At 37.9% G+C, this 144,179-nt stretch overlaps 1 long non-coding RNA gene across 1 annotated transcript; it reads left to right on the forward strand.

Annotated features, from left to right (window-relative positions):
• The first annotated feature begins 5,070 nt into the window (after window positions 1–5,070).
• Window positions 5,071–107,455, forward strand: LOC135971103 (uncharacterized). The gene is made up of 2 exons (XR_010587186.2): window positions 5,071–5,161; window positions 104,582–107,455. It is a non-coding gene; the product is annotated as an uncharacterized lncRNA (long non-coding RNA).
• The last annotated feature ends 36,724 nt before the right edge of the window (window positions 107,456–144,179 follow it).

Below are 144,179 nucleotides of genomic sequence, written 5' to 3' on the forward strand. Positions count from 1 at the left end.
AGATCACACCACTGCACTCCAGCTTGGGTGACAGAGCGAGACTCCATCTCAAACAAAGAAAAAAAAAGCTACTGATTTTTATACATTGATTTTGTACCCTGAAACTTACTAAAGTCATGTATCAACTCAAGGAGTCTTTTGGAGGAGTCTTTAGGGTTTTCCAGGTATAAGATCACATTGTCGGTGAACAGATAATTTGACTTATTTTCCAATTGTAATGCCTTTTATTAATATTTTTTTTCTCTTGTCTAATTGCTCTGGCTAAGACTTCCAGTACTATGTTGAATAGGAATGGTGAAAGAGGACATCCTTGTCTTGATCCAGTTCTCAGAAGAAATGCTTTCAAATTTTTTTTCTAAGCAGTACAATGTTGACTGTGGGTATGTTGTATATGGCTTTTATTATTTTGCAGTATGTTCCTTCTAGGCCTATTTTGTTGAGGGTTTTCATCATGAAGGAATGTTGAACTTTGTTACATACATTTTCTGCATTTATTGAAATGATTACTTGATTTTTACTTTTAATTCTGTTTATGAAGTGATTCACATTTATTTATTTGCATATGTTGAACAATTCTTGAATTTCTGAAATAAAACCCACTTGTTTGCAGTGTATTGTCTTTTAGATGTGCTGTTAGATTCAGTTTGCTAGTATTTTGTTGAGGATTTTTACATCTATGTTCCTCAGGGATATTGGCTTGTAGTTTTCTTCTTTTGCTACATCCTTACCTGCATTTGGTGTCAGGATGATACTAGCTTCATAGAATGAGTTAGGGAGGAGTTCTTCTGTCTCATTTTTTTTGGAACAGTTTCAGTAGAATTGACGTCAGCTCTTCTATGTACATCTGGTAGAATTTGGCTGTGAATCTGTCTATGCTTGGGCTTATTTTTGGGGGGAGAGAATTAAAATTACCAGTTCAATCTCACTACTGATTAATGATCTGTACAGGATTTCTATTTTTTTCTGGTTCAATTTTGGGAGATTGTAGATTTCCAGGAATTTGTCCATTTCCTCTAGATTTTCTAGTTTGCATGCATAGAGCTGTTCATAGTAGTCTATGATGATCTCTTGTATGTTTGTGATATCAACTGTAATGTCTCTTTTTTCATCTCTGATTGTGCTTATTTGAATCTTCTCTCATTTTCTCCTTGGTTAATCTACTTAGTAGTCTATCAATTTTATTTATCTTTTCAAAAAGCCAACTTTTGTTTTGTTGATTCATTGTATAGTTTTTTGGTCTAAATTTCATTTCTGTGTTGGTCTTTGTTATTTACTTTCTTCTGATAGCTTTGGGTTTGGTTTATTCTTGTTTTTGAGTTGCAATGTTAGGTTGTTAATTTGCAGTTTTTCTGTCTTTGTTTTTTTGATATAGGCATTTAGTGCTATAAACTTCCCTCTTAGTGCTGCTTTTGCTACATTCCAGAGAGTTTGGTATGTTATAGCTCTATTTTCATATGTTTCAAAATTTTTTTAAATGTTCATCTTAATTTTGTCATTGACCCAAAGATCATTCAGAAGCAGGTTGTTTAATTTCACTGTATTTGTATAGTTTTGAATGTTCCTCTTGGTATTGATTTCAAGTTTCATTCCACTGTGGCCCAAGAAGATAACTGATATATTTTTTTTGTTTAATTTATTGAGACTTGTTTTGCGACCTAACATATGGTCTATATGGTCCATTCTGGAAAATGTTCCATGTCCTGAAGAGAATATATGAATATATATCTCTCTATATATATTCTGTAGTTGTTGGGTAGAACGTTCTGTAAATGTCTGTTAGGTCCGTTTGGTCTAGAGTCTAATTTAAGTCCAGAGTTTCCTTGTTGATTTTCTGCCTCTATGATCTAGTGCTGTCAGTGAGGTGTTGGAGTCTTCCACTATTATTATATTACTGTGTATCTCTTTTCTTAGGTCTAATATAATTTGTTTTATGAATATGGGTGCTCTCGTATTGGGTGCATATGTATTTAGAACTGTTATATTTTCTCGTGGAATTGATCCCTGTATCTTAATATAATGGCCTTCTGTGTTACTCCATTTTCACACTGCTATAAAGAACTACCTGAGACTGGGTAATTTATGAAGAAAATGGGTTTAATTGACTCACAGTCCCACAGGCTGTACAGGAATCATGACTGGGAGGCCTCAGGAAACCTATCATCATGGTGGAAGGTGAATAGGAAGCAAGCACATCCTACCATGGTGGAGTGGAAGAGAGAGAAGAGGGAAGTGCTACAAACTTCCAAACAACCAGATATTGTGAGAACTCACTCACCATCATGAGGATAGCAGGGGAAACACTCATCTCCATGATCCTCACCTCCCATCAGGAACCTTTCCCAACATTGGGAATTATAACAGCATGAAATTTGGATGGGACACAGAGCAAGACTATATCACCTTCTTTGTCTTTTTTTTTTTTTCTTTCTCATAGCTATCATTAGTGTTAGTGTATTTTATGTGTGGCCCAAGACAATCATTCCTCTTTCAATGTTGCCCAGGGAAGCCAAAAGATTGGACCCTCCTGATTTTGTCCATTCACATTTAAGGTTAATGTTGATGTGTGAGGTTTTGTTTCTGTCATAATGTTAATTGTTACCAAGTGGTTTTGTAGTGTCAATTTTGTAACTATTTAATAAGACCTGTGAATTTTGTACATTCATGTGTTTTTACAATAGTGAGCACTGACCTTTTGTTTCCAAGTTTTGAACACCTTAAAACATTTCTTAGGATTGGTGATGAATTAGTTTAGCATTTGCTTATCTGGGAAAGATTTTATTTCTCTTTCTTTTATAAGGCTTAAATTTAGGAGGATACAAAATTTGTGGTTGACAGTTTTTGTCTTTAGGAAGTTTGAAAATAGGACCCCAATCTATTCTGGCTTGTAAAGGTTCTGCTGAGAAGTTTACTGTTAGTCTGAAGGGATTCCCTATATAGGTAATTAGATCCTTTTTTTCTTGATGATTAGAGGCCCTGATGACTATATGCCTTGGTGAAGTCCATCTTGCGATGCATTTTCCTAGAGCTCTCTGAACTTGTGCCTGGATATCTAAATCTGTCTCTCTCTCTTTTTTAGGTTTTGGGCTCTTTATCTTTTGTTCAAAATTGATGATGAGAAGTATCTATGAATGGCAGTAACCTGAAAAGGCATAAATGAGAAAGAGTGGATGAACTCTGAGTTTTCTGATTTCCATTATGTAAAGTTGCATAAAAAGTTTTGTTTTAATTTCTAATTTCAGAGGTACATGTGCAGACTTGTTACCTAGGAAAACTTGTGTCATGGGGCTTTATTGTGCAAATTATTTTATCTCCCAGGTATTAAGCCTAGTACCCATTAGTTACTTTTCCTGATTCTCTCCCTCCTCCCACCCTCTACCATCTAATAGGCCTTAGTGTGTTTTGTTCCCCTCTATTTGTCAATGTGTTCTCATCACTTAGCTCCCAATTATAAGCGAGAACATGCGGTATTTAGTTTTCTGTTCCTGTGTTAGTGTGTGAAGGATTATGGTCTCCAGCTCCATCCATGTCCCGCAAAGAACATGATCTGGTTTTTTTTGTGTGTGTGGTTGCATAGTATTCCATGGTGTATATGTACATCATGAAACTGAATTTAGCAGAATACAAAATTTGTGGCTGACAAGTTTTTTTTATACATTTTTAAAAATCTAGTGTATCATTGGTAGGCATTTAGGTTGATTTCATGTCTTTGCTATTGTGAATAGTACTTCAAAGAACTTTTGTGTGCATGTGTCTTTATAATAAAATGATTTATAGTCCTTTGGGTATATACCCAGTAATGGGATTGCTGGGTCAAGTGGTATTTCTGTCTTTAGGACTTTGAAAAATTACCATACTGTCTTCCACAATGGTTGAAATAATTTGCATTCCCACTGACAGTGTATAAGCGTTCCCTTTTCTCCTCTCCAGCATGGATGTCTAAATTTCTACCAAGCCTATGGAAATATTCCTTAATTATTTCCTCAAATAAGTTTTCCAAACTTTTAACTTTCTCTTCATCTCCCCCAGAAATAGCTATGAATTGTGCATTTGGTTGTTTTACATTATTCCATACTCCTCAAAGGCTTTGCTCATTTTTAAAATTCTATTTTCGTTATTATTGTCTGACTGGGCTAATTCAAAAGATCTGTCTTTGAAATTCTTTTTTCTGTTTGGTCGAGTCTATTATTAAAGCTTTCAACTGTATTTTGTAATTCCTTCAATGAATTTTTCATTTCTAGATGTTCTTTGTGTGTGTTTTTTGTTTTAATGTCTATCTCTTCAGTAATTTTTTCATTGATGTCTTGAATAGTTTTTCTAATTTCTTTGTGTTGGTTTTCAACTTTCTTTTGTATCTCACTGAGCATCTTTAAAATACATATTTTGAATTATTTATCTGGTATTTCAAAGATTTCCTTTGGACTAGAAACCATTGCTAGAGAGTTAGTGTGATTCACTGGGGTGTTTTAACACTCTGTTTTTTCATATTACCAGAATTTTTCCTTTGGTTCCTTCTCATCTAGATAAACTATCTCTTCTTCTCTCTTTCTTTATTTTAATTTACTTTCGTTTGGACAGGAGTTTTTTTTCTTCTTGAGGATGTGACTATTCTGTATGCTCTGTGTGGTTATTTTACTTTGGTTCTGGATGCTTTCAGTGGCAAGGATTCTACGTGTGTTCCATGGTTATAGATAGCTTTTGTGTGGTGGCTTTCTCAAATGCTGATTGTAGCTACATACTGGGTGGGTTTGTGAGCAGGCTCACTGCCTCCTTGGGTATCAGGATAGAGGAAGTCTCAGGAATCTTAACTCATTCCTCACTGTTGTGCACTTGTATCAGCAGGTTTTGTGTTACACTGTGCAGTTCAATCTCCAGGCCATTAGGTGGCATTTACAGGTAACAGCTGACTATCTGCAGAAGCAGATGGGCATATACTTGATCTTTGTTTATTGAGAGAAGCTCTCTTTTGCTTCAGCCAATGGGCTATTCTGTGGATCACCCACAAAGCTGGGTGGAGCTGGACTGTCAAGCTGGACTTTGACCTCATATATCCCAATGGTAAACACAAGCACCAGACCTGACTGGGTGCTTGAGGGAGATCCCGGTGAAATGTGCTGAGGTTTCTGCAGTGGGGAGCACTATCTCAGCTCCATGGCCTGGCGAGGTAGGAATGTAATTCACCTTCCTGTCATGTTTCTGTCCTGGCACTCCAGACACTCAGATAGACAGACCTCTCCGTCTCCAAGCTGCAGTGAATCTGAGAGCCATGAAAGGTACCTGCTCTGTGACTCTCCACAAAAGTGGTTATGGGGCGGAACTTCTTTTCTCAGCCCAAAACATAAAACTTTGAGGCTCTCCTCTTCTCTGCTGCAGGAATGCTGCTGCTCTATGTAGAGAGTGGGAAGGACCCTGCCTTTAGTGCAAGCCTGGGCCTGGTGAGCACACATCCAATGGGGTACATCCACCCCTAACAGTCCTGGAATGACCATCTACCAGCATGCCTATGCCAGTCTCCCATGCGTGCAGCCATGGCTATTTCTGCAGTAGTTGTGGGGAGGGTAGAGAAAAGAGGTCTTCCTCTCCACAGCCATGTTTAAGCACTGGGGCCATATGGCCACTGGGGTGGAACCACATTTCTCTCCCACAGAGCTGAGCATGGCATCTTTGCCTCTGTCGGAAGAGGCACCATCACCTTCACCCCACAAGTGGAAGCTCTCAAGCACAGGAAAGAACATGCTCTGGTTTCCTTTGTCCCAGGGAAGGGGTACTTTCTTGGTGGGTTGCACTCTCTCTTCCCATAGGAGCAGCACTCCCTGAGACCTGGGCCATGGGCATTCTACAGCTCCGCTAGGTCCAGTGAGGCCTGTGTGGCTGCCACAATCCCAGCTGTTGCTGCGGAATGTCTGCAGGAGATCTGGCAATGTGGAGACACAAGGACTGAGGTTGCCTGGGTAGAAAACAGTCTCACAATGGGTGTGCAGCAAATATGACACCTGCTACCACAACTTGGGTCCAGGAACAGGGTGAGTGACTGTGTGCAGGTTGGTAGTCTGGTGTAATGTCCTCAAGAAGTCCCCAAATCACCACTCATACTAGTGCTTTGGCTCATGAAATCAGAGGAGACCTCTGAAGTTTGGAAACCAGCAGTCTGCTCCAAGGGTGAAGGGAGCCAAGAACATACCCTTTTGATGAAATACCAAGTCCCTCGGGAGGGTCTGATCTCAGCCAGCCTTTTGCTTCCCTCTTTTTCTGTACCTTAGCTGCTTCTTGTGAATTCTCCACTAGTTCCAGCACTCTCTCCTTAATATTCTATATGAGTTATGATTACTCACCTGTACGTTCGATTCTTCTTTCTGAGGGGAACTGACATGTGACCTTTCTAGTAAGCCATCTTGAAATTTATAAAACCTGAATTTTAGTTTTTTATATTTATGGAAAGGCAATATGTGATTAATGATATGTTTATGGAAATGTTTTGATGTGTAGAATAATATTTATAGATGTAAGTAAAGGATATTTAAAAGGATTTTTTTTCTACGTGACAGTGTCCAATTTGTCTGAGAAGGTAGCAGAGGGCAAGTACTTTCCCATCCAGCACATGCTGTCAGATCACCTGTGCAGGATTTTCAAAGGCAGTAGAGAAGGGCTGATTTTATGACCTTTAGCTCAATATGTACTTTGAGTATAAGAAGGATTGATATTTAAAGAGAGTATTTTCTGTGTGCTGGGAGTCTGCCCTCACTCCCAACACCAGAAAAGTGCTGGGTGCTTCACTCTCACTTCAACCTAGTGTAAAGGGCTGCAAGGTGACCAATCAGGAATCTTGATGTGTTCCTGGATTTGAAGGGACACACTAGTTTACTGCCTGTGTACTATGGAAGGTAATCTTACAATGAAATATTGGCTGAAGCCATGTGTGAAGGTGGGGAAAGAGCTAAGGCTGCACTTTTACCATTTGGCAAGAAGTGGGTACTTTCCCATGGGCCTGATGTGAAAGCTGGAGCCTCTGGAATGAATTCTGCAAAGGCAAGGGGGTCCTGGAAGTGTGGAAATGTGGGATTTGTTGCAGAGGCAGGAGCTGATGAGGAGTAGCAGTTGGTCAGCTAAAGAAGATACATCAGGGACCTCTGAAGAATTCACAATCGTGTGCTCAAGAAAAAAGTCAGCTTTGGTCATTCATCACACCACCAAGAGCATCAACACTGAGCAAATCAAGCAGGTCTTTTCCTGCTTCCTTATCTTTTGTTTCTCTCCTCTTGCAACCCTGGGGATTTGGGTGTAAGGTAGAGAGAAGCTGACGGAGAAACAAGATGTCTGCTTTCTTTTTTTTCCACTGTAAGTTTCCAAAAGAGGCCCAATCTGGAGGAGGGAGAAAGAGTCAACTTAAAATGACTTGTGGAGTTTTAACTATTACAAGAATCTCTTTGAATTAGTGAAATGAGACAGTTCTTGCAAATAGAAATGACTATAGAATTTTTAATTGTTCAGCAACAAACAGAAAATCTTTTTCATCCAGGGACAGGGAAAAAAATAGTTACACCCCATAGAGCAGGTATTATGGGCTGGCATTGAGGTGGAAAGAATTATAATGGTCAATGACTTTATTTTTTAAAGACAGGTTTACCCATGATTGTTATGTAAATACATTCATAATCAAACGCTGTTTGCTGACATGTTCAAATGATTAAGTTTTCTGTGAATTATCAATATTAAATTTTTAAAAAGTTAGAAAGCATTTAGTAAAATCATTTCAAGGTTTATTTATACTTTTTTTTTTTTTAAATTCTGGCTGCAATTTGAAAAATTGGGGTCATTTCTTGAAGATGAGATTTTAATGAAGTTTTTAAAGAAAACGCGGGAATAAGTATAGAAACTTAAGGTGGGAGAAGGTAAATGCAATGCAAGTAGAGAAAATGAATAGGTGACTTTAAGAAAGAATTGGAAACTGAAGGGATACAGGGGGAATTCGAGAGAAACAAGTGCATGTGTGTATGTCTGTTGCTCATAGTGGTGAGGGTATAAGCATCCTTCTCCCTAAATCTAATCTTTCTCTTAAACTAACAGGTGCCTTGAACTTTAGGAAAAGTAAAATTTGAAAGTGTATCTTCACATTATTTAGTGATCTTTTCTTCCCTTAACATGTCTTTTTTTCAGAGCTCTTCTCCGTGGTTTGGCATGGCTACAGTTTACTGTCCTATTTTAAAAGACAATCCCAGGTTATTATGAGGAGGGTTAGCTGAGGAGACAGAGCAGGACCATCTCCCAAATCTTCTTCTGGAAGGCATGAACCAAGCATGTACAAGCAATAAACCTATTTCCACAAGCTTGTTAGTGTACTAAGCCACATACAACATTGATATATTAGTGCTAAATCTCAAATTAGCTACTGGATTTTTAGAACTAGGGGAGGAGAGCCAAACAAAGAAGTTTCTTCTGAATCTATAGCAGCTCCAGGCAGCTGATGAGCTACCAGCCGCTAGTCCTATGAACAGATATTCTGGGCTGTCTATTTATAGTGCCATCTTGTCACATGGGCTGGCATTGTTGTCTGGCGTTATGCTTTACAGTCAGGGAGCTTTACTTTTCGAATAGCCAACTCCTTTCAGTAGACTAAATGGGATTTTAAGCAGGCCGGAACTGAGTCCTGGACTGTACAGCCAAAAAGGTGTAGAAGCTCTAACTCCTTCATTTTTTTTACATAGGGAGAAATTGAGGTCCCTAAAGATTAGGACAGTGATTAGTTAGACTTAGAAATACACCCTACGCCTCTTGACTCCCAAGTCTAGTGCCTTTAGCAAAAACTTAAACTAAGAATTTTGTTTTGTTTTGTTTGGAGGGGGGTAAGTTTTAGATACGAGGAGGCCAAAGGTTTTTTTTTAATTCTTAAACCATATAATTAAACAAATTAACATTTTATAGTGTCTGAGGCTCCTCTATTATTTGCATAAGCAAAGGAAGAAAAAGAGATGTGTATTCTTTCAACACTTGCCACTGATAATGGTAAATATAAGTTAACAATGGCATGATCTGAATAACTTCAAGAGAGACTCAACCGTGCTTATTTAGGTGTAGGCTTAACACATGTAGGTGTACTCAACTGACCAGTGGTGTCTGTGACCCTGCGTAAGGCATTAAACAGTCCTGAAAATGTCTCCTCTGCTGTTAAAAAAACTGAGCCAGACTCATTTACATGTAAAATTTTAAAAATTGTAAAATATGAGGATAAAGTATTAACATTATTTTTTGTAATTGCTACATTGTAATTACAGAAGTGCATCCTCTTCTGTATACACTTGTTACCAGGGCGACTGCATGGATAGTCTATGGAGTTGTACTCCAGGGGTGCAGTTAACATAGACTGCGGGGCAAGTAGTGGCCTCACTGGCTTTGAGCTGTGCAAGGACCCTGTTACCATATGTGATTATACCTTTTTGTTAAAAATAATTTTTTATTTTTTATCTTTGTGTGTATATGGTAGGTGTATGCGTTTATGGGGTACATGAGATGTTATGATACAGGTATGCAATGCATAGTAATCACATTATGGAAATGGGGTGTCCATTCCCTCAAGCATTCATCGTTTGTGTTACAAACTATCCAATTATAGTCTTTTCATTATTTTTTTAAATGTACAGTTAAATTATTATTGACTATAGTTACCCTGTTGTGCTATCAAATACTAGGCCTTATTTATTCATTCTATTTTTGTGTACCCATTAACCGTCCCCTCCTCCCCGACACCTCCCACTATCCTTCCCAGCCTCTGGTAACCATTCTTCTACTTTCTGTCTTGCGGGCTGTCTGTATATACATTGTGCAGTGCAGGATTACTCTGCAGAACATGGCCCTGGGTAGCCTTTTCCTGGTAGAATGCCTCTTGGATTTTATAACTTCAAACATGCTTAGGTCTTAAATTAATATTTTTGACAATGTTTATAAGAAATTATAAGTGCACTTCATTTCATTGCATTCACTTTATTGCACTTTTCAGGTAGTCTATTTTGTACAAATTGAAGGTTTGTGGCAACCCTGCATCAAGCAAGTCTATTGGCGCCGTATTTCCAACAGCACGTGCTCACTTCATGTCTGTGTGTCACGTTTTGGTAATTCTCACAATATTTTATACTTTTTCATTATTATATATACTATGGTGATTGTGATCAGTGATCTTTTATGCTAATAACATAATTATTTTGGGACATCACAAACTGCACCCATGTAAGTTGGTGAACTTAATTGATAAATGTGCTTGTTGTGATTGGTCCACTGACCAGTCATTCCCATATTTCTCTTCTCCTTGGACATCCCTATTTCCCGAGTCACAACAATATTGAAATAGACCATTTAATGACCCTACAATGGCCGCTCAGTATCCAAGTGAAAAGAAGAGTGGCAGCTCTCTCATTTTAAATCAAAAGCTAGAAATGATTAAGTGTAGTAAGGAGGGCATTTTAAAAGCTGAAAAGGGCAGAAAGCTAGGCCTCTTGTACCAAACATCCAAGTTGTGAATGCAAAGAGAAATTTATTGAAGGAAATTAAAAGTGCTACTCCAGTGAACACAAAAAGGAAAGAAAGCAAAACAGCTTTATTGTTGTTATGGGGAAAATTTTAGTGGTCTGGATAGAAAATCAAGTCAGCCTCAACATTCCCTTAAGCCAAAGTCTAATTCAGAGCAAGGCCCTAATTCACTAATTCTCTAAAGGCTGAGAGAGGTGAGGAAGCTGAAGAAGAAAGGTTTGAAGCTAGCAGAAGTTGGTTCATGAGGTTCTAGGAAAGAAGCCATCTTTATAATCTAATTGCAAGGTGAAACAGCAAGCCCTGTTGGAGAAGCTGCAGCAAGTTATCCAGAAGATCTGGCTAAGTTAATTGATGAAGGTGTATACATTAAACAACAGATTTTCAATGTATATGAAACAGTCTCCTATTAGAAGAAGTTGCCCTCTAGGACTTTCCTAGAGAGAAGTCAGTACCTGGCCTCAAAGTTTCAAAAGACTGGCAGACATTCCTGGGGGCTAATGCAGCTAGTGACTTTAAGGTGGAGCCAATGCTCATTTACAACTCAGAAAAACCTAAGGTCCTTAAGAATTATGTGAAATATACTCGGTCTGTGCTCTAGAAATGGAACAACAAAGCTATTTACAGAGTGGTTTCCTGAATATTTTAAGACTATTGTTAAGGTCTATTGCTTAGAAAAAATGATTTCTTTCAAAATATTGCTGCTTATTGACCAGATATCTAGTCACCCAAGGACTCTGATGGAGATGTACAAAGAGATAATTTTTTTTTCATGCCTGCTAATACAAAGCCCACTCTGTAGCCCATGGATCAAGAAGTCATTTTGACTTTCAAGTCTTATTATTTAGGAAATACATTTCACAAGGCTATGCCTGCCATAGATGTGATTCCTCTGATCGATCTGGGCAGAGCACATTACAGACCTTCTGAATAGGGCTTACCAGTCTAAATGCCATTAATGGCATTCATGATTCATGTGATGAGGTCAAAATATCAACGATGCCAGGAGTTTGAAATAAACTGATTCCAACTCTCACAGATGGCTTTGAGAGGTTCAATACTTTAGTGGAGGGAGTAATGCATATGTGGTAGAAATAGCAAGAGACCAAGAATTAGAAGTGGAGTCTGAAGATGTGACTGAATTCCCATAATCTCATGATAAAACTTGAACCAGTGAGAAGTTACTTCTAATGGATGAAGCAAAGGAAGTGGTTTCTTGAGATGGAATTTATTTCTAATGAAGATGCTATGAACATTATTAAGATGACAACAAAGGATTTAGAATATTGCATAAATTTAGATGTAAAGCAGCAGCAGGATTTGAGAGGATTAACTCCAATTTTGAAAGAAGTTCTACTGTGAGTAAAATGCTGTCTGTTCTCACTCATAGGTGGGAATTGAACAACGAGATCACTTGGACAGAGGAAGGGGAACATCACACACCAGGGCCTATTGTGGGGTGGGGGGATGGGGGAGGGATAGCATTAGGAGGTATACCTAATGGAAATGACGAGTTAATGGGTGCAGCACACAAACATGGCACATGTATACGTATGTAACAAACCTGCACACTGTGCATGTGTACCCTAGAACATAAAGTATAATAAAAAAAATGCTGTCACACAGAATCACATGCTACAGAGACATCTTTCATGGACAAGTCAATCAATGTGGCAAACTTCGTTGTTGTCTGATTTTAAGAAATTGCCACATTCACCCTAGACTTCAGCAACCGGCATCTTGATCAGTCAGCAACCATCAAAATCGAAGCAAGACCGTCCACCAGCAAAAAGCTTATAACTTGTTGAAGGCTCTGATGATCTTTAGCATTTTTAGCAATAAAGTATTTTTAAATTAAGGTATGTACTTTTTAAAGGCACAATGCTATTGTACATTCAATAGACTACAGTATAGTGTAAAGATAACTTTTATATGCACAGGTAAACCAACAAATACCTGTGACCCACTTTACTGTGATATGCATTTTATTGTGGTGGTCTGGCACTGAACCCACAATATCGCCCAGGTATGCCTGTGCATTTGTATTCTTAAAATTCAAAAAAATCCTACCTTTTCCAAAATGGTAAAAATTATTGTGGAAACTTCTTGATTTATGTTTTAAATTCAACTGATCGGAAATCAAAATTACATAAAAACAAAGTTTGAAAATGCACCAAATGTCAGCAAGGGGAGCTTGAAAATTTTAAAAGATACATTTGTGTGTTCATGGTCCTAAAAGAGTTATCTCAGTGTCATATTTAGTGCCATGTGCTATTGTGTGCTTGGCTGGTCCTGAGCACATTTCCACACTGGTTGACCATTGCAAATGGAACAAATTCTGCTCTTAATTCCTCTGCATGCGGTTTTTCAAGAGCTCCATGACAACCTTTTAATTCATCTTTTGAAAACCAGCCTGCATTGCAAAAGCAACAACTTTCACTTTGGCTTGAACTCCCTCTTCAGTCTTTGACATAGGCCACAAATTACAGGGTTAGTTTCTTACATGTACCCTTCATTTTGGTGTGAAAACTTTTTCCTGTTATTTCTTGCTGAACTCTAGATTTATCCCTTAATGTATTTGATTCTATTGGCTGTAGCAACATGCCAAGCTAAATAGCTAAATTCTTAAGCCTCCCTTGCAGGTTTTGGGTAACCATGTGACAGAATTCCAGCCAATGATATATAAATGGAAGTTGTTGGGGAATCTCTTCAAAGGGGAAGTATGTGCCTATTTGCCCTACTGATTCTGTCTTCCTTTTGTTTGAAACATGTGTAGGATGGGTGGAGCTTCAGTAGCTATCCTGAGAACATGAGGGTCATGCCCAAAAGATGGTGAAATAGAAAACTAGAAAGAACCTGGATCTCTAATGACATCAAGGAGTACCACAACATACCTGGCTCAGCTCCCTTTGGACTTCTTTTATACTGGAGAAAAATTAACCCTGAATGTACTCAACATAGTATTTTGGGGGTTTTGGAACACAATTTCTCTTTTTTAAAAAATCTTTTATTTTAAGTTCAGGGGACATGTGCAGGATATGCTGGTTTGTTACATAGGTAGACTTGTGTCATGGGGGCTTTTTGGGCAGATTATTTCACCACCCAGGTATCAAGCCTAGTACCTATTAGTTATTTCTCCTGATCCTCTCCCTCCTCCCACCCTCCACTCTCTGCTTGGCCCCAGTGTGTGTTGTTCCCTTCTATGTGGCCATGTGTTCTCATCATTTAGCTCCCATTTACAAGTGACAGTGTGTGGTATTTGGTTTTCTGTTAGTTTCCTAAAGATATGGGCCTGCAGCTCCATCCATGTACCTGTGAAGGACATGATCTCATTCTTTTTTATGGCTGCATAATATTCCATGATGTACCATATATTCTTTATCCAGCCTATCATTGGTGGGCATTTAGGTTGATTCCATGTCTTTGCTATTGTAAATAGTGCTGCAATGATCTTTGTAATAGAACAATTATACGCATGTATCTTTATAATAGAACAATTTATATCCCTTTAGGTCTATACCCAGTAATGGGATTGCTGGGTCAAATGGTATTTCTGTCTTTAGGTCTTTTGGGAATCTCCACACTGTCTTCCACATTGGTTGAACTAATTTACACTCCCACTAACAGTGTGTAAGCATGTAACACAGTTTCTAAGTGATAAATGGATCTTGCCTATTTTTATCCAACATTCCCTGAGATCATTCCCCATCCCTAATTTGGAATGATCTTACCTACTCCAGCCAAGTCAGAATCTCCATTTCTTTCAGGGCAATTCTCAGACTCACATTCTGTAGGAAATCTTCTTTTATTCATCTCCTTCTTCTCTCATCAGTCTTTTAATTAAAACTGATTTAAAATTTTTGGTGTTTGAGTTAATCTCTCCTACATGTAATATATTTTTTTATATAGTCCCTTTTCTATGTTTTCTGTCCTTCAACATGGAAAGTCATTGGGACTAGATATCTATTGTAGTTCCTTCTGCAATTTCCCATTATGCTGCAGCAATTGGGCCTAGCAAAGTGGTGAGCTCCTCTAAAATGCCATGGTTATTAAGTGAATGAACTTTGTCAAATCTAGAGAAACATGGGATGTGAGGATCTATAATTGAGCAATTTTTCCTCTTCCTTATTCATATTAATCAGGCTTGGATTGTGGGGCCACCTCATCCTACAACTGATTTCAACGTCCACGTTTCTTACAGAAGGAAAAGGGAGGTCTCCTGACTTTTCTCGAGTATTCACTTCAGTCTGTCTCTGGGCTTCTCTCAGAGGTTTTAGGTTACTATTCTTCCTTTTCTCTTCCTTCCTCCCTCCTTCCTTTCTTCTTGTTCTTCTCCTCCCCTCCTCTTTTCTCTCTTTCTCCTTCTCATTTTATTTCTTCCTCTGAACTTTACAAACATTTTTTAAAAACAACATTTGAAAACAAGGGTTCCAAAATCTATGAGAAATTAGTTAAAAACCTGACCCTTTCCTAGCTTTTTTCTGCCTGGTAACAAATCCCTATACCTGAACTCAGTCACCATCTTGTTCTTGTCATTCAAGTGGTTCCTCAGATTCTCCTTTTTCCAGGAATTCTTCTTCAATGGACTGGCAGTGTGAGGCACAACCTATTCAACAATTGTCTATTCAGTGTATGTGTTGAAATCTAGTATGTGCTCATTGCTCTGAGATGATGTTAGTGAGTGGGAGCCAAATGTAAAATCAAGTATGATTTTTGACTTGAAAAAATGTATAATCTGGAGAATTTTGGAATTCACACTTATAAAATTCAGTGAGGGTATTCACCCTGTCATACAGAGGTTTAAGATTAAGTTCATCCTCTCTCTGGCTCCCCACATTATCTCTACCTCCTACCCCATGTCAAAGGGGCAGTCAGTGAACTCATGAAGTGCCTACTCAATTCCTTCCTTACTAGTCAGCTCACCTTCCACAGTTACTCTTCAATTGCTCATAATGTAACTTCTACAATACTCAATTCAGACATTTACAATTCGATTTTTTTTCAAATATTAATATATCAATCAAAGAGCAAGGAATTAGCACTTACTGTTACATAGCTAACATTGGTTTAGATATTTGGGGAGTGCAGTAAAGGCTGACTAGGATATTCTCCTGCTTCCTTTCTTCTTCACTTCTTCTAACCTTTGCTGATTCTGCCTATTCCTGGCAGAGTTATTCATTCTATGTTTCCATAGCAGTGATAATGATGATTAATATGGAGATTTAGTAAGTGCCAGACACTGTGATAAGTACTTTTCTTAAGTTTTTTTTTATTGAATCCTCCCAACAAACCTAAAAGTATTACTATTATTGTTCTGATTATTATAGGTAAGGAAACTGAGTTTCAGTTAACCAAACTAACCAAGGGTCTGCAACTACTAAATGTGGGAGGAGAATTCCAACACGGGTAGTCTGGTTTGATCATCTCTAATTTAAAGGGACAGAAACTGTCTCAGTCATCTCAGGCTGCCTTTCACAACAACAACAAAAAAACAGATTATGTGGTTTAAACCACAGAAATGTGTCTTCTCACAGTTCTGGAGGCTGGAAATTTCAAGGTCTGATAGAGGGTTGTTTCTGGTGAAGGCTCTTTTCCTGGCTTGCAGACAGCTACCTTCTCACTGTATCTTTATATGTAGGAGGGGGAGCAAGGTCTCTAGTTTCTCTTTTTATAAGGGCACTAATGACATAATGGGGCCCTACCATCATGATCTCATTAAATCCTAATTTCCTCCCAATGATCTCATCTCTAAATACCACCATGTTGGGGGTTAGAGCTTCAACATATGAATTTTTGGAGGATACAAACATTCAGTCTATAATAAAAATAAGCCTTAGGAAGATTAGATAAAATAGCCAAAGTCAGAGTTACTAGGTGGCAGAACAAGGACTGAATCTCAGATTTCTGGAGAGCAATGTTCCTCTGTGTTACTCTGAGTCAGGAAGGCAAAGGGGTCAGAAAGAGCAAGGAGGATCCTTGGTACTTCCAAATGTTCTTGACTCTTAAACAGCAATCCAGGTCAGGGCATCTTAACTTCAATACTTATCTAGGTACAGAGATCCCTTTCTGTTTTGCTGCATTATATTGGTAATATTTTTACTCACAGAGAGAGAAATAGATCTTTCTCCACCTGATTCAGAGACAGTGAGTAATTAACCCACCAGAAATGAAAACCAGGTCTTCAGAAAAGAGCTGTCTCTTGTACTTTTTGAGCTTGTATCTTCAGTAGGGGTTTTAATAGAGTAGTCATGTTTTGGTGAGGCTTGTAGGCTTTTGCCAACATTTTCAATATTGCATCAGTCAAGATTTCAATAGGAAACAAAAGGCACATTAAGATTGGGTAATTTGAACAGAGTTTGATAAACAGACTATTTACAGGGGTATGGACATGGCTTAAGAAAAGCAACAAGGGATGGCATGTAACCCTGTGTTGATATGGGCTCTTAACACTGGGAGGCCTGAAGGGACAAATAGAAGGAGGAAGGAGAGGTTAGAACCAGGAGGGGGAGCTGTATGAGAGGGCTGTATGACTGGTGCCAGGGCCCTCACGGGGGCCATGTGGCCACCCACGGCCCAGCATGGTGAGCCTGAGGAAGAATCAGCACCCTCACTCTCTTCCCACCTCTGATCACTTGACGCTGCTCCTCCAGAGCCAATGGCAAGAGTTATATTGATGTTCTCCAAATGTGACCATCTCCTGGGGCAGACACCAGGACTGAGAAGCGTGGAGAACAAACTAGAAGGATAAAGAAAAGATATCCAGAAAAAAATACCATTTTCAATGAAATGGAGGCTGGGGAAGTTCTCTTGACTGTCATTTAAGTTGTTTTGCCTCTTTCTGTTAAACCTTATAGGTGGTAGACAGTCTACCAATTGGCATGGTTTATTTTAGTATATATAATGAAGAGAAAAAGACAGCGTGAATTTAGATTCTTACTGAAAATGAATTGAGAAATATCTTATTTAATCATATTGTACTCAACAACTGGGTTCAGAGTTGTTATAAATCAACAGTGTAGTTTTTGAAAACCAATTTTTTGATTGATTGGACACAGTGGTACTTAATATCAAGTTATTGATAAGAAATTCAAACCAGTTTTTGAGAGAATACTTTGTAGAAATCATTCTGACAACTGATTGAGGAGACTTCGTCTGATAAACTGTAGCCTCTATTTCTGCACTCCCAGGAGGCAGTAGTCCCTACAGTCATGGAATAAAAGGTCAAGGTCCAGCTGTGCCACTCACTAGGGCACAGCCAGGGATCATCTCAGCTTCTTCATCTGAGACCCGAGGAAGAGAATCATATCTCCCTCCGTGGGTTGCCGAGAGACATTTTGCGTAGTGGCTGGCACAAAGGAATTCCGTAAATGTTAGATATTCTAGTTTGAGTGAGTTGGAGAATCTGGCCTGCAAAGAGCAGACAATATTTTTCTAAATAAGGAAGTGATACGTTCACTGGAATGTTGGCTTTTTAAAAATGAAAATGAGACTTCAAAGAGAATATGCGCCTTCTCCAGAAAATGATTAACTATGGCTGTTTTTCCAGTCTGTGATACAACACAATTAATTAAATCAAAGTTTGCCTGGAGTGTATGGAAACTGAGCCTCAAAAGTACATTGAGGTATTGAGGCAGGATAGATGTTAGGAACCAAGGAGCAGCAGGGGAGGAGAAGAAGCTGTTCTTTTCTGACCAAGGAAATTTGTTAGAGCTGTGGCAGCCAAGGGATGCCTTCAAAGTCAAATGCAAAGAGGGTATGCACGGCTATCACCTTCTCCCATGACCCAGGAGATAAATTTCCCTTTTTAGCAGCCAGCTTGTGATATGCTTTCAATAGACTCGTGAAGTAGCGTCATGTTCAAATGGCCCAAACCCTGTGACATAGTAAGGTGGTTGCTCAGCACGGAAAAGAGAATTCCTCCCTTTTTTTTTTTTTTCAGATAAATAAAGAGAGATCTTTATTAAAACAACTAATTTATTTCTTTCTTCTTTTTTTTTTTTTAGGTACCTTCCAATTTCTAAACATTATTTCCTAGTTCTTCACAAATCATTCTGCAGTGGGGTTCAGATCATAACTGTGCTTACATGCCTTGTATTTCTTTTTTTAAATTTTACTTTAAGTTCTGGGATACATGTGAAGAATGTGCAGGTTTGTTATGTGCAGGTATGCATGTGCCATGGTGGTTTGCTGCACCTAGCAACCTGTCATCTAGGTTTTAAGCCCCTCATGCGTTAGGTATTTGTCCTAATGCTCTCCCTCTCCTTGCCTCTCACCCTGTAATAGGCCCCGATGTGTGATGTTGCCTTCCCTGTGCCCATGTTAAAACAACTAATTTCAACAAGCCTCAAAACTTTAGCCAATAAAAAATAACAAAACAATGTAAAATATTTCATGTAGGTGGTATATCTGTTTAAGTAACTCTTAACTATCCTTAAGAGCTAGACCCAGAACTATTTGTTCTCAGACCCAGAGTGGACTTTTTCCACTCGAATTTCCTCTTTTTATTAGGTCTCAAAGACTCTGGCAACTTCCTTTTTCTTTGCCCTTTGACCTTCTTATCCCATGTTTGAAAGTAATTGCTTTCTGACTCCTAATAGAAGTCCTTTTCCTACTCTTTTTTTAGTACCCCTTCCAAAGCAATCCACCATCATGAAGACACAGGCAGATGTTCTTTCTTTCTGATTACTAAATTCAGATGTAATTCCCCTATAATAAAGTCTTCCCTTATCCTGCCTTTTCCCAAATTAAATTGGTCAATTTATTCTCTATAGAATGAGTTTCATTATTTTCTGTGTCTCATTTCTTTTGTAGATTGCTTTTCTGTAAAATGAGGATCTTAAAAAACTTTATGCATTTATAAAACAAAAGTAGGACAAGGTTTTCACTGGTTTCAACATCATATACCTTCGGAAGTTGTTCAAAATGAAGCCTGTACAATGGGCAAAGATGTTTTGAAAGGACTTTCCAAATGGAGTAGCACTGAGAAACTGAAGTCTCCACTCCTATACATGTCTGGTGCCAAGTAGGTCAAAGGGCAAATATCTCCCATGAATGGAACACTGGTTGAGAATATTATATCACCTGTGGTGCATCCTGGGAACTTGAGAAAAACATTTCCTCCTTCTCATGGAGGTAGTGAGATTCTGCTTCTTAAGAGAAGGTGCCTAAGAGACAGCAGCATTTATCTGCACTTCTTGCTGAGATGTAGAACTGCGGTCTGGGGACAGTTTGAAGACAGTCTTAGGGATGTCACGGGTAGCTTGGTAGTTGGGCTCTATGAAGTGAAATTTCAAGCCTACTTTAGCACATAAATGTATGGTTCATAGCTTTAAAATAATATTCTTGTTTTTTTCTTTCTTGGTTCAGTGCATTGAATAAAATGCTCACAGAAGGAAGTGAGATGATTAGTTGATTCAAAGGGCCTGTAGCAACTCTGTTTAACATGCTAGATGAGCCAGTCTTATTCAATGATGACTAAGGATCTAGAGAAAACTGGTGTCAGGATGGTCTTCTTCTTTTCACCTACTTTCAGTTGGCCTGCAGTGCCTAGGATGTGTATCCTGTATGCTGGTCACGGGAAGATAGGTAAATTTTTGCTTTGTTGCTGGTTCTGGGACAACAGCCATGGTAAGACCACCTGTATCAGTTACCTATTACTACATAATAAGATCCTCCACAACTTAGTGGCTTAAAACAATAACTATTCTTTCTTACAATTCTGTGAGTGGGCTGGGCTCTGCTGATTCATTTTTCTCTTCCGTATGGTATCAGCTGGAATCCTTACATGGCTGCACTCTTCTGAGGTTTGATAATGAGGCGAGAAGGCTTTACTCACGTATTTGGTGGTTGGTACTGGCTGTTGGGTGACATTTCTCCCCACACATCATGTGTCTGGTTGAGTAGCAGAACTTCTTTACATAGTGGCTCAGGACTTCAAACAATAATGAAAAGAGAAACTGCCTGGTCTCTTCAAGCCTGGGTCCTGAACCATAGTGGTGTGAATCACTTCCGTCATATTCTATTGGGCGAAACAAATCACACAGCCAGCCTGCGTGTCAGGGGACTGGAAGATAAATAGTCTTGAACTGTGATGGGCATGTGCCTATAAAAATGGAAATATCTCTTGTTGGCTGTCCTTGCAAATCACACACCGCACCACCTGTGGTAGGTAAGTGACACCAGAGCTAGTAAGCAATCACAGCACCTCAGATACCAAGGCACAGGGCCAGAGGCACGGGTATACTCAAATTCTTCTGAATTACATAAGCACAAATATTATCTTTTTGCCTCACAAAGATTGCCAGCTCAAGTTTGTAGGTGATTTGATAATCACATATGCAGAGATCTTTTTGACTCATTCTACAGAGTAAGATGTCATAGAGAAAAAAGATAGCAGAGGAAATGCACAAATAATAATTTAATGACTCCAGGACTTCTTCAGTTCAAAGTAGCAACCAAAACTTTGACCACTGGTTTCATGGTTAAAGAAATTTGGTCATAGTGGGAAATAGAGGGCTTTGGAAAGTCATACCTATGTTTAATCCTGACTCCATGACTGACAGCTTTGTGATCTTGGCAAATAACCTAATTCTCTCAGTCTAATTTTTCTCTTATATAATAGGGGAATGTCATGACTTCCCTCACAGAATTGCTAAGGATACAAAGTACCTTGCATACTGCTTCTCACATAGTAAATGTTTAGTAAATATGAACTGTTATTATCTTTGGATCATCTTACTAATTTGGTTATCAAAATATGGCCCTTTAGGGTTATCTAAAGAGCAGGCAGCCTCTCTGTACTTACCCACTTCCAGTTTATGAAAGAAACTTTGGAAGAGTACAAGTCTTTCCAACTCCATGGATACCCAAGTGAATCCTTGTGTTCCTGGCTTGTTAGCTAAGTGAAGAAAGTCTGAGTCATTTCCCTTCTTTTCATCACCAAGTTTACTATTTCCCAAGATGAAACTTTAAGAGTTTAGCAACTATACCCATGGAGGCATGGTTACACATTGAGTATATCCAGTGAAGCTTTACTTTGTCTCTGTTCTACTCTTTTTGGTGAGATAAGCGTTAACTATTAAGATATAAAAAGTAGAGCCATAAACTATTCTGTTAGAAAGGAAAACTATATAATTTTTAACACTAAACATAATGAATTTCCTGGAACATCACTCATTTGAATTGTTTTTCTCTATTAATAAGACCATTTTTGGGATCATGTATTAGTTTGTCCAAGTTTTGGGATATGGAAATACCATAGACATTAGGACACCATAGACATTGGGATTAGGAAGTGAATTTTCTCACCATGCATTTCTCGTTATGCCTAGGAAATATTTTTTCCTCCTCCCTCAAAGGCAGTTGAGAGCTCTACCTTCCCTTTGTCAATTTTTTTTTTTTTTTTTTTTTTTTTACTACTAACCACTACTTGGTTACCTTTACTTACTAAATCAGTCTCTTGTGTCCCTCAGCTCCTCCATCATAAACCATCATGTTATTTTGATATCGAATAGATCTTCCTTTTTAAAGTGGGGGAAGGGATTAAGATGTTAAGTGAAAAGGAGAACCAACCATACTCCCTTCTTAGGATTAGACCAAAATTCTTCTCGTGTCATGTTATCTAATTCCAATAGCCAGAAAGCAGCTGGGGAAAATAAATTTGCATACTGTGCATTTTTCCTTCTTTTGGAAGAATAGATTTTGCTCCTCTATTTAATAAAAGACAGAAAACTGCTTCTTGAAAATAAAGGCATTGGCGTTTTTAAGTGATCAGGAGTTCTTGCAGAATTGCAAACATGCATCTTCTAGAAGGAAGCCCTGTAAAGATAGAGATAAAACATAGGTTTTTCATTTGCCCTATACTGTATCCATATGAATGTTTTACTTTTCTGTTTGATCTTTAACTGGTTGGGGAGAGGACCTGTTGTTTTTCTTCCCTATTCCCCAAATCACTTCTCTGCTTTCTCAGTCTCTCAACAGTGTTCATGACACCTCAGACTTGGGCAATTGGATTCTTGCCCAGGGTCCTGCATTTCAGAAGGGTTCATTCTATTCTTCCTCCAGCTTTGCCATTTGTCAATCAGGGAGGAGTCTGAGTGGCAAAAGGGATGCCCCCATCCAGGGTTTGCATCTCTCCTAACTCCACTTTGAGCATGTGAGACCCCAGACAGCCCTGAGCTTTCAACCCTAGGCCACAGGGTTGGCTGAGGGCAGCTATTTGGGAGGATTGGTATAGTCATACCTGACTATACCCACAAGTATCCACATGAGGATCCTCATAGGTAGGACAGCGAGGGAGGGTAGGAAAAACAGAGCATCTGAAAGTGTCTATTTATATTTATACCCTAGGTCCCATAAATGTTAGGGGCCTGCCCCTGTTTGACAGCTAGTCCTAATCCTTTTTTTACAGCTGCAGAAATGGAGTAAACTGGGGGACTAGTCTCCAGTTATAGAGAGGCATGGGCCGGAGACACGACTAGAACTCTGGTTATTGCCTTGGCCAGCTGCTCCCCTCACTGGCAAATATTTACCAGCTGTAGAGGGCTAAGCTTTTCCTCAGAAGCTTTACTCTCTGGAAAAATAAAGAGAACAATTCTTGCCCCTTACTCTGGAAAAAGGTGCTGTAAAAACTAGAGATATTATAGTATAATCCTCAGAACGCTCTAATCCTAGAGGCCAGAGAGCAGAGATTTGAATCGCAGGTTCTGCTGGCTTGCTCAAATGCCATGTTTAGCATCCAAGTGCTCTATGATTGATAGGCCAGTAGTAGCTAAAAGATTATAAGCTTTTGTAAATGGGTGACTAGCTCCTGAAGAAAGCCACAAATTTCAGCTGATAATACCCAAGTAAAATAGTTATTATGACTTTTAGAAATGTTGCCAGAAATAAATTGAAGAGTTGTGTGTCTTGAAATTTGGTGCTGTAATTTCTTTTCAGCTGTCACTGCTAAATCCCCTATTAACTGAAACACCTTCCAAAGTTCTCTTGAGGTTAACTGAGTATTCCAGGCAATCTATAACTGGCATCTTCTTGCTCCTGAATCACATTTCAGAGCAGACTTCACACAAAACAGATGATAATGTTAGGTGATCTTCAATTAATAGTCCCTTTAAATTTACTATCTTCTTGGTGTCTCAGTTTGCTGGTGTCTTGAAGGTTTTCTATTTAAAGAATGAGCAAATAATCTAGAATAAGCGAAGACATATGCTCCGTGAAATATAGTCCTTGCTTCATCTAAATAGAAATAGCCATGCATTCTGTTCTATGTCTCACTCGCTTGACAAAGTTGGACTAATAAAAATTCAGAGTTCCAGAGACTGTGTATATATCCTGTGCATGTATAGGCATTTAAGCAAATATTTACCCCAGAAATTATTTATTATTGGTAATCTATATTTACTTAAATAAGCAGATTATAGATACTGGGTTCAATAATCTCAATTCCACTGGCTTTGTGATCTTAGATCACTCAACCTTAGCTGACTTCAGTTTCTTCATATATAAAATAGTGATTTATAGTCCCTGTCCTATAGTTTTTAAAATGAGATTCTGTATGTAAAATGCTTATTATAATACCAGGCACAAATTAAGCCCTCAATAATTCATAGTTATTAGCTTCAGTAAGCAAATCTTTGACACAGAATGCATTGCTGAAAAATAAGAAGGCTTCTTGGTGACCACAAGGTTGGGGACTACTGGAATCAATAACATCAAGTATGTCCTTGGATTCATATGTACATATTTAGGTACTCAAAGTGGAAAAATTAATAAATCATTATAATTATAGCTGATTCTTTCTGCCTATTTCCAGATGACTTCTTGGCAGTAATTTCCAGACTAAGGTAGCTTTGAAAGTGAAGATTCTTTGTATTAGTTCATTCTCATCCTGATATAAAAATACTACCTGAGATTGGGTAATTTATAAACAAAAGAGATTTAATTGACGCGCAGTTCCTCATGGCTGGGGAGGCCTCAGGAAACTTACAATCGTGGCAGAAGGCAAAGAAGAAGCAGGAACCTTCCTCACAAGGTGGCAGGAGAGACAGTGAGGAAGTGCCATACTTTAAAACCATCAGCTCTCATGAGACTTCACTCATGATCACGAGAACAGCATGCGGGAAACTTCCCCCATGATTCAGTCACCTCCTACCAGCTCCCTCCTTGACACGTGGGGATTACAATTTGAGATGAGATTTGGGTGGGTACACAGAGACAAACCATATATATCAATTCTAAATGTTTAATACCAGTACTATTAGAGGAGGGTCCAGTCCCCTTCAGGACATAAGGATCTATGATCCTCTGTCAGAACATATGAGACCCTTTCCTTTGGCTGTAACCAAAAGATTATAAATGTACATCCAGGAATAAAAATAATATATTATAATATATTAAAATTTTGTGTGTGCACGTGTGTGTGTATGAATGTAACTTTTTTTGTGCCAAATCTAAAGACTCTTTACCTAGTCCTAAGGCGTCATGAAGATCTTCTGCAGTTTTTTTTCTAGAATTTTTATAGTTTTATGTTTTACATTTAAGTCTGTGATTCATTTTGAGTTAATTTTTTTTTTTATAAGATGTGAAGCTTAGGTTAAGGTTCATGTTTTTGCCTATGGTTGTTCAATTGCTCTAACAGCATTTATTGAAAAGGTTAATTATTTATTTGTACTTTTGCCAAATTTAATTATTCATACTCATGTGGCCATGCTTCTGTTTTCTCTGTTTTATACCACTTAGTTGTGTCTATCCTACTATCAGTCCCACACTGTCTTGATTACTGTAGCTATATATTACTGTAGCTATATAGTAAACTTTAACAATAGGAAGATGAACTTTCTTCTTCTTTTTTCAAAATCGTTTTGGCTGTTTAAGGTCTTTTTTTGGTATACATTTTAGAATAAAAGTCATACTTATATGAAATACCTTACTAAAGTTTTAATAGGAATTACGATAACTCTACAGAACAGGTTAGGGAGGATTGGTATCTTTACTAAATCTTCTAACCCATAAACATGATATTTAGGTCTTCTTGTCTTTCACCAACATTTTGTAATTTTCAACATGCAGATTCTATACAATTTTGTTGAGATTATGTCATCTGTGAATAAAGACTGTTTTATTTCTTTTCCAATTTGTATGCCTTTTATTTTTTGTGTGCTTAATACAATGACTAGAACTTCCAGTAATATGTTGAATAATAGTGCTGAAAACAGATTTCCTTGCCTTGTTCCTGATCTTAGAGTGAAAGCATTTAGCCTTTCACCATTATGTATTACATAGATATTGTTTCTTTTTTTGTGTGTGTAATTTCTTGTTATGAGATTAAGGAAGTTCCCTTCTATTCCTAGTGTATTGAAAGTTTTTATAATGAATGGGTGTTGAATTTTATCAAATGCTTTTTCTGAGTCAATTGATATAATCATATGACTTTTTCTTTAGTTTGTTAATATTATGGATGATGATAGATTTTTGAATATTAAACTATCCTTATATACCTAGAATAGATTCCACTTGTTCATGGTGTATTAATATTTTTATACACTGATGGATTCAATTTGCTAACATTTTATTGAGGGTTTCTGCCCTGCTTTTAAGTCACTTTTGTTTACCTCTTTTTCTGTGTAGCTTAAAGTTTGGCAAGTGCCTGAAAGAGGAATTCTTCATGCAGAGCTCAGGTTAAATTAGTCATCTGCTTGTAACTATAATCACTTTATCTGAAGAATCTTACACAAGTAAGTAACTGTGACAGTTTCTTAAAGGCATGCAAAATGAAAACGATGTAATTGGAAAGATAAAGTGTTACTTACAGAAACGTCGACCTATAGATTTTCCTATTCATTTATAGGCAGGGTTTTAAGATTCAAATTTGAAGACATGTTAGATGTGAGACCATGACATGCCTATGAATGATAACCTATAAAGCTTATGTGTGCATGAATTTATTATAAGCACTGATTTGATGCGAAGAGCCATTCTAAGAGCACCAAGTGTGAAGCTTTTAAAATAATTTTTCTTTATTTGTGTAGCAGATGGAACTTTGCATAGCCATTGGAATAAGGATATGTCCCACATGTGTTTCTTTGCACAAATAAAGTCCTGTAAATACAAGGCCCAATTGCAACTTTAGAGACAGATTCATTTTTTCTTTGGGGTATCTTGAGAGGAGAGTGCCACAGGAGACTCTTGATCTGAGCCATCTCACAAAAGTAAGGAACTGATGGAGTCTTTGCAGGCACTTTAAAGTGAGGGAGACAAGGCCTAGGGAAAAAAGGCTACATTTTTATGATCTTCACTTTACTGGGCTGGCTTTGCCATCATTGCTTGCAGTTCTAGGTCACAGGATTTAATGAGCCTCTATATATGAATAGGAATCCATTTATGCAACCAAAACATCTCTTTGGGGGCTGGATGATTTACTAGGCAATTATCCTAATTAGCTCAAGAAAATATAGTTTTTTGGGTGAATTGCTGGTCATTAAAAGAATTCTATTACTGATTTCAAATTCATGGAACATTTTGTCTTTAGGAGAGCTGATAAAAAATAAACCATGTTTTTGCTTTTAATGCAGATGGACCTGTAACCACACAAAGATGTAGACTTTTCAGTGATAGATATTTCATTGATTTAAGTAATATTGTCCTCTTAAAAATACTGCATCATTCCTAAGTAGAACAGGAAAAAATAGGTTTGGCTATACCCCATTTTTTAGGATAATTTTCATCAAAGAAGATTGATTTCAGATGAATTTGAAAGCTCTTTTAAAAGTGCTCTCAGAATATTCTCTTTAATGTTCATGGAAACAATATTTGAACTATGTCTGACACTTTTGTACACTATTCGCAATGCCTCTACCATTAAAAAATGTGCTCCGGGCTTATGTTCTTGAGATTCAATATGTGTATTACATTTTTAGTAGCAAAAGCAGATTTTCTTTGGTATTTAATGAGTATCAAAAGAAGACAATCCAGAGACAAAACAGCAACAAAAAACAACAATCGTTTAACTTAGGTTTTCCCATGGTGAGTCAATACTTGAATTTCTATTTATTTTCCTCTACCTACCATCTTCTCTAGATTCCAAGTGATAAAGTAAAAGCTTTCGATTTACTGGTGATGAAAACTAAGATCACTCAGGAGGGCCTCATTTTCACAGGAGCACTTGAGTTTTCTGTAGATTTAGGTCTCTTCACAAATTTTTAGTGACGTTATTCCTAGTACCTTACAATGAAGTGAGCATTCTTACCAGTAAGACTTTCTCCTTGTTTCTAGGTTGAGTAGTCTGTTGGAGACTTGCATTTATAAAGAGACTTCCACAAAGAGACTCTTATCAAAGCATTCACCTTCCTTTTCTGAGGAGCCAAAGATGAGGGCTTTTATTCATTTTTAAAGGTCTTGAGGTGTTTAATAACAGATGTTCTGTCTTCAACTGCAAGTACGGTTTTCTGTGGAGTATTGATTGATATTTTTATTCTAATATCAAGGGCTGTCACCACTCATATTTATTTGCAGCTATTGCTATATGCACTCATTGTTTTAAGTACTAAGGAACACGTAAGTACCTTGTAAGCTCATGTACTATATTCAGAATGATATAGCTACCTTGGATAAATATGCTCCCATCCATCCATACAATAGAAACTAGGTTATGCTAATTATTCACCCTTCTCCTTTTTTGATTTCCCTTCAAATGAGAAATTTAAACAGAAATATAATTACAGATTTAAAAATAGAATTAGATTTATTTGTGAACTAGGCAACTTTCCTCAAAGTGAGAAGTTTTCTGGTAAAGCTGAATGTAGAATAAAGTGATTTATTGTCTTACCTCTAAGACAGAGTTGAGTTTTCATACCCAACAGTTACCTTGATAGCTGAAAGGACAAGTGAGTCCTGTTTCAAAAAAGAAATCTAATTATTTTTAGAACCACAAGCAACCCACCTTTTTTAAAAAGTGCTGTGATCCTGTGTGTAGGTTAATTTGGCTATGACTAGCCAAGACTATGGCTCAGACTATGTTACATTTTCTTTGGTCTCACCAGTTAGGCAATCCCAGAGGAGTGAGGACAAGATGGAGGACCAGAAAGATGAATCCTACTTCACTTCTCTTCACCCATGGATGAAAAGGAGATCACTTCCCTTCAGTGAAATCAGGAGGAGTATAGTGGCCATAAAATGTGCCCCTTGGGTCTCCCACTGCAGTTTTTATGTACATGAAAAAGTACCCCATTGGCTCTGCTTTAAAATTTATCACTACATTCATGCCTACTTTCCAAAGGCTGTTTTTAGCCAATGACTGAAAGTTCCAGGGATACAAAGGCAGGCCCATTTTGAGAGACAGAGAACTCCTCTGACAGGTGACTTTGGCTCAAGGGAGACTCCATGCCAGCCTTGATAAACTTCCTTAGAAATGCTCTGCAGTCTAAGATCTTATACCCTCTATCCTTCTCTCCCTCTGTATTAGTCTGTTTTCACACTGGTATAAAGAACTGCCTGAGACTAGGTAAATTATGAAGAAGAAAGGTTTAATTGGCTGATAGTTCCACATGGCTGCAGAGGCCTCGGGAAACTTTGAATTATGATGGAAGGTGAAGGGGAAGCAAGACACATCTTACATGGTGGCAAGAGAGAGAGACAGTGAGGAAAGCCACACACTTTTAACTATCAGTTCTCATGAGAACTCACTCACTATCAGGAGAACAGCATGGGGGAAACTGTCCCTATGACCCAATCACCTCTCACCAAGTCCCTCCCTTGACATGTGGCATGGGGATTATAATTCCAGATGAGATTTTGGTGGGGACATACAGCCAATCCCTCCCTCCCTCCCTTCCTTCCTTCTCTCCTTGCTTCCTTCCTTCCTTGCTTCCTTCCCAGGGGTCAGCCCTGCATTGCAGTTTGATGTTCTCCCAGCCTTCTCCAGCTTCCCCTTTCCCATTTTCCCTTTCTGGCATTGCCCCATTACATCTTTTTTATTTTCAATCTGTCTTGTGGCCTGCTTCTTAGAGGATCTGGAAAACTTCATGTAGCAAAGTTATAAGCTATCTACCAGCACCAAATATAGATACATGTGAAATAACGTGGAGAAGCGCAATACTTGATCAGTTTGCCGTATGAAAAGCTATTCCTTAAGACAAAACTGGATCTTCTAGAGTGGAACTTTTCAAATTAACAATGGCAAAGAGCACTTTCTTTTTAACTTTGCAATTCCTTGTAGACTCATACTTTTGTAAAATACAAGAAAAAAATGAATGACAAAAATGCCATAAAAGACATCAAATTAAGTCACTATTTTTAGAATAAACAGACATAATGCTTACTATCTGCAGTTATCTCATGGTAGAGTGGTAACAGTTCTAGCCTGGCACCAGTCCACGGACCACACTTTGAGTTACCCAGTGCTAAAGGATGTGGAATGGAGTTATGTCTAACTGGCACTAACTCAAATGGTAGAAAAGTTGAAAATTCAAACAATCAACTTTCTGCTTCTTGAGGCCCTGAAGTTTCTATATAATAGAGAGCTGATTTGGCAAAGTCAGTGAATTTACTGGTTGCACTGGGGGGAAACTGTATCTACAATGCTGTGGACTTGAGAAAGGGGTTAGGCTTTAGTCACAAAGAAATATCTGGCTTGTGGTTGACCACAAATATATTTCTTAGTCTTGTAAGTTGCATTTGGGGCAGAAACATCAGATTCCCCTCCGCTTCTAGCAATTTCAGAACCTGGGGAGGAGAACCCTGACCCTGGATTCTCCCCTCTTTACCTCAGTTCTTCGTTACCCTGGTCCCTTCCTCAGAGTTGGAAACATTGTAAATTTTGTGCTGAGAGGATCCTAGAGTTGGGAGAACCCTAAGTGGCTATGTGGCAGCTTAGGAAAACACACTCTTGCCCTCCTACTTTTGCATTGGTTTTTGAATTTTAGTGAAGTGCTAAATACAAGTTATACAAACACGCAATTTTGGCTTTCCACTTTTTGGTTAACAAAGCTGTAAGCAGAGACATATGAAAGCTTATTCATAATTTTAAAGCATTATAATTGTCTTGCTGGGGCCTTTTCCCTGCAATGACAGAAGCTTCTTTTGCTTCCCTTATGATTAGATCATTATTTTGAGTGGACTCAACATTTGGATCATGTTGTGTTTTTATAGTGCTTTGCAGTTACTTTTATTAGTGCTTATCCTTTGTCTAAGAGTAAACTGATATGTCAACTGTCATCTCCTGCTGTATTAGTTGACTAGCCCAAGTACTCCAAACCCATCCTATCTAAATGGGCAAAATGAGCAAAATAAATAGAGGGATGGGGGAGGGAGTGGAAAAAGGGTGGGTTATGGTGGGGGAGTATTTGACTAGAAAGAAAAAAAAACTGGTATCAAATTGTTTCCCTGCTGTGGAAAGGGGCACAGACACAAGAGTAGTCAATGACTGCAATTTTCTTTTGACCTCTAATGTCTGTAGGAGTGCATTTCTTCCTCAGCATCCTGAAGAGTTCATGGCACCCTGGAGCTTGTAACTTGCAGTGCCGCATCCTGGATTCAGAGAGCTGATCTCCACTAAAAAGCCATTTAGCAATGTGAGGTCAATAGGCAATTTACAACCTAGACAGTCGGTTTGTTTTGAAGCCCCTGAACTTTGGTAGACTTTGCCCTCTACATGTTTCTTCCATAAAGATTACACAGCTGGATAATAACAACTTTTTCATCGTATACAAATAGCCAATGCCGTTAAGCTGCCTGTCTCTTCCTTTTATCATTTTGGTGGATAGCCCTATAAAAATAAATTAAACCAAATAAAATGTAATGCATGTAGATCAGTAGTACATCCTGAGCATCTGGGTGAATATATTTCATTTGTGGTTTCCTTATCATCAGCAATGATAACAGAAGCCTGGTTATTACCCTTATAGTCTTTCATTGAGGGTCTCAAGAAGAGTTACCTGAATTCAAAAAGAAATGGCAAGAGGAGACCTGAATAATTTCCTGGCTTGCTAGCTCAGAGCATCTGTTTCATGTTTAACAGAAGTTAATCTGTAGACTGTGGCAACCTGGAGATATCCATTTCTAAACAAAACTAGGGTTAATGCAATAACAGGTTATAAATAGATCATATCCCAAAACAAATTTGATGTGAGTCATCCTTAGTGGAGTATCAGCCATTGTATTTTACCTTCTTTAAAATTCAGTGTTTAAAAGCTACACTGTGTCTGTTAAGCGTATATATTCTGCTTAAGCTTTGGTTTTCTGTATTGCCCTATATGTAATGGGCTGGGTGGGTTGGATATAAAGACTGAACAGCATTTTTCAGTGACCTTATAGGAAACGATGGTAAGAACAACTCACAGAGACATGGTGTTTGAGAGTTTTATTTCTAGACAGTCTCCTCAAATTTCTGGTATTGGGAGATCAGAGGTACCAAAGGAATTGTAGTATGTTGCTGCAACCTGAGTATAAACTGCATATGGTAAAAGAGTCTGCTTTGAAATTATTTTTTTAAATCTTACAGAGGAACCACAGATGAAACCTTTGAACAATGACAAAAAGCACCCTGCCCACAAATCTCTACCTGGTTCCATGAAGGCTTCTACTTGCTCCTCTTGACATCTCTGACCCCATGTTTTCATCCCACCAAAGTGACTTGGAGGTTCTTAGTCTCTTTGGTTTCCTGCCTTCAAGTCTTTGCTTCATGTCAATGGGCTGTAATTTGAAAAGCAATCAAAGCTCTGGGAACTGGTTAAGCACTCATGAAAATCTCGATAGCAACTAAATGAATAGTAAAATTAAATAGGACAAGTGAGGTTGGGTGTGGTGGCTCACGCCTGTAATACTAGCACTTTGGGAGGCCAAGGTGGGCGGATTCCCTGAGGTTGGGACTTCAAGTCCAGCCTGGCTAACATGATGAAACCCTGTCTCTACTAAAAATTACAAAAAATTAGCTAGATGCAGTAGCATGTGCCTGTAATTCCAGCTATTCAGGAGCCTGAGACAGGAGAATTGCTTGAACCCTGGAGGCGGACGTTGCAGTGAGCCAAGATCGTGCCACTGCACTCTAGCCTGGGCTACAGAACAAGACTTCATCGCAAACAAACAAACAAACAAAAAACAGGACAAGTGAGCAGCTGGTAAATCAACAAAGACTAATGTGAAAAGTGATGTTTACGTAAATAGCAGCCTAATTAATCCCTTGAAATATGAATGGAAAGACTTCACGATGTTTACAACCTGGGATGTATCAAGTCCCAGGTATTTCAAGGGCTTCCAGCATCTTTTTAATGTTTTACCTCCAATATCTTTTAAAGCAGGAAATAAGAGAAACATTTTCTTTCTCAAGGTGAGATTTAAAACTGCCCTTAGCTCTTGCTCAGAATTGGAATGTGTGTTCTTCTTGACCCAGCACAGCAACTATAACTCTCCAAAAATAACAAGTTGTTTTCTGGCAGCTCCTAGAACAAAACTCAAGCACATCAGAAAGTATCTGAAGAAAAGGCTTCAGAAGGCATTCTTGGAAATAAGCAGAAATGTACTTGATAATAAGAAAAGGAATGGATCTGGCTTAACTACATACAATGTATATGTGCATATGTGTATTCCCCCTCTTCTTACACCACACGTTTTTTAAAAATTCTCAGATTCATTACACATTAATTGCCAATCTTTTACTTGTGATGAGAATAAAGTTTGTGTGCTTTGATGTAAAGGTTTGATACTTGAACCCTAAAATTATTTAAAGAATAACGTCAGCTTCAGTAGACAGACATCTTGGCACTGTCATAATTTTAAGCTCTGTATTTGCAACTGAACAATTCAGAAACTGACCCATTTTGAGGTGGGAGGGTAGGATTTGCATCAAAGAAAGGTAATTATTTGCCCTCTCTCAAGTTCAGGGAGCATGCTAGACCCTACCAGACGCATTGGGGTATAGTCACAGAGGGAACTTGCCTTTACCAAGCATTTTTCTGTTCTTCTTGGTACAACTGTGCATTTCCCAGACTTTCTTAGATTTGCAACAACCATGTGACTAGTTCTGGTCAATGGGGTGTGGGTGGGAGTCAGGAAGGTCACATCTGGGCCTGGCCCATAAATTCCCTCAAAATCTTTCACGCTGTCTCTTCTCTCATCTGCCAGCAGAATACAAAAGATTCAAAGGAAGGCTCTGGAGCCCTGAGGAATAGGAGTTACTAAACTGAAGGAACCTGAGTTTCTAGATTGCAGTGTTGAGCAGAGTCCCTGCTAACTCAGGAAAACTCTGATGTGAGAAAGAAGAAAACCTGGATTGCACTAACTTACCGAGATTTCAAAGTTTAGTTGTGCAGCGATGAACTTATCCAGACCAATGTAGAAGAACAGTGGGAAAACATGGAGTGTGCTTATGAGAAGCTACGGTAGGCAGGATTTCAAGATGTCCTTGTGATCTCTGCCTCCTTGTGTTTCTCCCACGACTATGTCATGTTCCACAGCAAAAGGGATTTTGCAATGTATTAAGGGTATGGAACGGTTGACCTTAAGATAGTGGGATTATCTGGGTGGGCCTAATTTCATCACATGAGCCCTGTAAAAGAGGTGAGTTTTCTCTAGCTGGTAGTGGAAGAGGCAGTCAGAGACATTTGAAGTATGAGAGGGATTCATTGTTGAAATGGAGAAGGTCATATGGTAAGAACCTGAGAGTGGCTTCCGGTAGCTGAGAGTGGTCCTTGGCAAGATAATGGAACCTTAGTCCTAGAGCCTCGAGGAAATTAATTCTGCTGAGAATCTGAGGGAACTCTGAAGCAGCTCTTTCCCTAGTTGACTCTCCTAGTAAGGATTCAGCTACCTAGCTAGTACTTTAATTTGAGCCATATGAGTCTCTGAGCAGAGGACCCAGGGAAATAAAGTCAAGCTCCTAATGCATGGTGATGATGACATGATAAGTGTGTTTTGCTCTAAGCTACTAAATTTGTGATAATTTTTAAGGTAGCAATAGAAAACTAATGCAGAGGGTGAAAAGTGCTGTGTCTAAGATATGTGGCAAAATCAGGGTTGGTCCATGCTGGTGTCACCTTCCAAGGAATTGGATCTGGTGAGCAGAATATTGCAGCAGGAGGCAGTGTAATGGCGACAGTCACAAGGAGATGGGTTCTGGGGCTGCAGCTTGAGGGTTGAAGTAGCTGCTGTGGATTTAAGGGTCTGAGAACTCAGGCACAGAAGAGGAGGTCTGGCAAAATCTGGGAAGAGGGTTCTGGCCCCAACCAAATGGCCTGGGGTCAGAGATTGAGTCTAAATCTCAGTATCAAGAACCGAAGTTCACTTAAGTTTTTTTTTTTTTTTTTTAAAGAAACTTCTGGTTTAATGAACTAGGTTGCTGGTTTTAAGATATTTATTTATTATTTTTTCATGGTTCTTCAGAATTATCTCAGAGGGGTCTGAGAGGCTGAGCAGACACAGCTTTGGCTTCCCATTTCTGCTTTAGCCAGGGCAGCCCTGCATTGAGGTATTTATATTTAGGGTTCCATATGACACTGCTCTTGGAGAAAGGCCTTCATTGCTAAGACTGTTAGAAAATGCCTAATATAGGGAAAAGCCATGTATCTTTGGGAAAATGTGGGGGCTTCTCATACATAAGGCAGCAAGGCCAACTCTAGACTCCAAAAGAGGGGGCTTGGTTCACATTGGCTCAAGATCTGGCTGGAATAAGTCTGAAGGATAAAATACCCCAGGCAAGGCTGGGCAATCAAGGACTGGACAAGATCTTGCTTGGCTTTAAAGGAGCCCCTACACAATCCTCAGAGTTAGAAGAACAATGGGTATGGATACGTAAAAATATTATATACAATATACATTATACATATATATACACATATACATGTATGTATAAAATATGGATTTCCTGACCTGCTCATCTAATCTGGCTCATTTTGTGTCGATTTTAGTGTCTGCATTTCTAATAAATATTTATTAAATACCTGTGTGTGCCAGGCCTTGAACTTAGACCTGGGGATCTAGAAGTAAGAACAAGAAGGGAGAGAGGGGGAAACAAGACAATACATGATCTCATCAGTTTCAGACAAGAAAACAAGTTTGACTTTCTGATTGTGGCAATTCCATGGGAAAGGAGCAATGTGATCTCAGTTTGACACAGGGCTGCTATGCAGGAACAGCACCCTGGAGTGACCAAAAATAAAGGCAACAAGCACCTGGAAGCCCAGGCCTCTGTCTTTTAATTCAGTTAATGAGATCTTTGACATAACCATGTATACACATGAAATTTTCTCCTCCTCAGTCTCTAATTGTACCATTTTAGTTGCCATTAAGATTATCGGCATAATTCTACTTTAATTACTGACAACTTTATCTGGTGCAATGAGTGAACCTCCCGGGCAACCTCCTGAAAAGCACAGTTACTCTATCACTGCTGGGTAAGTGTGATCATAAGCTTTCTCAAGTAGAGAGACAAAGTGACACTCTGCTGACACACCCTTACTTCCTGTCTTCACCTCCCAGCAGCACCATCATGCTATTGGCCCCATCATTTTCTTGGGCTAGTTTACAAAAGCGAAGACAAAGGGAGAGAAATGCACCTGCTGAATCAGCCACTATCAGAACCAAGGCAACAATTCCCATTGCTCTGACTCACTGCCTGGAAGGAGATGGTGGTCATCTCATCCCAATAACTGTTTTTCTGCAGTTTCAGGGGACCGTGTGTTCTGCTTTATTGCTTCAAGTGATAAAACAGGCAAAATTTGTTACTATGCCGTGGCAAGTAGCCATAAACTTAAGCAAAACCAGACTGATGGTAGGTTAAATCATATTTGAAAAGCATATTCAAGTATAGTTTTCTCTTTTGGGAGGCAAAAGACCTAGGTCTTAATGGAGGAAGAGCTTTTTTTTAGCTTATTATGCATCCAGGTGTTCAATGATTTGAAATCTTATTTCAGGCTTTGTTTCTGAATTAGTCTACTTCCCCCCGGTTAGAGTGTTTTAGTTATTTATTGCTGCATAACAAACCACTTCAAAACGTAGTACCTTCACACAATAATTTGATATTATATCTTAGCTCTTGCTTGGAGGTCTCCCATGTGGTCACCTTCAGTTGTCAGCTATGGCTGGAGCCATCTGAAGGCTTGACTGGGCTAGATGCCCAGAGAGTTTCTACATTCACAGGTCTGGTACCTGGGTGAGTATAACTGAACCATCGAGCTTAGCTGAAACTGTTGACTTGAGTGTCTACACATGCCCTTCTCAGCTTGTGGTCTCAATGTGCTCAGCTTTCTCACGCAGCAACTCAAGGCTCCAGGCAGGAGCTGCCAAGTTTCTTTTAACCAAATGTCAGAAGTCAGGCAATGTTATTCCCTCCACATTCTATTAAGTGAGTCACAGAGCTACCCCTGGTTCAAGAGGAGATAACTACAAAAGTGCATGAATATGGGAGACATGATTCATTGAAAGGAGACACCTTTGTAAAGTAGCTATCATATTAGCATCTTCAGCATTTTATGTGAACTCAGGTAAAAACCTGAGGGATTGTAAAACCCCCAAACCTTATTGTGAGTAAGCTGATTATGAGGGTCATTTAGTATAAAATGCCCCTCCTAGCTGAAACCTCTCTTAATGAAACTGACTAAACTTCATCTGTCAAGCTTATGAACTTTACTGTTTCTGGTTGAGCCCCTACCTTCTAGGAAAGTAGACAATTTATTCTGAATTGGAAAAATTTGATCTGTATTTTACTTGAGCAGTTTTTTCAACACTAAAATCCAGATGATAAGTTTTAAAAATAAACAGGCAAGAGAATCACAATTTCCTATGGCTACACAAGTGACTTCAGATTTGACTTTGTCAGTTTGTCAATCTACAAATGTTAAGGAGGGCCTCATGGATGGTAAGCAGCCCCTCTGTGAGGAGCTCGGGAGGAAGAAAGGACGCTTAAGCATGACTCCCATCCTGGATGAGCAGGCAAGTCCTGAAACCAAAACTTAGGAGTAAGGATTTCTCTGGCAGCCTGAAATTTAGTTGAAAAAGCAAAACATTGCATATATAGAAGAATAGAGTAAAAATTGCTACATAGTGGAATACATGTAGATTTTATGGCTTTCCAATTATTTTTCAGCTTTCAGTTTTATATGGGAGATAAGCTTATTGGATTTTTTTTCTAGTTGTTGCTGTTTCTGTCTCTCAAGATAACTTTTAGGATAAATCATTTGTCCTTGACATCTTTGTTTATAATCCAGTTGAGTTCTGGTGTGTAGCCAAGTTTATATGTAAAATTGATACCTGGAAGAAAAATAACTTAATTTAATGTCAGAATGACTTGTTCCAGGTTGATGGTTGTTGACAGAACACAAAACTTTCTCTGCCTGCAATTTGAACAATGCCCGGAATTACTAGACAATAATTGAATCAAGAAGAGAATTAAGCTCCTCCATGTGATGAGTACTATGCTAGCTCCTTGGGTCACAAAAATAAGTAAGAATCAGTTCCTGCCCTCAAGGGAGTCAGCATGGAGAAAAACACAGGTAACACTACTAAAGTTCATGATCTAAAGAGATATAAACAAAATGCTGGAGGGAAAAATGACTTAACTAGAAGGGTCACTGATGACCTCAGAGCATAGTAACATTTAAGCAGGTTCTTAAAGGCTCAGCAGGATATTGTCAGGCAATAAAAGAAGATTATGCCAGGCAGAGTAGGTAGCATGTTTAGGAATGGGATGACAAAAGGACCCAGAACATGTAAAGAAGGGTTAGAATCATGGGAGCTACAGTGTAAGGTGCATTTGTGGGGTGGGGTGAATTTTGTGTTGCAGGTGAGAGAACTGATGATAGAGGAGGCCAGCGAATAGGCAGGAGTCAGATGGGATATATGGTATGTTTGCTTGATAAAAGTAGGGTTTGAGTACTTAAGGATTGACTAGGACATAGAGGCCTGAAAAGTTAGAATGAGTCCAGCTGCCAGAAAATATAACTTAGGCCAAAATTCTTCAACTGATCTCAGATTGTTCCACATCTGATAGATAAGTCTAGGAGAACAAATGACAAGCAGAATACAAGCACCTCTAGACAAAGGTTGAAAATGAGCACAAGATCAGGGTAAAAAACAGAAGTTCAAGAGACAAGAAAATAGACCTGTCAGCCGCCTGCAGTCACATGGGACTAGACCTTAAGAGGGGGAATTGACTGGGTGTGGTGGCTCGCACCTCTAATCCCAGAACTTTGGGAGGCCAAGGCAGGCGGATCACCTGAGGTCAAGAGTTCGAGACCAGTCTGGCCAATGTGGTGAAACCCTGTCTCTATTAAAAATGCAAAAATTAGCTGGGCATGGTGGTGGGTGCCTGTAATCCCAACTACTCAGGAGGCTAAGGTAGGAGAATTGCTTGAACCCAGGAGACAGAGGTTGAAATGAGCCAAGATTGTGCCACTGCACTCTATCCTGGGTGACAGAGTGAGACTCCATCTCAAAAAAAAAAAAAAAAAAAAAGAAGAAGAAGGGGGAGTTGCTGTCCCTCTAAGAGGGTGGGGAGGGTGGGGCTACTTGGCAGGGACTTGATCAGCCAGGAACAATCCAAGAGTCTAGGACCTAGGCATCTGATATGGTTTGGCTCTTTGTCCCCACCCACATCTTATCTTGAATTGTAATCCCCATCTGTCAAGGAAGAGACCTGGTGGGAGGTGATTGGATCATGGGGGCAGTTTCTCCCATGCTGTTCTTTTGATGGGGATTTCTCATGAGATCTGATGGTTTTTAAAGTGTGGCAGTTCCCCCTTTGCTGACTGTCTCTCTTGCCATCTGCCACGTAAGGTGTGCCTTGCTTCCCCTTCGCCTTCTGCCATGGTTGTAAGTTTCCTGAGGCCTCCCCAGCCATGCGGAACTGTGAGTCAATTAAATCGCCTTTATTTATAAATTACCCAGTCTCAGGCAGTGTCTTTATAGCACTGTGAGAATGCACTGATACAGCATTCAAGAGCCAATCAAGTTGATTATGTGGTGATTCAGTGAGCCCTGATTTAAAGCTCATTTATAATCCCTACATTCAAAGACTGGCTCTGAGCTATGTTCAAAGGCTAAACCTAAGAAGAAAAATTAAAAATCCCAACCTTCAATGGCTAGAAGCATAAAAAGACCCATAATAAAGCCTAGTTTTTCATAGGCAGCTCTATTAGGGTTCTCCAAAGAAATAGAGTCAATACGATGTGTGTATATATAGAAATTTTGTTTTAAAGAATTGGCTTATACTATTATGATATCCAACATCTTCAGTGTAGGCTGTCAGGCTGAAGACCAGGGAACTGACCAGCATCACAGTTCAAGTACAAAAATTGTCTGCTGGCAGAATTCCTTCTTACTTGGAAGAGGTCTGTCTTTTGTTCTCTTCAGGCCCTAAGTTGATTGGACAAGGCCCATCCACATTAGCAAGACAATTTTGTTTACTTAAAGTCCACCAACATAAATGTTAATCTCATCCAAACACACGCTTGTGGAAGCATCAAGAATATTGTTTGACCTAATATCTGGGGACTATGGTCCAGTCAAGTTGACACGTAAAAGTAACCAATCATGACAGGTGGAGGTTGATAGATATAAGTAAATACTAGAGAGTTAGTATTTTATAAATAAATTTACACATGAGTAATAAAATCAGAATTAAAAAAATTTAAATTTATTTGCTGGACTGTTCTTCATTCATCCTAAGGTCATATTTAGTAGAACATGAATTTACATCTGTGTGCGTGTGTGTGTGTGCATGTGCATAGGGGTGTTTGTGTGTGTGTGTGTGTGTGTGAGAGAGAGAGAGTGCATATTTTTGTGTGGTGTTCATAAAACTATCCTGGAGATTTCTCTCTTTACTTAATTGTATCTGTTGAACCAAGATGATCAAAGGGTGGTCAATTGATTTATTTTAGCTATCTTTAATGACTAGTGCTAGATTTTTCCTCTGGTTGACTGACTGAGTGATATACTAGTGAGAATGTCAATGCTATGTCAGCCAGTCTCATTGTGTGAAGGCATAGGCTGGAACTACACTAAGTATAATGCATGGATCAGTAGCTCAAATCACTTATAGACCTAATTACTGCAGCTAAATCACTTGTAAGTTCATAAGAAAACAGAATCTTATGGCCCTCCTGACCTATGAATCAGAATCTGCACTTCAACAAGAACCCCAGGTAATTCATATCTATGCTGGAATTTGAAAAACATAGGTTCAGAATAGCAGCCATTGAGTATATTGCTCATGTGATGGCTCTCCAAAGCATCTTCTTTACTCACAGAAAATGAGAGAAAATACTGTATTGCAACACCATTTAAAAATTCAATGTAGAACCCTACCAACCTGAGGCCTCTGTTAACAAATCCATCCCATGATGGAGAGGAGAGATCTTGAATCTGAATTACTCTATTATTTACATCATATAATTCACCATTTTGCTATAAACTGTATTCTGTTCTTTAGCTGCTTTATATAGATATTTTGAAACCATTGATTTACACATTATGTGCTAGTTCAAGCTATTCTGTTGCTCTGATCTAGCCTACAATAAAGGTCTCAAAATTTTCAACCTGGAGTACAAGGCCTTGAATAACTTATGCTGCCTTCAGATTTTCTACCATATCTTTTTTACTCTGCTTTTAAAGATTCTTTCATTATTGTTCATCCTACACAAACACCCTGGTACCCTCTGCCCCACACCACTTACCCTTCTGTAGTCCACGTATCCTACAGTTTTCCAGACATTCTTTCATGTCTGTTGTTTCTCTGACACTCAGGTAAAGCTCCCTTTATTTTTATTTATTTTATTATTTTATTTTATTTTATTTTATTTTATTTTATTTTATTTGAGACAGAGTCTCGCTCTGTCGCTCAGGTTGGAGTACAATGGCATAATCTCGGGTCACTGCAACCTCTGCCTCCCCAGGTTCAAGCAATTCTCCTGCCTCAGCTTCCCAAGTACCTGGGACTACAGGCGCATACCACCACGCCTGGCTCTTTTGGGTTTTTAGTAGAGACAGAATTTCACCATGTTGGTCAAGCTAATCTTGAACGCTGACTTTGTGATCCACCTGCCTCGGACTCCCAAAGTGCTGGAATTACAGGTGTCAGCCACCACGCCTCTTTACTTTTATTTTTCTTTTGATGAATAGATGCTATCTCCTCTTACGGAATTTAAGACCTGTGAAAACAAGGGCTGAGTCACACATTTCTCCATTCCCATCGCCTAGTGCTCTGCCCACAACAGGGGCTTAATTACCGTTTGTTTATAGTGTAGTATGGCTGAGAAGAATAGACCATTGCTTCTCCATATACAGACATAATATAAGGAGACCCTGAATAAAATGTAATTGTTTTAGTGGAAACACTTTGCATGGCATAAACATTATCCAACTCATTGCCAATGGCCAATTAAACAAACTCTTCCTATTAAAATAAAAAACGTCATTCTGTATTTTCTGTTACACTTTAATTCACTTCTCATTATTATTCTGTTGAAAGGAAAGACAAATGTGGTTTAAAGACATACAGTAAAATATAAAACTCTTCTTTATAAAGTTTTCCCTCAAATATATACTTCACATTTTTCATTTGAAGACTTCTAATTTCCCTTTTCTTTTTCAGTTCAATGTCTCTGACTATTTTGCTTCTCAATGACACAAAACACTCACTTTCTATCAAATTATTACACATTTTTCTAATGGGACAAAGCGTAAAGTTTTCAAAGTATGATTTTGTGATAGTTTCTTAGGGGGAAATGCTCTCTATCAAAACAGACAATAAAAGAAATCCTGAGATCACTTATAGACATAAGACCTTTAATTTCAATTACCAAAACCAGATTATACAATATATTGGAATTCAGAAAACCCTCTAAAAATGGGGATTCCATTGTAATTATAAAATACTTGGAGATCACCACATGACCTGTAAACATATTCTATTTGCTTTCTCCTGTGCCAGTAGATTTAAGAAATTCATAAGCAATCTCTTCAAGAACATAATATCCTAACATTAATTTATTGAGCACACCATATTGAAACCAAATGCTGGTGTACTGTATGTCTTTAAACATGACCTTGGAATAACCTTGCCTGAAAATATTCTTCTGGGCTGTACGTGTAATGTTGTCTTGACTACACCGCCAGCTTCCTATCTCTGAGCCTTGATTCCCTTGCCCCCCCTTTTACCAGAATTCTCTCTGAATCTAAAAACAGGGAATGCAAGTCTGATCATGCCCTTCCCTTAGGATACTGTCCAATTTTAGCAGAGTTACTAGAATCTAGACCATTTAAAGTCTACCTTTGTTCAGTCCTTTAGCTAGATCTCTCACTGTTTACTCCGTTATAATCAATGAGCAGCCATAGTATGAGGAACATGTTGCTATTCTGTGGACATATCATGTTGTCTTTTTTTCTCCATGCCTGGCAAAGTCCATTTTCAAATACTCCAATTCTCTGTTTACCCAATCTTTATCAAACTCAATGGTTCTCAATCCTGATATTATCACTCAAGGTGCTCAAAAACAACAAAACAAAACAGATACAGATGCCTGGGTCCCACCCTCACCAGTTAAATGTTATTTCCTGGGCTCAAAGTTTATTGAAATATTCCCAGGTCAGCTCATGTATAATCAGGGTTAAGAACTCCTGAAGCTAAGTTTTTATTTTCCTTAAAATAAAAGAGTCTCAGCCTGTCGCCCAGGCTGGAGTGCAGTGGCAGGATCTCGGCTCACTGCAAGCTCCGCCTCCTGGGTTCACACCATTCTCCTGCCTCAGCCTCCCGAGTAGCTGGGACTACAGGCGCATGCCACCATGCCAGGCTAATTTTTTTGTATTTTTAGTAGAGATGGGGTTTCACCATGTTAGCCAGGATGGTCTCGATCTCCTGACTTCGTGATTTGCCCGCCTCGGCCTCCCAAAGTGCTGGGATTATAAGTATGAGCCATCGCCCCCGGCCTTATTTTAATTTTTTATGGTTCTCTTAATATCATCATTCAAAAAATATCTATTGATGATAACTATGTGCAGGCACAGGGCTAACTGCTTGGGTAATAGTGATGAAAAAAAGTTGTCTGTTTTTATGAAGCTTAGTGTTTAGTGAGGTGGCAGGAATAATCAACTATTCACACAAATTGTACGTTGTGACAAGGGCTGGGAAGCAAGAAGACAGGATGTTCTGTAGGAGCAGGTGGATGGAAGGTTAAAGAAGACATCTCTGATATTTATATTGATACATAAAGAATGAGTGGGTATTACTATAGCCAAGCATAGAGCAGTGGAAAGGGAGAACATTCTGGGCATAAGAAAGAGTATATAAAAGGGCTCTAGAATGGTGCACAGGAGGAACTAAATCAGAAGCCTGAAGCATGGGTATTGGAGGAGAAATGGTATGAGATGGGGCTCTAAAGAAGGCAAACTCACATGGGACTTGTATTTTACCTTAAGTGCAATGGTAAACCAGTACAAGATATTTTAAGGGAAAGAGAGAAATAAATTAACATAGATACATTAAAAATAAAAAATCAATATTAATGCCTAAAAACACATAAAATAGTTCTGACTTTATTGAAGCTGGATTAGAGTGCTGAGATAATGCCTGACACAATGCAAGTGCTTAATAAATACTACTTATTATTATTACTGTGCTTTGTCATTAATTTATTCACCAACAAGGACATTACCTTTGATGCTGAGAATGCATTTTCTGTCTTCAAATAATGATTCGTCCAATGGGGGAGGAGAGAACATAAGAAGATAGGTAAATAGGCAATTACTATTCAGTATAATAATTCCTCAGCAGATAGGAGGAATACCCAGTTAGAGGATTATGGCAGTAATCTCAGAAAAAGATGCTGCTGACTCCTTGGTCAAGCAGTATTTTGACCTTGGTGGGTCAAGGATTCAGCAGTATAAATGGAAAGAAGTGGAAACATATGAAGTACATTTTGCAGAAAGACTAAGCAGAACTTAGGATGGATCATGTGTTTGGGCTAAAGAGGAAGGAGTGGTCGTGGCGGGCTCTGAAATTTCTTCTGGGTAAGGAACTGGGTGAGTAAAGGTATGTTTCCTGAAAAATAGAATAGAGAAGGAGTAAGTGCATTGAATAACTAAACACAAGAATGCATTGTTGAACATTTCACATCTAAGTTGCATATGAAAAATTCACTTGGACATTTCAAGTAGGTAGTTGTCTGTCTTAGAGCTGTCTGCATGTGCTTTATTAGAAACTACAGTGGACACTTCGTAGGTGCTAATTGAATGGAAATTGTTATAAAGTGCTGCTTTCTGAAATGCTCTTCTTTATAAGATTGTCATTGGCGTTATTATTATTCGCCCCTGAAATCTTGACGAGGAGTTGTTTGCAGGGCGTGTATTGCATTTTCTATTTTCCGCTCCTTCCTCCCTTCTGAGGTTTTCTTTGATCCCCCAGGTAGTGCTGTGCCTCTTCTAAATGACTGAAAGGACTGCGTAAAGAACATGGCTTCTATCTTTATTTGCTTGGTTTTTACTTATGCATTTTTTCCACCGTGTAGCATTCAGCAGAAGAGAATACTTTTTTGTTTATAAGTGTATTGTTTATAAGTATTTATTGTTTATAAATTTTGTTACTAAAAATTCTAATAATTTCATGATGGTAAATAATTGATACTTTAGACTCAGTTGTCGAGATTTAAACTAGGAAAAGTAAATCCATGTTGGGGTTATTTTTCACATATCTTTTCCCTCATTAGAAAAATTTACAAGCGAGTTAACACAATTTTAACCCATCTGCTTGCTCAGTAGACAGTACTTGAAGAAAGCCTCTGTCTCAAGTAACGGCCATCTGGGGCCAGTGGCGTCAGTGGTAAGTAGGATTTACTAAGACAGTTATAGGTAAAGAAAGGCAGGCTTATTAGGAAAAGTATGAAAATACATTACAAGGGTGCAGTGGGCCAATCAGCAAGAGAAGAGCTGACTGCACGGAGACAAAGGCTTGCTGGGGATTTTATAAAATGATGCTTATGCTGTGTGCTGAAGAGGGCTTTGTGCAGTACTGATAATGCCAAGGCTGTAAAGAGCAGACATACTTTTTTTTTTTTTTTTAATCAGCCTAAGGTATGGTGATAGCTGGGAGCACGAAGATTGTGAGTATTTGCATGGGAGGGCTATGTGTCCTGGACCATGGAGAAAGGCAGACTTGTAGCTTATCTACTTTCTCTCTGCTTTTTCCTGCTCCCACCCACTTGATTCCTTTTTCCTAATTAGGACTCCACATTTCCTATGTGTCTTAAGTTAAAGAAAGTTGGGAAAGTAAAATTACTTTGCTCTTAAATAAATGTAAATGTAGTGGCCAACTTTTGACAACTGGATTTTCAGCTAAGTGTCTGAATGTGCTGAATATCTTAGCTTCTCCAGATCCACTCTCTTTTCTGTCCTGCTCTGTGTTCCAGGAGGCTGTAATCTAAAGGCTGGCCTCTTTGTCCCTGGCTTTCTTTTGGAATTGGCCAGTGGGGAACTCTGGCAGGGAACTGGAGGGTGAGAAGAAAGAGTTGTGGTATTTGTTGCCTCCATTTCCTCCCTGCCTGGCCACTGGCTGGTAGTGGCTGTGCTCCTCCACCAAATATCGGCTCCAGTAGAGTGGTCCTCTTCCAACAACCACAGACCTCATCACATTTCAGCTCTACCCCTCACCTCTTCAGGCCTTGAGATGGCCATGGGTCATTGCTGCTGACTCTGAGAAGCTGCCCCATCTTGTCTGTGAGGATGGTGTGGTGTGTCAGAACCCACTCCAGCATGGAGGCTCTAATTCCTCCAGCTGTAAAGAAAGTTGCCCTCAGTGAAGAGCCACTTTGGCCCATGTTTCCAGGGTCAGCAAGCATCCAGCGACTGCCCTATCTGGGGATGAATACAAAGGCTTGGCCCTTTGTCTAAAAATAAATAATTTTCAAGGGCCATGCCAACTTCAGAGCTCCCTGTGGGACAGCCACACATCTTTGTTGTGATTGCAACAATGTTCAGCTCCTACTTCTGCTCAATTTTGCTTCCCCCACCTTCACAAGTGTTAATACTCTGGGCATTCCCCAAGAAACTTTCTACAAGAAAATTCTATCTCAGACTCTCTTTCCTCCAAGACACTACCCACATCTTTAATACATCTTTTCACTAAAACCTCTTTAATCACCCTCTTTGAGTATGCTATTTGCTTCTTGATGAGACACTGACAGATACACTAATTGTTTTCAAATCAGGGCATCTGATAAAATCTTGATTTGTTCCACCTAAACTTTCTTCCAGCAAATTTTTTGGAAGCAGTGGGAGAGAATTGTTACTCAGGGTTAATCTGGACCATTGAGGAAGAATTACCTAATCAAGTAGGAGAGACAGAAACCTGAAGATAATGACATGACCATCTTAAAATTTATACCATCATATATCGTGATTCAACTATTTGGTCTATATAACAATAAATATAATTATAACAATAACAATAATAAATTCTACATGTTTACTTAAACTAAGCAAAATTTATGCTTTGTCTTAATGGTCTTGACTGAGTCATTGTTGAATACATTATAAGCACAGTCTCAAATAAGAATCAAATCAGGAAAAAATTATTAAATAATTGTGTGGGATTATTGGATTGATAAAATAATAAGTTGATTAATCTTGTTTACACTTGAATTGGTTGTGATACCAATTCAGCAATTATTTTTGTCGTATGTAATAGCCAGCTATGTTCCATTATCTCCTGGAAACACAGAAGAATGAGATTCGACTGCACTAGCCAACTCTCCAGCCAATACAGGCAACTTTCTGTGATCTAGAAGACATTGCTAAGAGTGTCTGCAAACTCTTTCCCTGGAAACCTCAGAAAACAGACAAATGTCTGTCTGTCTTGGATGGCACAATTGCAGTGCTGTGCTGCTTGCAGTGAGTCTGCGCTCAGTGACCTCACAGTCCCCATAGCCAGGATATGGTAACTTCAGTATTTGGAAAGATTGAGAACCAGCATTCCTATTTCTTAAGGGGAAAAAAGGGGCCAATCAGAGACAAGGGTGGCTTGCTGAAACTGAGTCTAGTGTGGAAATGAGTTCCTGCCTTTTCCTGTAATGGAATTGGTAGGAAATTATGCTTCCTTTTTAGAAATCTAATAATCAGCATGTGAGCTTATCGTCTTCACTCCTCATCTATGTCTGTTACCAGACAGTTCATCTTTTAAGGTAAATGAAGTTGTTCTTTTTTAAATAAGGCATTAGAGTGACCTTAATTCTTCTAGACAGACATTCCCAGGATATTTTTAAGAGGTGGCCAGGGAAGGAGCATGTGATTTTTGGCAGTCTGCTGACCTCAGCATGACCTGCACTAGAATGTCCCATGGAAATGCTGTGGCCTCCCTGGGCCTGGAGTTCAGCTGATGACTCACCAGGGGCCAGGCAAGCATGAGTCATTCCACATTGCAAATGGCACTGAATGAATGCCAGTCTCTGTTTTCTCTCTAGCCTTGTTCTAGTCAGTCTTTACAGAAACAGAACAGCAACCATTTGCTGGCCACACTTACGTCTCAAAAGAATCCCAACAAATGATGTGTCATTGAGGATAATACATGTTGCATCTACATATATACCCGGAAAAATAACATTTAACTAAGCAAGAAGGAAAATATTTAGAATGGAATTCAAATATACGAATGTGATTCTCTGTGTCCCATTTCTGATTTGAACAGACCCACCCATTGTTACCTGGTATGCAATTTTAGATCCCTGAATTCCTGTTGTTCCTAACAATGGCTTGAAGTTCCTTGCACCTTAAATGGTTTCCCTTCCTCCTTATCAGCAGTGAGAGTTGACAGTCTTCTACTTGTGTCCTGAAACCTTCTTTGCAAATTGATTGAAAATAAGACATACCCAATTAACAAGATTGTGTGCACTGAAAGAAAAACTATCCTTTTGATGATTTATGGGAAATGAGTGTGTGTGTGTGTGTGTGTGTGTGTGTGTGTGTGTGTGTGTGTGTATAGGGAGTACAACGAAAACAAGAAGAAACTAATCTCTGCATGAGATTTTGGATGTGAAGAAATCCATGTTGGAGCTTGCTTGAGCCAGTCAAGTAAGGAACAAAGAGGAAAATATCTTATTTAATAGCTATCTTCGTGGTTTTCTCCCTTGCTTTTAACAAAGTATATTGTTATTTGAATTACAGGATAATACATGCTTGTTGTAACAGTTTCAGACACAAGCAAGTAAAACTGGTCATTTCTTTTCCTCTGATGAACGTTGAGTTTGCTTTCAGTTTTCCCAATTACACACAGTGTTGCAATCAATATTCTTTCATATGTATCTCTGTATATTGGTGCTTTTATTTCTCTTGGCTAGCATCAGGACAGTATTGAAAAGACTGCATATTTCTGACAGACTAGGTTCTCAAAAGTTTGTGGAAATTTATAATGCCACCTACAGTATTTAAGAATCCCAAATTCCTAATAATCTCGCCAACTTCGAAAGCTACCAACCTTTCAAAGTTGTTGTCCATTTGAATGGAAAAAATGCTATTTTGGGGGTATTTAATTTGCAACTTCATTTATACTTACTATGTCTACTGCTTTTTTTTTAATTTAAAAAAGGAAAGTGACACACTGAAATAAACTCAAATATTATGGATGTCACTTAAGAATAAAGGAATGGCATTTTTCTATTCACAGATTAGATGTGAAGGAGAAAAACAGTAATATTAAACAAAGCAAAAGATAAGTAAAAGCAGCATTTAGTTGGAGATAAATTAAGAAATTTCTTATTCACATCACAGTTGACGTTGTTAACTCTTCTATGTGAATTGTGAACTTAATTTGGAAAATATGCACTCATATATTACATATTAAAAGCTTTGTTTTTGTTTAAAAATGTGCTGAATAAATTTTGTTAGTGAAATATATTAAGGTAAATACAGAGGAACTTGTATGTTCTTCCTTTTGTTTTAAAGTCATATTTCTTGGGTTCAGAGTGACACACAAAACAGAGGACTTCAGGTGCCTGAGGCAGTGGTTCTCCATCTTGGCTACATGTTGGACTTGCCAGAAGTCACCTGGGAAGCTTTATCGGCTACTGATGCCTCCATCCCACACTCCAGAGCTTCAGATTCATTAGTCTGGGATGTAGCCTGATTCGGGGATTTTAAAAGCTTCCAGGTGGTTCTAATGTGCAGCCAAGGTTGAGATCCACTGATCTACAGGATATCTTTATTTCACCCTATTTCTTATCCTGCAAGAAATTAAGAAAATTGAACAAAGCAGAATTGCATTATTAATGAAGCATAATAAAACGCAGCTTATGACAGAAAAAGCTACACCGCTTTTGCAACTTTCAGGGGACCAGTTTACCAACGCCAAAACCAAAAATCCTTTTCCCGTAGTGATGCAAACTCTCTTTTGCTCTCTCTTACACACACACAAACACTGTTTTCATTCTGATAGACCATAATGGCTTGTTTGTCTTGCCCTTGAGTTGCATAAGTTGATCTATGTAACCAGGGGAAAGGTACTGACTTTCTGTCTGAAGAGATACTGGGAAAATGTCTCAGCTAAAGGAAAAAAAAAAAAAAAAATAGCCACAGCAACACATCACTATCTGCTAGGGAACAATGTTACCCAGGCAGGCCAATCCTGAATTTCCTGCTTTCTGAAGTCCAGCCAGCAGGGCAGTGCCCCACCTTCTTTTTGCCAGAAATTGTAGGGGCGATTTGATTCCAGTACGTGCTTTGAGCAGTGAAATGGGGTGCTGGTGTCCTCTTGAGGGGCAGCCTGCCAGTGTTTCATAAGCCATGAAAGTGCCTCCCAAAACTCAGAAACCTGTGTAGTTCCTGGGTCCTGGCCTATAGTTTTGTCTATGTCCTCATTATCACAACACCAGCCCCTGCAAGCCTGGAAATCCCAGGGTGAGGAATGGGGCAAGAATAGGCGGTCGGCGACTGTGTGCCAATGGCAAGAAGGCAGAGGAAGGGAGGCTCCATCTACCTGTCAAGACCACTACCCCGGGGCCTGTCACAGGTGACACCCATTCCTGTGTGTCTATTCGGTTAAAAGTAATAAATGTTATCTTGTTTAGGAGACAGGTGGTGGAGATTTTTACTTTTGTTTTTGGCAGTGAAGGCCCATACTCTGGAGAACAGGGATTAGGCCATATACAAAATCTAGAAGCAGATTGCTTTGTAGCCTTTCCCTTCTCTGTCCTTCTGAGGGCCATGCATCTGATAGGTAGGCTCTTCTGAACTCCTAATCAGACAACCTTCCCACCTCCTTGTCCCTGGCATCTCAACCAAAGGCACACTTTAAAGATGAACTATTCCCTCTGGAGCCCTAAGGCAAAATGAATATAAACCAGGAAGCTTACTCTGCAGACTGCCCTCTGTCTTTGCTAACTGGGATAATATTACTCACAATCCCTCTGTTTTGCACTCTCTGGAGAGGTAGGGGGTGAAAGCACTGGTATGTCTGTCACTCTTGGGCAACTGAAAGTGAACCCCATTAGCTACCCCAGTGCCTCAAACTGTTTGGAGAAGGAGAATACAACACATTTATTTGGGAAAACACATTTTTCCTATAATTCAGAAAGTCAAGTAAATGCATTTTCTTCATTTTCTTACAGAAAGCTGTAGGATAATTTTAGAGGATATCCTTTTCTCGAGTTGCAGTTTCTGTCTGTTCTGTTGTGTTTTTGTGAATAATGAGGCACAGCTGAGGAGCAGGCCCCTCACACAGGCAAGTTAAGGCCAGCACCCCAGCCTTTTGTTCACTTTCCCAGTTGCTTTGTCCCTGGAGCTTCCCCTTCTGGGTTGAGATTGGCTATTTTTCTTATTTATGTTGTTTTCTTGTATTATTTTTATCAAATTGAAATTGTTTTCTTTTTGACTTAAAAATTATTAATCAACTTGGCTTGCATCCAAGGAAGATAAGGAAGCCAGGATGAGTGTATATTCAAGTTTGGGGCCTGTAATTTTGTCTTCTATGCACACCGAGTTGAAATTTCACAGGAGGGATGAGTCTTCCATATGCATGATTGTATAAATAGCATGGCTTTGTAATATGGGAGTGTAGCAGCCTTAAAATAGCTACACTGGAATATGCAATGATAATGCTAGTTTTTTAGCTTTATACATCTGTGTAGAGTGAACAACATCTTATTATGTGTACGTAATGTGTTAACCAAATGCCTAGCAGACAACGATTGGCTTTGCTTGGAGGAGAACAAGCCCAATGACAGAGCCTTGGCACATTGGTATACAGAGGAGCAGAAATTAGATAAGAAGTCATAGTGCTGGGGAGGCTAGATAACATCCTTAAAACAGTTCAGCCTGAAGCTGGCTGGGCACGTCATAGAAAAGGGAGAAAATGAATCTGAAAGGCTACATGCCAGATGGCTAAAGTCTAAATAACAGTTTTCTACTGTCCAGGGCTGTTCGTTTGTTAGCCCTAGAAATTTATCTCTTAAAAACTTTTTATGCAGTTAACTTTTACTTGAGTTGAGTGTTGTTTTTTTTTTTTTTTTTTTTTTTTTTTTTTTTTGGAGATGATGGAGTCAAGTGACTTGCCAGCCATGAGACAGAGTGAGTGTGTTTGGATTGAATACAGAAGCCAAAGTCAGTTTTTTTTTTTCTTTCTTTTTTGTTAAATAACAGGATGGAGCTCCACTCCTGGTTGGAGTAGAAGGCCAGGCCAGGGATTTTTATGTTAACATGATCCCTTAACCCTTTAAAGCCTTGAAGATAAAACTGAATCCATTGTTTGTGCACTATTTACTGATAGAATATCATGCTAAACTCTGTATAATGAGTAAGGTATCCATTTCTCACTGTACTATTTTAATAAGTAATCATTCACTTTTATTGATAAGAGAGTCCACATGCCATACTATCATTTTGACGGGAAAAGCCAAACTTTGTATCTTCCTTCCATATATACCACTGACCACATCCTTTCCAAGATTCAAGGGCAACATCTCTAATTAAGATTTTAACCTTTAACCTAATCTTAACACAGAAAGGAAGCAGAGTACCATAAGCAGAGGCCCCCTTAGTGTGGCAAATAGGGCTTCATTCCCTATAGTCACAAGGTCAAGGGATAGTGATATTGGTCCCTGATGACCCATGAAACCTCAAATTCTCTACTCTGCCATCGTTTTCTTGTATTGAGTCATGCCAATGGGAGCAAGTGTGTAGAAATTAGTAAAACTCATAGACCACCTCCTCATGGTCTAGAGGACTCCTTAATTCTATGAATGGAAAATTAAGTTTAGACGAATAAAAACTAAGACTCACTGAATCTTAAAGGTGTCATAAGAACAGGGGAAGAAGTAATTTCAGAGGGCCATGAATAATACTTGCATTTTAACAGGAAGTCCAATTAGATCCTGATATTTTCATGTGGAAATGTTTTTAAAGATCAGACTGTAAATAGAAAATACATCACCTTGTGAAAGAGAAACCCTGATTTTTGTTAAGAGAATGAACTAGGCCCTGGAAAGTGTGACTTTAAGTTTTGGCAGGATAGAATGAACAATTTTTCATGTTTTTTATTAGGGGAAATTCCTCCGGAATTTACAAGCATACTTTTGGGGAAAAATATTTTTGTGTTCTGCTTATCAGCCTCAATCAGAGGCTCAATGATATAAGGTACTCCTCATTTGTATACGAAATCAAGAAAAACATAAGCAATAAACTCAAATTATTGTATTAACTTTTGAAAGGGATGTAAAATATCATAAAATTTGTCCCAAGTTCTAATTGTGTTCAAGCATTTCTAGTGTATTTTAAATTATACATATTAACTTAAAAAGAATTAAAACATTTAGCAAAAATGGCTATATTAACTTATTATAGGAAGGTCTATATACGAGGTCTATTCCTCATAACAGAGAAAAGAAGCTAAAATTATAATTTTGAAATTCATACTTCCTATAATTTCAAATTGCTATTTTTACTTTCTGTTTATATTGTAGTGCTTGAGTATTCATACTTCATAGGTCCTTAGTGTATTTCTTTTTCAGCTTCCTAAGTAAAAGGCACTGAGTAAGCTAAGAGGAGATTTAAATTTAAGGGAATAAAAACAGGCCTGACCTTCCATGGATCTAATGAAAATGGGTATACAAGGTACCAGCAGGGAAGGGTGAGCGATGCCCTTCACATTCTGGGGAGTAATGACACATCTGAATGGAATGCAAATACTCCAGGTGAAGAGGCTGTTCAAGTAGTGACAGGATAATGCTCTCACCTGCACTGCCCATTTACCCTCATGATTACAATAATCCAATGGCAAAAGCCAGCTGGCTTATGTATCAGCCTGGATTTATTCTTGACTCCTTTTTTTCCTTATTGTAATATATGAAAAATGGTATAAAAATAGAGAACAGAGACTACAGTGACTTCCCACACAGAAGCTGATTCATAAATTATCATATAGTTATTATATAAATTGAAAGTGGCCAGTTCTGCAAACAGATGCAATTAAAAGGTGCCTATGTGATTTAAGACAACAAAGGCTTCCCCCTCTTTCAACAACACTGTACTCTAAATATCTACTGTGTGGACACATGATCCAGCTAGACAATTACGGAGCTCCTGCACATTTCCACGGTGGTGGGTCTAGGAGTTGGTCTGTGACCAAGCATAGCCAATAAAGTCTTCTTGATGTGTGGGTACTAGATGAGATCTTATTTCTGTTTGAATCGTGAGTCCGATGACAGATTTGTGCTGCGAGTAATTATCTTTCCTGCTATATAGGGAAAGGCTATCTGAAAATGAAGCCAAGACATGGGGATAAGCGTGAAATTGAGAGAAAGAAAGTCTTGAGAGCAGAGTTCCTACATCTACATGCACCTTTGGATTCCCCAGTGCATAAATGTTTTACCATTTTTTCCAAAAGTCAGTTTGAGTTAAATTTATTTTGCTTGCAATTGAAAAGGCATTAAAAACTTTAAAAGAATTCATTTGCTGATGCGCGGTAACTTCCCTTGACAAAGCTTTTCTTTATGTCTCTTGTATGCTTCCCAATCTAGGTACTCAGGTAATATTGCAGATTTGGGATTGACAATAAAAAAGTTAAGATTAAAGATTTATATAAGTTATAGTTTTATTTATAATTCAGCCTGAAATTGGTTGCGCAAAGAGTAAATGCTTTAGGATTTTAGAAGGGGGTAGATAACTGGGAGCCAATGTAATTCAAAGAAGGCTTCATGCAGGAAGGAAACATGGACCTGTAATGATGGGGAGGGGTTGAAGAATAGGTGGTGAGGAAAGAGAAGAATATTGCAGGTGAGGAGAATAAGAGAAACAAAGGCACAGAGATGGGAATGAGTCCAGTGGAAAATGCCCTGGATAGAAGGATGAAGCTGTAACCGGGCTGGTAGGGAGGCGTCGTTATATGACAAACAGATTTGGAAACCAGGCAAAAGACTTGCGATGTAGTGTGGTAGGAAATAGCAGCCCTTGAAAGTCGTGACCTGATAAAAGGGGTGTTTTGCAAATATTGGTGCTGCTGTGATATGAGAGAATGGCATAAGAAAGGCTTGTTAGGAGGCTATTTTCAGCAGTGCTATTTGAGGGAACAATATGAAAACTTGGATTTAAATTGAGGCAGTGAGAATGAAGACAGAGGTGAGAGGGGATAAAGACATTTAAAATGAAAAATAAAAATCCATAGAATATGATTGGGAGGATGAAGTATGCTTGGAGACGGCTGACTCAGAGTTTTACATTCCTGGTGTCATATTCCTGCTAAATTGTAGGTAAAGGATTGGAATTGGATTCTAGGATATAGTGAAAATGGGACTGGATTTATCAATTGGGAGGAACTCCAAAGAGAAAATAGCAACCAGAGAAAGGATGATGAGAAGTAGAGAGGCAGAGAGAAGGAGACAGACCCACATTCAAGCAACATAGAAAGGGGCAGACAGAGAGAAAGAGACCTACATTCAAGCAACATAGAAGGGGGCAGAGAGAGTGGCACAGGGCAAGGCAATGGCCAGAATTATGGGGCAGAAGAAGCAAGAAAAGTCAGAAAAGCAATAAAAAAGGAATGTTTAAAGAAATAGGATAGAGATCTACATAGAATACTGTCATCTTTAAAGAAGTGGTCCCTAAACTTTCATCATTAGTATTTCCTATAGTAGCAAAAATATTTTGAGCCTGCACCAAAGGTATTTATTTATTTTAAATCACTTACATTTGTATTCTACTTATTCCTGATTAAATAACATACAAAAATTAGAGCTAAAGAAATTAAAACATTAAATAATATTTTTACAATTCTAAAGCAAACATTTCCCTCCCATTAAAATAATAATATTAATATTTTTAGTAAAAGCATTGCAGTTTAAATTTTTATAATGGAATTTTCAAATATAAAAATAAATAGAGGCAATACTATAATTACCCTCCATGGAACCATCACCCAACTTTAAAAATCAATAACATTTTGTCTATCTTGTTCGTTTACCCATCCCTACAACTTGATGTTTTGTAGGGAGACTAGAGTATTATAGAGCAAACTCTAGACATCATTTTACCTATAAATATTTCAAAATGTATCTTTAATTTATAATCAATTTTAAAAATAAACACAATGTATATCACACCTAAAATTAGCAATAATTTCTTAATATCTAATACCAGTCCATATTCAAATTTCCCTAATTGTCTCAAAAACATTTTTTAGAGTTGGTATATGTCCAAACCAAGATCCAAGCAAGATCCACATAGTGTTGAGTTGTGTCTTGTCTCCTTTAGTTTATAAAAGCTTTATCTTAAATATATATAATATATATGAGATATATTATATATTATATATATATTTCATTTGTTGTAGAAATCAGGTCATATTTTCTATAGAATATCTTATGTTTGGATATGAATTATTGCTTCTTTATGTTTTGCTTAATTTGTTTCTCTAGCTCCTTATTTGCTATAAACCAACAGTTAGATTTAGAAGTTGTGTCTTTTACTGTTGGAGTATACCAGAAGATACATATCTCTTGACCCACTTTTAATGGTCATCTTAGATTTTAAGATTTATCAGTAAGTTTATGTATTTGAAACCTTATTCTAGTCATCTGATATAAAGAACTATTTTACCTAATGATTTTAATATCCATTGATGTCCATTACTTAGATACATTATTTGGGCGGGGGGATTATAAAATGTTAACTTAAAAAAATCTATTTCTCCTTCTGAGTTTACAAATCAGAAATCTTCTGTAAAATGAATCTTCATTTGTCAATTACTGGTCACCCCAAAATACAGTTCACATAAGAAAGATAGAACATTGTTTGATAATTTCCCTTTGTCAGTATTTCAGAAAATTGAAGTTTTTTAAAAAAATTATTTAATATCATAATGAAGTATAAATTCATGGATTTTTATATATTTTATGTTTTAATAAACTTTGGATGTTATTATATTTGGTGCTCAAAATTATCACATTGCTGGTGAAGGAGCCTCTCCAAGTTGGCTACCAAGTCTTTTTATTAAAACCCATTAGTCTTTACTACCTTTTTTACCATTGTCTCCAAACATAGCACCAAACATCAACAAGATGGCCTAGGTTCATCTTGTATATATTCTGCTCCAGACCTACAAGCAGCATTTTTCCAAGGATCATTGATCATTTTTAGTGGGCAACTGTATTTAGAAATCACAAGCTGTGCAGTAAGGGTGTTTCCTGCTACTGGATTATTAATTCTTCTAGGATTTTCTTTTTTTTATTGGGAGAAGCTATAAGTGTGTGAGTGTATGTGTGTGTATGAAAGAAAAAAGTAACTTGTAAATACTTGTTATTTCTACTTCTAATGTAAGAATAGAGGGTTTTTATTTGCATCTTTGGTTATATAATTTGCTGAAAATAAATATTGATTATTAATGAAATTAACCCAATTAAAAGCTTTTAAATTTTGATTTACATTTATAAACCACATAGTAGTATCATAATTACAAGGTCTGGCCCTGAGTTCCTTTAATACTTGGTAGTGGTGTTCACATGAAAAAGATATGAAAAACTAAGCAAAATCTTTAATGATACACTTAATAATCTATTGTTCAAATTTTTCAATCCTATCCACCAATTACAAAGTTCTTTGTTAAAATTCAGTTTGTAAGTTTACTTTGTCCCCAATGTTAACAAAATTGTCAGCAAATTGTGCACTCTATGTCTTATATATTCTATATATATGTATTCACATAAAACATATGATCACATTTATTTTGAAGACTTTAAACACATTAAAATTATATTTTTAATTATTTTTAGAGTATAGATGTAAAAGTGTGTGTAAGTGATACACTTACAATATTTTTGGCACCAAAATCATATAATGATTTCATATATAATTATATAATAATTTCTAAATTTCAATTTCAATATGCTTTCACCATAGCATATATTTCCTTTGAAAACAGCTGATTCATTTTTCTTTTTCTTTCAACTTTTATTTTAGATTTGGGGGTACATGTGCAGGTTTGTTTCCTGAGTATATTGTGTGATGCTGAGGTTTGAGGCACAAATGATCCTGTCAGACAGGTACTAAGCATAGCACCAGTTAGTTTTTCAACGCTTGTCCTCCTTCCACCCTCCCTCTCTCTTCTAGTAGTTTCCAGTGTCTATTGTTACCGTGTTTATATCTATGAATACCTGATGTTTAGCTCCCACTTGTAAGTGAGAACATGTGGTATTTGGTTTTCTGTTCCTGTGTTATTCTGTTCCTGTGTTAATTTGCTTAGAATAATAGCCTCTGGTAGCATCCATGTTGCTGCAAAGGACATGATTTCATTCTTTTTTATGGCTGCATAGTATTCCATGTGGTATATTACCACATTTTCTTTATCCAATCCACTGTTAACGGGCACCTAGGTTGATTCCATGACTTTGCCATTGCAAATAGTATTGTGAACATAAGAGTGCATGTGTCTTTTAGGTAGCACGATTTGTTTTCTTCGGGATATATACCCAGGAATGGGATTGAAGGGTTGAATGGTAGTTCTGCTTTAAGTTATTTGAGAAATCTCCAAAGGGCTTTTCACAGTGGCAGAACTAATTTACATTCCTACCAATAGCATATAAGTATTCCCTTTTCTCCACAGCCTACTCAACATCTGTTGTTTTTTTGACTTTTTGATAGTAGTAATTCTGACTGGTGTGACATGCTATCTCACTGTGGTTTTGATTTGCATTTCTCTGATGATTTAGTGATGATTAGCATTTTTTCATGTTTGTTGGCTGAGAAAGCAGCTAATTTCTTACTCATTATTTAGAAGCCACTTTTAACAGCTTTTTTACTTCTTATGTCCTTAGTTATATTTTCATCAGCAAATTGTCATTACATAAAAGATTAACTAATATGAAGCACTTGCCTCTTTGTAAAATAAAATCTCATTAACAATAATGGAAATAAGTCCATATTTCAAGTAGTCCTCTTCATAATTTAATCGCTCTCCTTGTTGGATCTTATTAGGAGTGTATATTAATTTTGTTATGTGGTACAAAAAATAGTTGAAACTAAAAGTAGAAATGTATTCTTTGCCATTTTCTTATTTCCTGTTTTATAAACATTGCTTTTTTTCCAACCTGTGGTTTCTTATAAGAAATGTTTTTAAGGTACTTACATTTTTTGTGAGGGTTAGTTTATGTTTAAAAACATGATACGATCTACAAATCTACCTTGATAGGCATACAAATTATAGGTTTTGTAATATGGTGGAAATGAGTAATTGCATGTGAGCGGCATGCTAACTTCATACTTGCTGTGCGTATAGACTTACACACATATATGATATTTTTATATTAAATATCAATGCCTACTTCCTTTAATGTTCTTATAGAATATAATATATTAATAGAAATTCTGATATTTTTGCCATGCTGCAACTGAGTATTGTTTACCTCTTGGGTGCATATACCCTGCTATGGAGATGCCTCCTTGAAGGATGAGACACCTTCAAAAAGAAGAGAAGTTTTAGTAGCTGGTTGATGATGAAAGTCAGAGTCCAATGAGTTAATGAGAGAATCACAAATGGGGCAGAAGATTTTAGACCACTGTGGCAATGAAGAAGGAATAGGAAAAAAAAAAAAACTCTATGGTACTTGGGGAAAATCAAATGTGGCAAATTCTTCCCACTGACAAGTTTAGGGGAGACTTCTGCATTTGGAGATTGAAGGTAAAGAGAATATGTAGACTGTGGATTGTCAAATAAAAGGTTAGGAGAGGAAAGAAGAGGGAAAAGAGGATTGTGTTCAAATCTGTGGAGAAAAGAGTTTACCTTTCATGACTCAGAGAGGCATCTTGGAGAAGCAGACCAAGAAGAAAGCAAGCTTGCAACTTAACAACAATAGCAGCAGCAACAGCAATAATAACAATAATAATAAATTTCCCTTGGCTTTGCATTCTTCAGATAAAATCACTGGTGAATAAAATCTTTATGGAGAATAGAAACACAATGACCACTTTGAGTAGGGAATGACATGGGTGAAGCAGGTGGAAGGAAGAATGAACTGGCCACAGGCAACGTGTAGGATGATAGAATGAAAGGGAGAAACAAGGAGTTTGCACAAGCTCAGAAAAAAGATACTTAAAAAACCCAAACAAACATGGTAACAGGAGAAAAAACGGTGAAGGTGGGAGATTTTGGCTGCAACAAAGAGTGACTTTGGTGGCCGATAATGCTTGGAAGAGTGCAATCAAATATGATTCTTCCTTTGTGTGTCTTATTTATCCTCGTTGGTCTAGATATCTGCTTTTCTGAAGCGTACCCATAAGGGTGTGAACTCAGGGATATTCATTCAGATTCCAGGCCTTCTCTAGCAGAACTACACAAAGGCTAAGAATATGTTGTAACCACAAATTCTCATTTGTATTTCTAATGAACATGTTTTGAAGGATACTTTTACCAGCTAATGTTTTTCCAGTCTTATTCTAAACTCATCTATCCAACTCCCTCATGAAATGTTTACAGCATAGTATTTAAGTTCATGGATTGAATGAGACATAATCTCCATGATACAAAATCTAACCAGCTATTTTCATGATCACAAACAAGCATTGAAATCAGGGAGTTTATCTTATGTTAACAATAAAGTAGCTTGCCACCAGCAGAACCCAACGTATAATAGCAGTGTATCTCTTTTCAGTAGTTGATGGATTTTGAAATTTGTCCTTGGCTTCGAGGACTATTGTCAGAGTCCAGAGGTGAGCTTACCTATTATTTCCATTAGTGTTTGGGTGATACATGGTGGCAGGTGTTGGAAGACAAACAGAATGCCTATTGAACTCTCTGAGATGCTGCTGAGTCTAATGGCATAACGTATTATTTATTTATTAGAATGTAAAAAACATACCCATATCTGAGTAAAACAGCTAAGACAGAATGCTTCTTACCAGTGCAGATTCTTACTGAAGGGAGTGAGAGGACAGTGCGCTTTTAAAAGTACTTTGTTCTCTAAATTAATAATAACTTTATATTCAGCTTTAAATAAATTATATTTTCAGAATAGTTAAAACCTATAAAGTTAGTTTGGAAACTATTTTCATTTGTCCTTGAGGCTTTCCAATTTTTAATAATTGGGATTGAATTCATGTTGGGGTCTGTTAATTCAAGTTCTAACAGTCAAATAATTATTACATTGGAAATTCAAGAGTCCTGCATCTTTGTTATATTTTCACCAGTGATTTACTCACTAACCTTGAGAATTTACTTCAGCTCATTTGCCATACGTAATCTCTCTTTTCCTGTCAAATTTTTGTTAATGAGGATCATTTCCATAGAACTCCTAGAAGGTTCAGAAGATAAATGGAATTTGGGTTGAAATGAGAAACATGTTTTGCTGATAAATATCTCTGTAGTGGCTTTGAGTATGTACCAAATATCATTTGCATAGAATTGCAATTAGCTAGGTAGCCATATTTGTTCTCATGGTTACTTTTCTTCAAAAAAAAAAAAAAAAGAAAAGAAAACAAAAAAGCTGACGTGTTTCCTGTATATATTTCTAGCAGTCCTATAAAATGAGATGTGATTCTCTTTGAAATGAGGAAAAGGATAAACTTATAGATTACTTATGAGCTTTCAAAGACTCCTCATGCTCTATTCCTGATATGAGTTCTTATGGTTTTATTCTTATTGGGTTCAGAAATAAAACGTTCAAATTTATCCTGTCAAAAGAATTCTTGGGCACTGAGATAAGAACAACTTTGAGTCTCTTATCAGTGGGTTTTGTCATAAAGCTCTATGGTACAGTTAAGTTATCTGATGGCAGTCTGTTATTTATGATGATGGTTTGCCCTGTGTTTGTGCAGTATTTTATGAATTAGCCCAGTTTTTTTTTTTTTGGCAGTTTTAAAATGGGCTTTGAAATGGACTTAGATAAAAAAATTGGTGAAAATAGTTCCTCGGTGTGTGGTTTTTTACTTTCTTTTTTGAAAGGGTTTAGAAATGACTTCTCCCAATATCTGGTTAGGGAAATTTCAGACTATGCTTACAAGTCAAAGGAAATACCTCTGAGCATAAATTGTGTCTATTAGGATTTAAAGATCTATTTCTAATATATTATTTGGAGCACTTAAAAACTTTATCAAAGTCAAATCAAATCTAAGGGGGAAAATGCAAGAGCTTACTTTGGTAATACTGAATCTAAGAGAAGGCGGCTTAGGACAAATAGACAACAGGTTTAGTTTGGTGATTCAAAACATTTTTAATATTACAACTCTACATTTATACTCACACACACCACATTAATCCTTCTTATACTGTTGTAGTCAGTCATGATAATGCTTGGGCTTCAGCTTGATGTGCTATTTTCTTCAAAAATGCTCTTTCTTGGAGACCCTTTTTGATGTTACTGTCTTCAAATGTCCAATGTCTTAGATTTTTTGTTACATCCTTATTGTTCTCCTCTCAAGTGTAAGTTTGTTGGTCATTTACTGACTTCACAAGCCCTTTTATTTTCATGATCATGATCATTACTTTGACATGAAGTAAGCCGCTCATTAGAATTCTGATTAGATAGGCTGGGCTTTTGACCTATACTCCTTTGTTATCTAGGCCTGCTACAGCTCTTTTAAAAATTGGTCTTATATACCATATAAAACAACACTTCTATTCTGAAATTGATTCAGTTTTTAACTTACAGTATTTCTAAAGCATAGTATTTCATACTTCCTCTTTTATCTTTCTTGTGAACAGACTCAGACTCTAACTTACACTTATTAATTGTCATTTATGTGTCAGGCCCTGTATCTGACACCAGAAATATAAAGAAATTATAGCATCTAACCTCAAAGAGTTCACAGTCAAGTATACTCCACTTTGCTTTCTGTATCTCCAAGATGTATAGGAAAGCATCTAAGCAATTTTTACCTGCACAGCAGCTCAACAGAAGATAATTGTGTAGGGGAGTCCTCACATTCTAATTTTAGCTTACTTATGCTTTTCTGCTGAGATTTTATTTTGCAGGACATGGAGTAAATGAGCCTGTCTAATACTTCCTAAAGATTCTCTTTTGAAGGAAAATGCTTCACACAAACAATCAGCTACACACCTAAAAGCCATAGCCTTATAGGAAGGGATTAGTCATAATTATCAAGTCTGTTCCTCTAATTTAGTGGCATATTCAGAGGCTCATGGGAGATTGTTCGGAAATCCTGGATGGGATCAGTTAGACCATTTTTTAGTAAAGAGAGTCTCTGCTGAGCAGGCTGTAGATATCTCATAAAAATCAGAGGCAATAGAATTGTTCTTGGATTTTTTAAGAATGGAAAAAGGGTACTGTTATAAGAAAAACATACAGACTCCAGGTAGACTAGTGTCACATGCAAATAGTGAGCATCAGGAGGCAGCTAGAACATCACAAGGAGCCCCATAGCACTTCCTTTTCCCCACAACCCTGTTGGTGGACTTTTCTATGGAAAGCAAATCGATGAAGCATGGGGTATTGAATGGGGAAGTTTACAGTGTAGTGGGGCTGGCTGTTGAATGTCAGCAGTGCCACCCTGTCTCAGGTAGTACCCCACCCAGAATCCCCACTATTTTTATAGAATGGAAACCCTATTCTCCACAGATGAAGGAAAAGCCCTACATAACTCTCTTATATATAATTTTCTTATGAAAATAAAACAGTTCCTGGTACTTAAGTTACACCAGAGAATTCCCAAAGTGTCCAACATGCTCCACTCAAAAGAGACTTTCCCTTTCCCAGATGGATGCAGCCACATTTGTGTGACTTAACCAGGATGAGACAGAAATAATTACCCCTGTTATCTATCACTGTAGTGGTTTAAGGAGAGGGCCAGATGGGTCCCCACCTCTGGTGCAGTCATGAAGCCTCCAATCACCTCCACCATGAGGTAGCTATCCTCCACATTTAGCAATTCAAGCTTCTGCAGCCACTCAGTAGATTTATTTTGCCTGCTGCCCAGATAGAGCTGATTTGCCAAGATAGGGGACTTGCAATAGAGAGAGTTTAATTCACACAGAGCCAGGTGAACAGGAGACTGCAGTTTTATTATTACTCACATCAACCTTTCTGAAACATTTGGAGGCTAGAGTTTTTCAAGGATAGTTTGGTGGCCAAGGGAATGGGTGCTGTTTATTGGTTGGAGATACAATCATAGGGGTGTGGAGAATGGTCCTCTTATGAGCTGAGTCATGCTTCTGGATGGGGTCACAGAACAGTGGTTGAGGGGTCTGAGTGGAGCCATCTGTCGGCAGAAATGCAAAAACATGAAAAGACATCTCAAAAGGCCAGTCTTACGTTCTACAATAGTGATGTTATCTGCAGGAGTAATTGGGGAAATTACAAATCTTGTGACCTACAGAATAAACACTGGTAATCATTTCTGTCTACACCTTAGTAGAGTTCAGGCTCCTCTCATCCTCTTAATCAGATGGTCTTTCATTAGCTTTCCAAAGACAGTGAAGTTTTGGGGAAGGGCCTTTGTCATTTAAACTAAATTTCTCCCAAAGTTAACCTGGCCCAAGCCCAGAAATAACTCAGGGCAGTTTGGGAGGTTAAAGGCAAGATGGGGTTTGGTTAGATCAGAACTCTTTTGTTTGGGTGAGGGAGAAGGGACAAAATGGAGGAAGGTGAACAAGATGGCACAGTCCCGATTGCTTCTGGGTTCTTCATCACCAACTTTCCCGCCCCGGGAAAGTGCAGAACAACCGAGCATGCGCCAGGTGACCTCAATCCGAAGAGATCGAAACTTACCCAGCCACGCCTACGGAGACGCCCCTATCACGCCCTTATCCCACCCACTACCCTCCCCGTTCCAGTACCAACGCATAAAAGTCCGCCGCTGGCAGGAGCTGGCGTGACTTCTTCGACCCCCGTTTTCGTGGGCCGGAGAACCTCACCAGAGAGTGTGTGCATATTTGCAATAAAAGGCTGCCGCTTTCTTATGTACTTTGGCCTCATGTTTAATTATTTAGCTCTCCTAAATTAGATTAAATTAAATTAAGACATCTTTCACTGTTGTAATTTTCTCACAGTTACAATTTTTGCAAAGGCAGTTTCACTTAAGTTTAAGATTCTGTCTTCCTCTTCCTTTGTCTTTATCATTTACCTGCACTGTTCTAGGCAACTGCTTTTAGCTCTAGTGCCCCTTCCTCAGGGATGGGATTTTCTGAGTCCTCGCCATGGTTTTCCTGTTCTCAGGGAAATCCAACCTGAGATGCTAGGTTGGCTCTGGGAGGAGTACCCAAGGCCAGGGAAGGAGAGGTGGTAGGAAACGAGGACTTCATAGTGCAGTGTTCTTGTATATTTTTAGAAATCCCCTTGACTTTCCAGGCCAAAGTGCTGCCGTACCACATCAGTCTTTACTCCTTTCTGTACTAATTAGTATTGAGTTCTCTCTATCAGAGAAGTCTGTGGAGTTGACTGTGCAGTTCCTCCCATAGCATATCATCACTGTTGCCAGTTTTCGCCAGATGATTTTTCTTCAGTTCAGTAATTAGCTCTCTGTGTTTATAGAAAATGGTTTGGGGATGTTGGGGTCAGAGAGATGACCTTTGTCTGTGTTGTGGAGAGATTGTCTTCCTGGTGGTTCAAAGAAGAGGAGAAAAAATGTTCAGAAATTTTGGCCTTGGTTTCATGGAAGTCAGATTCATCATGGCTGTGTCACTTGTTTTTCTAAATAATAAAACCATTTAGGCATACTTTTCATATCTTTTTTAAACAAGCTTTGTTTATAAAATAAGAAGTCCTATAAATGTGCAAATGATGTTATACTTGGGAAATAAATGTATGTGCTAGGTACACTCTATTGAGGTCTATTTGTCATGCTGCTAACGTTTGGAGTAGGTTATAAATATCCAGATGATTCTAACTGAATTGTGTTATCAGTCTTTCACTTATTGAAAATAATGCATTTAAAATTATACATTTTTCAAACTGTTATTATTTGTTATGTCCTGTGCTACCTGTGTGAGTCATTTAGCTTGGGCAAAACTTTTAACTTCTCTTTGTTACATTTTTCCCTTTCACAAAGTAAACACAATTTTGCCATGATTAAATGAAGGAATGACACTCCAACATCTGGACATAAAATAGAATACTCAAAATTAGGGGCACAATGAAAAGAGCTAAGGGATTTCAGAAGCTGAGGATGTAGAGGGATGGGCATAGGGAGAGGTTCTGTAGAATAACTGTTTTTGTGCCGGACTTTGGAAATTAGTTTGGTTATGTCAAGATGGGGGAAAGGTACCAATGGAATAGGGGTGCTGAGAAACAGGACTGGGGAGTATAGTTAGTTGGGCTAAAGGACGGCAAGAAATAAGTAGTGAAAAGGGATGCTTAAACCAGATTATGGAGGGATTTGGATGCCAAACTAAGAAATATGGACTTTGTTCAGAGACGGCATTTGATAAAATTGTCTTCAAGAGCTAAGTTAGATTTTCCCCTCTATGAGCTGAATTAAAGCAACCTGTTACAGGGTGTGCAGGGGTTATCTGGCACAATTCTGATCCACAGCGATTCTTTTTATGACCTATCTAGCTTGGGAGAGATGTGCCAGGAAGAGATACATTTCTTTCTCTCATTACCCAAGGATCAGTTCTCACTGTGGCAAGACCCCTGGGTTGGGAGATGATTCTACATCATGTTTATTAGGTTCCATTAACACTACACGATATTAGTTGCTATACAAAGCACTTCCAACAAGCCTGGTTCACAGAAATGTCAAGTCCCTGCTATTATCCATATGAAGACCCTCCTTCCTGGCCCTGCACACACTCACTGCCTTTCTGTGAGTAAGCAGACACTATGACTGGACTTTGTGCTATGCCTTTCCCTTGCTGGAGCACAACAGCAGATTAGGTTAGCAGTCTTAGTGGCCTCTGCAGAAGATAAGAATCCAGACACAGACTCATAGTAAAAGGCCATAATGCCCAATTGCCTTTGCCTTGGCTGATTTAAAGCTATTGACCCACTTGGTCCCCATTTTATAGGAATATGAATTTCTCGTTGATCTTCCATGTGGACATACGCTTTTCTCTTATAATCAAGGTGACATAAATCCCAAAGAGAGTGAAATGTATTGTTTTAAGAGAAGTTATGGAAATTATAATATAACTTTCCATGAACTAATCTACAATTCAAATTTTCAGACAGGAAATATTAGATGACATTGTCGGTCTTCCAGCCAAGGGACAATTATTCAATGTTTACTTCAAAGCTTGGTTGACTACAGGCTTTAAACAATTGCACTGCCATCAAACATTCTGTGCTGAGAACTGTGTCCCTTTCTGTCACTGTTGATGGATTTCTCTGTCAGCATCAAGATTTGCTTGTGCCAGACCCTAACGTAGAGGCTGGTAATTTTATGATGACTTCCAGACCCTCTGTGATATAGTAAGCTTTCAGCAGATGTTGTTCTTAGGCTGCAGAACTATAGAGTAATGAATATACTGGACATTCAACAAATATTTCTGAGTAACTACCATGAGCCAAACATTCAAATGCTAAACCATAGTACAATGGATTATGAAATTTGGTTTCCTTTTTAATGTCAAATATTCACATATAAATACCTTTTTAAACAGAATAAGAGATTTAGAAGTGATTTTAATATTCATGAGACAGCATTCACCACTAGGCATTCCCTGCCTACCCACTTCTCTATCCAATATTGCAGTTCTAGCCTGAGAACTTTCTCTCCAGTCTATATATCCTAGATTTTGTTCAATTCTTCGTAGATACCAATAAATAGCCTTCCTCAAATCTTGCACATTGTTTCTTTTCCTGGAATGCTCTTGCCTATCTGCCTTCCACCAGCTACACCAGCTAACCCCTATTCTACATTTAGGCTTCAGCTTTACTGCAGCTCCCCTGAGGAAGCATTCCCCAATCTCCCAAGACTCATATCTCTTTAATGAATGTTCTTTGATCCCCTTGTTTTATGTTCTTAAATATTTTTTCCTCTTTCAGAGCTTTATACACCTATAACAATTTGTTTTAAATCTGCTATCTGCATTAGACTATTATCTCCATGACAGCAGGTGCTTTGCTTGCAGAACCATCTCAGTTCTAGCACATAGCACATTTTCAAAAGCTATTTAATGTTTGACTGAGAGATCATCTTGCTTAAGCCTCCTTTCACATCAGAACACTGAAGCTCAGAGGTTAAACACAGCTTTCCCATGGAACATGATTAGGAGCCAAGTTGATATTAAATTTCCTGACAGCTAGTCCTATGCCTACACTATTTCAATCATGGTGCCAGAGTGGGCGCCTATGGGGCTGTGAACAATGTTCCTCTGGGTAGCGGAGGTAGCACATGTAGTATTCTGCATATATGTTCTTGCCTTCCAGCCAACCCAAATTCAAAAATAAATATTTTGATGTATATTCAGATTTACAAAAAGTTGTCAGTATAATACAAAGAATGATCATATACTCTTTGCCCAGATTCTCCAAGTGTTAACATTTATTTTTTATGTCTATCTACCTACCATCTGTCTATCTGTCTGTCTATCTATCTATCTATCTATCTATCTATCTATCTATCTATCTGTCTAATTTATCTATCTGCTATAGTCTGAATGTTTCTCCTCCCCACCCCCTCCAAATTCATATGTTGAATGCTATTCACTGAGGTGACGCTATAAGTAGATGGAGCCTTGGGAGATGATTAGGTCATAAGGGTGGAGCCCTCATGAGTGAGTTAGTGCCTAAAACAGTTTGGCTGTGTCCCCACCCAAATCTCATCCTGAATTCCCATATGTTGTGGGAGGGACCTGGTGGGAAGCAACTGAATTATAGGGACAGGTCTTTCCCATGCTGTTCTCATGCTAGTGAATAAGTCTCATGACATCTGATGGCATTAAAAAGGAAAGTTTTCCTGCACAGCTCTCTTTGTCTGCTTCCATCCATGTAAGACATGACTTGCTCCTCCTTGCCTTCCACTGTGATTGTGAGGCCTCCTCAGTCATGTGGAACTGTAAGTCCATTACACCTCCTTTTCTTCCTAGTCTTGGATATGTCTTTATCAGCAGTGTGAAAACAGACAAATACAGTGCGCTTATGAAAGAGGCCCCAGAGAGCTGATATGCCCCTTCCACCATGTGAAGGCACAAGAAGAAGACACAGTCTATGAAGAATCAGGCCTTCACCAGACAATGCATCTGCTTGTACCTTGATCATGGACTTCCCAGCTTTCAGAACTGTGGGAAATAACCTTTTTTTTTGTTTATAAGTTACCTTGTTTGTATATTCTTGTTATAGCAGATTTAATGAACTAAGACTCTATCTATCTATCTATCTATCTATCTATCTATCTATCTATCTATCTATTCTCATCTATCTAAATCTATCTATCTATTTATTTAGTTATCTATCCCTTCCTCCTCCTTCTCATCATCATTGTCATCAGTTATCTATCTATATATGCTTTTTCCCTGAACTGTTCACCAGTAACTTATGGATATGATTCTTCTTTATCCCTAAATAGTTTAGCATGTATTTTATAAAAACAAGAGCATTCTTTTCCATAACTACAACATAGTTATCAAAATCAGAACATTAAACATTAACATATTATCATTTAATCTCAGTCCTATTCAGATTTATCAATTTTCCTAATAATGTTCTCTCTAGCAAAAGAAAATCAAAGTTTATGCATTATATTCAGTTGTCACATGTCTTAGCTTCGTTTTAATCTGGAATAGGTTTTTAGTTTTCTAGAAAGAATAGGCCATGTATTTTGTAGATTGTCCCTTAATTTGGATTTGCTTATGTTTCCTCATGATTACACTGAGGTTACAATATACTTTTGATAGGAATGCTGCAGAAGTTCAAATGCATCATACCAACAGGCATATGATAGCATTTTGTCCCAATACTGGCAATATTAACTTTGACTACTTAAAGTATTGTCTGCAGGTTTTATCACTATAAAATTTCCTCTTTGTCTTTTGTAACCGATAAATATCTGTGGGGAGATACTTGGAGATTATGTAAATATATTATTTGTTGTCAAACTTCCCTCTAGTGGTTTTAGTACTCACTGGAGATTCTTGCTTGAGTCAATTATTATGATGATTACTAAATGGTAATATTGTATTTTACAATTTCTTCTACATTTATTAGCTGCCTTTCTACTACAACCCTTCTCCCATTATATTTTTTGTTTAATAGCAATGTAGACTCATGGGGTTATTGTTTTATTCAGTGGGTTTTAATACTTTACTATTAGTTATTTTGATTCTAAATTATCTCAGTTTTGGTAAGTGGGAGTCTTTCAGATTGGCTCCTGGGTCCTTTTGGTACATTCTTATGCTTCTTGTAGCACTTCTTTGCTTTCTGCTACAACAAGATTGTTGCGACCTCATTTTGAAATCTCCCTAAGCCCTGAAATCAGTCATTTATCTAAAAAGATGTACTCATTTCTGTTGGGAAATAATTACTTATAGACCCTTTCACATATTTATATATTTTTATCTCTCTCACTCCTCCTACTTTTATCTAAAAAACATGAGTCTACACTGATATCTCCATTTCCAATTCATACTACTGGGATCATTCTAGCTTTCTGCCTTCTCATGTTTGTTTATTTTTTTTTCCTGCCTTCCCATACTTGTAATTCCCTTTTCCAGTGGTGAGAAACTTGGCTACCATTATTCGTAACATAATGCCTTATTTGCCAATCATAGAATACAAAGAAAATGGTTTCAGATTGCTAATTCATGTCTCTATAAAAGAAGCCCACTAATAAGAACTCAATATTTGTTTAGAAGTATTTTTGCCTTTAGCCTAAGGGTATATCATCTAAATTCTGTATGGAAAAGTTACCTGGGTTAATTTTCTTACCAATTTATTCAGTGTAGGTAGGTTATTCTTTTGAAATATGGTTTGCTATATTTGATTTTGTTTTGACTCCATTTTAGAGTTATTTTCATATCCTTTCTAATTGTGTGTGTGTGTATTTTTTCTTTCTTTTCCCTTTTTTTTGAGTATGTAAAACATTACCATGGTCCCAAAAGTCAGACCTGTACAAAAAGTATACACAGAGGATTCTGTCATTCCTTTCATGCTTCCCACCTATTCTCATCCGCCTTCTCTAGGTAGCCAGTCACATTAGTCTTTTACTTATTGTCCCTCTGTTATTTTTGCATAAATAATCAGATACTTTATTTCCTCTTCTTTCTGAAAAAGAGAGCTCTCTTCCACACTCTGCTTCAGTTCTTCCAGCTTTGCTTCATTCCTTTGCACAGTTGCTTAGTATTCCATTACCTAGATACAGCACAGTTTGGCTAATGAATCTTGTTTGTTTAGACATCTTGCCTCCAATATTTTATGATAATAAACAGTGCTGCAAAGAATATATTTGTGCACAACTATTTTCAAACTGTTAGAGGCATAGTTGACCCCTGAAAAATGTGCAGGTTAGTGATGCCAACTCCCATGCACTAAAAAGTCTATATATAACTTTCGATTTCCCAGCAACTTAACTACTAATAGCCTATTGTTGACCAGAAGCCTTACCAATAACATAAGAAGTTGATTAACATATATTTATATGTATTATATACTACACTACAATAAAGCAAGCTAGAGAAAAGAAAATTTTATTACAAAAATTATAAGAAAGAGAAAATATGTTTACTATTCGTTAGGTGGAAGTGGAACATCGTAAAGACCATCGTCCTTGTTGTCTTCTTGTTGAGTAGGCTGAAAAGGAGGAGGAAGAGGAAGGATTGTTCTTGCTGTCTCAGGGTGGCAGGGGCAAAAGAAAATCTGTGTATAAGTAGACTGGCAGTTCAGAGGATTCTGTTCAAGGATCAACAGTATATGTGTAGAGTAAATTACTTAAAAGTGGGAATTCTATATCCTAAGGGAATGCATATGTAGCTTTGTTAGATATTGCCAAATTCACCTACATAAGGATACTATCAATTTTCATTCCAACCAGCATGATATGATCGTGTACCTGGAAACCCCCTAGAGAATCTATGGTGACTCAGCAATAAAGAATTCATTAATGTGTCAAGATATAAAGTTAACAAATAATAATCAATTATATCATAAAATGGTAGGAGAAATGTTATTTACAATAGTGAAAAAGAAGACAAAATACAAAATACTTAAATTTAATAAGAAATATGTAAATCCTATACATGGAAAACTTTAAACCGTTTCTGAAAGACATAAAAGTAGAGTAGGACAAATAGAAAGATCCCTTGTTTTAGGTCTGATGATTCAACATTATAAAATTATCAGTTCTTTCTAAGTTAATTTATAAATTTAATATAAATTCAATAAAACTACCAACAAATGTTTTATTGTTTGTTTTTTGTGTGTGTGAAGCTAGAAAACAATAATCAGAAATACACAAAAGTTATAAAGAGCAATCAGGCCAATTAGATATTAAGACACACAATAATATTAGTCTCTGTAATTAAAACTCTTTAGTATCAATGTTTGAACAGAATATCAGACAAGTGCAATATAAAAGGAAGTGCAGATATAGGTCCAAGTACATGTAAAGCTTAAATGTTTAAAAAGGTGACATTTCAAAACACTGGGGCAAAAATAGGTCTTTCAGTAAATGAAGCACAAACAATTATTTATTCATTTGAAAAAATAAAACTAACTCCATATCTCACATCATACATAAAAATAAATTAGAAGTGCATCAAGGATCTAAATATAAAATACGAAACCATACAAATACCAGAAGTAAACATAATAAAGTATGAGTCAAGTTTATCTAGTAGAGACCTTGGTCTTTGTCACATGCTCTGAAAATGACCTTCAGGGATGGTTTAATCAGAGAACTCTACACTTTCCCTACCTGTTGGTGTCTTTTTAGTTTTATGATATACAACCCTGCATTAGTCAACTGCGCCCACTAGCCATGAGGCTGCTGAAGTTGGCACTTGTGCATTTCACTCTCTGGTGGGATGGTGAGAATGTGTCATCGTGTTTCACGATGCCTTTCTCATGCAATTTCCCCATCTTCATGTCTTTTTTTGTCCATGCTTTTTTTTTCTTATCCTTTTTATCCTTAAAAATAGCTTATTGTAGCATATCCAGGAAAGATTTTTATAACTCTTATCCCTTATTTTGTTTGCCATACTCTGGGTTTCCTATGTCACAAATACTTTATTGTAAAACAATTGCTGATTTGCATCTGAATTCCTCCCTAGGACATAATCTCTCAGAGAACAGGAACCTTATTTTATTTGATTTTTATTCCTAGCACCTACATAGAGGCTGGCATATGGTTGGTGCTTGCATTAATCCTTATAGGTTAGATTGTGTTGCAGGAATCATCAACTGTTCAATCTTAGGGGCTTGACACAATAAAGATTTAAATGTCACTCATAAAATATGTTGAAAGTCTGGGTAACTTTCCGGGTAGTTGTCTTTCCTGTGGCTGCTCACTGATACAGGTTACTTTGATCTTGTGGCTCAAAGTTCAACAAAATGTAGACATGGCACATGTCATTTTATTTACATTTCAATGACCAGAACTTATGAAATGGCCTCATCTAATTGCAAGAAGTTTGGGAAATGTAGTCTTCCATATTTACAGGAATAAATGGAGAACTGGATATTGCTTAATAACTGTTCATGAGTGAAGTACTATGAGGGCATTTCTGAAAATTCAGCAGAGAATCAAAGAACTTGAGAGGAGTCTGTATTGCAAAGATCTCCAATCAAAAGAAACCAACTTAGATAAATTCTGTAATTTATTTTCAGGATTTGATAATATAATAACTCCCTGAAGAAAACTTTAATCTGAAGTCTCCAGATCATTCTAGATGTTTCCATATTATTCTAGGCAGTAGAGTCTCGTCTCACAGAGAGGTAGCATACCCTAACCTGAGTTCACAAACATCTATAAATCAAAAGGTCCCAAAAGCAAGTAGGTCGCAAATCATAGTCCCAGAAAACACTTCTGAGTTGGAGAATTTGTCCAGTCAAGGACAGGGACGAAGATAAAAGGATTAAGCGATTTGAATAGTAAGGAGAGTGTTGGCAGAACAAAAGATTGTCATGGTCCTAGACGGGGTTCTTGTCCTAGGTGAAATTAGACGACAGCCAGGAAATGTGGCAGAAACTCACCCTGAAGGCTTAACTTAAGGAGTCATGGGAAGCCACAAATGAGAGAGCATGTGGGTAGCTGAGGAGGCTCATTCAGGATATTTGGAAACTTGACCTTGAGAAGAGGAATAATTCTAATCTCCATAAATTCTTGGAATTACCACATGTTGTTCTCATGGGATTGATGGTAAGATTGAATCTGAGGATTGTATTATAAGCCCAAACCCTCTGTGATTAAAAGGAAAGATTTTCTTACTTTTACTCTTAGAAGCAAAAAAAAGTAACCCTTGAATGAGCATGCAACCGGATGAAGAACGGGCATGGGAAAACATTAGGCCTATTCATTTGGGCCAGGGTTTGTTCTATTTCCCCTGAACGGTCGCAAAAAGAATGCCTTCCTCATGTTCCACCCATCAAGTTTTCAGGATTAAGTAAATACTTTTGACAAAACCGTGCTGTTTTAAATTTAAACTCCTTTTCCTGCATTTCTGACATTTTCTTCTGCTGAGTCCAACAAAGTAACAGTTTTCTATTATGTAAAGAGGAAACATGGGGTTTAGGTATTGACTTCTGTTCTTATATCCATATAAATGACCTATTATGTTCCAAGGCTTATAATTAAACATCATTTTGGCTTTTCTTTGTGTGTGGATGTGACCTTATATTTTGACATTAGTTACATTTTGTGTAATTCTCTTTCTCTCTCTACACACTCACACACACACAATTTATATTATTAATATAGTTTTACAAGAATAAGTGGAAGACATCATTCATTACCTCATACTCCTAAATGCTTAAGTGTGTAATTCTTAAGAGCAAAGCCTTTTTTGAAACATAACCATGGTATCAAGAAATTTAACATCGATATAATACTTTTATTGATTCTCTATAATCAAATGTTATTAATTGGTCCAATATCATTACAGCTATTTTTTTTCCTGGTCCAATATACAACATCATATGTTACATTTGGTTTTTATGCCTCTTTAGTCTCCTTTTACCTAGAGCATTTCTGTCTGATGTTTTCTCATGAATAGACTCAAGCAATGCATTTTTGGCAAGAATATTAGTGAAAGGATTTTGTGTCTTTCTCAATATATTAAGAGTCATATGATGATCATGTGTCTCAATATTGGTGATGTTAGCTTTGATTTCTTGAGTAAAGTGAGATGTCATCCAAATTCTTCCATTGTCTAATTACTGTGTTTCCCTGTGTAATTGATAGAGAATTTGTGGGAGACACATGAGTCTATATAAATACCTTTTCTTACCAAACTTTCACCTGCTAATTTTACTATTCATTAATGTTTTTCTAATATCATGTCTTGAATATTTATTAGTTAGCATTATACTGAAAGGAAGGATTTTTCCTTTTCCCTAATACAGTTGTTTATTCGTGTGTGTATTTACATCAGTATAGACTCAAAGATTCTTGTTTCAATGAAGTAGTTACAATTCATTATCAACAATACTAGGTTTTGATATACAAATTGTTCCAGATCATTTGAGGCTAGTTCCTGCATGGTCTTGCCACATCCCCATCATTTTTTGAGCAGCCCCTCATTTTTTATTTTATTTTCAATTTTTTTAAGAGACAGAACCTTACTCCGTCACCCAGGCTGGAATGCAGTGGTGTGATCATAGCTCACTGTAACCTCAAATTCCTGAGTTCAAGGGATCCTCCCACCTCAACCTCTTCAGTAGCTGGGGCTACTGCGCCACCACACCAAGCTCATTTTGGTAGAGATGGGGATCCATTATGCTGATCAGGCTGGTCACAAACTCTTGACCTCAAGTGATCCTGCAGCCTCGACTTTCCAAAATGTTGAGATCTCAGGCGTGAGCAATGCAGCCAGCAGCTCTCATTTTTAGTGCAGCAAAGTGTTCAAGGCTCACATTGTACTTTCCCTGACCCAGCCCTGGAGTCAGTTATTTCTCCTAGGAGCTTAGACTTTTCTTCTGATTTAATTAGAGCAACTCTATGTTGTAGTATGCTTTCCCAACCCTCTCCTCACTATCCCCCACACAACTCTATATTCCAGACTATCAATCTCCTCACTGCTCTGCAAAAACATAGCACTAACTTCTTCCATGTCCACTCTTTCTCCTTTTTGCTGCCCACCAAGCTCAGTCCTCTCTGAGGGTCAGTTCCTTTCCCTTTATCTCCATGACGGATGCACATGAAGAGGCGCTATGAAAGCTGTAGCTCATTCATCCCCAGGCTTGATTCCACTAAAATGGCTGGCTACACAAGTGCCTTCCTCTTTCAAGAATACTTGTATGTTTCCAGAAGCTGCACAATTGGAAAAAGACTTTATGCTCCTGGGAAGAGGAGATTTGTGTTTTAGTGAAAGGTTATATGAGATCTTCAATCCTTTACAACAATGTTAAACATATTTTTGAGCTCCGTTTCCCCCACAAGAGTTTCCTAAGAAACCCCAGCCCACACTCATTTTTCCCTTCTTTGAACTCCTACTACACTTGGAGGCTAAACCACACAATCTAGCTTTTGTCTATGTGCCTGCTATTTCTGTTATAGCTTCAAATTTTCCATAGTGGTTATTAACTACTTAAGGGAAAAGATGGTTTCATATTTATACATAAATACGATTTCTTCCATAGGATCTGGCCTCACTTCCTATACACAGACAAATATACAGTTCTTATCCCTATGCCTCACACAAATAACTGCATTAAAAAAATGATTGTTTGAGGAAGTGAACACAGATCATAGAATTCCATGAGACTAGAACTTAGGTCTCATGACCTCCATGCCTATGTTTTCTTAACTCTTAATATAGTATACCATTAACCCCCAAACTTGGCCATATGTTTAGCATTATTCTATATTTCCAGATATTACAGTCTTATAATAGTAATCATCTTCCCTTCATGTTGGAATAAGAAATTATTTTTTTTTAATTTCATATAAATGACAGGTGGAGGATAGCATGAATCTCTGACATTCATCGATCATCCCCAGGCTCCATTAGAGCACCTAAGTAAGAAGTAGACACGGTTCTTTGTTTCTCTTTCTCCAGGTCATTTCTATAGAGCAAGTTAAGTCAGTATGTCATGTCGACAGCAAAAGAAAAGGGCATGGGATATCTGCATATCCACTGTTTAATTGATCCCTAGCCACATTTTCTAATTATTGTATATTTTTTTCCATTAAATCAAGTCCATAGGTATTCATTTTAGTTTTCTAGATATATTTATATTTAAATGTCAAAATTTAATACCAAAAAACTTCTTATTGTATGTTTATTCCAGAATGTTTGTGAAATTTACTATTTTTTGATATTTTATTCATTAATTCAATAAACACTTACTGAAAGTCCACTACATGCATTGTGCTGGGCTCCTGGATAAGGAATGGTTTACTGAGGAAGTAATATTAAGGTGAGACATGAAGGAAGAGCAGAAGTTGCCAGGTAAACTCTGCAAGGAAGAGGATTTTGGCAGAGGAGCAGCACAGGAAGTTGCTGGGTTGTGAAAGAACTTAGAGAAACTGTCCAGAGGACAGTGGCAAGAAGAGACGTTTGGGAGGAGGCTGGAGATGTAGGCAGGGACTCTATCCTAAAGGACTTGTAGGGCATGTAAGAGTTTCAGGTTTAATGGAAAATTTAAGGCATTAAGGTGAAGTAGAAGTTGAATAGCTCATAGCAAATAGCTTCGTATTGCTTAATACCCCTTTAACATAGTATAATAATTGATGTTTATGAAAATGATTCTTTTCATAAAGAAAAGTTTACATTCTGTTTCATGAAATCTTATTAGAAAGGTAGAAAAGTTGTATAATACTTTTAACAAATTTTTTCATCATAGTTAAAAGTGTGTTGATAATTAAAGGGGCCAACCTCACTTATCCAGAAAATTTGTTTGTTTATAAAAGATATGCTTATCCCAGTTGCATGTTGACTTGTAGCCTTTTAACTTAATACACCAATATTTGTCACAACATATACAAAAAACTGTAAAATCTCTCTATAAATATTGTTATTCATATCCCATTTATTGATATAAAGTAAGTTTGATATTGCCTTGTCCCAATCTAAGACCTCCTCTTCATTCTCAAATTGTGTTTTACTTGTTTAACTTCTCTCTCTTTTTTTTTTTGTTTGTTTGAGACAGAGTCTCGTTCTGCCGCCCAGGCTGGAGTGCAGTGGCCAGATCTCGGCTCACTGCAAGCTCCGCCTCCCAGGTTCATGCCATTCTCCTGCCTCAGGCGCCTACCACCATGCCCGGCTAATTTTTTGTATTTTTAGTAGAGATGGGGTTTCACTGTGTTAGCCAGGAAGGTCTCTATTTCCTGACCTTGGGATCTGCCCACCTCGGCCTCCCAAAGTGCTGGGATTACAGGCATGAGCCCCCGCGCCCGGCCTACTTGTTTAATTTCTTAAAGAGATGTCACTAATACATTTTCAGTAGCTGATGTATATTTCATAACATTCTGTAGGTTTCTGGAAAATGCATAGCTCATTATGTAAAAGAATGTCCAGTATCTGTCATAAACAAAGAAAACAAACTCAAAACTCTGGTAAGGCATGTTACTGTATGGCATGTTTCAATGTTATTATACCCTAAGAATCTTTTCCAATGAAAACATAATCATAGGGAAAGAATTACTGAGGACAGGGGAGTGGGGAAGGAGGATGGAAATTAGATCATTGATGATGTTAAAAGCTGTAAGAAACAGAAAATAGATACCCATTCTCTAGGATGTAAGGCATGGAAGGACTTACCCAGCTTACCCAAGGCTATGAGCTCAAGGCTATGAGTCTCCTGCTGGGGACTCAGGAAAACACCAAAAAACCTTTTGGTGTCTCAACAGAAAATGACTCTGGCTGATTTAAGCAGAAATAAATTTACCAAAACATAATACAGTAGTTTACATAATCACAAAGAAGACCAGAGAACTGGGTTCTGAGGCAGCCCAAAATGTACCCCAAACCATATTACAAAACTTTTACCATCTCCACTGAGTGTCAAGTGCCACAGCTTGTGCCTGTGATAGCCATCAGGCCTGGGCAGTACTCAGTTTTATTGCCATTGTCCCAGTCCTGTCTTCTATGTACCTCTCGCTCTTGAGTCCACAGTGAATTCTTCGAGCATATATAGTGGAAGGCAGATCCTGCATCTCCCAAAGACTTATAGTGGAGAAATTCCCAAACATAAGAAGTAGGATTGAATATGTAGTGACCAAAAATAATGACAATTTTTTACATAGCTCATCCCTTTGAATATCCTTCATACATAATTTCATTAACAACTCTTGGTTCCTGACTATCATACTAAAAATAACCCTTGACAGCTTTGGCACACTTACCTCCTCCCCACAGTGACAAAACCCAGAGCCTCATCAGTTGATGCCTGCAGCTCCTGGTTCAGGATCTCGGGAAGATGCCCAGCTTTCCTCTGTTTCTCTCCTGATAATGTGTCCATATTCTGTAATCTATGGACTAAACTGAGAAGGTGTCACCCACATATGCTGTGTAGATGTGAAAGAAAAAGGAAATTTGGTAAAAATAATTAAATGCAAGTCTGACATAGCAAGGAAAATAACGTAAGTATACACTTATGACACTAGGTCATAGATACGATTTATTTGCCCTTGTATTAACTTAGTATTTCTTTGACTTTACCCAGGAACTTTCATTCCTGAAGGATCTAACTCCCAGTGGTAGCACCTATATGGGGTTGCTGTGATTGGCTATTATATTTTGCTCTTGTTGTTACACTACAGGTACTGAAAAGTCCCCTCTGGTTTCCATCCACATTATTCCCATATCTCCATATGTTAGTCACCTCACTTCTCATAGACAGACAGGTTCAGGTAAAAATGAAACTTTTTTTTTTTTTTTCATTTTCACCATTCAATACAGAAGCCCAAAGTAAACGAGCAGTTTTCTTAACTTCTAATTCATTAGAATCATACTTGCATTCTCTAATGAAAGTATTTCTCCCATGGTTTCTAAAGTCTCTCTCTGTCAGCAGTGCCTAAAGTAACAGGAATGTGAATCACATATTGTAAGTATTTCTTGTGTATTTTACAAGATGAGTCACATCCCATCTTGAAGCTAGAGGCTGCATCTCGTATCACTTTGTTTCTGAAGGACTTGAGGGTGAAGTATGATAGGATCTCAGAATTAGGCTGGATACTGCTGAGAAGGCTTAACACTCTTGAAAATGCGGGATTGGAGAACTGGGTCAGCTAGAAGCTGATTACTACAATGAGTAGCCAGTGGTCTAGTATACTGTGTTCAAGGTTGTCTTTATTTATTTATTTTTTGAGACAGAGTCTCACTCTGTCGCTCAGGCTGGAGTGCAGTGGTGCGATCTCAGCTCACTGTAACCTCCGCCTCCTAGGTTCAAGTGATTCTGCCTCAGCCTCCTGAGCAACTGGGATTACAGATGCCTGCTATGACACCTGGCTAATTTTTGTATTTTTTGTAGAGATGGAATTTCACCATGTTGTCCAGGCTGGTCTCTAACTCCTGACCTCAAGTGATCTGCCTGCCTTAGTCTCCCAAAGTACTGGGATTACAGGTGTGAGTCACTGTGCTCGGCCAAGGTTGTCTTTAAATTGGGCTTGGTTACAGCACTGTCCATGCCTGAGGTATAAAGATGTTCAGTCTACTGGCTGGAATTTATGTCACACAGACTATTGTGCCATGTTCCCTTACAATCAGTCTATTTCTAGCTGAAGTCTGTGAAGTAGCTAGGCATAAAATAGACAGGGTCCAGCCCTCCAGAGGAAAAGATAGGCAAGAGCTGGGCTGGACATCAGAGTGTGTCAGATAATCTGGGGTTTATGGCAAGGCCACTGGGCTAGAAGGATATTGTATTGCCATGCATAGAAACTGATGACTGATGACAGTGTCACAGTGGTTTGGGACAGATGCCAAAGAAGTGTGTCTGCAGGCAACCCACATATGAAACACACAGCAGAGAGAGAGACAAATTGTTGACCTCACTTGCTGGTGGGCTAAGATTGTCGGTCAACTTGCTACTGTGGTCAGCTTGCTACCGTGGCCCAGGCAACTGGTGCAGCTGAGTTGCAGATGTAAAACTTCAGCAGCCCCAGTGAAAGGCGCAGGGAGAAGTAGGAGCTGAAAACAGGAACCAAATGTGAAGCCAGATGGAACCTAATAGGATGGTCTCAGTTTGCTCACTTTTCAAATGTGATAGTCAAACTTCTGTACCATTTTTAGACCAAGACTCTTAACACCTGAATGAAAAGAAATACTATGGGTAAAACTTAACAATCAAATAAAAAGAAAGAATAAATAAGAACTAAAAACCAAAACTGACCTAGAGATCTGACACCCCTTTCTGTTCTGAAAGTGACAAAGACATCTGAGGAAACTGTCATAAGGTCATGGTTATATTTAAAGCCAGCACAATGTACAATTACCTAGGAATGATAGGAGAGTCCAATGTATCTGAGATTCATCACATTAAATGTATTTGTTTTGAAGTTTTGGTCCTTTTGGAGGAATTTTGTCATTAAAATTGTAAGTACTAGGCATGTTACACAGCTACTGAATTTATTCGTTTTCGGCGGCACACTTTCCTATGGGTTAGCAGAGAGAAGAGTGTCAGCAATATTGTGAGTCTGGTGCTACATGTGATTTGGGAAACCACAAACTCCCCAAGTATACTGACCACTCAGCACTAATTTATAGCCCCAGAAACTATACAGAGGCTTAATTTCTTTTAATTCTTACAATCTAACTTTAGAAACCAATGCTTGAATATTACCAGTACCTTTTGTTTTTTGTTTTTGTTTTTTTAATAAGTGGAATCCTGCCATTTTGCCCAGGGTGGATTTGAACACATGACCCTCCTGCCTCAGTTTTCCGAGTAGCTGGGACTGAAAAAGCAGCATCTCTGTTTTTGTGTTCAGGATGACATTAACCTAATTCTTTTTAAATGAATAAAATTATCTTTCCATTAGATTCATTTGGTGGAGAATTTAACTTAAATGTAAAAGTAAAGAGGAGTTAGAGGTGAGCTAGAATTTTATAGTTTAATACCATGTAAATATTGCCAGTTTATTTTTTTCTGCTAATGTAATTAGAACTAATAAAAAGTTAATAAGATGAAAATTAATTCATTGTCCAGAAGTGTAAACATTAGAATGAGAGTAAGGATCCAATGCTATTGACTTACCTTTCTTTGAAGCAGAATAGCATTGCTAAAAAATGATATTAACATGTCAGGAATTGAAATTTAATGAAAAAAAGTGACCAAAGGTTTATTTCAAGATTTTTCTCCTTGTCTCAGCATGTAAACAAATATACCACACAATAATTTGAGTTGCCAACCATTAAGAAAATCATAATCATTTTTAGTTAGAAGAGCATGTTGTATTCTCTTATTTCTCCCACATACTTAACTCATAGAAATGCTCAATTAATCCTTGTTGAATTTGATTTTTTTTCACACTGCAGTGAGGTATAACTAAGTTTGAAGGATTTACTACACTGGAACCATTTCCAATCTAGACAGAGACCACAGGATGCCTTATATTTTAATTCCAAATAAAATGATATTCTGCATATTAAATGAGAAAGCAAATTTTCAGTTAGTTGACTAAGCAATTCTTCTAGATAGATATTTTGAAGGCCCCACAATAGAAATATATGTACATATGAAATAGAAAAACAAACTCTATGAAAATAATGCAGTTGGATAACTGTTTACTTGTACTAAATATGAAATGCAAATAACTCTGTTGGAAACTAAATCTGTTTTTTATCTGTAAATGTTACTCAGGGACTCAGGAAAGAAAGTCGTAAATCTCGGAACTTCGTGTTTCCAAGAAAGAGCAAGAGCAATGTTGAACTGCTGGAATATTTCTCTTTATTTCTTGATAGAATGTTCATAATTGGATCTCATGTCCCAGGAAACCCTAATGCTGTAATACATAGGTATGAATAGCAGATATGGGACTGTTTTAGTTATTTAACTAATATTTTAAAAAAGTGAAAAAACAATTACTAAAGGGATTGGAATCTCTCTGGAAATAATCTTGGAAGCTGTGAACAATGTAGTTGAGGTCCTCCCTAACTTTTATTCAAAATCTTTTCAGACAAATCTATTATGTAATTTATAATTGTTTTGACTGTCTGGTCTCTAGAGCACCCAAAATCAAACACATAAATATTTTGACAGAAAAACATATAGTCACACTAAGTGAAATAAATAAAAACTTTAAAGAGCCTTGAATCATTTCATACTGCCTTGATTTAAGTCAACTTTTGTCATCAAATGAGTTGAATAAAAACTTTCTGTGAGCCTGTGCTTTTAGTATCATATCGAAGAAATATTAGCAAAGACCAATATTATGAATCTTTTCCCTTATGTTTTCTTCTAGCAGTTTTATAGTTTTAAGTCTTGCATTTAAGTCTTCAATCCATTTAGAGTTGATGTTTGCCTATGGTAAGAATAAGGGACTAATTTCATTTTTTTTGCATGTGGATATCTAGTTTTCCCAGAACCATTTATTGAAGAGACTGTCCTTTCCCTATTGTGTGTTCTTGCCATCTTTGTCAAAAATCAATTGATTGTTAATGTATAGATTTAATTTTGCACTCTCTATTCTGTTCCATTGGTCTATATGTCTGTCTTTATGCCAGTACCATACTATTTTGATTCCTGTAGCTTTGCAATATGCTTTGAAATCAGGAATCATGAAGCCTCCAGCTTTCTTCTTCTCTCTCAAGATGATTTTGGTTATTCAAAGTCCTTTGTTGTTCCATGTGAATTTTAGGATTGTTTTTATCTATTTCTGCAAAAAATACCATAGAGATTTTGATATGGATTGCAATGACTCTATAGATCACTTTGCATAGTATACCATTTTAACAATATTAATTCTCCCAATCCATGACCATGAGATGCCTTTTTATTTATTTGTCATCTTTAATTTCTTTTAGCAATGTTTTGTAGTTATTATTGCACAAGTCTTTCACATCTTTGTAGGACTACTAAAAACTGAAAAGCTTCTGTGCAGCAAAAGAAACAGTTAAGAGTGAAAAGGCAACCTGTATATAGAATGGCAGAAGTATTTGCAAACCATATATTTGATAAAGGGTTAATATTCATTATGTATAAGAAACTTCTACGACTCAAAAGTAAAAAAAAAAAAAAAAAATCTAAATTACTTAATTAAAATATGAGCAAAGAGCTTGAATTGCCATTTCTCCAAAGAACACATAAAAGTGATTAACAAGTATATGAAAAGATGTTTAACATCACTAATCATCAGGGAAGCACAAACTAAAACCACAGTGAGATATCAACTCATACCTATAAAAATAAATACCATTATAAAAATAAATAAGTAAAAAAATAGGAAGTATTCATGAGGATGTGGAGAAATTGGAATGCTTGTGCAATGTTGGTGGGAGTATGAAATGGTGCTGGTGCTATGGAAAACAGTATGGAGATTCCTCAAAAAATTAAAAATAGAACTAGCATATGATCTAGCAGTCCCACTTCTCACTATCCAAAAGAATTGAAAACAGATTCTTAAAAAGATATCTGCACTCTCATGTTCATTGCAGCATTATTAACAATAGCTAAGATGTGGAAACAAAGCAACCTAAATGTTCACTGACAGATAAATGAATAAATAAAATGTGGTATGTACATACAATGGAATATTCTTCAGCCTTAAAAATGAAGAAAATCCTGTCACATATTATAACATGGACGTTATGCTATGTGAAATAAGCCAGTAACAGAAGAACAATACTGTATGATTCCATTTCCATGAGATATCTAAAATAGTCAAATTCATAGAATCAGAAAGCAGAATAGTGGTTGCCAGAGCTGGGGTAAGAGGACATGGGCAGTTGCTGTTTAACAGGTATAGATTTTTAATCATGCAAAATGAAAAAGTTCTAGAGGCCTGCTGCACAGCAATGTGCATCTAGTTAACAATACTGCACTTTACACCTAAAATGTATTAAGAGAGTAGATCTCATATATGTTTTTACCACAATAATAAAAAATTCTGGTGTTTAAAGATTTTTTAATTTAAAAATTGCAGTTAAGAAATTGTTAATCAATTTACCAAAGTATGTTCTATAAATATTGAGTAAAAAGGGAAGGCAGTGTTTATTGTTAAATAAGTTTGAAAAACGAAAGTTTAAATAAAATTAAACAGATTCATTACTGTAGAATTTCTCAGAGATTTTTATATGCTAATGTCTTGGGAATCCCAAGAAAGGTGGTATACTATGCAACATTTCCTATGCATATCAAATTACAGAAGCTTTTTTGAAACATCTTGAAGGCCTGGTGTTTTGAAGAATGGATTTTAGAAAGGCTGTTGGAATGGCAGAAAATAAAGATACTGGTGGCCTTTTCTGGTGAGATTGGGTTCCTTACTCAGTCCCAGGCACCCATTCATTCAGAAAATACTAAAGAACTTGGCTCTGTACTTGAAAACTGGCTAGGGGTGCACAGAGAGAAGCAAAAGCCCGTGCCCCCAACAAAGTCAAGTCTAGTGTCAAAAGAGCCAAGAAAACAACTGAAGTAAACTTAATTGATATAATGGTGATAAAAAGCAAATCTTAGGATTTGCTGTCTGATAATTAATTTTTAAAAAATCAACTCATAATGACTTAGTGTGTGATTATACTGTCATCTGATAAAAATGTGTATGAATCAAGCAGTTGATTGATTAGTTCTAGAAACACAGAAAAAAGTGTATCACGTGGACAAAATTAGGTAGTGCCCATCCAAACACTAGGGCAGAGAAATCTAGCTTCAAGTAGCTGCCCCATTGGTGATGATATGCCTAATGAGGATAAAGACATAGGAGGTTGGGACAAATAATCTCTGTCAGAATGTTTTCTAATGTCTGATGTATGTGCATTAGTCTATTTTATCCCTGTGCCACTGAACACTTCTTTGACCAACGCAACTCGCCTTATTTTCAAACCATGCTCACAAAACATCATTCTGATGATGATCGAGCATGTCCTATGGTATGCGTGTAGGAAAAGATTGTGCTGCCTAACAAAATTAGATTATTCTTATTTCTGTGTAAACTATTCATTATTGTCAGTAGGTAAATTTGTGTTAAGGCTACCAACCATGCTAGTTTGCCTGGAACTGAGGGTCTTCTCCAGACACTGGACTTTCAGGGCTAAAATCGAGACTGTCCTGGACCAAACTGGGTGAGATGATCACTCTAATTGGTGTTCATGCTTATAGACTGATCTCAAGAGCATCTCAGTACCATGTCTGAGAGATGAACTCACCTTGTTGTGATGACCAATCCAGTTTCTGAACTGGTAATACTGAGAGTGGACCCTAGCCTAAGACCAATTCACCAAAGTAATGAAGGTCACACAGAAACAAGTCTTCTTGAGAATGACCAGCTTTGGTAGAGGCAAAATAAACAGAGGAACTTCATGCTTCCTGACTCAGAATTCAGAACCTTCAAGAAGGAGGTTGTTTTGATCTGATGGGACTGGAGGTATTAATACAGGAGTTTTTTCAAGCAGACATACAAGGAGACAGCAATTCATTTATTAATTATCAATTCACTTACTTATTTAACAAATTCAATTAATTCAGTTTCTCAAACATTTCTTTGAACACATACTCTCAAACCACTCAATAAACAAAGATCAATTCCGGCTTTCATAAAGCTTATATTCTAGGGAAAGAAGCAGAGAATAAAGAATAGGCAAGTATGGTATAGTATATGTAAGATGCTAGCAAGTATTGAGAAGGTAAGTGAGGCAGGAAATGAGGACAGTAGCACCTCATTTCTGCTTCCTAGGTAGCACTTAGGAAGGTGCCATTTAAGCAAATACCTGAAGGATCTAATGGACAGGCCATATCAATAAGACAAGAAAGAGAGTCCTGAAGAGGTCAAGAAGGGATGAGGCCACTTGTGTGGCTAGAGATATTGAGAGAGCCGATGAAAACAAAGGCAGAAAGGAGGGGGGGTTGTTTGCGGATTGAGTAGGGGCTTAATGGTAATCAAAATGAATGGGCTTTTAATCTTGGTGCGATGGAAAGTCAATATGGGATTAGAACAGAGAAAACAGAAGGTGCAAAGGCCCTGACTAGAGAGAACCAGATACGTAGGAATTAGAAAGAATTCCACATTTGGCTGTAGTATTGAATACTTTGGAGAATCAAGCAAGACATGGACCAGAAAAGGCCTATTGACTTTAGGAGATCCTAGGTACTTTGATCATTTCCTTGGTTTAGAGAGAAGGAAAGGCAGGTATCCATGAGTGAAGCAGTTGGTGTGCAGAGCCTCGGGTGTTGTTCAGAGGTTGCTGAGGGGCTGACGGGGCAGGCAGGAGTAAGTGAAAGACTGAGAGGAGGGTTCTCTGCTCTCCATCCCATCTCTCAACCAGTGAAGTTGTTCTTTGTGTGTATGTGTGTGTTGATGCTTCACAAAAGATTTAATTTGAAAAAGAGTGTTCTGCTGCTTGAAAAAAAAGGGGGCATTAAAAAAACAAAAATAAACAGGAAGTAAGAAAATTAATATATCTAGCTGGATGAACTTTCTAAGAAAGGACTGAAAAGGGAGATGCAGGCAGTAGAGGGATTTGAGGACAAGGTAGAAATTTTTATTTTGTTAAGAGAGAACTAGGATAAGCTTGTTTTAGGCTGAGAAGAAAGAGCTGTTAAAGTGTAAAAGTTTGATACAAAGAACAACAGAAGGTAATGGGAAAGTGACTAAGCTCTTATAGCAGGTAGGAGTGCGTCGGGTCCATAGCAGACATGAATATATTTGGGTTATATTCAGTTTATAAGCTATAACTCTTCAAGCTCAAGGATTTCCTTTGACTTTTTTTTTTATATCATTTAAGCTTCAAATAAACATTTAAGTAAGCACTTTTTTAAAAAAGAAAGCTGATTTTCATATCTAGTTATTATCCTGCTACCTTTGCCAACATACCAGAATCTTTTATTACTTTTTCTCCTATGGCATCAACCTTGAGAGGAAGGATCTTGATTAAGTATGCCAAGTATCTTAACACTCAATTTGACCAAAGGCCGACTCTTTTTATGTTTGTAATAGGAATGTACTGAACAAATTCTGAAATCCACTTTCATAAACTTTCTTTCTCTTAGACTTTCAGAGTCGGGTAAGTTTTTTAAAAGCCGAGTCACCATTTTAGTCTTTAGGGCAGACAAAAGTCTACATACTCTTTTTTTTTTTTTTTTTCTTAGAATCCCAGGCAATGAAATTCTATAATCTACTTTAAAATCTACTCTAGCCCTCAGCAAGATTTCCAATCAGGAGGCTCCTTTTCATCACTAAACTGCTTTGGTGCTGCAGCTGATTGAGTGGATTTCCTCTTAGGTTTCAGAGGCGGTGGAGAGCAGCCTCCCTTGACTCGGTGTACAGAGTCACAGGCCACAGAGACCTCCACTCTTACTTCCCAGTAGCACACACAGCACAGTCAAATAAATGCCCTCCTCGATTCCCATGCCATTAGGGAATGTGCTGAAAGAGCTCGCTGGAGAAAAAGCTGAAATCATCTGTGAGTTAGGGCTTGCTACTCAACGTGTAGCCCAACAACGTAACATCAACACCACCTGGGATCTTGTCACCATCTTCTGAATAACAGGATCCCCTTTTAACGGGATCCACAAATGATTCTTATGGACATTAAAGTCAAGGAGCCACTGCTTTAGAGAATTCTTTTGAAATATTATGTAATCAGCTTACTGGACTTCAGAATTCCTCCTTTACCAATGACTGGGTCTTCAGGGTGGTGTCTTTCTCTTACTCATCTTTGTGTTTCTAGTGCCTAGCACAGGGCCTGGCATATGCCCCTTTGATTTCTTGTGGTGTCACAGCTTAACCTATGTTTACTGAATAAGTTACAGAATCAGTTGAGTGTCACAGTATAATTCTACTGCCATCAGAAGAAATTCATATAAACAATTTTTCTGAATATGGCTTTGACTGTAATCATTATTTTACACCACATATCATGAAACCAAAAATCCTACTCTAAACTGATGACCTCTTGATTTCATCTGGGCATAGTCTTCCTTTTGTTTTAATTCAAAGCATCCCTCTATTTCCACATTCCCATTTTTCTGGGGTTCAGTTTATCTCATGCTATTTAATTAATCTGGGCTTTTCTTTTCGTCCCCCCTTTCTTTTCTTCCCAAATGACTGGTGCAGGTGGAGGGTGGCAATTTTTGAGTTATTTTTGTATCTTGTTTTTCCCTTTAGCTTTCATCAAGGTGACACTTTAGAGGCTTAAGGTGGGTAAGTGGAAGGACATAGAGGACTTTCTGTTTTCATCAGCACCTTCAAGAGATTTTTCCCTATTGCAACAATAGCATTGATTTTACATTTTATTTGCTCTGAGCAGGATGATACACAAAGCCTTAGCATGATAGATAGTGTTTACTTATTTTTAGACCATTTGTATTTTTCATTTCATGAGCCCTCTGCCATTGCACATTTTTGATAGAAAAGTAGCCATCTTTCCTAAGAATTTCTGCTTTGCTCTTTGACTTGTTGCCCTTCTGCTGGCAATATAGTCATACTGCAGGCTATTCAAGGATAGAGTTCTTTGTGAAGTGATGAAGATGAATTATTCCTGCCAGACACAAAAACACTTATTTTACCTGTTACTTAAATCGGAAAGAGACGAAGAATACGGTTCAATTTTAACTTGCCAGCAGGCGCTCGGGGAAAAGGAGTTTCCTAACAACTTGGAGAATGCACTTCTAACACATCTGTCGACATTAAAGTGAGGCTAAAGTTTGGTACCAGTGTAAAACAGAGCTCAATTTTTGTCTCCAATTTCACCAAAATCAGTAGGGAAGGCAAGGGTGGCGGCTTTCCTAGTTAATTGGAGAAATGCTCGGGTGAAATGTTGGAAAGACCCTAATTGTTCATGGACTCCCATGTAAGTATAAATTCTCTGCATTATATTTCCTATGGGGGTTACAGTGGGTAGAGAGAAGTTTTTTGTGGTTGCCAAAATTTAGATAATAAAAGTGAGACTTCAAGATTTAATTGAATAGCTGTGGCCTTGAGTCAAGGGCAAAATAGTAAAATGTCATTATAGATACATATCAAGAAGAAAAACAATCCATGATTTCTGAAACTATAGCAGGGTTGCATTGTGCTGCAAACACCCAGAGCAAACTCCTCTCAGAGACTGCCCTGAAGGACAAAACAGTTCTTAACTGGGAAAAAAAGCACCTTCTAGAATGTCAGCAAAGCATGTAAATTACAGATGATTTTTTAAAAAGAGTCCTCAACTTTGAAACTCCTAAGCAGATCATGAACAAATGTGTTCAGTAGAACCTGTGGTACAGCCTGGCAGCAACCTCGAGAGACGGAACTGACATCTTACATTTTCAAGTCATGTTTTTACTGTAGAAAAAGAAAAGCATTGCCTATCGCCCAGTCCATGGAAGTGTCAGAGGCGTGTGAAGTAGAGCAACTCCATCTTGAATGGGAGCTGGGTAAAATGAGGCTGAAACCTACTGGGCTGCATTTCCAGATGGTTAATGCATTCTAAGTCACAGGATGAGATAGAAAGTCGGCACAAGATCAGGTCATAAAGACCTTGCTGATAAAACAGGTTGCAGTAAAGAAGCTGGCTAAAACCCAGCAAAACCACAATGGCTAGGAGAAGTACCTCCAGTCATCCTCACTGCTACACTCCCACCAGCGCCATGACAGTTTACAAATGCCATGGCAACATCAGGAAGTTACCCTATATGGTCTAAAGAGGGGAGGCATGAATAATCATCCCTTGTTTAGCATATCATAAGAAATAACCATAAAAATGGGCAACCAGCAGCCCTCAGGGCTGCTCTATGGAGTAGACAGAGCATTTATAAGTAAAATATCTTTTATTCCTTTACTTTCTTAATAAATTTGCTCTCACCTTACTGTATGGACTTGCTCTGAACTCTTTCTTGCACAAGATCCAAGAACTCTCTCTTGGGGTCTGGATCTGGAGTGCTTTTCTGTAACAGAAGAAGGAAACTTGTTTTTCTTTTCATGGTTTGTGTGTTTGGGGGATGAATCAGAGGTCAGCCTTGGTCAGACTCTACAGTCAGCCCTTTGGAATCAGGGATTTTTTTCCCAATAGCCAAATAGTGACCAACTCTTCTCCTGGCAGTGGGAATATTAAAATTGTTCTTTTAGGCCTGGCTGATTTTCATCTTGTGATGAAGTTTTCAGAAAGCAGTCCTATTGTGTTCTTTCACAGTATCTCTCCTTGATTCCATTCAAATTGTAGATGGTTCTCAGGAATGCTGTCTAGAGATGTGGAAATCAAGGTATATTTAGTCAAATTTTCGTATCGACATTCAGTTAATTAGAGTTATTTGAGATGGAGTGGGAGACACTATGTCAAAAAGACTCTTACAAGTTAAAATTCAAGCTTTAATCACTAACTCCATGCCTATTTTCCTGAGAAGTATCTGATGTCTGCCTGAAACATTGCAATTCCTTTCTTCTTTCTTTTTTTAATCCCACCCATTCCTTTTAAAAGTTGACTTTTCTCTTTAATGCCATAGCTCAGGTGATCTATGACACGTCTGCATTTCAAGGTTCATCCTTTTGTAATTTACTAGACAAAGGGAATTCCAATCTCACAGGGACCTTCATCTGTTCACGAGAAGGAAGAGGAAGAAAGGGGCCCCCTTAAGATAGTAAGTGAAGGGATTTAGGGAGTGACAAAGATATTTTTCTAGGCCTTTTTTGTCACCTAGATCAATTTTAAGGCCATTAATCCTTTGATTTATGTTTGCAGGTAAGAGAACAAAGGAATCAAACTTAACTGCAATTGGATTCCACATGAATTATCAATTAGAGACATACGAACATGTGATTTATAGGACTGTTTTGCAAGTGCTCCTTTGTGTAGCCTGTTGACAAAGGAAGAAGAGAGATGTGCTGTGATTTCCTGGCCTTGTTCCAAAGCCCTGTTGCCAACTTCTTTCAGCTATGAATTCCCAAACAGATTTTAGCACTTACTTCCAAAACCAGATGAAGTATCAAAATAATTTCTAAAAGGCTAGTGGCAGTGCAAAGTGACAGTGACAGGGACTTGCGACAGCCTTCCTGGACGCCGTCCACCACCGCCCTACCAGCTGGTGCCCTGCAAGTGCACGCATGGTGCTTTCTGCTTTCTTCTAACATAATCCTAATTGTGATGCTTTGAAATAGCCTAAGTCATTTTTTTTTTCCTAACTCCATTTTGAGGATAAAAGCAGCTGTAACATCTTTTCTCAGGGCCTGGCATGTTTGAGGAGTTCAGTTAATATGTACTTGATAAATAAAGATAAAACAAATAATTTGACTAATAGAAAAAGCTTCTTAGGAAGTTAGACTTAAGAATTGTATTTAGATCACATTCAGAAGCAGAAAAGGAGAGAAAACCAAGCCTCTGCTTGAACATGCATTTTTTCATTCTACATAACAACTCCTTCGAGTTGGATTCAGTGATGTATTTTGGGGGTCATGTGGATGTGGCTATTTGGAAACCATTAAGAGGCAGTGTACCAGCTCAGGGTAAAGCTTCTCTACATGACTTGCCCTAGTTACTGTCTGATAAGTTTTTCTTGGATTAAACAAGGAGAAACATAATTTTTAAAGTTACCTCTTGTACCTCTTATACCTAGAGTAAGCAATGCTTTAACATATCCTCTGATGACCTAATGAGAAAAGTAGGATCTGTTCTTTTAATATAAACCAGAGCACGTTTATTAGGCACCAACTCTTCTCTCAGCCAGACTCAAAGACATGTACAGATATATAAGAGAGTAGAAGACACAGTTTCTGTTCCCAGAGTCAATAATGCAGTTGGATTGGAAACATTCCTATAAACAGAGACATGATGAAGCATTTACTGATCGTTCAGGGGTATTTATGCTAAATTATGCTCCTTAATACTTATATCCAAATTCACTGACATCAACTTAAAATGAAAAAGATTAATCTAAATAAAATCTTGATATATCAGAAATTTATTATTGAAGGCCAGAGACTGAGGTCTGGGGTTTTGACCAACAGGGATTGGAAACTAGAAATTAGGGCATTTAATTAAGGTCTTTGACTGCTGACTACAGAAAATCTTAGATTGCTTGGAATTTTCAGATGACCAAATCTTCTAAAGAGTAATAGTAAACAGCTGATCTTTATATCCAGATCATATTTATCAGTCCTACAGCTCAATGCTGACCCCGCTTGAAGGGCTGATGAAGGTGAATAAATCAGGATACAAACAGCCAAGAGAAAATCTGTAATAAATACAGAGGTGCTTCTCTTGCCCAGCAAACTTTTCCCCATTCCACTCCCATCAGTCAACCTTCTCTATATTCCACGAGATCCTAAACCATTAGAATCCTAGGCTTTGTTTTCTCCTTTCTCATTTGTCATATTATTTGACAAGGCGGCACACTCAATTTTCCAACCTTTTTATTCTCTTTTGTCCAACAGTGCTGCATTCTAGCCTGGGTCTCAAAATCCTTCTCTTCACTTTGCTTTCTCTACACTGCTGCCCTTCTTGCTAATTTTTTGACCTTCTCAACTGTACAAAGTTCATCTGTCTATTGCACTATCTAAGTCAGTTTGTGCAGTGAGTAAAGATGCAGTCTCTGTTAGAGCTCTCAAGTTTCTGTGTTCAAGAATGCTGGGTCAGTAGGCTGTCTTTTAGAGTGAGACAGTGAAGCAAATAATTCCCCAGGGTGTTTTCTGAGATTCCGTTGTTAAACTCCAGTTTTTCATTAATGGCTCTAAATGGTCATTATTGGAATTAAAAAAAATTTTCCCTGTGGTTATGTGTGTGTGTGTGTGTGCTCATGTGTGTGTAGGGCCAGAGTAGTGCATTGGGGATATGAGATTTGAGGGTGAGAACTTTGCCTTGAAGATTTTTAGGTTCTAAAGGCAAAATCTAAAATTAAGGGATCTTACAAGAAAGAAAAATAAATAGAAGGCAACCATAAGTTATAGATTTCTGTGGCAATCCAGTGTTCATTTGTGATTCACTCAATAAACATTTACTGAGACCTTATCTGCACCAGTCACCCTAGACACTGAGCAGTAAGATGCATGCCCTACCCTGAAGATGCAACTGTTTGAAGACAAACAGGCTATTCAATTTGATGCAATGACTTCTGTAGTGGAAATATTTGCAAAGTGCTATAGTAGCATGAGCATTAGATTGTAAATTGTATGAAGGCAGAGCCTGGGTCAAATTTACCTTTGTGACCTCAGCATTTAGCTCAGGTTTTGGCATGTAGTACGTGCTTGATTTATTTTTAATGATTGATTGAATGAATAAATATTGTCCCCTATGTGTCTGCCTATATCAGCCATTTCCCTCCTGTTATTTTGATACATGGCTTCTCATTTTGATATGCAGCTTTTTGTCTGTGAGAGTGTTTTACCAATGTTTTGTATGTCTACTATATTCCAGTCTTTATTGGGCACCTAGTTTTGTATCAATGATACTCATTGATGAATAACATGTACATATATCAAAACATCTCACTATACCCCATGAATATATACAATTATTTGTCTATTAAAATATATATTTTAAAAAGCCAATAGATTTTAGATGCCATGTGCTTCAGGTGACTTTCACACGTAAGTCTCACATTTGGTTGGGATGACATAAGAAGTCAAAAGGAACTGATTCCCTGTACCTTGAGTCACTCTCTAAAAGGAAAAAAAGACAGAAACAAAACAAACCCAAATTCCAGTGTCATTAATGCCAATGTAAAGTGAAGCTTTTTCCTTGATGAAAAGGCCATGTATTTTGGGTCAGATAACAAAGAGCAACATTCTATCCTTCCCCCCAATTTTGAAATTATAAAATATTTCCTCTGTGTTTTATAAATACAGAAGACTAGATACAGTATAAGTGATAACAAAATGATCATCACATCAGCTTAGACATGGCAAATATGCCCTGCACACCCCATCTCCCTCCCTCTGGGCCTCTGGTTCATTGTGTGTGGCTTTCTTCCTACTCAAGGGCGCTCAGCACTCTGCAGGTGGAGCATGGAAGATGAGTCCTGGTGTTCTTATAAATGGAAAACCATACAGTAGCAAAATAGAATAAATGGCCACTTCATACATCCACATGACTGACTCTCAGAAACACACTGTGAAATAAGTAAAACAAATCACAGAAGAATATACACAATATGACACCATTTACATTAGCTCAAATTTCAAAATCATATAAAATGTAATCATGTGTCATTTGGAGATGCTTAAATAAGCAGTAAAACGATGATGAAAAACAGGAAATAATCATTTTTAAGGACTGTGTCTTTCTTTGAAGCTTTCTTTGATCCTTAAAATATATTGATGGTCACTGGGTAATATCCATGCAAACAGGAAGAAGAAACCTTTACTCATTATGCTGGATGAATGAATAGGATAGGATTCCTATGGGCAAATTAAATGAAAGCTTAGTAGCTTAAGAAATTATTCACCTATCATTTGGCTTTTGCCTCAACTTTAAGCAACATCACAGGGTGTTTTACTTACTATAGTCTTTACAGTGGCACTATGAAGCTTAAATATCAAGCTGAAGGCCCCAGTGACTGATTTGCACTTTTGCTCATTACATTTGTAGTGAACAGCCTAGGTAACGAAGTAACTAGCTAAGGTAACCTTTTACTAGTAATAGTGTGACAGACATAGAGGAAATACAAAATGAATTACAAATGTGCTAAAGCAGAAGAACACAGATTATCAGCTCAGTGTAAATTATAAACTTTGAGGCAATAAAAAGCCATAGTTAAAGTTTAAAATATTTAAATCACAGACTCTGTGATGTGTCCTTTTCTTACTTAATCTTTATGTGGAGCCTTTAAGTTAGGCATTATTATCCTGGATTTACAAAGATTTGCAAAGAGGACATTGATACTTACAGGGATTACATCGCTTGTCAAAAGTCATAAAACTGTTACATGACAAGGCTGGAATTTGAATGCAGGTTCATTTGACTCCCAACTTCTTGCTTTTTTCCACAGTATTATTAATGTTGCTTATCAAGAAGAAATAAGATAAGCTTTATCTTAGGTATGTGGGGTCTCGACACATGCTATTCAAATTATCATGTGGATAGAAAGCTATTATCAATGTAAAACAATTATGTTTACCATCATAGCATGAGACCTGGAGATTTAGGGGAGAGAGAATGGGATGTGGAGTCAGAACACTTAAGTTTGAGCTCTTGTTTAAGTATTGGTTGGGATCATGATGACACATTAAAACACTTGATTCTCAGTATATCTACTTGTACACTGACAGTAATAATACCTTCTCTTATTTCTTGTTTGTTTATTTCTTCACTTTTAGCCTAATTTCCACTTTCATTCCTTTCCTCCTTACTCCCATAAACAACCATTCTAATGTGTTTGATTGATGCGTATCTTTTAATTTGTAATTATTCTTATAAGATGTGAATTAAAATGCTGTGTGTGTGGTTGCCATTAGGACTCTCCATCTGTATTCCAGTTTCTTTCCTTCCAGTTAGGATCACAGTTATCTAATTTTTTGAGGTTGGCCATGGCCATTTGACTTATTTTGGCAATGAAATGTCAGTATAATTGATGGATGTCATTTCTGAGTGGATACCTTTAAAAGCCAGGATATGATTCCCCATATTTTCTTCCCCTTACTACAGTGACCAATGGTGTTATTTAAAAATGTATTACCTGGCATATACTCACACTAAAAAAGTATTTGTTTATCTGAAATTCAAAATTACCCAAGTGTCTCATGTTTTATTTGGCAAAATCTTGTAGTTGTTACATTTTAGGGTTTCAGAATAACCTAATAGCAATAAAATCATTTATTATGTTCAATGTTATTTCAGAATTTAAAGCTACTTCAGTAGCACTTTTATTTAATGTCATTGTTTAGAACATATGCGGGGATGTGAAGCAAAAATTGGACAAGTGAAACATTTGTCAAAGGGGTGTTAAATAGTGTCTTAGTTGGCTCAAGCTGCAATGTCTTACTCTGTTTTGGCTGCTATAACAAAATACCATAAGTTGTGTGGCTTATAAACAATAGGTATTTATTTCTCACAGTTCTGGAGGCAGGGAAGTCCAAGATCAAGGTACTAACAGATTCGATTAGATTCTCGTTCACAGGTGGCATCTTCTTTTTGTCTCCACCTATGACAGAAGGGGCTACCTCCCTCAGGCTTCTTTTGTAAGGGCACTAATTCCATTCATGAGGACTCTGTTCTCATGACCCAATCACTTTCCAAAGGTCCTGTCACCTAAAATTATCACATTGGGAGTTAATATTTCAATGTATGGCTTTAGGATACACACAAACATTTGGACCATAGCAAATAATAACCTATGTATTTGATGCCTCTAACCTAGTGGGTTTTAAAGAAGCCTATTATGAAGAAGGCATTTTAAAAAATTATAATTTCCACCTTTAATTTAAATTCAGAGGGTACATGTGCACATTTGTTACATGAGTATATTGTGTGATGCTGAGGTTTGAAGTTTGATTGATACCATCACCCAGGTTGTGAGCATAGTGCACAATGGTTAGTTTTTCAACCCTATTACTCCTGCCTCCTTACCCCCTCTAATACTTCTTGGTGGCTATTATTGCCATCTTTGTATTCACAAGTATGCAGTGTTTAGCTCCCAGTTATAAGCGAGAATGTCAGAAGGCATTATTATAAGGACAAGGTGTGGCTATAAAGTCTGAAAACATATTACTGATTATGTCATCTAAAATAATGTAATAGCAATAAACTACTTGTTATCTATATTTGTTTATGTTTTCAGACTTTGTGACTATCTTATAATTTCTCTGCTCTTCAGATTAAACAAGAAACAGGACCTAAGGTTCAAATACTTTAATCCTATTCTGTCAAAATTTCTCCCTTTCTTAGTGAAGTTCCTAAAGTACCTGCATAGAGGAGAAGGCAAAGGGAATGTGTGCTATTACTATAAGGCTTTTGCCTCAAATCTTAGTCTAGCCTCTTGGTGAGAAGGACTGGACCACAGAAAAGTCTCATTTTTCCTAGATCAGTCAAGCTGAGCATATTGGTTACCTCTAAGCTAGTATCAAAATTCTTCCTTTCTTAGCATTCCAGTGTAAGGAAAGATAAGCCCAAGAAAAGGAGCAAAAAATAAACCAGGATTCCTAGAACAGAGCTGATCTCTGCTCTCCAGGCTAAGCCTTCTCATTGCAGCGCAGTGGTCCATGTTAGCACTTCAACTGCCTAAGACAGAGTCCAGAGCGGAGAGAGAGCACAGCACCAGAGCTTTAGGAATTTAGCTTCTCTGGTCCTTCACATAAAAAAAACTACCCATGGCCAGCACCTGACATTGTTTCCCATGGGTAGCAAAACATTTATTTAACATCAAGCTATATGTTTGTATCATATTTTTTCAATTCAAAGAGACCCTAGATGCAAGTATGATACACATAAAATTTACTGTGTTTTTCAAGGTGAAAAAGAAGTAGTACATTAAATGTATACATTAACTGTAAAATCAAACTCAATTTCTCAACAGTTTTGTAAAGGGGCACAAATGATATTGGAAACAAGGAAGTGTGGAATACACTCATATATTTCTCTCTTAGTTACCAGAACTGTGCTTCTTCAGGTGGAATGGAGAGGAGGAGGCGGAAAGAGTGGGAGAGAAAAGGTGTTGAGGGCTTCTGCTGGGAGATGCACTATCATCAGGAAACACACTGCAGGCCTTGGTGTGTCCTGGTGGTAAGCGGGGAGTAACAGAAGAAGCAATCTCTTTCTTCATTTGTTTACTTCTAGTGTTTATGGAGCTCTAATTATCCACCAGGCCATCTAGTTGCTGATGCCACAGTGGTGAAACAGTCATCTTACTATAGGCTGCCATTCTGGTGGTGGGAGACTAAAAAATACAAAATCATTTTTAAAAGGCACTGTACTTTTTCATAGCAATAAGAAAAAAGCTGTTTAAAAACACAGATTTAGCAGAATAAAAGGAGGATTAAAATGTCAACATTACAAAGAGCCTCTAACCAAGGCCAAGGGATGTTTTCCTCTGATAAATAAGCAAAGTACATATTTCCTTTATTTTGTTACTGTGAGTGTCCACTGGTAGAATGCACTGGGTCCATTCCAATAAGCAGGGCAGCCTTTACTTAATTACATAAGTCTACATTTATCCCAACCAGACCATGTTCCAAAGATGAGCGAGTTTGTTTGAGTTTAAATGTCCTAGAGTCTCAGCAGCCACAGTTGTTACCTATGTAAGGGATAACTGCACTCTGCTTGTCCTGCCTCCATCCAGCCTTTCAGGTCCACATTACATCTCTGCTATGTATACAGTTGAGCTCCTAATGGTGGCTCATGTTCTAGGCTGCTACTCAAGATCCCTCCACACACCTTTGAGAGGGGGATGTTCTCTACGACAACCCTGCTGCTTGTGCTCGGACGCACCATCCCATCCCTAGTCATCTGCATGTGGTGGCTTATTCTTATTCTTCCTTGTTCTCATCCTGCTATGTTGGCCTTGTGTCTTCTAGTTTATAACTCAGACAACTACTGTAGACTTTCACCCTGACTGGTATCAAACTTCCACTCCTAGCTCTTGTGCCAACCTTGCTACTCAAAATGTAGTTCAAAAATCAGCAGCATTGGCAATACCTCGGCTTATTAGCCATCACAATCTCAGGGCCCACTCTACACCCACTGGACTAGAATCCGCATTTTTTGAGATCTCTAGGAGATTCATATGCACATTAGAGTGTGAGAAGCTATTCTAAACTTCACCACCTTACTCTGGACTCTGTATTAGTGTTCTATCAACTACGTACAGTTTTCTCATGAACAAACGCATCATGTACTGGCATTTACAGTGTATTCATTTGTGTGCTTTTTGTTTCTGTTTTTCCTTCTTTGATGTGTTTCATTCATTCGTTGTCTAAAATCTGACATTATTAAAACTCTGAAGAAACTGCATTATTTACCTCTAACTGTCTCCCATATCTAAGTGTCGTGTAGTATAGATGTAGTTGGTGTACTTGTTCTTGTTACTTAGTACATTGATTTCTCTTGTTTTTTTTCTCTCTCTCTCTCTTTCTCTGTCACTCTTTCTCTTTCTCTCTCTCACACACACACACGCACATACACATACACGAACACACAGTTACTTCAATGAGGGCCTCAAGAAGAATCCTCACTCAGTTCCACACAGCACGGAGATATCTTAGAAGTAACTGACTGGAACACTCTATTGAAGGTCTCATGATGTGTATTCTACCCACTCTATAAATACAGAATGCTTTTGTTTCTAATTGGCTTTGCAAATCTCTCAGAAGCTTCCTCCTGTGTGTGGGCTGCCTAGGATGGCAGGTTTTATTACATCTAGGACTTATTCTCTCCTAGTATTCATTTAATTTAGTGGATTGTTTATAATTTGTTTCATCTGACTCACGCTTGATCTAATTTATTTTTTATTATAAACACTTGAGGAAGAATCTCAAATAATCATTTTCTCTACCATACTGTTACTTCCATTATACTTTTATCAAATTTTCTAAAGGATAGTAAAGTTTAAATTGTTATATTGAAAGTGTTTTGTGGAAAAATATTCAGAGAACACTATGTGCACAGATCTGATGGATTACTTGATGCTTCCATTTGTTAGCTCTCTTTAGGAACAAAACCCCTAATTTTCTGCAATTACTCTGTCAACTCCCAATTTGCATTAATATTATAAGCATCCCAATATAAAATTGGGCTCAATTTCATGTGCTTCATTTTGGTCTGTGAACAGAGAAAACTACACAGACCTCAATTTATGCTTTAGGAGATTTCAGTTACAGTAAGTTACCGCTAACTCATCACCCATATTTAAGGGCCATATAGTACGAATTTTGCTGTGATGTTCTTCTGTTGGTTCAAGTCTGTGAAGAACTTGAAACACTCTCTTCCCTGGCTGCACTGACCCAGAGCTTCCCTGGTTGTTTTCCTTTCTGTCTAGCAGCTTCCTTTCTGCTGCTTCTCTTCTCCTTAGGCTGCTATGATTTACATGTATGTGTCCCTCCGAAATGCATATGTTGGAACTTAAACTTCAAGGTGATGCTAATAAGACATGAGGCCTTTTGGGAAGTGATTAAGTTATGAAGGCTTTGCCCTTATTTATGGGATTAATGCCCTTATAATAGAGGCTTCTGAGGCTGTGACAGTATGATCACCTAAACCTTGGAGGTGGAGGCTGCACTGAGCTGTGATCATGCCAGTTCACTCCAGCCTGGGTGACAGAGTGAGACTCTGTCTCAAAACGAAAAAAATGAAATATCACTCATATCCATGGTTTCAAATATACATATGTATAGATGACTTACAGATCTTTGGTTTGAGCCCCAGTCTTGTATACTGAGGGTCTGCATGGTATCTCCACTTGGATGTTTCAAAACAACTGAAACTGGATTAACGATTGTCTCTGTCATATCTACCTCTAGCTGGAGGAAACTCTGGGAACATTCCTCTGTGTTTTTTGTTGGCTTACAGGAATTGTGGGATGAGACTTCCTGTAGATAGCTACAAGGCCACTAATGCAAACACTAATGGAAATGCTTTTCCATTCTGGAGAAGTATGAAATCGAAGAGCAGAGGCTACTGGTGCCTGTTCCACACTTTCTCATCCACCCTTGAAGTCATTTGCAGAGAGTTCCTATATATGCCCATGACTTCCTTTGTCTTTCTGTTTGAGGGCTTCTTTATGCCCAAAGGTAAGCTCAGCAGTACATCAGGAAGGCTGGTAGGGTTGGGCATTTAACACCACAGGAACAGACTGTTCATCAACAAAGAATCAGAGTTGGTGAATTAACATCCCAACTTTCTCACCAGTTGGAAGGAGAATTTTGAGTTGCGTTCATCATATTCTCTCAAAAGTCCCCAGTAGACATAGACCTCAGGTGCTCATAGAAATAGCCACTCATTAAAGTGCCTTTCATTGGCTTTCTACCATTTCCTCTCTTACTTTCCTACTCCCTTCTTGTGCTTCCTGGATCACCTCCAAAATAAATGATTTTCACCCACATTCCTTTATTGGGGTGTGCTTTTGGAATAACCCAAACTAAAGTGCTTAGCATCCTTGGGGACCTACAACCCACTCTAATAAACTTTCACTTCTCTTGCTTGTAAATAATATGTACTGACTAAGTTCCATATAAGTGACATTATTGAGCATGACCCTACTCTGCATTTGGGGCAAAGGGCTTATGGAAAGCAGCATACAAAAATGAGTTGTTGTGTTTAGCTGAAAGGCATAGATGTGAATTTCTTGGCATTAGGTATAATCACAAGTGAAAGAACCGGAAAATAATAAGTAACCAGAGTGACAGCTCTTGGCCATTGGTGTTACCTAGTTTTCTTCTATTCCAGCATTGTTCAATAGTAATTTCAGCAGTAGTGGAAATACTCTAGATCTGCATTGGCCGTTGTGGTAGCTACTAGCTCAGCATGGTTAATTAGCATTTGGAATGAGACTAATATTACTGAAGAACTGAATAACAAATTATATTTAATTTTCATAAATTTAAACTAAAATAGCCACATGTGACTGGTATCTAGCATATTGGACAGTGCAGTTCTAGTGTTTCCTATCTTAGTAGTGGTGCTGCCTTCCATTGTATGTTTTGTAAGTCAGAAACCTACAAGTCCACCCTCACACCTCCCTGTCTTCCACATTCGATATACAATTTGGTTAATATCTGCTTATATTTTATCTTTGGCTTCTTTCTACCCTCCCAGCCACCACTGGAGACTAAACTACCATTTTCTCTTACTTTGACTATTGGAATAGCCCTTTAGTTTTCCTGCCTACATTCACTCTTGACCTCTTCTAATTGACATGCAACCCTATGGCTTTTCAAATTACAAATTGTCATCCTCAACTCCTCAAGTAAAAACATTTTAATGGCTTCCATTGACTTTAGGTTAAATCCCTACACTGTTAACATGGTTCCCAGAGGCCTCTCATGGCCTGACCCTTCTTACCTTTCTCCTAATTTCTCCTGCTTGGGATACATTTCTCATGAAGTAAAATAGCAAGAAGAATAAAAATTTCTCTTTACTTCATTTCTTAACCTACTATGTGTCTTAATAAAAATGATTTTATACATATGTATCTCAGGTACATGTTTTAAGATTATTAATAATTTTAGGAAAGTCATCTAGGCAGAGAGATTGGAGGCAGAGAGGTTTCAAAACCACATGTGTCACTCTAATGAGAACCAAACCAGTTGTAAACACATAGGTCACTGTCACTTTATTAATATGACTTTACTATTCCAATAAATTCTTGCTTAGGAAGATGAAATGAACATCTACCATGCAAATTACAGGGTTTTTTTTGGTTGTTGTTGTTGTTGTTTACATGCTAATAGAAGAAAGCTCTGGCGACCAAATGTGTTGCTGTTACTGGATGGGGTTAGTGGTTGTGGTAGGTGAAAAGATATTTATAAAAATCAAAGGAGAATAAAAACTTTGAGAGAATAGTGAATTCAAAAGGGAATGAGAAAGATGGGAATAAAATGAGAAAGGCAAAATTTGAGAGACTGATTCTTAATAATCTTTTCAAAAGGAAGAGAATTCCCAGTTGAGATAGAGGAAGGTGTGGGGTGAAGGAGATTGGGGGGTATTATTCTGAGCCTTTGTCAATGTGAGTGGAGTTGCGCTGGAAGCAGACTAGGGAGAAAAGGCTTGCCAAAGGACTTAATCTGGAGAACAGTAGCTGTAAAAGAGTTACATCTGGAATTTGAGGAAGATGACCTAGGGTTATATTAGAAAATGTATATACACACACATACACGCACACACATTTAAACATATATATATTCCTTCAGTGACATATATCAGTGGAGGAATTAAAGAAAGAGAAAAATGAAGACAAAAAATGGATCTTATGTAAAAAAGAAAGTAATGTATAGAAGAAACAAGGAATTTAAGAGGAGATTTCTGACTAGAAGGAAAGTTGAAAAATAACAATGACAATGTAGAAAAGACAGAATACAAGTAAAGCTGAGTTAAGTTATCCAAATGGGTTTATGTGGATATTTAATTAACTTAATCTCTGTGTAGTTTGAACTCCAAAATTCCACTGCAGTGAAAATAGTTGGTGTGTACATGAGCTCACAGTCCACATGAGACCTTTAGTGGGGAAACCCCAGATACTTTTATAAGGAGAGGAGAGATGACTTTAGAGAAGAATTTTAAAGGAGTCACAAAGTATTTCTTAGATAAAAAAGAGGAGAGGTCCCCAGAGGCCTCTTCCTTTGAGTTCATCTCCCCATACCCATATTCTAACCCATGTCAGTTGTCATGCATCTTAGCCCACAGCATACTTGAGAGCAGCAGCCCATGCTCCTGGGGCAATGCCTGAGCTCCATCCAGTCAGGCAGTTGGCTCCCATCCCTTCTTCATTGAAAATCTTACTTCTACGCTTCTTTTCAGGACCCTGAAGAGTTATGATTTCATAATTTCTGATTAATTTTTCATAATCTTAACAATATACTTTTCTACCCCTCTCAATAGAAATCATATTTAAAGAGAAGAATCCTGGAGATATCATTGCCTCAACCTAAAGAAAAGAATCAACAAAAGAATGATCTCAAAGCAGAAGGTGCCAGCGGTGAGACCAGGAGGCAGAGAGTTTCAAAATCACATGTGTGTCACTGTCGTGAAAACAAAAGCCAGCTGCGACCATAGAACTCACCGTCATTTTATTAATATGACTTTATTATTCCAAGAAATTCTTGCCTAGAAGATTAAATTAAGAATAACTTTATTCTTAATTTTTCAGGAAATATTCCTTATTTCTGGAAGTTCTGGAAAATCCATTTTTTTTTTTCTAAATAGACCACTCAGCTAGCCTCATTATCCCTTCTCAGTATACCAGGTCTCTTGACGGCTCACCATACAACTGACTACTACTCAAGACTCCATTCAAAATCTCACCTTGCTTCATCTGTCTTACAATATTGTCATGACCTTTGCCCAATTCCAACCAAGTGCCCTCCCCATACTCCCACCAGTAAAAGACTCACCTTAAATCAGACCCCCAGATGTCATGAATGTCTTTACCTGCTCCCCTCCCAGATGCTATTGAGACACTGTCAAGGGAATGGTCTTCCTCATTCTAGTAAGCAATAAACTTGTCTCAGCTTCGGCCACAGTTTACTGAGGGTGATATCTTCAGGTAATCAGCAGCCAATACACCTATGTGGTCTCCAGTGAGTGTTATAAGTTGTGTGTGCAACAATGTCACTCAATACATGTAATTTGGAAATGAGAATTTTGCCAACTGAAAGGTGCAATGTTTGGACATGCTTACTGACTTTCCAGTGGAAAACCTGGGGTCAGAAAACAGACATCTCAACTGCTTATGAACAGCAGTTCTCGGAAGCTAGCAGAGACCTGCTCTCTCCAACCTACCCACCACCTCCAACTGAAATGGGAAAGGTTCCCTTGTCCCCCTCGCAGGGCTTGTGAGAAGGGAAGTGACTCACTTCTTCAGTGCCCCACTGCTCTAGGGGAGCATACAGATGGGCAGGCTGTGGGGCTCCGACCCCATGGCAGCATCTAGGGGTGGATGTTTACAGCTCCTGAAGCCCCAGTGGGCATGTGTTACAGGGCGCTCTTTTAGTTTTGCCATCTATAGGCAGCTTGTGTTAACCAGTGCAATTAGACTCTACCTTGTTGCAAGGACAGAGGGCTTTCTGTATCCTGCGTTCTTGCCTTGGTATACTGGAAGAATTGGATCACACGTGGGCTTGGAGAGTGATTGCAAGGTTTTATTGAGTGGAAGTAGCTCTCAGCAGATGGGGGAGCTGGAAGGGAGATGGTTTTCCCCTGGAGCCGGACTGCTCGGTGGCCTGGGCTCTCCTCCCACTGCCCCAGCCAAACTCTGAGTTGTTCTGCTGGTTGATGGCCTGCTGGTGTCTGTCAGTGTGCTCTTCCACCAGCATGCTCCCCTAGACATCCTCTCAACATCCAGCCACTTATGTGTCTGCCTGCTAGGGTCTCATGGGGGTTTGTAGACACAGAATGGGGCATGGTGGGCCAGGATGGTCTTGGGAAATGCAACATTTATGTGGGTGCCAAGGCAGGAGTGCCTGTCCTCACCTAGGTCCATGGGCACAGGCCCGAGGGTGGAGCCCTCACCAGGGACCTGCCCTTCTCCTCCCAGCACTTCCCCGTCCCCATCATGTATCACAACTACATTGTAATCACAGCTCTGAAACGCCAGAACTCTATTTCACTGTCACTTCATCCATTACTAACTCTGGAAGTACAGAAATAATCTCAGCTACTTGGGAGGCTGAGGCAGAAGAATCCCATGAACCCAGGAGGCAGAGGTTGCAGTGAGCCAAGATCACGCCATTGACTCCAGCCTGGGCAACAAGAGCAAAACTCCATCTCAAAAAAAAGAAGTGCCCTTCTGTTGCAAAGCATAAATGGTTTCTTGAGAGCAGAAGAAAGTTTTATTGAACTTTTTAGGATGGCCAGTCCTCTGTAATCAAATTGCAGCCTGCTAAGTTAGCAACTTTTTCTTTTCATTGGGTGAATACTTCTATATCTACTGATGCAATTCTGAAAAACGAACTTACTGTTGATTTGAAAATTTTCCATGCTTTTGATATCAGGTTTTGTGATTTAGCCAGAACCCAGAAGTGCCATTGACCATAAAGTGGTTTTGAAAATATGTTTGTAATTTTGACCTAGGCTGCAATATGTTACAGGGATGTTTTCTTCATTCATTTTGCTGGAGCCCAGTCAAGTCCTCCTCAAAGAACTCTACTTTGGCTACAGCAATATTATCTGTGAGAAAAATTTCTATTTAGACTTAATAAATGGAAATAAGTAATGGAGACTGGCATTTATTAAGGCTTTATTAAAGGCTAGGAGGGCAGTATGCCCTTATTGGATTAAATCTTTGCAACATCCCTAGAAAACATGTGCTGTTGTCATCACAAGTGGCCCAACTGGTTACTTAAGTCTTTAAAAATTAAATAACTTTTCCAAGGTCACGCAGCTAGTAAGTGGCTATGTAGGGTAGGATGCATCTCAGTTTTGCTTGGCCATGAAGTTCCTGCTTGCCACTACTATGCTATATTGTAAGATGCAAGTTCCTTAAGAACAAGGAGCATATCTCACATTGTATTTTTCTTAAGAGTATGTTCATCTGTATACATATTACGCTAAATCTAGTATTGTCTTGATTGATTCAAAAAGCTATGAAAGATGTGAATAGATGAACACTGAATAAATACTAAAGAAGATAACAAATAAGTCAAATAAGAGCAAATGTTTTTTATTTCCTCTCAAAAATGTAAGCTGAATCATCATGTATAAAAGCCCAAGGAGGCAAATTTCTTTTATTCACTTAATAAACTTTTATTCACTCTGTATTTACTGTGGGCCAGACATTGTGCTAAATGCCCTGGAAACAGAATTGAGAAAAACACTATCCTACTTTCAAGTCCAGTGAGAAAGAAAGAGATAAGAAATTCAATAATTGAAACACAATGTGATATGGAAGAAAATTGAAAGTCTAGAAATAGAACTACATAAGTATGACCAAGAGGTGCAAAAGCAATTCAATGAAGAATGGGTGGTCTTTTCAAAAGATGGCATTAGAAACATTGAGTATTCATTGGTGCAATAATGAGCCTCAACTGAAAACCCACAGCGTATGTAATAATTAACTCAAAATTGATCAGAGACCTAAATGCAACATGTAAATCTCTAAAACTTTTAGGAAAAAAATTGGAGAAAACTTTCATGACCTAGAGTGAATCAAAGAGTTCTTAGAGATGATACCAAAAACATGATTCATTAAAAAATAAATTAAATAAATTGGACTTCATACAAATTAAAAAACTTTTGCTCTGAGAAAGATCCTGTTTGGAGAATGAAAGGACACGTGAAAGATAGGGAGAAATATTTCCAAATTATATTCTGTGACAGATAACTTGTATCCTGAATATATTTTTAAAAGCTCTCTGAATCTCATGTCTGTAATCCCAGCATTTTGGGAGGCCAAGGCGGGTGAATCATGAGGTCAGGAGATTGAGACCATCCTGGCTAACATGGTGAAACCCTGTCTCTACTAAAAATACAAAAAATTAGCTGGGTGTGGTGGCAGGCAACTGTAGTCCCAGCTACTCAGGAGGCTGAGAATGGAGAATGGCGTGAACCCGGGAGGCGGAGCTTGCACTCCAGCTTGGGTGACAGAGCGAGACTCCCTCTCAAAAAAAATAAAAAAAATAAAAAAAAAATAAAAGAGCTCTCCGAACTCAACAATAACTCAATTAGAAGATGGGCAAAAACACTAGAACAGACACTTTACCAATGAGGATGTATAGATGGCCGATGAAAAGGTTTAACATTATCAGTCATTAGGAACTGGCTAATTAATGCCACAACAAGATATTACTACACACCTATTAGAATGACTAAGATAAAAAGTACTGGCAATACTAAGTTCCAGCAAAGATTCACAGCAATTGGATCTTTCCTTCATTGCTGGTGTGAATGTAAAATGGAACAGCCATCTGAAAACAGTTTGGCAGTATTTTTGACAAGTTTATACATATACTTACCATATGACTCAGTAATTGACCTCCAGGGTATTTTTTCTAGTGCAATTAAAACTTATGTCCACACAAAAGCCTGTTCACAAATGTTCATAAAAGTTTTATTTGTACTGTAATAGCCCCAAATTGGAAACAACCCCAAATGTCCTTCCTTGGGTAAGTGGATAAACAAACTGAGGGGTACCCATATGGTGAAATACTACTCAGCAATAAAAGGGAATGAACTCTTTCAGCCTTTTCTATCTCTCTTCCCTGATTTTTCCCTAGTGCTTATTGCTTTCTATTTTATCACATAATAGATTTTTATTGTTTATTTTTTGTCTTTTGTTCTCTGCTAGATTATAACTGTGTGAGGGCAGAAACGTAGGTCTGCTATTTTTGTTCTTTAACGTTTCATCTCTAACACTTGGAATCTTTTTATTCTAAGCTACCTGGTGAACCATCCTGAAGTGATAAGCAGTATTTGCCAGTAAGACAGTTCACGTCCACTAAATATATTCTTTCCTTTTAATGTGCTCTGCACCTTAAAATTTTTTATTATTTATTGATTCTTTAAGTTTTATTTATTTATTTTTTGAGATGGAATCTCACTCTTGTCTCCCAGTTTGAGTGCAGTGGTGTGTCTTGGCTCACTGCAACCTCTGCCTCCTGGGTTTAAGCGATTCTCTTGCCTCAGCCTCCCAAATAGCTAGAACTATAGGCGTGCACCACCACACCCCTACTAATTTTTGTATTTTTGATAGAGACAGGATTTCACCATGTTGGCCGGGCTGGTCTCAAACTCCTGAGTTCCAGTGATCATCCTGCCTCAGCCTCCCAAGTGCTGGGACTGCAGGTGTGAGCCACCATGCCTGGCCTGCAACTTGAAATTTTAAAACAATTTTTTTTTCCAGGTCCTGGAATCAAAGCTCTTCATGCCATGTTGGGGTGGAATTGGATAAACCACTTTACACACGTTTCCCATAAATAGGCTTCCCAACAATTCCTAGGAAATTCTGTGGTTCCATAAACCATTGCTTGAAAAATTAGTTCACCCATCATGACAAAGAGCTCATCTTTGAAAGTACAAAGTATTTGCAATTGATTTTCAGGATGAATCATAATCTTAATAATTGCACAAGATTACTCACAAATTCGAGGGAGTTAGATTTAAAAAACTAACTCAAAACCAAATGAACCCAATTTATAACTTGTGGTTACAACATGTTCTCATATGACACCCACAAATGTTTCTTTGTGAAGACTCAACCTCAAGTTACAGAGAAGGAAAATTTCTACTTCTGTGACTTTGCCAATAACACAATCACAGTGGTACTATGCAATGTTCTTATTTCATTATATGGGACATAGAACAGTTTGCTGATTTAATTGGCAAATAATTGTCTTTTCAAGACAATTGAGAGGTCAATATCTGAAGAGTGAGTGAAATGGAAATATTCAGAAATGTCCTAAGAGAACCATAAAGAAAGTTGAGTCTCCAAGATCTCAAGATGAATGCACTGATGATGAGAAAGCTGCCTGCAATTCCATGTGTACATTGTGAGTAGTAATTTAGCAAAGTCATTCACTAACTGGGAAATATCTACTATGCACCAAGTCTGGAGTCGCAATAATGAGTTTGGCAAATGAGCTAAGGGGCTATTGGTATGAAGCTCATGAACTAATAGGGATAACAAAGAAATAATAAAAAATAAAGTGTAATGGGGAAAGGCAAAGTTCTACAAGGATAGAGAGATCAAGAAATTTTGCTGGTTGGATCTCACTGCTTTGATTGCCTGGTTTTGATACCTGTATAGGGCCTTGGCAAAATACATGAAAATTATTTTTAACATTAGTGTTGATGAGAAGATCAAACTGTTTTTATTTCAATTCTCTGGACTGCTTAAGAGTCACATGCCCTTATGACAAGAGTAGGTTTCATACTGTAAGCTACAGGTAACATTTTTTAGGATTGGGGATTAAACGTTTTATTCCTTTAAGGTTTTCTATTCCTTTCATCTACCAATATCCAAGGAGATGCTAATGTAAAAACTCTTCAGAACTGCTTTCCATCTCTCTTCCTTCCCCTACATCCCGTTAAAAATGGACTGAGCAGGTATACAATTAATAACAGCTATTTTCTGGGATTAGATGAAAATACCCAGCTGTAGGCACTGAGCGATGCATTCATTCATTCATTTGCATTTATTGAGTGCTGTCATGCACTAAGCATTATGCTAGGAGCTATAGATTTCAGCCTCTGGTAGTTAGAAAAAAAAAAGGCTTCCCAAAATGTCCACATTTTATTCCCAGAAACTGGTGAATATGTTAGATTATATGGCAAAGGGGAATCAGAGTTGCAGATGAATGAAGGTTGCCAATCAGCTGACACTGAAATAAGAAGATTATTCTGGATTACCCAGCTAGGACCAATATAATCACAAGCGTGCTTTTTAGAGTAAGGAGGAAGCAGAAGAGGGAGAACCAAACAGATTGCAGCATGAAAAGAATTTGGCCTGGAGTTGTTGGCTTTGAAGATGAAGAAATAAGGCCATGAGCCAAAGAATGCAGGTAGTGTCTAGGAGCTAGAAAACATGAGGGAATGAATTATTGCTTAGAACCTCTAGAAAGCAACAGTCCTGCCAATATCTCAGTTTTAGCCCAGTGAGACTGATTTCATGCTCCTAACCTCCAGACTTATACAATAAGTTTTTGTTGATTTAAGTCACTAAGTATGATAATTTGTTACAATAGCAGGGGGAAACTGAAGCACAGACCATACTGCAGTGTCTGCCCTCAATGAGTTAATGGACCATTGGAGGTGTTAAGAATTCAGTGAGGGAAGGTTCTAGCCAGTGACACTGAGTGCTGACCAGGGCTGGAATTGAAAAAGACTTGTAGAAAAGACAAAATATCCTCCGTGCTGGATGAGACACGAGCATTGAAGTCATAGCATTTTTGCTTCCATGTGATCATTTGTGCCCAAGAACAGATGAAGTAACATTTTGAGGGCATTTTCTTAGGCAGCTGGGGAATTTGCCAGAGAAACAAGCAGCTGGGCCCACAGAAAGTTGGAGGGGTGGAGGAAGGAATGAGACCCGGGTTTTAAAGGATCTGAGATGATTATATTTTATATACCACCTATACACTGACTTGTAACACATATATCTTCAGCTCATAAGCAGCCCTCTCCAAACTGCAGATCTAACTATGAACCCCAAATGTCTCCTTGGGTAGCGACTGAACAACCAACCCCAAACTCTCCATCTTCTCCTTCAATCCTGCTTCTACCCCAATTTTTCCCCTTTCAATAAATGGTGTTGCTACTTTGCGAGTTCTTTAGGACAAAGACCTTGGAATCTTCCTTGACTCCTCATTTCCACTCACATCCCACATCCACCCTATCTGGAAATCTGGTTAGCTCCACCCGCAGTATATTTGCAGAATTTAATCATCTCTCACCACCTCTACTGCTATATGTCTGGTCTAAGATATCTTTACCTGGCTCACTTAAATAGCATCAAACTGATTCCCTTGCTTCCATCTTTTTCTAATCACAATCTATTCTTTTTTTTTTTTTTTTTTTTTTGAGATGGAGTCTCATTCTGTCGCCAAAGCTGGAGTGCAGTGGCGTGATCTCAGCTCACTGCAGCCTCCCGGTTTCAAGCAATTCTCCTGCCTCAGCCTCCCGAGTAGCTGGGATTACAGGCGCCCGCTACCACGCCGAGCTAATTTTTTGTATGTGTAGTAGAGACCAGGTTTCACTATGTTGATCAGGCTAGTCTCAAACTCCTGACTTCATGATCCACCCACCTCGGCCTCCTAAAGTGCTGGGATTACAGGCGTGAGCCACCACACCCAGCCTACAATCTATTCTTAATGTAGAATCCAGGATAATTCTTTCAAAATTATTTATCTGCTGAAAACTTTCCGGTGAGGTACAGTCTCACTCAGAGTAAAAACCAAAACCCTTCTAGGTATTTACCCAAGGGAAGTAAAACTTTTATTCACACCAAGTGTGTATAAAAATGTTTGCAGCAGTGTTAAACAAAATAGTTAAAATGTAGAAACAGTCTGAATGTTTATTACTGAACATGAATGGATAAATAAAATGTGATATATCCAAACACTGGACTATTATTTGGCAATATGAAGGAATGAAGTATTGATACATATTATGACATGGATGAATCTTGAAGACATTATGCTAAGTGAAAAAAGCCAGTCACAAAATATCACGTTTGATTTCATTTATATGAAATTCCCAGAATAGGCAAATCTCTAGAGACAGAAAGTAGATTAGTGACTGCTAGGGACTAGGGGAAGAGGAAGTAGAGAGCAACTACTAATGGGTGTGGGGTTTCTTTTGGAGTGATGATAATGTTCTGGAATTGGATAATAATGATGGTTGCACAGCTTTTTGAATATACTAAAAACCACTGAATGATACCTGGAGGAAGGTATATATCTGGACATAGTTGGGCTTCCATCAGAAAGGTAGAAGGATGTTGAGAAGATGAACAAAACCTTCTGCTTCATTCTTGTAGGCATTTGAGTTTATAACCCTGTCCAAATCTTCTCTGCCTGGAGAAGTTCTGACATAGACTTGAGCATAGGTTAAGACATAAACAACCTTGCCAGTATATTGAACATTTCCTAATTAAGCTTTCAGAAAATAATGGCCAAAGCATAAGGTTAGTAAATAAAATGGTGGTTCCTGTATAGATAGTCAAGTGAATGAAGGGATAGAGTAATTTTTTTTAGTTTACACATATCAATTTAGCCAAATACTAACAAGCATGGACTGCTGGGGTTCCAAGGGAGCCCCATATCTCCTTGAATATTGATGTGGTTACTATGACCCTTATTCCAAATAGCGTTATGAGCCGAGCTTAAAACATAAAATAGAAATGCACATTGGACGGGTGAGTTATAGTCATTATTTATTTATTCATTCATTTTTTTTAATCCTTCATTCAACAAATATTTTTTGAGTCCTGTCCAGTCCTGTGGATAGAAAGAGACTGAGTGTCATTACTTTGCCATTATGGAGCTTAGAATCTAGTGGAGAAGACAGACATTAATCAAATTATTGTACAAATAAAAGTAAAACAATTGGGAAACATAAAAAAGAATCAACACACGGGTGAACAGGGCTTACCAGTGAATTGATAACTGAAGTGATATCTGGAGAAAAGGAAGAGGTATATAATTGGTGGTTGAAGGTGATTTGTGGTAAAAGAGATGGGTGGGGGTGGCTCACAGTGTTTTAGGAGGAAGAAAAGGTGTTTGGCAGGAAGAAACACGATGCACCACTGGAAGTAGAAGGCTGGTATGCTTGGAAGCCAGATGAAGAAGGAGGGTGATCTGTAGGATAGATCTCCAGCCTCTTTAGGGCCTTTTTGAGGCATTTTGATCTGAATCCCAAAAACAGTGGTAGGCTATTGGAATGTTTAGGCTGGACTGACATGGCCAGACTTGCACTTCTAATAGGTGCCTCTTGCTAAATTGGGAAGATCAAATTAGATGGAAAGCTCTAAGTCTGAACATGTAGGTAGAGATTAGGATGTCATTATTAAGTTGAACTATATGCAATTGTCTGCATTTTATTATTATTACCCAAATTTCATATGGCTCAACGTAATATATTAAATATAAAAAAACTAATTGGACTAACAGCTATAGTTGAACTAATATTTACTTTTTGTTATCTAGTTAAAAGGAACTTAGAGTTAATATCTAACATTTGTTGAGTACTCAATGCTTATTACTTCAACAAATAATTCTGTGTGTATTGAGAGCCTATTAGGTGCCAGGTCCTGTTTCAGACACTGGAGATTAAGCAGTGAACAAAATAAACCAAAAAAACAAAAAGTAAAAAACAAAAACAAAAACAAAACCTTTCCACATACAGCTTTCATTCTAGTGAGGGGAAACAAATCATAAATAAGAAAAAGTATATATTATGTCTGATAGTCGAGTGTTATGAAGAAAATTAAACAGGACATTGGTTGTAATGTTTAACAAGATTGTTTGAAAGGGTTCACAGAGAAGGTAACATTTGTGCAGGTAAGGAAGTGGATTATATAGTCAGGGGAAGGTCCTCTGAAGTCAGAAAAAGAAAACAATGCAAAACCTTGAGGCTAGAACATGTCTGGAGTGCTCCAGGAAGAGCAAGACCACTGCAGGAGAACAAAGAGCTTGAAGGAGAAACAAACAGATGTCATGGGCAGGAGTTGAGGTGAGGGTGTGGCATCTCCAATCCTGCACGCCTCCAGGTCACTGTAAAGACTTTGGATTGTGTTTTCTTCCAATGGGAAGACTCAGGAGGCCGTGAAGAGAAGGAAGTACAATCCGACTTACATTTTAATAGTAACCTTCAACTGCTCTGTGGAGGAAAGACTATGTGGGAAGAGTGGTGGCAGGGAGATCATTTGGAGGCTTTGTAGAAATCCGGGGGGAAATATTATGATACATTGGACCAGGGATAGATCCGTGAGGGTCATGATAGCTGGTAGGATGTTCCATCTATCCTGAAGGCAGAAGCATCAAGATTTCCTGACAGATTGGTTGTGGGGTACGTGACAAGAAAAGGATTCTATGGTTAACTCCTGGACTTTTAAGGTGGAAGATTATAAGGTTGTTGTTTCCATTAACTATGAGGTGGGAGATGGGATGAGAAGCAAGTTTGAAGTGAAGGATTAGGAGTTTGAGTTTGGACATAGTAAGTTTGAAATGTATATTAGACATACAGAGATGCTGAGTAAGCAGTTGGATATATAAATCTGAAATTCAGAGGAGAGGATACCCTGAAGATATTAAAGCTGTGACCACCCAGAGAGTGTATATAAACAAAGAGAAGATGTCTGAAGACACTGGAACACCTGGGAAGATTTGGAAGAGGAGACTTCCAAACACGGAAATGTAGAAAGTTCTTTATTTTAATGAACTAATAAAAAGCAAAGACTAGTTCAACTATAGCTGTTTAGTTCAATTAGAGTTTTCTATATTTAATATTTAGGTTGGACCACATGAAATTTAGGCAATAACAGTCAAATACAGACAACTTCTTATAGTTCAACTTGATAACATATTCATATAGGAGACTGAAAGGGAGTGGTTTATAAGGTAGGAGGAAAATCAAGAGTTGGGGTGTTTTAGAAGCAAAGCAAGTGTTTTAAGGAAGAGAAAGTGCTGTGGGCTGATCAAATAAGATGAGGAATTAGAATTGACCATGGATGTAAACATGTAGAAGGCACTCGTGGCCTCCATAAGAGAAACTTGAATGGAATGGTGTGAGCGCGAGCTTTATTGGCATGAGCACAAAAGAAAATGGGAACAGAGACAGTGAGTAGAGACAACTCTTTCAAGGTGTTTTGCTGTGGAGGGAAGCAGGAAAATGGAGTGGTATTCGAAGGTAGACGTAGGATCCAAAGTCAGTTTGTTTTTTATATGGGGAGAAATGTCAGCATATTTATGTCCTAATGGAATAATTTACTAGGAAAAGAAAACCTGATGATGAAGCAGAGGAAGAATTGAAGAACCATGTCCTTGAATAGGTGGAAAGGGTAGGTGATAATACACAACTGGAGGGGGCAACTGAAAGAGAAGCATGAACAATCTATTCTAACCAGTGAAGAAGAAGTCAGAATTTATGGGTTAAGATTCACACAAGTAGTTAGCTACCATGATGGGAGCTTGTGAAAATTTTCTTCTATTGATTTCTCAATAAAATAAGAAGCAATATCTCATCTAAAAGTAACAATAGGGGAGGGGGTATTGAAAGTCTGATACATTAGTAGAAGGTATAGAACATCCCTTAGAAAAGTGGGGGAATAAAGAGATAGAATAACAGTATTTATGTGTAGCAATAAGGGCCATTTTGACGGCAGTGGCTGCTGCCATGATGGCTGTAGCAGGAAGGCCCAGCTGGAGCTACACACTACATGGAGCCAGTAGGAGCCCCGACTCTTCTGAGATGGGGCAGGAGGTTCCCAGGTGCCTCTACAGCTGTCCAAATCGCAGCTGCAGACACAGGCCTACTGCTTTATGGAGCAGGCAGGAGCCACGCCCTCCTGGGTGGGGCTACAGCCGCGGGAACTGTGGCTGTGAATCTGAGCCTCGCTGTGCTCTTTCACCAGGCCAGGAAAAGGCAGGATCTGCCCTCCCCACTGGGTGAGGATGCAGCTGCAGCTGCTGGACCCACATCTGCAGACCTGCGTCTCCTGTTCCACAGAGCTAGCAGGAGCCAGGGACAAGCAGGAGCCGCCCCTTCCAAGTTGGTGGGGCAGGAGCTCCCGGGTGCTGCTGCGGCCACCCTCTCAGGCGAAGGACCCGGGCATCTCTACAGCCTGCACCCTCACAGATTCCAGAAAGGACACTCCCCCATCCCCCAGGCAGGATCTGGGGTGTTTTCTCCCACTGCCTGGCCTCTCTACTGTCCTGGCACCAGTTCCGATTGTGGAGCAGGGTCTGGGCTGAGTCCCCAAGCCATGAATGGCCGCAGGAGGCAGACACCTGGGTGGAAGGCGGTGGGTCCCCAGTAAGGGCTCACCTTCAGCTCCGGGAGGACTTGGAGGCTGGGGGCTGGACTGCCAGTCCTGCAGACTGGAGTGGGGACTCGTGGTGCCTCTTCTCAGGTAAGAATCTTACCTTTTCACCAGCCCATGGCTGCCCATGGACCAACTGACATGCACTTCCTCTCCTCTGAGGTCTGTAAAAGCCATGGGCTCAGCCAGAGCAGGGCAGAGGACAGCCAGAGGACAAAGAGGGCAGAAAGGCTACTAGACGACCAGACCACCTGTAGAGAGGAGCTACCCTCTTTGCTGAGAGGTGCAGAGATGGCCTGCCAACAGAGAGGAGCCACCTTCTCCAGGGCCTTCTCTCTGCTGAGAGCTGCAGACATCTGGACAACCAGTTGCAGAGAGGAGTACCCTCTCCAGGGCCTCCTCTCTGCTGACAACTGAACACTTGATGGATGACCTACCTACAGAAAGGAGCTACCCACTGTGGGTCTCCTCTGAGCTGTTGTAACACTCAATAAAGCTCATCTTCATCTTGTTCACCTTGTGCTTGTCTGTGTACCTCATTCTTCCTGGGTACAGGACAAGAACTCTGGCAAAGGTGCCACTGGCCACAGAAGTTTCTGGGAAGAAAATTGACACCCCAAGGATCCTGTAACAATTTCATAGTCAAGAATTTAAGTGACATCAAATAGCATGATTTGTTGTTTCTGCTAGCCAGGGCCACCTTCATGGTGGAGACATGGAGTAAGTAGAGAGTTGAATCTTCTAGGATTGAGGTTTTGTCAAATAAGAGCAAAGCAAGAGAAAAGTAATGAAGTTGAAGTAGTATGTAAGAAAGTGATTTACAATATTAGACCACAGACTAAAAGCTCAGTAGGGGAGAAGGAGTTGAGGTAGAATCAAAGAACTGTTGGAGTTGAGGTACAGGAGGTACTAGCTGCAAAGGCAGTAGGGGGGTGGGCAGAAATAGGATGCTTGACATTGAGATGGTAGTTATTATTAATGACAAGTCTAAGAATGACAGATGTAGTGAATGCCAAGTTTTCTGATAAATGCTTTACATGCATTATCTCATTTAATCCTCATTAATCCATAGAGATTTACTTTTCCAATTTTTCACATAAGAAATAAAGGAAAGACAGGGTCCAGATCCTTCTGTATTGTTGACAGCTATCAATACTGTATCTTACCATAAAAACTTTCTCTTTTCACAAATTAAGTATCTCAAGTTCATAGGTTTTAAACAACCATAATCCTACAGCTCATTAGTGGCAAATTAAGGGTCTAGGATCCAGGTTTTATAGTTCCATGGTAAATTTTCATGACAATATTCATGTTTTCTATATTCCTTAGAGAATTAGCAATTTGAAACCTTCTGAGAAACTCCTTGAGAAATAATTTTTTTCTTGCAGCTTTTCTTCAATAATTTGATATATTAAATTCAAGGCCCAGATCAATCTCTCAACTAAACCTTTCAGTAGTGAAAAAGAGATAGTAGCAGATGGAAACAGAATGTGATCCAGGTGATCTATTTGAGCATTTCCTTTTCATAAACTTATCTGGACTCGGTAGAAGCCAGCCTTAAAATAATTGACAACACTGCTTAGACAACTTCTAAGTAGCTTAGCTTTTCCTTTATTATTTCACCAAATATACAAACTGAATCTTAATTGGAAATGACAGGCATTTATGATTAAATTACAAAATGCTCCATTGAAAAGAATTCATAATGAATTTTTTTGGGTTGCTTGTCAGTTTTCTAGGGTTAAGTCCCTGATAGAGGGTGGGGCAGAGCGTCAATTTTTAGGTCAATAGATCATGAAATTAGGCTTTATTGTAAGCACTGACATTTCTCGTTTTTCCTTATTCTGATCCCTTATGGATCCCTCTTCCTCCCCAATTAATCATGACAGTAATATTCAAATAACAAATGAATAAGGTATGTTTGGCCTGTGTAAGTATGAACTTTATCATTGTTCATTTCGACTGTTTATTAAAGCAAGCCTCTAAGGAACAGGAAAATATTGGAGATGATCAATTTATTGTAATGCCTCAAAATGTACTATCTTAGCAGTCATACACTCATCTCCATTCACTGTTAATTTCCCATGCTTTAAAACCTTGAGGGGAGCACAAGAAAACTTTGTTACTTGTATTAGTTTCCTATTGCTGTTAACAAATTTCCACAAACCTAAAACAACAGAAATTTATCTTACAGTTCTGAAGGTCGGAAGTCAAAAAAAAAAAAAAAAAAAAAAATTCAATGGGCTAAAATCAAGGTGTGGCAGGACTGCATTGCTTCTGGAGGCTCCGGAGGAGAATCTTACCTTGCTTCTTCCAACTCCTAGGGACCACCTGCATTCCTTGGCTCATGCCCTTCTCCCAGCAATGCCACTGCTCTGACCTCTGCTTCTGTCCCCACATCTCCTTCTCTGGTTCTGAACCTCCTGTCTTCTTCTTTTTTCTTATAAGGATCCTTTAGATTATTTGGGGCCAACCTGGATAATTCAGGTTAATATCCTCATCTCAATATCCTTATCTTAGTTACATCAGTAAAGTCCCTTTTGCCACTTAAGGTAACATATTCACAGGTTCCAGAGACTTGAACGTTTATATCTTTTAGGGCTGTTGTTTAGCCTGCCACATTTTCAACAACTCTGAGAATGTTTTTCTCCTCTGTCATGCTTTTTCTGGGGCACAGCCCACACACCCTTTCTGCTGAGTCACTTTGTCCTGTCAGGTGGTCCTCATAGATGGGGCCATTTCAAGTTGTATCTAGCCCAACTGTCTGTGTGACATCCAGTTAATCCATGATGAAGCTTGATGTCTTTCCTTGCCAAAATCTGGCGATGTAATCCCTTCCACCCACCACTCATCATTAGCATCTCCCTCTGTCTTTGTCTCTACCATCATAGGCATTCCAGAAAGCCTTTAGTTCATTAGACAAGGTGTAGGGTGTGTGTGTCAGTTTCCTTTTCTGGTAGACACTCCCACTCTTTATGAATGGTTCCTTTAGAGGCTCCTCCACTGGGTTTGAGGTGGGGAAAAGAAACGATATGTACTCCGGCAACTCTTTTTCTGAGAAATCTTCATGCATTCTATAAACCTCTTTGTCTTAGTCTGTTTGGGTTGCTGTAACAAAATACCATAAATTGGATGGCTTAGAAACAATAGACCTTTACTGCTTACACTTCTGGAGGCTGCAAAGTCCAAGATCAAAATGCTGGCAGATTTAGTACTGGTGAGGGCTCCCTCTCTGGTTGACAGATGGTGTCTTTTCCCTGTGCTCACATAATGGAATAGATGAAGAGCCTCTCTCAAGCCTCTTTTGTAAAGGCACTAATCCCATTTATGACGGCTTCACCTTCATGACCTAATCACCTCCCAGAAGCCTCACCTCTTTTTTTGTTGTCGCTTTTTTGTTTTTTTTTGTTTTTGAAATGGAGTTTTGCTCTTGTTGCCCAGGCTGGTGTGCAGTGGCGCGATCTTGGCTCACCGTAACCTCCGCCTCCCAGGTTCAAGTGATTCTCCTGCCTCAGTCTCCTGAAGAGCTGGGATTACAGGCATGCGCCACCATGCCCAGCTAATTTAGTATTTTCAGTAGAGACAAGAATTCTCCATGTTGGTCAGGCTGGTCTCAAATTCCTGACCTCAGGTGATCGGCCCGCCTCGGCTTCCCAAACTACTGGGATTACGGGCATGAGCCACCGTGCCTGGCATCCTCACCTCTTAATACTACCACATTGGGAATTAGGTTTCAATGTATGAGTTATGTTTGACAATATTATATTGACAACACTATTATACTTCTCTGCAACATGCATAATATATATATATATAAATGGTAATTGCTTTTAAATTTTTTTGAAAAGGGAGGCTCTAAGCATTTTTAAAAGGATCATTTGAACTGAGCTATTATAATTATTATGACAATATAATTGATCAAAACTATAATTGTTATTAACATGAATAATTATCAAACATAAAATGTAAGATTTTATCTTTTAATGAGATAGGCTTTTTTTCTTTCCCCAATTAGGTCATGTACTTATTGGCTTCAGAATATGTTTTATTCTTTTTTAGTAGGTACAGATTTTGATGAACTTTGTTAATATATATCTAAGTAGATGTGGATATAATAAAATTATATTATAGTAATATCATTCAATTTACTCATTCCTATTTATCACCAAATTTTACTGCAATAATTTATCAACAAACAATTAAATTGGGTCCTTTTTCAATTTTATTGAAAGCAAATAATTAAGAATTATTTAAATTGCAAAAGGTTTTTTACCCAGTCATTCATTTTCACTTTTTCAACTTGAACACCAACAATTTAAATTTTTCCTGGAGGGTTTTATGCCTGGAGTAATTTTAGAGGAGTGAGAGTCTTTTTTTTTTTTTTAACTTTATGTTAGTGTATAAATACAGAAAAGTATATGTTTCATAATGTGCAACCTGATGAATTTTTACCACTGAATGCATTACTGTAACAAATTCTCAGATCAACAACAAACAAAACGTTATTAGTACTCCATGAGCTCTTTACTTGTTATTTTCTAACCACTATTCACTGACTCCTCCAACCATATTTGCCTTTTTTGTGTGTGTGGTAATTGATATAAGTGGAATCATTCATTATGCTCTCCTTTGCTGAACATTATTGAAATTGAGATTCATCCTGTATTTTGCATATATCTGTAGATCATTCACCCTTATTACTGCATAGCACAATTTCTTTATTCATTCCATTATTGATGGGCACTTTTTATAGCTTGGGGACATTAGAAATATTACTATTATGAGCATTCTAGTATTTGTTTTATTTTTATCTGTGTGTACAATATACATTGCAGTAGAATTGTTGCATCATGGGGTCATGGAATATGCATTTGAGTACAGCTTTAATACATACTGCCAGATAGTCTTTCAAAAGAGTTGCACCAATGTATACTCAGCAGCAATGAATAACGTTTCTGGTTGCTTCATATTCTTGTCTACACTTAGTATTATTTGTTCATTTTATTAGCCTTTCTAGTGGATATATAATGGTATTACTATGTGATTTTAAATTTGCATCACTTCGAGCAATAAAGTTGATCATTATTTTATATGTCACTTGGCCATTTAGGTCTCCTTTTTTTGGGAAATGTCTAATCTTTTTTTTGCCAATTTTTCTGTTGTTAAAATTGCTTTATTGATTTGTTGAAGTTTTGTTTTCTTAATGTATTCTGTGTATAACACTTTTTCAATATAAGTAATGGAAAATATTATATTTCATTCTATGAGTTGCCTTTTCATACTATTAATAACTTTTTGTAAACAGAATACTTAATATAGTCCAATTTATCTTTTTTCTGTTACAGTATATGCTTTTTTGAATCTTATATAAGAAATCTTTCCCTATCTCAAGGTCATGAAAAAGCTCTTCTATACAGCTTTATTAACTCCAAGAGATTTATTATTTTACCTTTTATATTCAAAACTGTAATCCACAAATAATTAATGTTTGTGTATGCTGTGAGGTCAAGACCAAAACATACTTTTCCCCGGTATGGATATCCAGTCGATCCAGTACCACTTTTTGTGCCCTTTCTTCAAGCTGGAGAGGAGCTATTATAAATGGGGTGATGAAAGAAAATCTGAACTTCCATAACAGGCTCATTCTTAGACACCACAATTTTAGAAACAGTAAACATGAGAGTTGAAGAACAGAGAATCTACTACTCTAAAAATATCTCTTTCTTCATATCTTTTGGGAAATCTTGAAGTACTGTTGGGCATTTCAGTTTGAAGACTACTGTTCTAGGAAGTAAGTCAGGATAGAGGAAGATAAGGATTCTTAAAAGGGAGGATAGAGTCCATATGGCAACTCATATACCCTGTACATGCAAGAGGACTTTGGGGCCCAAGGCAGACAAAGAGATAATGATATTGTGGAGTAAATTGGGCAAACTTTCTTGACTAAATGAAGTGAGGTCTCTTTTCTCCCTAAGCTACTTGGCAATTCGTATTTATTTTTCTGTTGACTGCACAGAACTTTTCAGTGGTGACTACTAAAACTGCACCATGCTATAGCTTCATTTTGGATCATCATTTTTTCTTACCTAAGGTCATTCAGCTAAAGATTTTAAATAGATTTCGATGGAATTTTATATGACTGGAAATTACTGAGCAACCACATTTTACCAGTTACTCTCTTTTTACATATGAAAATTCGAAAGCAGTGAAACATTAAAATATATTGTCCTCGGTCATGTCCTGAGTTTCATGCTTAGTTTCTTAGAAACCAAAATTCCCTGTTTCCAACCTAGTGCTTCACCCCTCTCTAAAAGGTATGCTTTTGCAAAGAATTAAAAATTCCTGTCAAAGGAGCCCCCAAACATCAGAGTTTTTTTGTTCTGTACATGGGGAATCAGCCCAAGGCTGTCTTTGTGGGCATGTGTGCTTCTGTGGATTTCCCAAGGGCCATGGGAATGACTGTGGACACAGAGCAGGCCAAGTGTCTGTGATAAGGACATGATAGAGATGACACTGCCTTTCCTTTAGCTGCCCTTGGAGGCATCTTGTGCCTCATAACAGAAGGTAGAAATGGGGAGATTTTTGTCTAACAGGAAGGTTTCAGGCTCTCTCAGAGCTGTGAGTGGGTTACGTGCCATTTCCTCAAGCTGCACTTGAGGGAAAAGTTGGGGCGAACTGGTGCATTTAACTGCTTGGGTTGGCCCAGCAGTGTTTCTTGCTTTTTCAACCCTCAGAGTTCTGAAGCAACCAGGAAATGTTACAGGAAGGAGAAAGAGGTTTTCAGGGACAGAAGGGTAGTGACTAGCAGGGCAATGTTGGAAATGGAAAACAAACAAACAAATTTTTAAAAATAAATCTTTTACTTTGGAACATTTTAGATTTGCAGAATTATTCAGAAGATGCTACAGAGAGTTTTTGTATACCCTACACCCAGCCTTCCCTGTTAATAGCATCTTACATTAGTATGGCACAATTATTGCAATTAATGAATAAACATTGATATATTATTATTAACTGAAGTCCATACTTTATTCACGTTTATTAAGTTTTTCTATAGGGTCCTTTTTCTGTTCCAGGATCCCATCCAGGAGATCATATTTTATTTAGGAAGGATGTCTCCTTAAGTCTTCCTTGTTGTGACAATTTCTCAGACTTTCCTTGTTTTTGATGACCTTGATAGCTTTCAGGATCAGGTATTTTGTAGAATGTCCCTCAAGTGGGATTTGTCTGATGTTTTCTCATGATTGAGTTGGGTTAAATGTTTTTGAAAGAAAGGGTACAGAGGCAAAGTGGCATTCTCATCACATATCAAGGGTACATATTGTCAACGCGACTTCCCACTGTTGATGTTAACCTTGATTGCCTGGGTGAGATAGTGTTTGTCAGCCTTCTCCACTGCTTCCAACAGGGCCAGATTAAATTTTGGAAGCTCTAAAGCATTGAAAACATTGGAAGACACATTGCGTCAAATTAATTTTAAAATATATATTACAAAATTTTAGATTGTTCTGATTTTTCCAATGAGGACTACATTTTTTTTGTTGTGATTTTTAAGCTACAAAATTGTTTCCTAAAAAAATTGTACTATGAAAAAAACATATCATGGTTCTTCTGTTTCGTTGATGTCCTAAGCACATACTCTATCTGTCCCTAGGGTAATCCAACAAAGGCCCTCTGGGAGCAATTTCTTACTCTTCATCCCATTTGAGAGATATCCTTACATTCCCTCTAATCCCAAGGACTCCTTGCATTTAAATGAAATTAATATAATTCTCTCTATGAATATTTATTAGGAACAATAGTTCCTAATATATTAAAACAAAGGCAGATCTCTGCTAGAAACAGGAAGAGTAGCTACAAAGGTTAGTAATAAACCTTTGTTCTTAGGGTCCTTCTGATCTATAGCAAACCCTACCTAAACCTAAACCAAATGCATGAATCACTGGTTTCTAAGACTTGCCACATGGCAGATGAGGTATGTTTTGTAGTCAGTAGCTTCCTGGGAAATCTCCAAATCACATTCTCATCTTCTAAGTTTGGCCTTGTTCAGAAGGAACCTGGATGTTAATTAACACCAGCCCCTTCCTTCCTTCCTTCCATCATTCCTTCCTTCCTTTCTTTCTTTCTCTCTCTTTCTCTCTTTCTTTTCTTTCTTTCTTTCTTTCTTTCTTTCCTTCCTTCCTTCCTTTCTTTCTTTCTTTCTTTCTTTCTTTCTTTCTTTCTTTCTTTCTTTCTTTCTTTCTTTCTTTCTTTCGTTCGTTCGTTCTTTCTTTCTTTCTTTCTCTTTCTTTCCTTCCTTCCTTCCTTCCTTCCTTCCTTCCTTCCTTCCTTCCTTCCTTCCTTCCTTCCTTCCTTCTCTCTCTCTCTCTCTCTCTCTCTCTCTCTCTCTTTCCTTCTTTCTTTCTTTCTTTGATGGAGTTTTGCTCTTGTTGCCCAGGCTGGAGTGCAGTGGCGCGATCTCAGCTCACAGCAACCTCCGCCTCCCGGGTTCAAGCGATTCTCCTGCCTCAGACTCCTGAGTAGCCGGGATTACAGGCATGCACCACCACATCTGGCTAATTTTGTATTTTTCGTACAGATGGGGTTTCTCTATGTTGGCCCAGGCTGGTCTCGAACTCCTGACTTCAGGTGATCCGCCCACCTCGGCCTCCCAAAGTGCTGGGATTACAGGCATGAGCCACTGTGCCTGGCCAACACCAGCCACTTTCTTAGCATCCACCAGGAGTAGGAACTATGCTTGACCATACAAAACCCAGAGTAAGTGACTAAAGTCACACAGCTGGTGATAGTGGAGCCATGACTGGACTCCTAAGCATCTGGCCTCAATATTTAGCAGTAACTCACAAGATGGTTTACAGTTTTCTCATGTCAGGTTTACATAAAATCCTGGTGCATTATGAACTACACAGGTAAAAGGATGAAAGGATTCCTTTCTTTCCTCTAAAGTACTCTTTTTCATCTTGGTGAGGATTTACTCCTAAATAGTAGTTAAAAGGTAGAAGAGGGTTTAATGCTCATGTTCCAATATTATTCTCAAGCAAGGCAGCATCACATGCTAAGATTAGCTGCTTACAGGAATTTAGTATCACTTTAATGTATGCATTCATTTAATAAACTCTTCAGAATAATGTGTTAGAGAAGTTAAGTCTTCTCCATTAACTAATTAGTTATTATAAGAGGAGGATGGTGTATCGTATACTAATAAAAAGTAGCCTTATATTGGGTAGATTACTTCATACATTTAGGGCCCTTAGAGAGTTAATTTTCAGTAATATTCCTACTTTCTCCCATGCATAGCATTATTCATGGCAGAAGAGGAAATAATCTTCTATTAAATGGGACTTTAAAAATATTATCCTTTAATCATACCAGCTAATTAGCACTAATGTATAAAACACCAAACAGAAAAAAGTGATTAATATCATTGATATGTTATAGGCAGATATTTTATTTAAAATATCCAACATTTGGTAGGGAAGGGAGATAAAGCACATAAGAATAATTTATTTAAAATTAAAAGCTTGAAGTTTACAATATTAAAATGTGGTAGTATAATTAGTGAGTTCTGTATCATTAAAAAAAGTAAATGGCTTTTATAAATGCCACAGTCTTTATTAGCAACCTGATAATCATTTTTCTGGTCTAAAACCAGAGATTTTTCTCTAACTGCTAATTTAAGAAAAGTAGTTAATTTTTTTTTCTATTTCTCACTCTCTGTCTCTTTTTTTTTTTTTTTTAAATGTAGCATAAATATCTAGTTCCTTCTCAAACACCCAAAGAACCATTCCATACCTCTTTCTTGCTAGTAGAACCTTGATTTTCTGGAATAATTACACGGAGTCATTTCATGATTTGAGGTAAGTTTAAGCTAGTCATAAAACTTCGTTCTCCTTTGCCAATGACTACATTTTTCAGCTTTCTTTGCAGCATTTGAGGTTCTATAACTATGTATGGACAATGAAGGAAAGATCCTGCTAAGAAGCTTCTGAAAAAAAAAACTGCTTTCCAGATAAAATGGCAATTGTACCACTGCTATTCTGTCATTTTTCTTTTCCTTCCTTTGAATTTAGGTGTGAAGCCTTGTGTTATAGAAGTCATCTTGTGACCACAAAACCACAAGCCACATGAAACAGATAAAAGTAGCCCTTTTTTATTATCAGCATTGAATTTATCATGTAATGCCTGTCTTCAGACTTTTTATTACAATATTTTATTCAGTTTTAAAGTATACATTTATTTTGGCACTTTAACACCTCCAAAATTAGGTGTGGAGACTATAGAAGAACATTCTTTTAATCCTTAAAACTAAGAAAGGAGGCAGAGGAGATGGTAAATTAGATAGGTTTTAGCAGCAATGTGAAAGAGGATATCTACCTATTTTCAAAGTTGGCTTCAGAATTTAGCTCCAATGGTGTTTACTTCTTCAAAGGACTATTTTAAGAAATGTTGCATCATTTATGCTCCTGATGACACAGAAACCAGCACTGAATGGAAAAACTCATTGGCAATTTTAAATTGACTATGATTCAAAAGAGTTGAACTCTGAATTTGAAAGAATTTAGAGACATTAACCAGTTTATTTCTCATTTTAAAGTATGCAGATAAGTGATATGATACAGATCCAGGTTTAATACATCTGTATATAATAAAAATTCTAAGTAATATCGAAGCATGTGTAATAGTTACTTGGCAGCATGTTTCTTTAGAAACATACAATAACGATTACTCTTATAGCTGATGGTACTTCAGTTTTGACAAACTGTAGTGTGTAAGAGAAAGAATCTCCTACTTGGTTAAGCCGTTCCTAGTTGAGTATTTTCTTACTTGGAACTGAAATAATTTCCACTGTACACAAGAACACTCCAAATTCTTGTTCCATAAGCTTTACTTGAAAATGTGTTGTTCCTCCTACTATATTATTCTTAAGACTCCATTTAGCATGGCCTTTTGGTGGTCTGAGTGTGTGAGGCTTCCTTTAAATACCTGGATTGGCTTAAATTGATTATTAACTTACTATAAAAATCTTAAACACACACACTAATGGTTTTGGATAGCTCCTGCTTCTTCAACTTACATTCAGGAATTATTTACAAATTTCAGAGTTCTTGAAGTCAGCTCTGTGATGGTTAATTTTATGTGTCAGTGTAACTGGGCTAAGGGACCCCCACATAGTTGGTAAAACATTAGGGTGTGTCTGTGAGAGTGTTTCTGGAGATTAGCATTTGAATCAGCAGACGGAGTAAACAAGATTGCCCTCACCAATGTGAGTGGTCATCCTCCAATCTGTTGAGGGCCCAAAGAGATCAAAAGGCAGAGGAAGGGTGAATTTGCTCTCTCTCTTCTGGAGCTGGGACATCCATCTACTCCTGTCCTCAAACATCAACATTCCTAATTTTGGGGCCTTCAGAATTGGATCCGTACTTACACTATTACCCCCACTCTCCAGTTCTTCGGCCTTTGGACACACACTGGGACTTACGCCATTTACGTCCCAGGTTCTCAGACCTTCGGGCTTGACTTTCCTTGGCCTCCAGCTAGCCCACGGGAGATTATGAGACTTCTCAGTCTCCATAATTACTTGAGCCAATCCCTCTTAACAAATGTCTTTGTATTTATCTACATGTAGTCATGCATTGCTTAATGGTGGGGCTACACTCTAAGAAATGCATCATTAGGGGATTTTGTTATTGTGTGAACATCATAGAGTGTATTTACACAAACCAAAATAGTGTAGCCTACCACACATTTAGGCTATATAGTATAGCCTGAATATTGTAGGCAATTGTGATAGAATGATAAGCACTTGTGCATCAAAAGACATGGAAACATAGAAAAGATAAAGTATAAAATATAAAACACAGTACACCTATACAGAGCACTTATCATGAATAAAGCTTGTGGACTAAAACTTGCCCTGGATGAGTCAGTGAATAAGTGGTGGCGAATGTGAAGGCCTAGCACATTACTGTATACTTTTATATAACTGGTAGCACAGTCGGTTTGTTTACACCAACATCACCATAAAGATATGAGTAATGCATTGAGCTATGACGTTATGACAGCTATGATGTCACTAGGCAATAGGAAATTTCTCAGCTCCATTATAATCTATGGGGCCACTGTTGTATATGAGGTCCGACATTGACCAAAATATGGTTATGACTATGCAGCCTATTGGTTCTATTTCTCTGGAGAACTTGATTAGTACAAACTCCCAACTGGATTTTATGATTTAAAGTGAATCAGTTCTACCAGAATGAGTGCTAGATATTCCTACTAGACATGTGCTTCTCAGTTGGCTAAATAATATGCTTCTAGGAGAATATAGTAACTCTTCTTGCAAAAGCATTTCTTACAGAGCTTTGCAGGACTTTTGGTTTTTTTTTTTTTAAGATTATTACTCTTTACTATTGGGTATTGACTTCTCTTTCTCTTAAAGATTTAAATCTAATGGTGTCTGTGCACCATTACATTCAGGGAAGAAAAGAGACCTATATTAAATCCCTGAAATATGCCATTCTTTTGTGTAGGCTTCTGTCATAACTGACTTACTCCATCATCAGAATAATATCTGAGGTAGATAATGGCCTGAGGTTATGCCCTGTGTTATATCTGAGGACACTAAGGCTGAGAAAGATTTAAAAAGTTGTCCAAACTGATAAGCCATTTTGATTCAGATTAACCACACTCAAAAGTGCAGATGACTTCCAAATCATCATGTTTTCTCCTGAGAACGAGGGGTAATTCACAACAAGTATTTGAATGTGTCTTACGGGCCACTCATTTTACTTGCACTGTCCCTGCCTTTAAAGTGCCAATAGTCTCCTGAGAACTAGAATGATGCATGGTGCTTTCAAGCCACATTTGCTGAGTAAAACCCAATGGTGTGACCAGAACAACAGGTCTTTTAAAAAGGCTCTGGCGGCCTTTTAGCACAGAGATTAGTTAACAGCACTGAGCACAGACCTTGAAGTCAAGATCTTCTGGCTTCACATCTCCAACCATTAACTTATTGCTTGACTTCATATAGCCTGTTTCCTCATCAGCAAAAAGTAATAATAATGGAAATGATTATGTACTTTACAAACATTGTTGTGTGAAGTAAGTGAGAGACTACTTACAAAGTGCTCATGTGGTTTCTGGCACTTAACAGGCCTCCAGCAAAGCTTTGGATGAGCTAAGAATGAGACTCCAGGAACGGAATGTCTCAAAGACAGGACTTGTGTGTGAGGGCCCTGGACTGGAAAGACACTGCGAGAACGTTTGCCATGAGGATTCCTCTTCCATACCCTAAACACAGTGCTAAAGTTTTCAGAAAGGACTTGCTTGGGAGCACTAGGAATAAAACAGAGTGTCCCCCCTGGGTTTTTTTTTTTTAAACTGCTGACAACTGCTAAACTGCTCACAGACTTAGCCTGGATTTTCAAAGATGATTAGATATCACTAACAAGATTGTCCAGGTGCCTAAAAAGTTATGCGATGTTTTCTCTGATGAAGGAGTCTTTGTTGTGAGCTTGCAGAACATCTGTGATCTCTGTTTATAGGGCTCACCATTATTTGAGTGTCTGTGCTCTGCCTCATGGGCTATAAAATAAGCCAAGTCATCCTGTTTGCTCCTGGTAAAATATTACAAATTAAGTCAATAAATCCACCTCTCCCAACTGAAAATCTGCACCCCTCTGGACATCACAGAGCTATCTGATGCCTTGTCTTTCTGTACTCTGGTCTCTAGGTTCCACGCAATCTGCAACTTGATTGAAAAATTCCCAGTTCTATATATGAAGAAGTAGTACTGCATCTGTAAGCCAGACCCTTGTTTCCTCCTGCTTACTTTATCTTTTCCTATATTGTTCTAGGAAGACATGTTTGCCTTCTCGGTCTGCAGAGAAAGTTAGATAAGTATTATATGTTGCTTTTAATATCTATCCAGACAATTACATCAAAAACTTTTAAGTGCTTCTCTTCTGTTCCCTATTTGACTGCCTGCAGCATTTCTCAACTAAAAGCTGTCTTTGCAAACTTTGCCTTAATTGTTAATAGGCATCTACTGAGGCTTAACTTTGCTTTATGGCACAGTGTGGGAGATTTCAATGTGCCTCAGCTTGTTTGTGGCAGAACTTGGGGAATGGTGAGAAATTAGACAACAGTCTGTTGAGCCCTGAACATACATCAGTAAGAGATCACTGCAGAAATAATAGCTGACATTTGAAAAACATCTCATAATGGTATACTAACCAACCTTCCTGGGTTAAGAACTAGATTGAGCAGCACACAATCCCCATGAAAATGTTCTCAATTTACTACTAGCTGAGAGCCCTGCTGCAGTTCTGTTATTAAGTGCTCCACTACGGCAAAAGGATAGAGAAGAAGGTTGAACAGGGCTTTTCTAATTAGTGTTTGTAGTGCTAGTCTGCTGGCTGGCCTTGAAATTGGAATAAGGCAGGTCAGACATTAAAACTCAGAGAAAGAAATCAGAATTCTTTAACTCTCTTCTTTCTATACTATCTTTAGCTCTCCTTCTCTACTCATCTACTCTACTTCTCTTATACCACCATCGACCTACAACTGGGCAACCCTTCATACTATATGTTTATTTGTCTTACACTTTTACAAGGCTGAATAACACTCCAGCTTACTAGCCAACCAACATGGGAGTTTTTCTGATTCTCCCAAATGAGTTCTAAATGTCAAGTGAGTAAGATTCAGTTTATCCAGTTCCTTAGGCAAGATAGCAAGCCCCCGATTTCTAATAATGAAGGAAGCTTGTTACTTTTTAACAACTGGCCTTGAAGACCTGGGTGGTTCCCAAAACCCCTTAATTTCACTGCAAAGATGAGTCACTGAAAATTCTGTCATCAACCATAATATGGGGACAGTGCTAACAGAAATCCTTGAAATTCCCAGATAATCCCCAAACTGCCATTTCACTACTAGCTGTAGCCTCTTAACTTAAATCTTCACTAGAACTGCTAACAACATTGCACTGATAAAAGCTTCAAAAGAGCTAGCATATTTCTGAGAAGTGTTAACTTGGGGATGTATCAAGAATTGGGCCATAGAAAGAAGTTATAGAAGCAAAAATTGATTGAACATTCTTTCTTGTATAACAAATGCATTGTATAGTTTTGAGTACTTATTGCATCCTTTAATTGTCAGTAGAATAGTTTGATTTAAACTATGTAACAGTTTTATCATTTATTTGTAAGCCTTATCATTTATTTGTAAGCCTTAACTAGATAGAAATATCTTTTTATATAACTTAAACATGATATTAGGAGCAGCAACTGACTTGCTGAGAAATTGCTGGGTCTTTCCAGAGGTCGTATGAATAGATTCTTAGAAAAAACAGAAATACAATTCTAGAAATCTGTCTAGTTTTCAAATGTCTATTACAATCTATTACAATCTCTCTGAGTCTTAAGTGTTAAGGCCCACTGCTCTTCTCATTGTGTTAATGGGCTTTTGCTTGTTCCCTGCAGAGTCTAATTTTCTTTCCCATATAGGTATAAATAAGGACAACTGTACAAAAGAGAAAATGGTGAGGGAGGCCTTGGAGCTAGAGTTGGGAGCCTTGTAGGATTCCCTGGGTTCCTTAGAAAGAGTTCACTAATGTGGAAAACCAAAGTCAGGTAAATGGAAGAGGAAATGTTAAAGGAGAACTACTTTCTGGTATTTATGCTACTTTCATAGTCATCTTTTATAGCTCCTGCAAAGGCAAGAAGGAAATCATTATGGACTTTGGATAGTGACCCAGACCCTGGCATGGAAATCAAAATACTTGCTATTAACTCTAGTTCTGCCACTAAAGTGTGTGGCCTCAGGCATGCTATTTCTTTTCCTGCACATCTTTGTTTATAAAGTGAGTAGTGTAAACTATGAGTGAAACATTCATTTTCTGCCCTCACATTTGATGTTAGAAACCTTGTGATATAATGGAAATACCACACATTTAGGAATATGAGCAAATTTCTAGTTATATGTTGTGTCACACTGATTGAGTGAGCTCTTTTAGTTTCTTATCAGTAAAATAAATAGGTTAACACATACTTTGCAGGGCAGCTGTGAAAATAAAAGATAACATATAATAAATACCAGGAAATGTGAACAGAATATAGACAGCTTTACGTTAAAAAATAATGTTTATTCAATGATGCCATGACCTGGTCCTAAATGGCCCTGCATTGCAGGTTGAGTTGTAAGTCTGACTTCTGTCTCCACGGATTAAGCAGCATGGAGTCTGTGTTACTACCTAAGAGTAAAAGTGATTCAAAGCTCTTGGCTCTATGAATGAATGCAAAGGCAATTCTCTCCCAGGACCTCTTGGAAATGCTATGGGAGATTAGAGCCCCATTGCACAATCATGTCTTAACTCAGCCTCTATGGCCCTGGGACCTCTCTAACCCCTCTTTAACCCCTCTCAGCTATGTTGAAAGCTCTGCTGGTGAAGGAAAATGTAGTGAAGAATGGCAAGCTACTTGACTGACATCAGGAAATACAAAACTCTGACAATGTAGAGGGGTTCCAGAATAATTATTTGAATCCTTTTTCTGATATTCTCAAATACTTGTGTTGAAAATTGGGCAGGACACTGAGGGGTGGGCAATAGGCAAAAGATGGCTAAAGACATGCACTTCAGCGAACCTCTAACGTTTCAGATTCAGTTGGGAATCTGTCAAAAAACGGGCTACATCTTGGGGGGAAAAATCCATCTTTTAAAAGATTTCCATCAACAACAAACTTCTCTCATTTACAGGAAAATGGATCATTTGACACCTTGGAGATTTTACCTGGAGGAAGATAATTTCTTGAAGCCTCTTGTGACTGTGAGAGCCAAAAGCTATTTTGCAGCTGTAATATTGACAATGCATTCACATTTTCCCCAGAGCAATGGATTCTTTAACCTTAATATTGAGTCTGTAATGAGATTCTGTCCTCTAGAGGTCACCAGTGCACCAGATTTGAAGGCCATGGAGGCTTCTACAACGCTCAGGAAGAGCTAGGTGTCCTGTTCATATATGAATGAAAGAGAAAATAAGGCAAGTAAATTATCTTAATGGTTACTTTCCAGTTAGTCTCTGAAGAAGTAGAAAATCTGGTTTTCAATAAGGCATTTTAAATGGATTTATCTTGGTTTATCTTGGCATTTCTCTGCATTGATTTAGCTGGAGGAAACTCTTACAACGGTTAAATACTTCTTAACAGATAGCTTACTTTTGATAGTGAGAGAAGAAACTTTTCCAAATAGGAGAAAAACTGATGTAGAAATAGGCTATTTTAGCCTCCATTAAATGAGTGTTACTTTCACTGGTGCTCTGGCCAAGGCAGAAGGTCTCTCTGTGCCTCCTCAGCACACTGTCTTCAAAGGGCATGGGGACACCGAGGCAGGGAAACACGGCCCTTTAATTCACTGTTCTATAATTTTTGAGTTGCTTCATGAGGAGAGATGCCATCCGAAGTACTCATTTTTTCTACAGACAAATTAGAAACTGTACATAAAGGGATCACTTTGATAGTCAAAACATGCCTTTCCCTTGGGAGAACAATCAGTCAAGAGCCAAGAAAGTGGTGGTCTCCTTTTGGGACTAATGGGAGCTAAAGGAAAGTCTTACTTGGACTTCGCCTTTTTGGTTATCCCAATGCATTAATCTTGTGTGAAGCTAGTTGTCTCCCTTAAAGAGAACAAGCCAGGAGAACGGCACTTCATGTTGGCAGCTGGACTGAAGGAGGGGAGTAAACACTGCACTGCCCAGGGTTTGGGAGGTGCTGTGGCCTAGCCTGGTGCCATGGACTGCACTGTGCAAGGCGTGACCTGAGAGTCACCATCAGCAGTTCCCAGCATTGTTCCTGCTCCTCTGGTTGCTCTCCAAGGAGACGAATTCCTACACCACGACTTTCCCAGGGTCCAGACACTTGCCAGCAACTGATCCATCAGGAAATCGCCTCTCCCTTCTTCCTCCCCCTATTCCTTCCTGAGCATTCCCCAGTCCAGGGTGTGGTCAGCCCTCAGAAGATCTGCTGGGATTGATTGACAAGAAAACAAAAGCTTCCTCTAGATAAGAAAGATCATAGTGCTATGGGAAATCGATTTACTTCTGGGTAGCACTTGTCCACCCTCTCACTCTCTCTAATACTTTTAACTGCTGACTGTGTAGTTTCTTATCATTTCTTCAGGATATGTGGGGCAGTCAATCTTCAATCAATGAGCATTATTTGGGGAACTCTTTTTATGGCCAATTCACAAGGAAGTAAAACACTTTGTCCTAGAGAGTTAGTGTTGGTCTTTCTCAGGGTAATTAGACATTTTCTTTAGCACTAAGAAAGAACAGAGGCAAATTTTTAATTTCTGAGCTGTTTCCTTTAGCTGAGAGCCCCCTCTAAAAGCTGCTGGTACTACAGAAATGTGAGAGTTCAGCAAAGGATGCCACTCATCATCTATTCTGGAGAATACTGTAACGTGGATAATATGCTAGGTGGGTGGCAGAGTGTTGTGCAATGTGCTTAGCTAGGTTGAGAATCGTGTCCCTGACTTCTTGTCAATGCAGGGCTGACAGAAAGCTTTCTGGGGACTTAGCCGTTTGAGCTTGGTTACCAGTTGTGTGACTGTAAGCAAGGCTCTCTTATGTCTCATTTCTCTTATTTGTAAAGTAAAAGGGTTGGACATCATTTTCTCTAAGGTCCATTTTGAAGCCAGAACCCACTCTGAGAAGTTAAGGCTGCTCAGTCAGGGCAGTTGCATCTTAGCAAGTATACTGGCCTCTTAAGACTCCCGTACAGCGTACCAAAACCCGAATGGCTTCAAACAACAGATAATTCATTTTCTTACAGTTCTAGAGGCTGGAAGTCTGAAATCAAGGTGCAAGCAGGGCAAAGGTCTCTCTGATAGCTCTAGGGAGAATCCTTCCTGGCTTCTGCTGCCTCTTGGTGTTTGCCGCAATCCTGACATCCCCTGGCCTGCAGATGCATCACTCCAGTCCTATTACCATCTTCTCCCTTTGTGTCTTCACACGGTCTTCCCTCTGTGCATGTCTGTCTCTGTGTGAAAATTTCTACTTTCTATAAAAACACAGTCACCTTGGATAGGACCTACCATAATGACCTCATTTTAACATGATTACTTCTGTAAAGACCCTATTACCAAATAAGGGTCACATCTTGAGGTACTGGGAAGTAAGACTTCAGTGTATCTTTTTGCAGGGATATAGTTCAAACCATAACAGTAAGCACATAAAAAATCCCTCTGTGCTGGATATCTTCTCTTTGACCTCTGGGTGCATTGTCCATGTTATTTTGTGCCCTGGCCTTCATAGATTATACCAAGGGATCCCCTTGTCCTCCAGCTTTCAGTTGGGTTTAGCAATGACAGGCGATATGATGCAATAGGAGAGTCAGATAGGGTGAGTGGTGGTATTTAGTCCCCTGCGGGGTTCTCTCTCTGTAATAGATGTTACTACAGGCTGGCTCTTCCTTTAAAGAGACTTTATCCACACAGATTTCTTTACCTCTGGGACCCTTAAGGGCTGCTTCAAACCTTTAGGCTAAAGGTCAACAATTATCTCCCTCCTCTGGCTTCACTTTGGTTTCCCTACAGTGGATCCATTACTTTAAAAAAAAATTCTTTTTATTAAACTCTCTTTATATTATCCATTTTGAGTGAACCATCTATTTTCTACAAGGATGCTGACTCTCTGCCTTCTCAATGACTGAATTGTTTTTCTAGAAATTTAAGGTGTCAGTTTGGCCCAGAGAAGTCTTGGGCGGGATAAGTTGTCTTGCAATTTGGAGAACCCCTAGTCCAAGAAACATTCAAAAGTCCAGGTCTAGTGAGGCAGGTACACCAGGCTTGGTGATGTACCTAGCCTGTATCTGGATGATGTAGGTAGGGACATATGTGGGTTTATGACCACTCTGGAACAGCCCTTCCAGGGTAATTGCACATCCCGGAGCCAGGCTGGGTTTCAGTAAACCCACCTGGACTTTCTCTGTCTCGTCCCTGCCTCCCTGCATGACTTCACTGCATTTTTTTCACCCAGTATCTAGATTTCTTTCAGTAATACAATATCTTTCTTTTAAAATTTGTTTCACATATAATAATTTCTAAGTCAGTTTTTTTAGGTCAACTTAGTCATTACTAATAAACATGCTAGGGAAAGAATATTGTGCCAGATATTCTATTGCATATTCCATTTGATATTCTATTTTCCAAATGGAGAAAAGAGGCACATGTGTGAAAGGGATTGATGACAATCTCTAGAATGACACATTCTTAGACTACCCTGTGAAGCAGATATTACTATCCATTTTAACTAGATGAGGGAACTTGAGTTTCTAAGCAATTCAATGAATTACTCTGCTTACACAGCTAGTAAGTTTATGAGGGCTGCTTCTCAAATCCAGGTTTTCGAATTCCATTATTTGCTTCTAAAAAGGTCTGTTTTACTATGATGTTCACAAGCCTTTAAAAAAAAAAGAGCATCTGTACTATATGATTTGGTACATGGCCTTTCCTCCCTCCCAGTGTCCAAGATAGCACTTTGCCCATAGCATTCTGAAGACTTCTTGCATGGAAGAGGCAGAGAAAGGCACCTGAGAATGTTGCATAGCTGTTAAACTCCCTTTCTTAAACTCATTGCTCTGTTGGATTTCTACAGATCCTTAAAACATTATCTGTTACACATTAAGTCAGTCTCTTTTTTTTTTTTTTTTTTTTTTTAACTGGCCTTTCTTCAATGAATTTCAATCTTCCCTATTCACCCTGGGTGCCCCGGTGGCTGTTGCTTTCATTCTGGACCTTGGGTAAAATCTACACCCACATCAATTTGTTAACAATATCTGTTGAAAGACTATTGTGCATTAGCTTAGCTGATCTCTGCTGTAGCCATGAAAATGGACACCTATATTTAAGGGTGAGAATTACACCACAGACATGAAATGTCTCTTAGAATGGACAAGGGAGAGGGACACATTACTAGAAAACAAAGAAAACACACTGAGTTGAATATTTGTGGCTTAAGTTGCTAGTTATACTTGGAGAATTCTGAGTTGGTTTGCATTAGAATTCTTATTACCTTTTTTAAGGAGGAACCCCCCCCCCCCAACAAAAACTCATTAAAAAGTAGTAAGGTTTATTTGGATATCAGGTAGCTCTTTCCATATCACATGTGGCTGATTGCAGTGTAAGGGGATAAGAAATGCTTAAATGTTGTTTTCTTTAAAGCCGACTTGGGATTAAGTAAGAAGTGGAAAACATTCTACAAAACCCATGTGAATTGTTTTGGAACTCAAACATTTGGAGAGGCACTTACAAGAATTATTTTATATTTGAGAATGCCCACGTTAGTTTCACTTTTACTCTGGACTTTTTCTGTGTACCTTATTACAGTATCATCACAGTTTTATTATACTAGGCATAAAAGCAGCAGATTTTTTTTAAAGATGTAAATGATATAAAGCAAAAGAAAAATTCTAGAGAGACTAGGAATAATTGTGTCTCCCTCAAAAAAATCCCTTATTTATGATTGCCTTTCAGGGTAAGAATGGTGGGGCAATATGAACTGGTATTCATGATAAGGCAAGGGTAGTATGCCTAAAGCATTGCACAGAAGGCAGATTTATCTTTATTTAGTCATTTATCTTACTCTTGCCAGACTTATTTTCCTGAATGTCACTTTCATTGTGTTGCGTTCCTGCTTAAGCAATTAGCTTGGCTTCTTACTGTCCACTGAGTCAAGTTTGTGCTTTGTTCCCTGGATTTCACAGCTGTTCAGAATAGTATCCAACTTGGTTTCCTGCTCTTGCATGAAGGACGAGGTCAGAAGAAAAGCCCAGAACTTCATAGGTGATAAGCAACGTCTGTCTGGGAATGGTCAGGCTCCTTTACTGGATGAGTTCACAAAGGTGAAAAGAGGTGCTTGAAGACACAGTTCCTGGGGGGTGCTAGGACCCCATACAGGTTATTGAGACAGGAATCAAGGTCCAGCTTCCTGATCTCAGTAAAAATGTGGGGACTTGACTACGGGACATGGCAGAAACTCTGTTTAATGCCAGAGCACAAAGGCCAGAGAGAGGCTAGGGTCAAGTCTTCGTATGCAATCCTTGAAGGTACTGCACAAAGGCCCCTAAGTATGAAACAGGAATAGTTTTAAAAGAGACATCCTGCAGGTGAAGGTGGGAATCACAGTGTTCCAGTGCTAGAAATCAAGAGGCAAGGGGTAGACCCTTCTCTTGCCAAATGGCTTATATTAAGTCTGATCTATGTTCTTTGGACTGTAGACTTGCCTGAGCATATGTGGTAGATTTGAGAGAAGGGCCAGGAGGACTGCATTTATATAAAGGACCAATATGATATCTGGTGCACGTGGCTTTCTCTAGAAATAGGGTAGTAATGATGAATACCATATGAGCTGTCACTCTAAATGTCATCAACTCAGCTTCCATGGATTTATGTCTGAGTCTTAGGTTCAGAGGAAGCTGCAAATAAAAACTGGAGGAGTTGTTCCCTTGTAGAATAAAAATTAGCACTATTTTGGGACCAATAATAACACAATATTCAGAGGTTTTTTTTAACTCCATTATCGACATACCAAAGCTTTGCTGCATTTGGGGGCTTTTAGAGGAAGCACTGTTGTTTCTTTTTCACTTTAATTGATGACTGTAGCACATCAGAGATTTTATCTGGAAAAGAGACAAGTAAAGTCCCACTTAATGTAATTGTGATAAGTAGAAAGATATATCATTACTGCATATTCTTCCATGATACTTATTTCATTTTTTTCCTTCTAATTTTAAAAATTTTGGGAAATGTATATTAGGTGATTTATAATATATTATGTAGATATAGTCATTTAATCCTTTTGAAGGATCATGTTTGAAAGAGAAATGTATTGTCTTCTAACAAACTGCAATGGTTTGTTTATTACATAATTAATTCATGGTAACATGCCAACCTCATGCTATCAAATGCAAAACCCATAGATTTTGTCATCCTGACAATTCTTTCGAGGCAATACAAGAGTCATCCTCTCCCTTCCCTTGTATGTTTGCAGTGGGTGACAGGAATGGTTAATGGTTAGTATCACATTTAATTATATAATTAAGTGCATTATATAATTGGAAAGCATTACTTTTTGTATGATTCCCTTTAAAAGATGGTTTACCAAGATATAATTTGATTTTTTTCCACCTCTACTGACTGGAAGCAAGTTAAGATCATGAGATGGTTCAAAGGATAGAATCAAAGACTTTGAGAAATTAAAAGCAATACAATTGACTGATGTTCTCAATCATCAATTGTACTGATTACAATAGCCTTTAGTTTGGGCTACCCGGCCATATATATGAGGTAACTCATATATAACCCAAAAGACAAAATAGAATAATCTGTTTCATGGAAATATTTTGCATCCAATACAGAATCCGAGAAATTAGCAACAGTCTGAAGTTCTCTTGGTCCTCCAAATAATCAATCAATGATAGAGATGGATCCCCAGACTAACCCGGATTTAGTCAGTTAAATGGTGTGAAGTTGTTTAGAAACTGGATCAACATTTATATGGGTCAAAAGTCCAGGGACCTTTATCTCAAGACTCCTAAGAGAACAAAATCAGTATGATGAGATGAAAAGAAAAATGTTGTAAATGTAAGATATTAGTGAAAGTTTTTTGCGTAATGAAGTGTTACAGCTGAGAGGTTCTCTGAAATAGACTAAACATCTGTTTTCTAGGACTGAAGAGTTTCCTGGGATTCAGGGCTTTCAGTGCTAAGACCACCTGTGACCAGTTGGCCACCTATCTTTGAGCACATTCCACCCAACTTCTTCATGTTACATAGAAAAATAATAAAGTACAATTAGGTGAAATCACCAGGGTTTTAGTCTGTTTGTGCTGCTGTGAGAAAATACCTCAAACTGGGTAATTTATAAAGATCAGAAATCAATTTTCTCACAGTTCTAAAGACTGGGAAGTCTGAGATACTAGAAGATTCAGTGTCTGGTAATGACTTGTGCTTTCTTGCTATGACCTCACATGCAGAAGAAATAAAAGGGCCAGGAAGATCGCCAAAGACCCTTTTATAAGGGTATTCATCCTAGCCATGAGGCTGGAGCACTCATGGCCTAATCAGTTCCTGAAAACCCTACCTCTTAATACTATCACATTGACAACTGAGTTTCAACGTATACATTTTGGGAGTACTTTCAGATCATAGCCCCTGGCCAGTGGCAAAGTCAAGAATACATTCCCAATCTGGTGCTTGTCCCACCACACTTGGTTTAGATGCCAGAACATGGGGCTGAGGGCCTCTAACTAGGGAGGACTGATTACAATAGAGTTAACAGTAATGAAAAATAGGATTAAAGTAGCAATATAATAAGCAAGAAATTTCTAGAATCCTGAAAAAAGTAACAACTTTAAGTCATTTCTCCCCACAAATCATAGTGTTTTTCAGTTTAAAATATTTACTAATGTCCCTCAAGATTTCATTTTTAACTCTAAGGGTTATTTACAAATGTGATCTTTAATTTCCAACTATTAGGACATTTTCCAGTATCTTTCTGTAATTGATTTCTAATAAATTCTCTTGTAGTCAGAGAAAATACTCTGTATAATTTCTGTTCTTTTGAATGGAATTGTTTTATGACCCAGAATATGGTTAATCTTAGTGAATGTTCCATATGCACCAGGAAAGGATGTGTATTCTACTATTCTATAATGTGTCTTCTTATAAATGCCAATTAGTTTGAGTTGATAGTATGGATAAGATTTTTTTTCTATCTGTATTGATTTTCTACGTGTTCTTTTAATTACTGAGTGAGGGGTGTTAAAACCTCCAGCTGTATTTGTGCATTTATCTGTTTCTCCTTTTAGTTCTGAGGGAGTTTTTCTTGTATTTGGAAGCTCTGCTATTTGCTGAATATATATTTAAGATTACTGTGTATTCTTGATAAATTGACCCTGTTGTCATGAAATGTCCCTCTTTATACCTGGAAGTACTCTTTATTCTAAAGGCTTCTTTTTCTGATATTAACATAACCACTTCAACTCTCTCTATATTGATGATTTCATGATATATTTATTTTTCATCCTCTCATTTTTAAGCTATTCATGGCCTTGTATCTAAAATGGGTTTCTTGTAAACAACATCTATTTTGAGTCTTGCTTTTTTTCAGTTTGACAATTTTCATTATTTAATTGGAAGTTAGACTTTTCAACTTAATGCAATTATTGATATGATTGGATTTATATCTGCCATCTTACTATACATGTTTTCTATGTGTCCCATCTGTTCTTTTTTAATTTTTTAAACTGCCTTCTTTTGGATTAATTGAACATTTTTTAAATGATTTATTTTATGCCACTACTAGCTTATTACGAGTATCTTTATTTTATTTTTTATGGTTGCTCTCTGGTGTATATATAATATACATCTTTGATCATAATCTATATAGTATCACACTGCTTACTAAGATTTACTTTCATTTCAATTCTCTGATTTATTGAATTATGTTTTACTGTTGAATGTGTTATATGCCATGATTGTTATTTATTTGGTCTTAAATGTTCACTTTTCTTTTAAATAAGTTCAATAAAGGGAAACAACTTACCTTCTGGCATCATTTTCCTTTTGCTTGAAGAACTTCCTTTAAGATTCCTTGTAGTAAAGGTCCACTGTTGACAGATTTTCTTAGCTTCAATTTGCCTAAAAAAGATTTTATTTTGCCTTTATTATGAAAGATATTTTCACTGAATATAGAATTTCACATTGACAGATTTTTTTTCTTGCAGCTGTTTCAAATGCTGTTCCATTGTCTTTTGATTTGCATAGTTTAGGATGATAAATCTATAGGATATATATCTTTGTTTTCTGATACCATGTGTATTTTTTTCTGAATACTTTAAAAACTTTCTTTTTATTTCTATTTTTTTAGCAATATTATTATGATGCACATTGGAGATGTGTGTGTACATTTGTATTTGTATACATATGTGCAGGAGTGTGTTTGTCCAGTTTGGATTTCACTGAGCTCCTTGGAACATTTGGCTATTATTCTTTCAAATATTTGTATTCATTCTCCTTACCTGGATCTCCCCCTCCCGCAGTTTTCCTCTTTCTGAAACTTAAATTACTTTTATGTTAGTCCACTTGGTATTATCATACTGATTATGAAACCTCTGATCATTTTTTGTTTTTCATTTAGTAGTTTTTTTCTATGTGCTTCATTTTGAATACATCTTATTATTGTGTCCTCAAGTTTATTGAAATATTCTAATATTTTCTTCCACAGAATAGAATCTACTGTAAAATACCTCTCAGTGTAATTTTTCATCTCCAAACGTTTTATTTTTTTGTTTCACCTATTTTTCTTCATTATGCTCATGTTTTTCTTGACATATTTTAATGTTTATAATATATAATAGCTTTTTAAATGTGCTTACCTGCTAATTTTATAATCTCTGTCATTTCTGGGTCTGTTTCTTTTGAAAAGTTTTTCTCCTTGTTATGGACCAGAGTTTTCTGCTTCTTCATACTCTAGTATTTTTTAACTGGATGCCAGCTTTGTAAATTTTATATTACTGATTGTTAGTTTTTGTGTGTTTTTCTTTAAAGGGTATTAGATTCGTTCTCCTACAGAAAGTGAAGTTAAATACAGATTAGTTTGATCCTTTTGGGGCTCATTTCTGAGTTCTTTGAGGGTGACCCTAGAGTAGATCTAGTTCACTCCCAGTTTTAGGATGTGATTTTTTGGTCTCTATTGTTTGCCATATATATTCAGTGAGATCTCTCTATTTTTAGTGGAGAAACATTGAACAATTTCCAGTCCCACATGAGCATTGGTATTTGTGTTATAGCTATCCCGTTGTGTGTTACCCTGTTATTTGGCTATTATTCTTTCAAATATTTGTAGGCACTCTCCTTACCTGCATCCACCCCCAATTTTTTCTTTCTAAAAAGCAAAATAACATGTAATGATTAATATTCAGCCAAAGACTCAAGAAAACTTCAATTCATATA

This window comes from Macaca fascicularis, chromosome 6 (genome assembly GCF_037993035.2).
Source record: "Macaca fascicularis isolate 582-1 chromosome 6, T2T-MFA8v1.1".
NCBI classification, from domain to species: domain Eukaryota; kingdom Metazoa; phylum Chordata; class Mammalia; order Primates; family Cercopithecidae; genus Macaca; species Macaca fascicularis.